Below are 135,157 nucleotides of genomic sequence, written 5' to 3'. Positions count from 1 at the left end.
AAGTCCACTGGTCACTCTTCCCAGGATGGGGAAATCCAAGTCATGCACATCGGAGTGGTGTCATATGACTCAAATGCCTCAGTGCCCAACCTACATTAAAAACCTGGGTGCGTGTCAGAAAAAAAAAAAAAAAAAAAAAAGCATACTAGTAATGTAGGCAAGGTGAGTCTTTGGGATTCTAGCATGTATTGATCTTCTCACCACATTCTTTGACCTATTTCTGTTTCATCTCTCCTATTTTCATGTATTCTTTGTCTGACCATATCTATGTTAGCTTGCTTTCATTTTCAGCAGACATACTTTAAATGTTGCCAAATCTTGATGGAGAGAGTTTCATTGTTTACACTCTACCAGATACTCAGAATTTTTGAGGATCAGAAACTCAGTGGGATACAGTATTTGCAAAATGAAGAAAAAAAGAAGGAAAAAAAAAAAAAAGAGAGAGAGACACTGAAGCCTAAGCCTTCATCTTGTTTACATCAGTGAATACAGAGAAATTATTTTTTATTTCTGTGAGTGTAACTGAGATCAGATTTTGGCTGTAGCTGTGTATTCTGTCAAAGGCAGAAGACCACAGTCACCTTCGGGTTAATGGTCAATTATATAACCATCAGGCTGCCTTTTCTGTGCAGGTGGTGCAACGTTATATCACATGTTTATTCTCCCCAAGTATCTGACTTACAAGATCTGCAAACTTTCCAGTCGCTATGAGCTGTTCTGTAATGAGCAAGAAATTAATGATCAAAATCAGCAATAAACCACAGAGTTCAAGTCCAGACTAGACCCCTGCAAGAGCTGCGACTGGGAAGGAGGTTTGGTTACAAGGTTTAAGGTCATCTAATTAATATGGAGCAGAAATGGATTGGGGGTAGATGTTTGGCACCTGCATATATCTGCAGGTGCTCAGGACCAATTTAGGTTCAGCCCAGTGTGAGTATTCACAAGTATAAGAAGAAATTGGACTATTCCCTATGCATGCATGCATGCAGGATTACAGGGAACAGCAGGAACAGCATATAGAGTATCCTCCTGACCCTGAAGTCACCTCATCCTTTCTCATTACATAAACTACTGTAAATATCAGATGTGACATACTGCAGTTTGATGCAAGCCAGTACAAAACTGCATGTGGTTAATTTAAAGAAATACCTTCTCTTTTAACAACTGGATAGAATCAAAGACGAACACATTTCCACCATTTCCTGTATTTCCTGATATTTTCTCCTATCAGTTCTCAGTTACTGCTAGAAACACAGCACATCATGTGCAGTAATGCCAAAGAGAAGAAAACACTCGAGTTGAACTGAATCATAGAGAAGGTTCATTTTGATCCCAGAGATGCAATTCACCTTCTAATGCCTGCAGAAAACCCTAAGCTGAGCATTATTTTAAAGGGTGGTCAAAGATATATTTAAAGTTAAAAAGCAGCCTTCCCAACCTCTGCCCTGTTTCCTGACTGAAGACAGGAATGGAGGATATGGTTCCTGTGATGTGTTAGAAGACAGACAGGGATAGTGCAGGTCTCCACAGACTCTGCTTGCAAGAATATAGATACAAACTTCTAAAAAAGTGGAGCATGTACAGTGAGAACCCCTGGACCTGGTTTTGGAGAAGAACATGCTAGATATCGGATTAGTATCCACAATAGCTGGAAGTAACTGCTAATTACGAGGTTAGTGGTAATCGCCAACAATCCTCCGTATTTCCTTTCTCTCCAGTGTCTCAGGATGCCAGGAAGAGCAGCTGCAGCTGTTGGAGACAGGTGTGCATTAGCCAACTTCACTTCTGAGAGCTGTCACCAGTTTTCAATGGGGAGAATGGCTGCCCTCTGTCTCTATGCAAGAGTCTCCTCTAGAGATATGACATTTTTTTTACTCACCAGGTGTCCAAAGAACTACTATTCTCCTTGATCTGGTGTGTCAGCCTTGCCCTGATGCTGAAGCTAACATGTCCATTTCAGCTGAGTTTTTCTCACCACACACATCAGCCAGGATCTGTTTCCAAAAGTCAGATGCTCTCCACGTGCTCTTGTGATGACCCAGCAGTGGAACAGAGACTTCAGGTCAGGTTTCTAACTTGGAGACAAAAGAAACAGCTATAAAATTTGAAAATTATTCCAAAAGAGAACTAATAAATATTTTAGTATGAAATGCATCCTCTTTCTCCACAAGAATGTTGACTATATGTGATCTAACCACTAAAAAATACATTTGAGAACAAAATCTCTCCTCTAATGTGGGGATCAATACTTCTAACTCCATCATAGGAACTCCTGAAGGAAGAATGCTTCCACAAGCATCATGGACAATGTCAGGGTTTTACAACTGATAACTAGTTAAATATTTTGCAAAGGATCAATTCAGAAGGAGACCGGAAATTAAGAGTACTGAAAGACCAGTTAGCTTTTGCCGAACAATTGCATTTTACCTGTGTACGTATCACAAGCTCTGAATTCCAGTCTCTGTATCTGTGAAATATTCTAGGAATAATAATAATTAATAAAGAACAGGTACTATGCAGCAATGATGTATTTAATATCTGCATGGCATATGGAAAACTTCATATGAAATACTTTTGAACACACAAAATTATTATTTTCTCTTCCCTGTCTCACGCCTCAGAAAGATTTTTTCTTTACAGTCAAAGGTTTTTTTTTCCTCTAAAATGTATATTTGTATTAATTAGTCATTTACCGAAAGCTAGTAGCTATCCAAAGAGAAAATCACCCAGCTTTCACACAGCTTCCAGACTTAGTAAATACACCTCTGTAAACAAGCTAATCCACAACCATAGTGTGCCTCTGTGTGTTTGTATAGGTGTGTCTATTAGTCAAAGAAGGGTAGGAAGCAAAAACTACTTCAGAAATTAAGTATGGAGTTTAAACACTTATGGTAGACTTTTGTTTCATCAACTCCAAAGTTGTTTATTGTATTGTTAATTTACTACATTTTCCCAAAATATGAAATATGCTCACAATTGTGGGTGCAACACAAATGTGTCATTCTCTAAAAGTTGATATATAGTACCAGGAAATGCCAAAATAATGGATTTATCAAAAACAAAGACTGGGCAAACCTGACACATGGCAATATATCAGTAGCCAAAAAAATTATTATTCCCTGGTGGATTAACTTTTACAATACCCACTTCATTTTGGTTTTGCTCTGTTGGAACATGAACTATATGCTGTTGCTAGGGAGGGATACTGTAGTTTGAAAACAAGGACAAAAGCTCCATGGTAAGCAATAGACTATTTGGTGACACTGAGTTTTGGTTGTTTGGAGCACTCCAGGGGGTCTGATCTCAGCTCCGTCACCAGTGTGCCATGTAACTTTACAGGAAAGTAGTGCTTCAGTTTCCAAGTGAGACACTGCTAGTGATGTTATTTCACTGTCTTGGGTATGTACATTAATGATGGGATTGAAGAAATTCAGTTTACTGTGCTGCTGTTGTTAGTCACGAAGTATAACAAACTCCAGTCCAGCCACTTTCTGGTGCCACTGAAATGACCTTTTCCATTGTTTAGGGCCTTGAATTTTATCTTTGTATCTGTTGTGCTTTTGTGTAAATCAGTCTTCGCAGGAAAAGAAAACAACAACAACCAACAACAACAAAAAAACTAAAGCTAAAATCCTTACCCTCCTGACCCTAGAAGGCAATAAAAAACTGCCATTGATTTTTTTGGAGCCAAAAGATTGTGGTGTGTTTACCCAACACATTTCTGTAACTTAGTTGTACTGTATGTGTTGATTATTCTGTGAACATTAAAATAATATTCTGTGTTTCTGGCAGGGAAATAGCCATCATTTTCTTCTGCGGCATGGAGTTGCAAAACAGTGTTGTCTCATCACACAAAATAAATTATGATGTGTTAGCAATTAATGCTTAAGTGAAGCAAGTCTTTAGATCTGCAAAACAATAACTATAACCTGGATATTTTTGAAGGCTCAAATTCTCCTTTTTCCTGTAGGTTCAGGTTTCTTGCCATCTCATTTCAACCAGTCTTTTAAAAATGGTTGTAATTATCTTACATCTAAAAGACAATTTATTTAGCTTGATGGATGGCTCCACATGAATACTTTGTTCCTCTAAGCCACAAACTCAAACCCTATAAACATCAGTCTACCTCTTCTTTGCAAAACAAATCAGAATTTCATGCCCTTTTCTTTGTTAGAACAGGATGAGTTACATTAATTATTCTCTGGCATTTTATGCAAGAGATTTTTTCAGTACGTTTGATCAATCTTCCTTTCTTCTCTTTAGTACCTAACATATTTCATGTGCATTAGTTTTCTCTCCTTCATAGTAGAGGAATAAAACAACTGGTGATGCTGCACAGCTATAATCCCTAAAGTGCTTTGTAATAAAACACAAACAGAAGAGTCGCTGCTATGTGAATTAAATGTAAAATACTGATATGTATTAAAATGGTTTTGTATCACAGTAAGAAACTTCAAAAATAACATTTTTAAAAGGCAAAACAAGAAAAGGGGTTGTGAAAGATTTTCTCAGCATTCTCCCAGTGCACAGTAGAAGTCGTAACATCCTTTTTCTCTATGTGCAGTATTGTGCACCTACATTAGTGTGTCACAGTTGAAACACTCCATTTACGGTATAGGGATAAATTTTTTTGTAACTGTGACTAATATCTGCATTTTGCAAACTTGCAATAATAATTACATGGAAAATAATTCACAAGCAGACTTTACTTTGTTTGTTTGTTTTTTTTTTTCTGCATTTGGAAACCATTTCCAAGATTCCCAAATGAGAATTTATAATATTGACATGATCCTTATTTAAGCAACAAGACATATGCAGTTACTTTTAGTCCAACAAGTTTCTTCACCTTGAGTGGCATTTTGCGAGAGCAGAATCAGACTGATTGTATAAGACGGTAAGATGGGACAGTAAAACCTGTTCTGCAGCTCCTTTATGTCAATGTACTGACACAAAATAGCTCTAAAGCTGCTGTAGCTTATGGCAGAAGCCTAATCTCTAGTTCAGAGTGACAGTCGAGACTTGATATTACCACAGCTGAGTGGACCCCAAATACATGAACCAAAAAAGATAAATATATTTTGAGTTCTTTTTCAAAAATACCCTGCACACTCAGAGTTTAATATTTCAAAGTGTGTTTTGCGGTCTAAAACAAAAGAAAACAAAACAAACCAAAGCAAAATGAACAAACAAGCAAAACCCCCACAAACACAAAGCAAAGCAAAACAAAGCAAAAACCACTTGTTAGAAAAGATGGCTCTCCATTTTGGAGCACTTTGCACTTTTGAAAAACAGTAAACCAGAAAAAGATATGACAGGTTGATGTAAGATATGACAGCTTCCTTTTTCATGGCAGATCAGTTATCAGAAAATCCACAAAGTCATGGCAGCTCCAGATTCAGTCACATTGTCTGTCTATGGGGATGAAGGCAAACAGTTCCATTTAGTGTATCCCAGCCACCATGCCACACAGTACCTGAGAATCATTTCAGGATGAGCTTTGTCACATTTGAGTGGAAAGGATGGTGCTACTCACCAAGTGCCACACAGTTTAAATTGTGACACTGCAACCACTGACCAAATCTCCAGAATCTGGCCTACCAGCCAGTAACACCAGCAGCCAGGCTGCCTTGTGCTTAACAGGGTGCTGGAAAGGCACAATGAACCTCAGAATCAGAGTGAAAAAATAATTAAGAAGTATTCTGGTTTATGTTTTCCTCCTGCTTTACGTGACCTCAAACACAGAAGAAAACCTATGATTTTCCTTTTTTATCATTATATTATGAAATATGCAGTGCGTAGAGAAAGTGCATGTTTGGAACGTCCAGGTCCATCTTTTCCTTTCTTTTCTGTGTTCAGGTCTTCAGTAAGTAACATAAGAGCCAGAACATCAACTTAGTGCTTCTTTTTCTCAACACAAAGGAAACTAATAGAGTCTTTATTAAGCCCTGCCTTCCAGCCGGTAGAGCCCATGCCTATGGCCCTGGGGCATTGGGGAGCCCAGCTGGGAGGAATAGGTGGGCAGCCACAGTCCTGGGTAACAGACACAGAGCACTGACTCTGGGCAAGGGAGCAGACAGGTTGTCAGACAGAGCTGCACTGGGGATCCTGAGCCCTCATCAAGCTGGTGGGCACAACGAGCACCTTCATCCCTTCCCTCCCCACAAGTGACAGTGGCATCTGACAGAGACAGAGAAGCCCAAAACAAGTCCTCCCTGTGGCCTCCTGTGCCTGATTTTAGGACATAAGGAAGCTTGGGGCAAAGAAAAAGTCTCAGTGTACTAGCAGAAAGTTGTTGCTGCTGCTGCATGCTTCCCATATAATCCATCTCCTTCTTCTCTCATCCTTTCCACCCTGATGTATGAATTTGTCCCTATGCTGGCTGCATAGTGGGATTTCTGATCTGTGCTGGGTCAGAAGCACTAAAGCATGGCAAATAATAGCAATACAATCATGTAGAGAGCAACACAAAAAGGAAGTGAAAGCTGCTTTAAGGTGCCCTGACATAACCAGGCACTGTAGATATTCCATGTGCAAGTATCATAATGACTGGCATTACAAGTATACCAGTTAGGGTGTAATTTTATATAATACCCAGCCAGATCAGGGTGAATTAAGGATATTATTTTGCCTTTTGAGGTTTAAGAGAAACAGTTAACTTTAATAGATATATTTTTCCCCTTACTTTTGAACATAGTTTCTACAGTAAAATGAAAACAACTCTTATTGTCCTTGTACAGCTTCCAGAATCCAAAGGGATCCATTACATCCATAGGAAGCAAAGCCGCTGCTATTGACACCATATCCTGCCTGCAGCTTCTTTGCGTCTGGTATATCTGTGGAGCCATTAGCAGCCGAGTGCCTTTCATGAGAAATTGCCTCTGATATTATTATCAGACCCTCCAGACATGGTATCATGAGAGCACTATCAGTGTGGTGCTGTTATACAGGATGTCATTGAATTTTTCCATAATGTAGCTGAAATTGTCACATTAAATAACTTAGTATGGGTGGCATGTGAGTGCACACAGCTTGTGTGCTGGGGGAGTTGTTTAAAGTAGTGAAAAGCATCATTTCATAGTAAGAACTAAGGCACTCCATCTGCATTTCTTTTACTATTGCCAGTGGCCGCTTCTTTTATCCAAAGAGATTAAAATATGCTTTTAAGTGCCTGCAGAGCCCTGGAATGCGTGGTTTACAACCGTATTAAGAACTGACCTATAATTACAAATAGACATGGCACTAGTAATTCATTTGGTAAGCTTCTGAAATGCTGACTGTTTCATTCCTTCTTGTAGATTGTATTTAAGTTGTACAAAAGCAGACAAAGCAAATCTTCATGCTTTCACCTCACCTCCCCTTCTCCCAGGAATTCCAAATCCACAGTACCAATGCATCACTGGCTCTGTCTAACCCAGGCCAACGCTGGTCAGTTGTTTTTTATACGATAGTGTTACCAGCAGGTGTTGTTCACTTTGTAACAGTGGTGGGTGCAGATAAAGCAAGAGTTCAACAAGGTAACTTTGAAAAGATTGAGAATAGTTTATGGACACCACCTTGCTGTACAAGTCTTCTCGGTACAAAGCCTTGCCACCCTTGCAAGCATCAGGAAAGTCCAGACACTGATTGCTCTCCCTGTGCTACGTAAGAAGACTTTAGCAGAGACTAGCCAGCAAAGAATGGAGGCCTTTGTCTTTACAGTTCATCTGATGTAGTAATACTTGCTCAGCCATTCATGTGAGACTGAAAGGTACCCATCATTTACGACCAGAGGACTAGCTCTCAAAACAGGGCTTAAAGAGTAAAACTGAGAATTCTGCATTATGTGAATGAACTGGTGACTGATTTTGTTGCTGTTGTTATAAGATTTACAATCAGCTCAACACAGTTTTTTTAAAGTAATGAAATCTTGGTAGCATATGAAACACTAAGAAGTGAAATCCACTTGGGCTCCTTTTAAATCAAGGTTCATGCAAAACCCATGAAAATTTATTGCAAAAAATAAACTTTCAATTTTTCATCAGACTGTTGTTATACAAATGGCATTGATTCTTGTATGTAATGAAGCTGTGTAAAGAAAAGGAGTGAGAGGGGCTGACCAACTGTGCTTTCTTGAAAGAATTTGGAAAATGTTATTTTCATTGCATATGTTGATCTGCTTACTCCAGCAACCACACAGTCAGAAATTAAATCCCTGAGATTAAGTATTATGGGAATGACATAAAATTGAACTGACAATACAAACTTGCGTCAAGAAAGCATAATTTGAGAACTTTAGGTTCAATAGTTACATCAGAATTCTTCATGTCAGTCCTAAATAATGAAAGAGATTATTTCAGGACTGTCATTTTGGAATGAAGTATGTCCTAGCTGGCTCAGTTGCTAGTATGATTTTCCACCACTTTCTTCATCATAGTCTTCATAATTAATGAAATGACATTAGTCAGAACTCTGACTTCTTCAAAATATTTTTTCTTTAAGCGTGAGAATTTGTCTTTGCCAAATATTATGACAAGAAATATGGTAACAAAATTGCATAATCTCTTTCAATTAGTACTTGCTTTAATGCTAAAATGAAATTATGTGATATGCTAAAAGTAGTAATTAGAAGTGGAAGATGATCATAACACTTACTAGAAAGGAAGCTAGAAGTGTGTCTTCTTATGCCAGTGCAAAGCCCACTGCCTGTGCCCCAAGCTAGATGGTAATGGATCTGTTCCAATCTGGAAATAATTTTAGTAGTGTTAGTCAAGTGCTGTAACCAATTCAGTAGGGCCTGCTGACAGTTTTTCTGAAAGGCAAACATATTATCTCAGGCCCATTGCCATGCTAAAGCACCACATATCTTCATCTACCTAGAATAACCAGACTAAGTCTCAGTTTCCTTGCAGCCTCTCATACAGGCATGCTCTCAGAGTTAAACTCAGAAATTTAGTCCTAATTTTGCCATTCATTTGATATTTTTAACTTTAAGAAATTGCAACTGTTCCCTCATAGATTTTTCCAGGACTAAGAAAGGACAGAAGCCATTTGAATATTGAAAAAACTTTACAGATAATAATTTATGTTAGAAGTGAGTTCTAGAGGAAGACATGAAGAGATTTTTAGGCTTTTCAACCCTTAAGAAATCACTGCTTTAAGTAATTTGGACATACAGAGAGACAGATATAAATATCTCTGGTTTAGGGAGAAGAAGTGGTGGAAGAAGTAGAAAGTTTCAACAAAGCAACCATGTGCTAACATATATAGGAATAGGAACACAGCTTACACCAGCCTCTGGTCAGAGGCACAGTATGGAAAAGATTAATCAAGACACATAAATTGGTAAGATCTTCATTCAAAAGTTATCAAACACCCTCATAAAGGGAAAGCACATTGTACTCTTTCTGGGACTTTCTTACCTCTGCTTTGACTCACTTAAATGCTCTAGCCCTCTCAGTGGATACAAAAGAATGGACTGATTGTGTAACTCAAACATCAGATTGTGACTGTCAAATGCTTACAGCAGTCTCTACAGAGGACAATTCATAGGTATGCTGTTGGCTGTAGTATCTTCTTACAAATCATTTTACATTAGTTACTGCCTCAACAATGGGCATATTCACATAGGGTTTTTAACAGGAAATTCACGCCAAGAAAAAAGAACTGAGTTTGGTGGTTATTTGTTATAAATAAATAATGAAGACTGTCCAGAAGCAGCAGAAGAAAGACAAAGTTAATCATATTTCCTTCATGGTTATAAAGGAGGTAGCGTAACAATCTTTATAGAAAAAAAATGGGTCACATTAAAGTTGCAGTTGTAAATGGGGATGTAACAGAAGAGATTTGTTAGAAAGAAAACATGTCAAAGACTTCTAGAAGTGAGCAGCTTTAGGTTCTGAAATATGGAAGAGCCTTACTTGTTCAAGTTACAGGCATGAAGAAAGGCTAGGTGACAGGAACAAAGGGTAAACATCCATGCCGCCCTCTTGACTTATTCCACATGAACAATGTGGATACTTCTACCTCCATACTGTTCAGCCTTGGTTTGAGTTCTGCTATAATGCATTTCTTATTTGGTATCTTTTCCTCCACTTTACTGCCCATTTTGCCTGTGGCCTGCTTATTTTGGCTGCTTATCCCTTTAGTCTCTCTATCATCCTGCGAATAGAGAACCCTTTTTGTTTAGTCGATACTAACCTAGTTGTGACTGCATACTTCAGGCATCTTGCTTTGAATCAAATGACATGGAGAATACAGGGAAAGATACGAGTGACTTTTTGGATGATGTTACTGGATATTTTATACTTTCAGAAAAGGTGATCACAAAGAACAGGTGAACTTTCCACCATTGTATTTTCACTTTCCAAAGGCATAGCAGTTTGCTGTGGTTGTTACAGTTGACCAGAAAGTATGTAAATTCTGCTGTGCTTGCAACACCTTGATACACTCAGAGTCATCAGTGTATTGGGAGGGGAGCTGGGGAAGGAGGTAGTTGTGTTTCTTTTACCATTTCTCGTCACCCCCAATAAAAATATACGCAATGCACACAGACAGAAGGGTCTTCAAATATTTCAGCTTATCGTAGAGAACAAGTACATGAGTTTGCTCTTCTTACGTACAAGCAAAACTCATTGCAACAAAAGAAAAGATTGGTTTGATGTTCTTCCCTTGATTTACCACGGAATTTTATTTTTAAAACAAATGAATTTGCTTACATACTCAAACATGAGCTGCTAGATCTAATTCCTGCCCTACTTTTCAGAGTGTGCTAGTCTCCTTGAGTGAAAATCTTATATGATAAACTTTTCATGAATCGGATGTCCAGGACTATAGCTGAGAAAAACACTGACTTATAAAGGTGTTCTTTCATGCATAAGGAGAAAGGTTTATCCAGCTTGATCCTATTATAGATTCTGTTAGAACAGCTTATACTATTACCATGGCAGTGCTCCCTAAGACTTTTGTAGCTAAAAATCTGTTAGCATTTCTCCAACACTCATGTCTTTGTACAATACCCAGCTATTCTTTTCTCTCACAAAGATATTTGTTTTAAACAAATTGCTTTAGCTAAACAAGGCACATAGATATTTGTAACTGTAGTTGTCTGAGATTGCAGGCTGCATTATGTACATTGAAAATGTACAATAATGTCAAAAAATATCTGAAAAAAAATATGGTGGTGATGAGCTTACTCCTCGGTTTTAAGAACAACAGCTTAGTGGAATAAATAGATGTCTATCTACATCAACTATCTACATTTTTGTCCTACCACATGATGTCCTCCCTTAATCTGAAAAAATAAATGAGAGCCTAGGCTTATTCCACCCTGAAATAAGCCATTGCTTTTTAAACTGTTTGTCTAGAAGAACTGAGGGTCTGATACTTCAGGGCTAATCTGAAATCTAACCCCATCCTTGAAAACCTGAATATACCTTGTAATTTTAAACAGTGATTAGAGTTTAATTTCAGAAGTATAAAATTACATTAAATAAAAGATTTCCTAGTTTAGCATTTGTTGCAGTCTCTGAATCCCTCATCAAAATCTGAACCTCATGGGTCTGCCTCACAGGAGATGCAAAAAGCAAACACAGGCAAATGAGTTCACTTTTGAAATATGGAAAAATAGCATCTTTCAAGTAAAATCCTGACCCCAGTGAAGCCAGCGGAAATTTTGTATTTTTCTTTTCAGTATAGCCACAATTACACTCTGAGTGGCAACCTGCAACACTTTGACTTGGAACTCTGTACATTTCTGAAACCAAACCAAACCAAACCAAACCAAACCAAACCAAATCAATCAAAGCAAAACAAAGCAAAGCAAAGCAAAGCAAACCAAAACAGAACAGAACAAAACAAAACAAAACAAAGCAAAACAAAACGGAGGCATAATGAAAAGGATTGTTTTAACTTAGTTGACCCACTTCTCTTCACCATAGATTTAGTGATGGTAAGCAGTTTACTCTGAACAACCATGTCAAAATTACAACGCAAACAATTAACAACATAAAATTAGCAGTAGGCAGTCCTTGAGAGACTGAACTGGTCTATATGTCATTGAAGATGAAGCTATGTTACTATATGTTTCATTCACACACACACACACACACACAGAAAAAAAAAAAAAAAAGTCTCCCATTACTTTCAAGCACGAAAACATTCAGAATGGTGAATTAATATTCACCATCTGTGAAAGAAACTTCATATTACTTTTGTGTATTTATCTTTTTCTTGATATCCTAAAAATAGTGAGGTTTCTGTAGCCAGCCATCACCCTGGTCTTAAACCTTCAGTGTATCATGATGTTCACATTATAAGTAATACTTTCTATATTTCTGACTACTTATGCTGTAAATCTAGTTTGGCTCTAACTTGGAGGGAAACTGTGATAATGGACGGCGCTTTCCAATGGGTATGAGTCTCTAAAAATACAACAAATTTCCCTTGTCTGTTGTTGATAGAGCAGTAAAAGTAACTTAAAAGTTAAACTTATTCTACTGCAGCATATCCACCACTCTATGCATCCTTAGCACATTTAGCTTAAGACACTCTGCAGTTAGAATGAAGTAGAGATTCAGCCATAAGTGGCATGCATACTTTGTTGTTACTTGCTCTGTGTCGTGATGCTGACCATGAGGTAAAATGCAGGGTAGATATGAAATGAAAGTATGGAAATGCAGGTTCCACAGTCAATGTATCAAAATGCAAGGACCTAAAATAGGAGAAGAGAAATGAGTGATGAATAGATTGTGTCTATCCCAGGGAAATTAGATGTGGCAACTAAATTTTCATTTCATTTGGACAAGAATTACCTGTGTAGTTATATACAGGATTTTGGATCAGATTAGGTTCTTTTGTTTGTTTGCTTTTCCTGACAAAACTCTTATTGAGGTTCTTTTCTTGTTTGATTTTTTTGTGTTTTGTGTTTTGTTTTTTTTTTTCCCCTGGTTAGTGTTACATATGGAACTGTGACATGAACTCAAGAAAAGCAGCAAACAGAACAAACAGAAGGGATATGTTAAGTCAAGGATTTTAAATCTCATATAGCAGCTGTTCGAGAGAACATTTGGCAAGGAGAAGAACAATGGCAGAGATATGCATCTTGGTGCTGAGTCAGGATTATTTCATATTCAACTGCATGAAATGTTTTACTATTACCTTTAAGTCAATAAGGCATTGAAAAGCCATCCAACAGTCATGAGACGTGCTATTTCTATGCAATGTCAGAATATATAGTTAACAATGAGCTGACACTGGCAATGACATTGGATTGTCATGTAAAAAGAGAAAGAAAAAAAAATACATGGAAAAATTCCTCTACCTTATAAATGTCAGCTGGGCACCTACATGTGTGCTACTCTCTTCTCTCCAGCAAAAAACCAACACATTTTATAATTACTCCATATGGTCTGAAATTCCTTGAAGGTATTTCTCTTGCAGTTAACATCTCTCTGACCTATTTTATCTCTGGATGTGCTGACTGCACTCCCAGCCTTCTTACATGCCAGAATCCAGTTCTCACCCATTCACACTAGACCCAGTATAATACATCTCCTGATCATTTCCTGTGTTTCTTTATCAGTTGTGCATTCCTTTTCAGCTTTCAGTATTCTCTTTACCTTCATGTACCAAGCTATGTTTGGAAAAAAAATTGTTAGTGTTTAATCCTGACAGGTGCTGAGACTGAAAATTCCCCTGTCTTCCATAAATGGGGTGTCTTCAAAGGGTTATGTGGGGTTCTGGCACCTATCAATGTCAGATCACAATTACTCCTTTTGTCTGCTTTACCCCTGAAATTCATAAATCCTTCTTAGGTAATTCATAATTACCTCCATGATCTCCAGTGCTTGAGCTTTCACTGACATTAAACTTTTGCAGATATCATCCTTAAGTGAAAGAACTGGCCTCAGATTTTTAGGTCTGGTTCTAAATTTGGTGTTTCCATGCTTCACCATTACTAGATACCCAAAAAGCCATAGCTGGCAAAAGTACCTTGACTTTTGTTTCTGGCCATGAGACAGGCTGTTTTGGCAGATGTAGATCTGGCTGGGATGACCAGTGAGCTTGTGAGCCTTCGAGCTTCATTATTGCAGTGTACCATATCTGGCCCAGAATAATTCCCACAAGGTGCAGGATGTGACAGCCTCTCACTCTACAAACTCTGATAGTACAGACACATCATCTGATCCAGTAGGTTTCTGGGTTAAACTCAAAATTTTTGATGCAGATTCTACGAAGCATTCAATCTGGACTTGGCAATCACATAAAGGGTTGTGGTGGGGGGAGGGCTGAGTAGCCTGATCCTCATATTGGTCTAACGCCAGCTTCCAAACAGTTTAAAGTGACCAAAAGGCATTTCTAAACTATACCGGCTGCTAGCAGTTCCAGAGGAACCATCTGCCAGGTTAGCACACCCCAATGCAGTCGTGCCTTGATTATGCAGCTTCCAATTCTTGCACTGGGAGGACAAAATGTACATAAGAAACCAGCTAGGCATTAACATAAGCCTTCCTTGGAAATTAGGAAATTCTGTTCTGGCAGCTGACAAGTTTCAAGCCCCTTTGTAATCCCCTCACATGGCAAAGAGACTAGAAGAAAGAGAGAAGACATAATTTTGCATCTCCATTTTCCAAGCTCTCAACAGGCTAACTATTCTGGAATTGCCTTCATTATGCAGGCACACCACAATAACAAAGACTATCTAGAACAAAGGAGGTTATCACTGCGCACAGAGCATGGTACTTCCATGGTGGCCCATGGGTGGGGAACAGGCTGTCAAGGCAGATTCAAATAAATCTGTTTTCTTCTGGATTAAAAAAATAGAACCTGTTTCTTTGCCAGTTCAAATAACAATAATATCTCAAGGGAGAAGACACAAAACAAAGAGGAAGAAAAAAGGAAACGTCTGGAGAAAAGAGAAAAATAGCTTTAGTGTAGTACACAATACTAAGAGGACAAATACAAAGAAAATATGAATAATATATAAGATGTGTTATCATTGGCTACTACTATGATTCTTATTGACATATTGGAAGGAAGAAAATGAAAGATCAGAGCTGGAATCTCCATGAGTGTAAATCAGCATCATTTTTCCTTCACTGCAGAAAGCTATGACAATTTAGAACAGCTGTTATTTGGCCCATATTGGTTTTTAGTTGTTTTTTTTTTTTCTAGTTTTATTTTTGTAAATCACAATGATGATCATGGGGCAGGGGATGGACTGGCAATATGAGCTGTGAATCCCATAGGACAAGTCTGCTGGTTTGAGTTTTCAAAGTCTTCTGAATGCTTAATGCAATGCTATTTGAATAACTAATAAAGTTTTCTTTGGCAGAAACACTATTTGGTATCAGAACAACTAAATGATGACTTCAAATAATAATTACCGAATTGTGTTATTGCTGGTACATAGTTGCATGTTTGAGTGTTGGGAGAGAGAGAAATTATATTCTGTATCATTGACCATGTCAGGAAAAACGTTATTCTGAGTTCAGAGGGAGTTAGTTTAGACTTTTGTTTAGTTTAACTTTAGGGAGTTAGTTTAGACTTTAGACTTAGTTCCACTTTCGCTTTGAAAATTCCTTACAGAGAACCTGTTATTTCTTACTTAGGTTTCGGTCTATTTTGCTCACAGTCCTCATCTGCTTGTCAAGGACTTTTGCAAAGAGTAACTATAATTGTTATATTGTTATTGTTATTGTTATATTGTTTATAATTGTTATTCTTCTGCAAAAGATATATTGAAGACAAATAGGAGTACATAACACTTTACTTACTAGCAATGGTAGAGTTGCAGAAAACAAAAACAAAGGCCAAAAAACACCATAAATTTTTCTTCTTTAGTTCACAGTACTTTAAGTAGCTATGTGCTACACATCAAAGATGGCAAACAGATAATTATAACAGTGAACAAAACCAAGAGTGAAATACAACAGAGCAGAGCAGAAAGGAAAATGCTGTCTGAAATAACCTTGTTTGTAACTGACTCTATACAGTTAACTTTATCCACGTACAATACCGTGAAAAAAACCCCAAACAAACAGACACCAAAACCCCAACAACAAACAAACAAAAAAACCCAAAACACACCCCAGCAGCAAAAAACCCACCCCACACCTCAAAACCTGATCACAAAAATGAGACTCACTTTTCTCCAGTGGTACAAGTGAATTGGCAACACACTTATCCACAAAATGCCTGTACTCAACTTCTGTGCAACTGCCGTGTTCGTTTGCTGTCATCTATCTCAATATGTTGAACCTCTATTATTATTTTTAACCAAAGTAGTGCCTTTCATCTTGATAGGAGTATTTTGAGAGCTTTTTTTAAGAAGGCATCCCAATGAGAGTGGTTTGTAACTGTGTAGTGTGGCTGCTGTTTGCATCCTTACTTTTATAAGAAAAGCAGAAAACTGTAAAACCTCCTTTGCTGAGCTAACCCAGCATATGAATCCTGTTTTCTAAGTGATTCATGGAGAATTAAGAAGTAAAAAGAGTTGGTGTTTACTTCCAAGGCCTGATTTTCAGGGCTAGTTTTAGCTATCACTGTGATAAGTTCCTTTCATATAGATATGTATAGTTATGTAGATAGCTGTGTGTTTCCATGTGCGTCTGTGTGTCTGCATGTGCTGTCTGAGATCCAGCAAGACAAGACAACAGAAAACAGATACCTCTCTAACTGCTTAGAAACTCCTTGTCTCTGTGCCCACCAAGTTGCCTCCAGTGAGAATTATTGCATAAGTCAATTTCAACAGAAAAGTATCAGACCCCAATACAGGTATCTGGTCACCTCCCAAAGTCAAAGCTTTTCCACCCTAACTTTTTGATGAGAAATAGTCCTTCTTTCTACTGTAAAGATTTATAGTCTAGAAGTCTTGCTTCACCTTCCTTTTAGGCCTTTGTTACACAGTTAGCTAGTTTCCATAGATTACTCCAGACTGTTTTTTCATATAATTATTTTAGCAATTACCTAAAGATTGTTTGAAATGCTCTGCTTTGACCTAATTCAGGAGATGGAGCCTTCTGCCAAGAGGTTGACAGTAAGAGTGGATTTAATATTTCTTAGATTAATGTTATTAATGGAGGCATATTCAAAACAGTTGAATTAGTAGTGATGTATAGCTTATAGCTGTAAAGTTTTTCACTAATTCATAAGGATACTGTGATTAGAATTCACTTATAGCTTTTACAATAAGTTTATGGCGGTACAGATTTTGCTTAAGGCTCACATGAAACATAATATTTCGTCTTAATCTAATTCAATATGTTGTCCAGTCAGGATTTCCTCTAATGACTCATTCATACTGTATTCAAAACAATATGTATAAATCAGTGTTGAACTTAAACTCTAAGACTTTTGACTTTTTATGTTATGTCTAAATTGACACCATCTTTATATTCTAATAATATATACGTATATACCTACATACATACATGTATACATATATACATAAACCCTCTTCCTTTTTTCTAAGCTTTTCTTGTCTAATGAGGTCACATCAAAGAATACAGGTAATATATTCAGTATGGAATAAAAGCAGTATGCAATTCTGGACAGCCAAGTACACATATATTCGTGGTATAAAACAGTAGACAAGCAATCTCACAAGCAAGCTATAATGCTGTAAGATAACAAAGAAGCCGGTGGGGTTCAGCTATTCTGCGGGATCTGCTTCTGTGCGTGTTCTTGCTTTTTGATGAATACGAGCTCACGTGGTCCTTTACAAGAGCACATTTCCTTACCAAGTGATCTGACTTCAGCATGGGACGGAGAAGGAGCTACACCAGGGCAGTTACGGAGCAAAGGATGTAATTCTCTACTTTGAAGTCCATCTTACCTTGTGGCAACTTGTTTATGTGGCCACATCCAAAGGTGGTCTTTGTACGCATAGCAGAGGAATAACAGATAGAAAAAATAAAATGAGTTTCCGTCTGTAGTTTGCTTTGAGGGCCACACTCAAAAGCTTTCCAATTTGCCGTTAATTTTCAGAATGAAAATCTGTGTCATAAAATATTCATTAATTGTCAAAATCTCAGGGAATTCAAATAAATCCTTTACAATCCTTTACAATGAATTTTTGAAAGGAGTCTTGAATATATACTGGAAATACATGGGTGGTAAGAAAATCTATGAGAATGGTTAGCTTCTTATTTACCTCAGGCGAAGGCAAAAGTAAAGCCCATGTCAGAATTTCAAAACTTAAATAGCTGAATCTGAAGCTGGACCAAGCATACATAATTTAACAGTGAAGCTAATTATCTTCTTTAACAATGTTGTTAGAAGTGCCGTGATCAGGATTAGATCACTTTCTGAAAAAAACATTCTCTAATTTAACCAGGAATTATGGGGCTTTATGCTAGAAGCTAGAGTAGTTGATTATGGTAACTGTTCCTGATCTTTTGATCCAGTAATGCCATGTACTAGCTTTCCAACCATGTATATTACGTTCAGTTCTTCTGTAAAACAGTTTTAAATGTGTGAGCAGGACCTTGGATGTCACATTGTGAAATTCGGCGTGATTCACCCAACAGAATAGAGTAGGATTAGCAATGAGAAGCTTTTCCTATTTCAGCAAAATCTTGTATCTGCCCACACAGTAAGAAGAGAGGTAGCATTCTGTGATTTTATTTTGAATAAAAAAATAATGACAGTGCCATGTAGCTGGCAATAAAAATTAATCCTGAAATTCTTACAGTAACTGAAGTAATATATTGTAATTTAGTTTTAGTACAACCATATAGCCTAATCAGCACTTCCTATTCAAAAAACATTTCCAGCAATGAGTTCAGAAGTAGATATATAAACACAGTTATCAGCTCTAATTGAGATACTATAATATATAACACATACAAAGACACTTGGCAAGCTTTTATCTTACAAGCTTTATTTGCATGTGTATGGTATTTATAGCCTCTAATTAGAATAAGACTTTTTTGGTTTTGGTTTTTCATCAACGCTGTTTGTCAAGAAGGCTATACTCCTATATGACATTGTGTTCTGGAGCTGACCTGCATTCCTTTCAAACCGTTTAATCACACACAGCTGACCAACATTCCTGTATAAAACCACCTAATCAAATGCATTACAAATATGCCAAATGGTTACTTAATCTCCATATATGTACAAGTGTGAAATGTGCAGTGTCCAAATATGCCCTTTCATAAAAGCAAATGACATAAAAGCAAAATACATGTCCAAAATAAACTTTTTCTCCCCTCACCCTCAAGCAGCACAGACATTTTTAAGGTGGTTAAGGTAGTATTGCTCTACATAGTTGGTCTTGCACATGAAGATTATAATTCACTGTAATTCCCATTCATGCTTGTTTTCTACACATCTTAAAAATGCCATTTTTGAAGAAAGACATTTAACAGCTTTTTACTTCTGGGCAAGTATGCTGAATGATCTGCAAAACATATGAAAACGAGTGATGCTGCAGCACCTAGATAGCTCACAGAACATATCAAGGAAGAATATATGTCTTTTAATCTCTAAGTCGCTGGGTTCACATGAAGAGCTTCTCAAGGTTGTCGCTGTCTGATGACTGTGTCTCAGGATTAAGTGGAATTAGTTATTTTTTTTATGTCCAGTAGCCACACTTTGATTAGCACATTCACTAGAAATCCCTATAGGAAGGGCAGAGACCCACTGAGCTGGAGACTGAACAGTTTTCCCTATTTTCAGAGGTAGTTATCCAGAGCTGACTGATGTGGGCATACTTGTGGTAGCACTGAGTGTGCTCTATGTGTTCTGTGGGCAATAGTTTTCCGAAATGCCAAACTAGGATAAATTCACTTTAATTTCTTACATGCATCTTTTGGGCTTTTGCAGCATCAGTTAGAGAAAATGAAATCTAGATAGTTCTGTGTTTGAAACACAGAAGCACACAAAAGCAAGGGGTGGGGGAGATACAACAACACAGGCCTGGAAAGGGATATACTTAAGAGACAGAATGGAAAATGTGCTGATGAACGAGAGTGGGGGGGAGGCCAAAATCACCCCTGTTAATACTATGAAGACATGGCACAGGACAGGCTAACACACAAAGAAAAAAAACAGCAAAAGGTTCATTTTTATGCTGCTGTCCTGTTGCAATCATATACCCCAGTGGTAGGGTGTTACTCAGGGTGACCTCTTGGAACCTCTTTCTCCAAGCAGTCCCTGCAGAGCCTGAGTAGCAGCAGCGGATTTCTGGTGGGCTGACCAAGTGCTCAGAGCGGCTGGGTATCAGAGCACCCTTTGCAGCTCCGCTGACCCTCACCAGTGCAACAGAAAAAACAGGTCTCTCGCCGAGGCAGGCGAGACCCGCTCAATGGGGAAGTATTAGAGGGTGCCACCGGTTCCATTATCGTGAACCAGAGGGAAGCAGCGACGCTTTCCAGGTTTTATAGCAGACCACCACCAACAACAAAAAACCAACCAAACAAAAACATACACAGAAAAAAAGAAAGCCAAACCCATCAAGTTTTTATTTTAAACAGATGTGAGTTGACTGAGCTCAATATTTTCAGGCATTTTTAGTGCAGCACAGTGCCACGCGCTTAGCATTTGACTCGAAGGCGCAGCGTTTTCAGATGCCGCGGGCATCGCTCTACACGTGCGTGACACCCGCCTGGGCGCTGCCCGCCAGCCCGGGGCGGGAGCGGGCACCCAGCGCCGGCCGCGCTTGTCCCGGAGCTCCCAGCGGGGCAGTGCTGTCCCCGCGGCGCCCCTGCCAGTCCTCCCCACGCCGGCAGCCGCGGCCCCAGCGCCTCCGCCAGGGCCTCTCCGCCCGCCCCGGGGGGGTACCCCCGGTACCGCCCGCTCCCCCCCCCGCCCCGCGCCGCCGCCGGTCACGTGGCAGCGCCCCCCGCGCCCCCAGATCGCGGCGGCATTGTGACGCAGCAGGCCTCCGCCGCGGCGGCGGGAGGAGGCGCGGCGCGGCGCGGCGGGTGAGTGCCGCCCCCGGGAGCGCGCCGCCGGGCGGCCGCTGGCCGGTGGAAGGGCCGGGGCGGAGCGCGGAGCGCGGGGCGGCGGGAGCCGGGCCGCTGCCGGAGCGCTGCCTGCACCGGCGGGGAGTGGCGGGGGGCGGCAGCCGAGAGGCGGCACCTGGGTCCTTCCCCCGTCTCCATCACCCCGCGGCTGCCGTGAAACTGCCGCGGCCGAGCGGAGCGGAGGGGAGAGGTGAGGCGAGGAGGAGCGGAGCGGGCGGGAGGCTTTGTTGCCGCCGGCAGCGCTGTCTGCCCGGCGCGACGGGAGGGGACGCGGAGACGGGCCTGGGGTCCCCCGCGGCAACGCGGTGGCGAGGGGGGCTTGCGGATAGCGCTGGAGGCGCCCGTTGCGGCTGCGGGCTTCTCTCCTCCGGGCTGTCCGCGGGGGGCGCGGGACCGGGGGTGCCCGGGGGGCGGGCGCGGAGCGGAGCGGGGGCGGCGAGCTCCGGCCCCCGCCAGCCCGCCCCGGGGAAGTGCTTTCCGCATGAAATCACGGCTGAGCGCGGGGGGTTTTATTGGGGCTGAGCACATACGTGATGTCAGCTCTGCGAAGTGCCGCTGCAAAGCCCCTTGCAGCGCAATGAAACCCGCTGACACTCGAAGCCGACGCAAATCTTCTACTCTGTTCGGAACCGGGCGTCCCTGGTGGGGGACACAGCCTTCAGCACCTTCCTGTCCCACCGGGACATGCCAAATCTGGAAGAAAATCAAGTACGAGTTGCATGTTTGCAGTTGTGGGGAAGCAAATGCAAAGTCGTCGTGTGGAAAAAGTGTGCCTTGGCTTACACTTGGGTCAGTCCAAGCTCGTGGTTTTTTGCAGCACTAGGGATCAAACCTTTTTCATACCCATATTGCTGAGCGTTTTTATGTGAGCAAATGCAGTTTATATGAAGAAGAGCTTGAGAATCAGGTCCTGATGGTACTGGATACAAACTAGCTCCTCAATAGTCTCAGTCTTCTTTATCAGTGTTACCACCTCATGGCACTTGCAATGGTAGGCTTAAAGCCACAGCTCTTAGGGAGATATTAGTCACAACTGCTTCTCAAAAAGCCTTTCCACCCCAAAACCGACCAAAAAAACTGCTAGTGCTTGTGGTTCCATAGAAAATTTTGGAAGTGTGGCCTCTTTGTATGCGTCCACGATCCAGCCACAAAAGGTAACAAAAAAAGTTTTTAAAAAATTATTCTGAGGCACGTTGCTGGTGTGTTGGACCCTTTTGTGATATTTAAATGACTGAAGAAAGGGATACAATGATAGTACAGGAATATCAGAATTACTTTGTATCTTATGCAAATAGCTCTGATCCTGAAGCCAGGAACTGTGTAGAACGATGTGCCTGTATATAAGCCTCGTGCAGCATGCTATAGCAGACTTTTATAGTGCCCTGCCCTTGCTGAATTTAATAAGTACATGTACTGCATGAGCTCCCAATGAGCCATAAATCATGTGACCTCTTGTCTTACTACAACACATAAACATGAGCTTTTTCACCTTAAAATGCTCTGCAACTAGATCACAGGCTGTCCAGTGAACATAGTAAGCCTCTTCTCCATACTGCTAAACCCGTGAGTATGCCTGGCACCATACTGGAGCCATATTTTGAAGATTTTGTACCCAAGCTGGAAACCTGGTCTTGAGAGCAGACTTGCAAAGTTGCTCAAGAGGGAGTTCAAATACAGTGAGAATGGGTTATCATGTGAATAAAGCAATTAGAATTGAACCTGTCCAGTTGTCAAGAAGAAACTTGCCTCACCATTGTAGTTACAGTTCCAAAATCATGTGGTAGATTTTCCTTTAGGTATTCCTTCAGTTAAGACAGAGGCATAGCACTCGTGCCTTGACTGAAAAGTTTTCCTTTGTAATATTTCATCTCAGCATATTTTTGTGTGTTAAAGACTGACTTAGGCAAACCGACTGTTCCACTTCACTCAGCTACTAATGGCATCTTAAACCAGCAGCTCAGTCATTTTTCAGACCTTCGTGGTTTCTGGTCTGTGTCACTGACTCAGTGTGCTGCAGAAAGCATATGTGGGTTGTAGGTTGTTGAAAAAGTGGGTGAAATAGAATTATATCTGAGGAAGAGGACAGGGAAAAACTATCTCAAATTCCAAGGAGCCTGTAAGAGATCAGCTTGTTAAAAAAATCTCCTTGTTTGAGCAAGTAGTCCAGTGTGGAGATGGTTAATCTTTCACAAAAGGAAGTCCTATAGAAGATAGTTAATTATAGTGGATAGAGACTACTCCTTAATGTTTAGGGTTGTTTTGTTTTGGTTGAGTTTTTATGTGTTTTTGTTGGTTTTGATTTTGTTTGTTTGTTTGCTTGCTTGCTTTTTTCTGTAATGACAGTAACATGGTAAGTAAGTATGATGTGATTTCTTTGGGGCCAGCTTCTGTGTTTACAAAGAGCTGCATGTAAAAGGTGGGCTGGTTGGACAAGGTGATTGTGGTACCTTTAGAGATGCAGTCCTTTCTCTGAGTACTCTGAATAAGGGATAGGTCATTTTGCATTGATTTTTTTCATGATTGGGAAACCATAGTCCCAAATATCTATGTACTTTGTAGCCATTTTTTGACAAGGCATCAGCAGAGATTCAAGAAACTAGGAAGTACTTCTTACTGCTGATTTGCTTCCCAGTTGTCCAGTCTTGCTGGGAGCTGAAACCTGTCCCCATGAGAACTCCATAGGTCTTCTTCCCACACGTACCTGAGGTGGGGTGCCACTTGCAGTGGTACAGCGCTTTATCTCACACAGTCGTCTTCTAGGATGTTCCAGGACCCCGTTGTTTCTACACCAGCAGCAGCTCCATCCTGCTTGGACACTTGCCTGATTAGAACCAGGAAGGGGAAAGCGTGACAGCCCTGCTGCAGCCGCTCTAGTTTGTGTCCTCTGAAATGGAGCCATGTGGCTAGTGCTGCCTTCATGCTGTGATAAGATGCCATCAAGAAAAGGGAGCAAATAGCCAGAGGCAGCCTGGAGGGGGGGAATCAACCGTCACAGACAGCAGCACAAAAGTTGTGTTAGCAATAGTGCAGTGATGTTGGTACTAGTAATTATGGCATTATTTGATGTCGTGTATGCATGGAGTGGTGATGCTGCACCTCACAGGCACAAAGGCCAGTAGTTCCAGCAGCCTTTGTGGGATGCAGCATGTTGTGTCCCCTCACCAGGTTTTAACCATTTCAGCTGACTAGATGGGATGTGCACCAGGGCTTTATTTCCACCCCTGTCTGTCTCTAGTCACCTGCATGAAGCTCCAGAAGCAACCCATGAATCACAAACATGGTTACAGGAGCAAGGAGGGGAAGAGAAGGGAACAATTACCATTTTTGTTTTAGTTTTATTACAATAAACATACATCTTTTTCAGGTTACAGTTGAAGGTAAAATGCCAGATGGAGAATATCCTCATCCTTCATGCAGCCATGTTAATTAATGCTAAGTAAAATAAAGTTCATATTTTTTAGGTGAAAGTCTATGTAAGGAACCTATTTGCCAGTGCTTTATATTACATAGAAAATACAGTGGTTTTGTACAGTTCAAATGTATATGTACATTGTCAAGACAAAATATATGCTAAAATTTGAGAAGTATTGGATTTTGGAAAGGCAAGTAGTTGTTCTTTTCAGCTGTTGTCAGAATAGGACCATAATTAAACTAAAGGAAATAATGCTTAGATAATTGGCAAGAGGACTTGGAGGAGCACTGTGTATGTGCTTTTCTCTTTTTCTGGCAGATCTGTCTGTTTCTCAAAGGAGGCAGAGAAGATAGGCTTACATGGAGCAGGTGCATAGTAAACACAAGGGAATTGCTCTTTAAATGCAAATGTGTTTGTATGATAGATTTATATGCACAGTGGAACTATTGGAAACAAGAAAACAGAACATATGCATCAGATACTTCATTGATTTAAGATCCCAAGAGAGTTTTTAACTGAGAGGGAAAAGGTAATTAATTAATTATTGTTGCAGAAATATCACCTGCTGCTTACCTGTCTAAGGTGGAACTGTAATTTCATCTTCTGAGATAAAGCTCCAAGTGATTGAGGTCTGAAGTTCTTAGAGGTATCAAAGAGAAGTACAATTCAGCTATCTTAGTCTGGCAGTTGGGGCAGTCCTTCATTAGATGTATTTTCTTGTATGTTAAGGAGCATTTAGAAAAGCTTATTTTGAATATGAATGTGGTTGATTTTCATTTTACCAAAAAAAAAAAAAAAAAAAAGAGTAACACTTGAAAGTATTTTTCTGGTTAAAATGTAGCATTAAGTTTGTAAAGTTTACTTGTAAGCATTTCCTTTTCAGTTCCATTTCCTCCCCAGTTCTTGTTTCCAGTCAAACTGCTGGCATTATTTTTCTTTGTTTATACTGGAGAAAAAGGCATTGTCTCACTTATCTTTTAAACTTAATGCAGTGTATTACATGACCTCTCCTTGTGTATAAATCCTCCCCACTCTCCTGCCATCTGTTTTATTGTTACTGTATCAATCTGGAACTTACCATTTAAAATGAAATTCTAATCAGGAACTTAACACTTCCCTTCAACCCCCCCATTGTAGCAAACTTGTTTACATCTGTGAGTAAAAACCAGGCTGTGCTGCATAGCTTTCTCACATGTGCATTACAAGGGTATGTGCATGATTATGATTTGAAGCTGTACTGCTCTGCTGGTTATTCATCCATGTAGTTCTTTTGCAGGATCTGGCCATACTGACTGGCATTTCTTTTAAGAAATAGGAAATACCTTTAACTCTCCAGACTAACAATATGTAACTGATTACATGTTTACACTTGCATGTGCATATCTGATGTTCTCTTTTCCTAAAATACAACTGTAAATATTCTGCCTTTTGTATGCTACATTGTCAGTTCCAGTTGAGTCATAGTAGTAAATTTATGAAGAGCTCTAGAATTGCTTTTGAATTGGCATAAGGTTTTAAATATTGAAGTTATCAGCATGGTGAGAGATTTATTTGAATATTTGTAAATGCTGTGTCCAAGATGTTTTATTAATAAAAAACAATCAACCAACCAACCAAACAAGATAATGCAAAACAAAGCTGGGAAATATCATGTGCACAGAAGCAGAAGAGTGCTAGCAAGGTAAATAAACTGCAAGTCACATTCCATGACCCACACTTCTGTTGTGTTCCATCCATGTATACTCATTTTTACTCTTGTACATTGAGAGAATCTTAAGGCATTAGCCCCTAGTTATTTTAAATATTGGGCTATTATCATTTTGCAAACTCATATGTTGAGCACTGGATAAAATACAATATTTGTGCTGGTTGCTAGGACATGGGCAAACACTTACCTTGAGTTACAGAATGGAATCACCAGGAAATTGAGTTAAACTTGCATCATTAATTAGTTGATTTTCATTAACCTAAACCAGATCTTAAACAAGAGGTAAAGGAATTTATGGTGGCTAAATGTGAGCAATTTTGAATAAATACTGTAATCTTAAACTCTATGTGATCTTAAGCTTCTTATCTACAGAGTCGTAGTTACCTGTGCCACATGACTAACATTGTTCATGTTTAAGTTAATGGGCATCCTTGTGGCAGATGTGAATGGAGTGAGGCACTGTAGCTATGGAACAAGCAGTAGGTTAGAGAAAGGAGGATTTGACTTTTCACTATCCGTTCGAATATGATACATTCTACATCTTGATGCGATATTTGCTTAAAATAATTTGATAGCATAATTTTTAGGTGGCTGAGTTTGTATTCCTCTATATATGTCTTTGTATTAGTTTTGTCTTCTGGTTGTGATTTAGCAAAATGAGCACAGAAATTCCCTGGAGCAAATAATTCATATGCAGACAGTTTAAGAACTTCCTTATGTCCCTGTGGTCACTTGCTGGACAAATGGTGGTAAGTCATCCTTGCAAGGGTGTAGTGTCTGTAGTAATCTGTAGTTCATAGCTAGCAGAAGATGTAGCATTGCAGCTGTACAGCAAACCACCGTTTGAGAGGAGGAGGTCTTGAATTTGAAGGACTTCATCAGCTCCTGGGTTTCCGTATAACAGTGAGTTCTGCCTCTGGTAGCAGCAGTAGTAGATGAAGGCGTTGTTGGTATCTTGATATTATTGTGAAATATCTGGCCTTGAAACAGTAGATAACTAATGTGTCTTCTTAGCTTAAGGCTTTGGTGTCTGGTGTTGGTATTTCATAGAGGAGAATGAGTGCCATTTACACGTAACACGGTTGCCTCCAGCTGCCTGTAGAGTGTCTCTTCATTAGACAATAAAGCTGAGTGAGTAGCTGTACCTGAAGGGCCAGGTTAATCCAGCCTGACTCTGTGAATCCTCACAGTTGAGGCCAACCAGCATATGTGTTACGCTGTCCTTCAGGAGCACAAGGGAAGAAGGTTGTTTAGGGGGAGGAATTAACCCAGCTAATACAATTCAGCAAAATGGACATTCTCTCCAGCATGCTTTCCTCATCAGGTCTCATATGCTTTATGGTATGTTCCCAGGCTTTGCTTTTTGCAAATGCAGTTTTCAGATGAACATATCTACAGTAGCACTATTTCTGGATGTGTCTACACTGTAGTTGAGTAGTGTGATTGCAGGATATGCAGACAGATCTGTACTAGCTTTGATCTATATGTGATCTGAAGACATGCCAGTCTAAGGCTTAAGAGAGGGCTGTCCAAGCCTTCTGGACAGGTTGTTAAGCCACGCTGAAGTCTGCTTTTGTCTGTCTTCACTGCTATTTTTGACTATGCTATCTAGATTAGCGCTACTGTGGATACTCCTACACATGCTGACATAGATTCATGACTGCATGTCCACTACTTCACTACAAAGTTGTCAGTGGATACTCCGCATCTGGGTGCATGTCCCTTATTCTTTGTATTGAGACAGTCCAGTTTTCTTTTCCACTGAGTTTAGTTGTTTGTTTCACAATTTAATTCCCCTCTGTAAGGAATTATAGAAAGGGCAACGGAGTGTAGGGGAGACTTCCGGCAATTTTCCACTCCAAAAATTCATTTTATAATCTCTGTTCCAAGTTCGATTGTTAAGCTCAGCCATAAAGAACCTTCAGATCCAGGCCACAAGTTTTTGCAAGTGTTAAAATCTAGATGAGAGACCACATTGACAGAGCAATGTTAGCAAGTTAGCATTTTAAAATGTTCTTTATGAAAGCACTGAATCTAGAGCAGAATTATGTGGAGGGGGGAAGTGAAATTATATGAAACATTAGCAATGAAAGTAGGGTAATTATACATAAAACATGTTCTAACTTTATTAAAAGGATTTGAATGTATTTTAAGAGAAGTAATATGTATGGGGTTTGAACATTTCAAGGAAGAGTCCTGCACTGCTGAGGGTTTCTTTTTGGTTTCGTTGTTTGTTTGTTGTGTGGGGTTATGGTTTGTTTGTTCTATTGTTTGTTTGTTTTCTTATTGAAGTAATAAGGGTTATTTTTGCTTTGTCAGTCAGATTAATTGTTAAGTTACTCCACACTCTTTTCAATAAGGTGTGCTTCTAATTAAGTTACCATATTATAAGAGTGAAGTCTGACAAGAAGTATACTTGTACATGCAGAAAACAGCAAAACTGATCTGTGTCTGAGGATATAGTGCAAAAAGATATGCTGAGTATCCAGTTCTTTAACTGTGACATTTTCATGCTATTTAATGAAGACAAGGGAGAAAACGTGTCTTGAAAATTGAAGTTAAGACATAAAAAGATGAATTAATGCAAATTTTTTTTCATGCCACAGAAATATTTCACATAAAAGCATGTACTGTCAAACAAAGAGGAATACAAAATAGACTAAAAAGACATATGATTCTGTGACATAAGACATGCTGTAGAGGAGTAAGGTGAAGCTGAGCTTTTCAGTCTGGTAGAATGTTGCAGCTTACTTATGCCAAGAAAATGTTTTGTTTCTAGATAAATGATTGAACTGAAATAAATAAAATATTTCTTCATCTCTCCTTAAACAGTTCTTTGAGAAAATTATTTCTTACTACTGTCGCTGACACCTTTCAGAGGAAAAAAGAACAACTTTGGTTCACTGTATGGAGCTCAAGAATGTAAGCACACACCAGCTGAGCCTGGTTCTAGCAACACATTGTCTTGAATAAATTATCTAACTTTTTTTACTCATCCACCTATAAAATGAGAAGAAAATATATTAGGGAACTTCAGTAGCAGAATTGTCAATACCAACATCTTTTTGTGATATGGAGATCTAAGAGTGCCTAATAATTTTCATTATGAAAAAGGAACATAATTTTCTTGAACAGTTCCAGCACCTTCACAGTTTGAAGGTTCTAGAGGCTGAGTGTATCTCCCGTGGTGTACTTAGTCTTCCTAAGGCCCCTCAGCGGTCCTGCATAATGCTAGGGGAGCCCTCCTACAGGACTGTGCTCTACAGATAGCTCATCATGTACCAGAAGTGGAGAACATGGTGTCTTATTTAGCTTGAAGCTCCTTGGGAAAAAAGAAAAGGCCAAAAAAAAAAAAAAAAAAAAGACATAATTGGAAATTATATGCGTAGTTAGAAGATCTGTGTCTGTGTTGGTTATGAAGTTGAGTACCTTTAAATTAAAAAAAAATGGGAGAGCCACTTTGTGCTGTCCTCACTCTTCCCCTTTTTGCCGGATTGCATGGTGGTCAGGGACATTTAACAAATATCTGTGTTTCGTTTGCTGATAGAGCTGGAAAGCACATAGATAACAGGGTTTAGAAGCAATGCAGAGGATCTGGTTACACAGGACATGGAAAAGGTGGAAGTACTTAATACCTTTTTTGCCTCAGTCTTTACTAGCAAGACTGGCCTTTAATGGCAAGAGGCTGGAGCAAGGAAGACATATCCTTGGTGGAAGAGGACCAGGACAGGGAATACTGCAGCAATCTGGACATATGTAAATCCATGGGCCCTTGTGGGGTGCACCCATGAGTGCTGAGGGAGCTGGAAGATGTCATTGTGAGGCCATTCTTAATGGTCTGTTCAATCATGGTGACTGGGAGAAGTACCTGAAGACTGGAGGAAAGCAAATGTCACCCCCATCTTCAAGGAGGCCAAGAAAGAGGACCCAGAGACCTACAGGCTGGTCAACCTCACCTTGATCCCTGGGAAGATGCTGGAGCAGCTAGTCCTGGAAACTATTTCCAGGCACATGAACAACAAGAAAATCATCAGTAGTAGTTACCATGGTGGGGGGGTGTGAGACAGATAAGTCATGCTTGACCAACTCAGTAAACTTCTATGATGAAATATCTACCTTGGCAGATGAGGGGAGGGCAGTGGATGGTGTCTACCTAGGCTTCAGTGAGGCTTTTGACACTGTCTCCCATAAGATCCTCACAGAGAAGCTTTTTATGTGTGGGCTGGATGTGCAGGCAGTGAGGTGGATCAAAAACTGGCTGTATGACCAGGTCCAGAGGGTCATGACCAGTGGAATAAAGTGTACTTGGAAGCCAGTGACTAGCAGCGTACCCCAGGAGTCAAATCTGGGTCCAGTTCTGTTTAACATCATCATTAATGATCTAGATGATGGGGCAGAGTACACTCTCATCAAGTCTGCAGGTGACACAAAACTGGGAGGAGTGGCTGATATGCCAGAGGGTCATGCTGCCAGCTGACAGAACCTCAGCAGGCTGGAGAACTCGGCCAACAGTAACCTCAAGTTACTGCACTGGAGTGCAAAGTCCTGCACCTGGGAACGATCAGCCCCATGCAGCAATATATACTGGAGGCCACCAAGCTGGAAAACAGCTTGGCAGAAAAGTGCCTGGACATCCTGGTGGACACCAGTTTGAAATGAGTCAGCACCGTACCCTTTGGGAAAGGCAGTGAATGTTGTCCTGGGCTGCACTGGACAGAGTATGTCTAGCATGTTGAGGTAGCTGATCCTTTTTTTCTGCTCAACAGTGAAGAGACCACATGTGGAGTACTCTGTCCAGCACTGGCTTCCCCTGTATGAGAGAGACAAGGACTCTGGTGAGGACCAGTGATGAATGGTGTTCCTTAGGGATCAGTACTGGGATCAGTGCTGTTTAACATCTTTGTCAGTGTCATGGATGGTGGGAGTGAGTGCATCCTCAGCAAATTTATTGATGACACCAAGCTGTGTGGTGCAGTTGACACGCTGGAGGGAACGGATGCCTTGGAACCTTGATAAGGTGGAGAGGTGGGCCTGTGTGAACCTTATCAAGTTCAATAAGGTCAAGTACAAGGTCCTGCACATGGTTCAGGGCAATTCCAAGCACAGATACAGGCTGGATGGAAATGGAGCAGAACATCCTTGAGGAGAAGGACTTGGTGTTGTAGGTTGATGAGAAGCTTAACATGTCCCAGCAATGTGTGCTTGTAGCCGAGAAAGTCAACTGTATCTTGAGCTGTATCAAAAGTAGTGTGGCCAGGAGGTCGATGGAGGTGATTCTGCCCCTCTACTCTGTTATCATGAGACCCCACCTGGAGTACTACATCCAGCTCTGGGACCCCTTATATAAGAGGGACATGGACCTGTTGGAGTGAGTCCAGAGGATGGCCGTGAAGGTGATCAGAGGGATGGAACACCTCTCCTATGAAGATGGGCCAAGAGAGCTAGGGTTGTTCAGCCTGGAGAAGAGAAGGCTTTGGGGAGACCTTAAGCAGCCATCCAGTACCTAAAGGGGATTGTGCTGGTTTGGCTGAAATTGAGTTAATATTCCCTGTAGTTAGAATTTTTTCTTCTTCAATGATAACTTGGCTGTCATCAGAGAATCCAAGGACTTCTTCAGCTGTCCAGTTGGAAGTGCAGATTGGTATGAGGGAGGCACGCACAGTACAGTGCCTAAGACTGACAACCAGATTGGTCAGTGAAGTATTCCCTACCATGAGCATTATACTTGGTATATAATTGGAGTTGGCTTTTCCATCTGCTTAGTTCGGGTTTTCCAGTTCATTAATTCAGTTTGGAAGTCCTGTTCCATTGGGAGTTCAGTGTTAGTTTGGCCTCTTGCCATTCTGCCATTTCAAAGTTGGCCCCTCTGCCTTTTGCCTTATTGCTCTCTCACTAGGATCAGCTATTTGGGACCAGAGTGCTCTCGTCTCTGGGACTGGCTATTTCAGTGCAACTGGAATTTCATGAGGGATTGCATTGAGTATGTTTGATTTAATTGTTCTGAATTCATTTATATTAGTATTAGTACTAGTAATAAATTATTATTATTATTTTGTTGTCTTATTAAACTGTTTTTATCTCAACCCATGGGTTTCTCCCTTCCCTTTTGTTTCTCTCCTGTATCTCACACAGGGTTGGGGGGGAGTGAGTGAATGGCTGTCATAGTCTTAGATGCTAGCAGGGGTTAAACTATGTTAGTCTGTGGCTTCCCATAAGTTCCATTGTATCTGTTTCCAATTTTTGGATGGGGATAATAATGCTTTCTTATCTTGTGATGGAGATTGTAAATGCATTAATGAATGCTTGAAAAAGCTTGAAAAAGCAATAGAGACGTGTATGATCTTCCATTTGCTATAGGGTTTAGACAGACTGGAAAAAATAAGCTAAGTGCTGGAAGGGGGAAAACAAGAAGTGGAAATAGCCACCTGGTATTTCTGAGTAGTTTTGTTTGTGCCCTGCATGGGGTAGATATCCTTTTGTAAAACATTAAATTGTGATTCTTCAGTTAGACTCTATCACAACCAGTACAACTGAATGAGTGTCCCCATGTGTAAATTTTGTAACATTGTAGTTTTTGAGGTAGTGAGGTTTATTTCTTCAACAGTTTCAAAAATGTAATTCAATTTTTTAAAGGGTTTTAGGAATCTCTGAAAGAGCACCTTACAGAATTGCAGCTTAAAATAATATTACTACTTCTATGGTTGGCATTTCTGCCATCTTATCCCACCCTGTTGTTAGACCACTAATATGTGTACAACTGAGCAGTAATATTGGGTTGGATCTGCTGCCCATATTATTTAAAATAAATAGTATTGAATAGCAGTAGTCTACATAGGATCGCATTGTATAGCTGCAGAAATGCAGTTGCAGTCTATTTCAAATTTCTCAAATGAAAAAATATTGACAATTTCAGAAGACTGCATTTGGATCTCAGGCACATAGATGTCTCTCAAGAATAATTTACCTGTTCTTCACTGAATTTTCCAGTTTCCATCAAACTAATTGAGATAGAAAGTTCTTGTTGAAATTTACAGTAGTTGACACTGCTAAACTTCTAAGAATTTTTGCAAACAGCATCAGGCTATGTTTAGGGAATAAGGTGTGAAAAATTGTCAAGTTTTTGTCCTTTCTTCAATTTAATTTTATAAAAATAAAAATATTTGCATAGATGTTAATGGTCAAATTCTATTGCTAATTATGAGACAAGTTAATACTTGTGGTATTTACTTGTGGTAAAGTTGTCAAGTGCTTTTTAACAGTATTTGTTTGCTTTAAAACTAAATACCTGTATTATATGCATTCATTGAGTAGTTTCAGATGAAAATGAGCTGGTTTGAATGACAAGGAGAGTGAGTTCTTGTGAGTTTTTGAGTTCAAGATTTGTTGTTTTGGTCAATGGCCACAAAAGGAGCAGATATATGCTCTTTGTGGTGTGCCCTGCCTAAGGATGACTCATGCACCAAATGGAAGTGTAGTGCTGTTTACTCACTGGTGCCCTAGATCCTGACCATGAGTGTAACCTGCTTTGCATCAATGGGAAGTTTCACTTTGAAATTTGGGGTATTACAAAAGTTTGTTTGGGTTTAGACATTGAATATCCTAGTGAATTTCAGCATACAAAGGATGGGACAGTAGAGTTGATTGTTCAAAAGTTTGTTTGTTGGTTTGTTTGTTTGTTTGTTGTGGGTTTGTTGTTGTTGTTTAAAAAGGATGCAGTTGAAGGACAGGATAGGAAAGTGGTTTGGCCCCTGTTGCAGAGAAAATAGGCATTCCACACACGTGCACAGACTTCACACAAATGGTAGATACACTTGACATACTGTGACCCTTGCAGGGAATGTTACTTACATGGGAGTTTTCCCTTGGATTTATAATTAAAGCTCACATGAAGAAAAAAATCATGGAACTAAATACAGGATATATATTTTGGCAGGCAAATGTAAATGAGGCAAGTTCTAAATTTCTAACTTCAAATACATCATTTGAATGTTACAAACTTAAGAGAGTACCATTTGGCATTAGTTCTTTCCCAGGATATTTCTAAAAGTAATTGAACAGACCACTATGGGACTACAAGCTATTGAAATTCTAATGGATGACTATTGAATTTGGGTTGAGGAATTTAAATGAGAAAATGGAAGGTGCCGGGAAGTGTTTGAAAAATGCCTTTTTCTCATTCTAAAAAATAATAATTAAAAAAAGAATCCAAGACCAAACATGGCCTAACAGATGCTTGTCACATTCAAAATATATTGAGCAAAGATATCTCAGATTACTAGATCTATTGAAACAACAGTTACAAATGATGTTTTCTTCAATGAAAAAATCATCATAGGAAGATTTATGGGAATGATATGCTGATTAAATTAATTCCACATTTTTCTATTATCAGTGCAACTGTGGAGGACAAGGTAAATAAGGGTGTTGCATGGCATTGAGGAGACAAACCCAAGCCAGGATTTGAGTACCGTGTCACAAAATGGCAGTGTCAGATACTGTGATTTAATTGAACTGATTGTACTGAGCACAGAAACTTATGAAGGATTGCTGCTGCTGTTGATTCAGTGGAATAGTAGACACTTCAGTTTCTGATTTTAAAATAGAGTGCAATGAGTCACATCTGCTTTACTACAGATGTTGACACAGAATTCCCTACCTCCCCCCAAAACAACGTGTGGTTTGGAATGGCTGAGCGCTGCTATGGTTGATTTCATCCTAACATAAGTGCTGGAGCCTACATTAGCAGTGGTAGTTGCCATAAGCCCTTTGCTGCTATGTCTTACTTCAGCGCCAAGTATGTCATTCCTTATGGATGCCATTACTAGGGTGTATTATTTTTGGATTTTTACACAAGAACTAGGCTACCAAAAGAAGGCATCTTTTTATTTCTGTAGTTCATGAACTTGCAACAGTACTGCAGATGTTGAATATTCATTACCTTTGCCAAAAGACTTTAGAGGTTGGGAACACTTTTACAGCACAGTACTTTTCAAATTGTACCTGGAGTAAACTGTTGCTGTAAAAGCAAAATATCATGCATATTTTTATGTATCACTTTCTTCTCAAGTTGATTTAGAATCATATATAACCATTAATTTCCTGAATTTATGTGTAATTCTCCTAAAATGTGTGTCTCTGAAGTCTTGTTCAAGTAAATAGGAGGACAGAGGGTGCACTCTTGCATGCTGTCTCACATGGTGTTTCTTTGCTTTGGTGAAGTTTTACATAACTGTGGAGTGGTTTTAGGCAATACATGGGCTTTATACTTTCAGCCACTGTTTAGGATATGATGGTTAAGTTTTCACTTTTCTGTGTGTTTTCCATATAGAAAGAGCTGTGGTTGTTGTCTTGACTGATGCCTTATGGTACATTACAAGGCTTGATAGGGAATGTGGAAATGCAAAGTAAGACATTGTTAGTATTCAAATAGTTAATTCCTTCTTATTTGACGATGTTACTGGATAGCTGCACAAGGTCCTGGTTGTTCTTTACTTACCTTAGCAGTTTACTGATTGTGTCAAATAATTTAGGAGTCCTGTCAGCTAATCTCCCAATTGTCATTTAGTTAGTTGTCTCCTGGATTAAAGAAAAGGAATAAGCGCTGGATTTAATATGAAGTGCACTGTATTTCAGTCACTAGTATTCTTTGAAATAATGAAGTGAACTGCAAATAAACTTGACATGAAATAGCACAACATTTTATGTCTCTCTTTCAGTGTTCCAAGTAACCATGATTTGATCCATGTAAGTCTTTGGTTCAGTCTCAAATCTAAGTTTAATGGAGGATTTACAGAAATGTTGAGCAGCGCTAGTACTTGCACATGATTGATGCAGGGTTCTATATATATATTTTACAGTTCTGCATTATAAATTATTTGGTGTTTTAGTATTAAAAACAGATGACAACCTATAGCTTTAGTATTATGTATGCAGAGAAGATGGATATGTACCCATACATACTCTCTATATGTGTGACTGTTGAATCTGTATACTATATTAAAATGTATTTCTGCCAACAGTCATGAGTCAGTGAAAAATAATGGGTACAATCATTTGAAAAATGTGCATTCAGAATTTATTTGTATTTATCTCAAAGTTCAGACTGCAGATGTGTAACCATTCATTTTACTGTTCTCAGTGATGCACATAAGCCTCTTGAGGATTCACATTTATGAACTTCCTGCATTGCCATTGGTATTTAAAGCAAAACAGATAGGTAACATGAAATTAAATTTATTTCTGCCATAGAATTTACTGATACAAAAGGTAGTTATAAGAAAAAAATCAACACTTGACCTGATTTGTTAGTTCAGCTGCTGTATTTTCACTTGTAAAGTCATAAATTCAATTTGCAGTGGGCTTTTCCTAGTAATTGCAAATATTGTACATGCATTTTCTCCAAGGAGTTACACTTTGGAGTAGAAGTGGCTTTTTTCCCTAAAATTTTGCAGGAAGTAAAGAAAACAATATGAGTATCTTTTAAACTTACTTTGTTAAACAAGCTTTTCTCATCAGACTTCACATTTCTAAAATGACTGAAGAACAGAATTGTTAATTCCTGATATTTCAGTTCAATCAAAATTTTCCATGGAAAGTTGTGTCATACGCAATCTCTTGATCTGTATGTGAAAGTATTATTTTAACCCGGGTTTGTTGTTAGCATTAAATTACTGATACTCAAAACAAATGTATTTGAAGACTTCTTTGGGTAGCTCTGCTTTCAAAGACATTTTTCAAGCACAGAGGAGATACAATGAACTAGTTAATAGCTGCACAATTTAAACTTGAGCCTTTGTACCTTCAATGCTCCAGAATATATCGATGGCAAATTTCCCACTGTTGTGCATGTTCTGTGTTAATGCTGATTGTTCCAGATTGTGCTTCTGGTCTAATTAAATCTTATTCATAGCTCGATATGATTTATAATTGTTTATTTTGCTTTGATTCAGTTATTTTGTTATAAATCCATTCATTGATATTATATACTTTATGTTTTTCACCATTTCGATAAGCAAAGGAAAAAGCCTTTTCATATTACTTCTTAAGAGAGCTGATTTCTCTGTATCACTGAGATCTTGCCATTTCAGAGGTTGTTTTGATTATGGGGATAGTGCAGTGTGATTAATCATAAATTCAGTCTCCTTAGAACCTCCATAGGAAAACACTGCAGTATCAATACATTGCTGTAATTTTGGCTCTTGAAGCAGTTTGGAATGCAAATTAAGAAAAACCTTTTTTTTTCCTTCTTTTTTTTTTTTCCTTTTGATTTTAAAAACATGTTAAGATTGATTGCTGTGGTGGGGGAGAAAGTGAAAATGATGTTTTAACTACAAGCATAGTATAATATAATGTTCCCTAAGTCTATTTTAGATCTCCAACTGCAACATGAAAAATGTGAGCTTCACCAGGACAAACAGGCACAAAAATTCTTTTCCTGTAAATGAAGTGGTTTAAACCAAACAGGATGCTTGAAAAATTACAGCACTTACAAAATCTTCTGAAAATATTTGCAGATTATAGTTCTTCTAGACATGGTCCTCCAGGATGGCAACATAATAAATAACCTGCTTTGAGAGAAATGGCTTCCATAAAATTGCGAAAGTGAAAAAAATCACCAATGGTGTATTTACAGTACGATAATTCTGCAGAGTAAAGGAAGTAATTTACTTTCTCGCTTTGAAAAGTAAATTTAGTGTACATTGAGAAAGAGACAGTAATCTTCTTTTGCATCCCTCACTCAAAGTACTCCGTAGGAAGTATTGTAAGGCGCTCTGTTGGCTAAAAGAGGTGATGATTTGGAGCCAGCACAGCTGATGCCAAGACGGTTATGTCATTCATTGGTGAAAGCATGGGGATAATCAGTGCTCGCTCTTTTCTGGACTCAAAGGGAGCTTTTCAACTTTCCGAACTGGAAAGTGCACATATGTCTTGACTGGGGGCTGAAGTGCCTTCCCATGAGTTCAGTTTTGGAGAATGACTGATTTGACAACTCTCATTTTCAGGTGGGTAGGTGTATCTCAGTTAGATTAGGAACAAATCCCTTCTTGTTGTTCAATGTAATCTGAATTTGAGTTTCTGTAGAGTATTATTGTAGAAAGTTATATTCTGTAGAGTTGCTTGTTATATGCACTCTTGGTTTCCATGTATACACAAGTACACAATAGTGTGTTTTCTGTCCTAGTGAGACTGCCAGCTGATTCTGAAAGAACTTACATAGATCTGACTTACTTCTATTTTTCTTAGCATGGAAATAACTCCTTAAAGGGTCCTGCTATATTTTTAGAGAATTTGTACAAGCCTTAACTAGCTTGCAGACAAATGGAAAGTTGAGTCATCTTGCAGGGAAGAATGTGGATTTGTAAGTATTTTGGTGATAGGCTCTTTGAATTTATCAGTTAGAGGAGGGATTACTGTCTTTACCGGTTAATGGTTCTACAGATGTTCCTAATCTCTTGTCAAAACTCCCCCATAAGCTGCTTAGTAGTTTCTTTGTGTGACTCTCTGTACTTCTTGTGACTCTGCATGCATTTCTGCAAATCCATGAAGAATGGTACTGCTGCAAAACTCCATTGCTCATCTACGTTTTAACTCTGATGAATCTTTGAGTGTTTGAACAGCCAAAGTGGGTGAAAGTCTTCATAAAGGGTCAGAAATTTGAGAGCTCATTTATGAGAGCTAGAGACTCTGTTGGATCCAGGATTCCTGGCAGATTGGGAATTCACTTGCTCCTGTTATTCTGCCTTCTTTAAAGTCAATATAATTTTTAATGCAGTAAATTTACAGAATTTATATGTTCAGCACAGCATCTGTACTGTGGTTCACATAAGGTTTTACTACGATATTGCAATTATTCACAAAAAGAACTTGTGGTGATGACATAATAGACTTCCATATTTTACATGAGCCTGAATCACCAGTTCACAGAGGACTCTTACAGCTGCAGACAACACACTCTTTTCCCTGCCCAGCCAGGATTCTTCTGGAATTGTAAAACACCATCTCTCATCTCCTAAGATCATTCGTGGGAGTTACAACTGACTTTTGATTAGCAATAATATATTTCTTGGAAGATAGATTTGCTAGATAACAAGCAACCTAAGATCATATTCATCAGTAGCAGCTAAGTGCTGAACTGACATTGCAATCCAGAATTCGTTTGTAGACTATACAGCTATGATAAAGATCAGTGAATCATCTGTATAATTGAAACACCATATGAACATCCTTGACCACATAAGGTTCCCAATTTTGATAGTATTTCACAATGCAAATGCTACAATTGGCAGTGTACTAGGATATATGAAACAGGAAATTGTTGTTCCTCCCTCCTCACCAGATGTAATGCCCCTTTACCTTGCAACAAGTGAATGGAAAAGATTGGAGCTGCTTTAAAAGGAATAATCTCTAAAACAGTTGTAACTGATGCTAATTTGTTCTGAACAGGATTAAAGCTGTCTTCTCTTCCTGGTGGTACTGGGACAGATCCTACCTGGAGTGTTGTTTGTTTCAGTGTATGTGTGGATGAGAAAAAGAAGAAATAAAAGAAATAGTCCTTTGTTGGAAAAATGGAATAACAGTCTTACAACACTGCCTAGACAACTGCATTTATTCCCAGTGATTACACTTGTATCTTGGTCACATGCCAAGACTGATGATGTGCTTTATAGATGCAGAAAATTATGTTAATAAAACTACAAATTATCCACAAGCACAAGCTTTCCTATAACAATATTGTTTACTTAAAAACTAAACATTATAACGTTGATGCTAAATTACTTGCACAGATTTTAAACCAAATCTAACCAATCAGTGTTTCTGCTTACTTGACAGTTGCGGATAACTAAATATTTGCTTGTGAAGCTAAGCTGCTGTCTGCCAAATGTTCTCAGTTTTGGTGTTTTTTTTTGTTTTGTTTTGTTTTTTTCCTCAGTAAATCATTGTATTCCCAGTGTCTAATTTTATCCTTTTACACACTCCTACAACTAGGAGTAGAAATGTTAGTTGTTACAGTTTCTAGTGAAAATGCAGAGATTGTGGTATTTGGCCATACGTTCTTTCAATAATCCCTGTCAACAGATTGTACTAAATGTGACAGCTGTTCCTGGTGGGCCCAATAGTCGTTACTAGAGAGGAGTTCAAGACTGCACTGCAGACTTTCTCAGTGGAGCTGGAGGAATTGAGGGGACTGGAAATGAGAATAATAACTCAGTCCTTCTCTTTGTATGATAAGCAGATAAGGCATTATGGTTTCTTTATCTTAAATCACGCGCCCTTTAGAGGTCATCTACAGTTGCCTAATTTCACTTGTGAAGGCTAGCGGCTAGGAATCAGAATTGGGTATTAATTAACAGTTACCAGAGAGTAGAAGTATCTGCTTTTGGCAAGCTTTCTTGTTGCCTTGAACAGAAATGTAGTTGGTATGGAGCAAAAATGAAACTGCCACTGAGTAAAAAACAGAGTTAGGAATCAATCAATACAGAGATGTATCCCTGTTATGCCATTCTGGTTTGTCACCAGACCCTATCTGATCATCTTTACCTATTAAACTTCCTAGTTCTTACCGTCTAGATCACTACACAGTTTTATAGCTTTATGAATGACTTATTGTCCAGTAAAGTTTGAGTAGAATATATAAAAAGAAAAATAAAATGTGTTTTTAACAGTTTCAATAGGCTTATCCTTATTAATTTTTTTGTTTTTCTGTTACCTTTGAAACTTTGAGTTCATTGCCCCAATTTTTCATTCATTTGAGGATTATTTTTGAGACATTCAACTTCTTCATATGATTGAACAAGAGGAACTGGGTTGTTTCTCTCAGCTGCAAACATTTCCTGTTATCCAGCTTTGATGTTTCCTACTGTTGTCACCCATGTCCATGTATTCTGGTGTTTTTCCAGATGACAAGGCTGCTTTTTGGCTTCTTCATTTCCTTTCCATGTGTCCTTAATTAACAGTGACACCCACAGAAGTAGCGAGAGTCCTTAATGCAGAGCACTTAAAATCTTGTGCTTTAAAACAATCACATGTTAATGGAGCAGGGGAGTCTAAATAGGTGTCTGGAGAGTAGAGTCCTGGATGGAAAGTAACAGAAGTGCAAGTGAAAAGTTTTTCTGTTTGTTTTAGTAGTTTATAGTGTGGAGTCCAACCCAAGAGATAGATTTAAGCTTTAGTGGTAGGACATCTGTGGTCTGGTTTCCAACTGTAGTAGCAAGTCATTGCGGCCAACTGACATCCAAAAGTTAAAAATACTATTGCAATATTTTTGTATGTGGTAAAGGAAAGCACAGTGGTTTAAAAGCTAATCATCTGTGATACTTCAACATGGAGGGCATTGGTTATACATTTCTGTTGTTCATTGAACAACTGATTTTTTATTTCTCTCTCTTGTGTTTTCTGTGAATATTTCTACCAATATCAAGTAAGTGTCAGTGAGAGTAAAATATGGGTAAATCAGGATGGAGGAGTTCTAAATCCACTTTTTACAAATGTAGTAAATTACACAGGGCTGAAGTGCACTTATGGCTTTTCCTTGTGTTATCTTTTAACCATGTAATTTAAACTTGCACAAATCATAAAGGTCAGTATTGTTCCAGTGAGTGGAAGACAATGAAGCATGCCTGGTCATCTGTCCGCTAAACAATTCTGAAAAAAATAGCAGTTGAGAGAGGAGATGGTACATACTTTCAGAGACAACGTAGACAAAGATTTCTGGCAAAGTTCTGGCTGCTACTGGTTCTGGTTTTGGTAAAAATAGATAATTAGAGTAAGTGATACTGGATCACAGAGGTCTTCAGGAAGACTAATTGCTAGGTGTCTGATTTGGAATATGAAAGAACTAGATTTGGAATAAAATGTTCAAGGTACTTCTTGTATTTTTCCATGGTTGTATTCGGAATGTTTCCCTATCTAGTGTGATCTCATTTTCTTTAGCTGAATTGCCTTGTTTGATGCATGAGCATGAAAACTCAAAAAAGAATGAATGAAGAAAAAATAGCTGAGGAAATCATGCTATCCAATTTAGATTGTAAAGCACGATCTACATTTTTAAAGTGGTGAAGTTTTTCAAAATGTTCATCAACATTAACATTCCCCATCCAGAAAATGGTGAGTTTTACATGTCCCTAATGGCTTATAGGTATTTAGCTGAATGACAATTAGTAAGGGAACTGTGTTGATCTGTTTGTGTTCTTTTTGACGTTTCAGTCAATATTTAAGAGAAAAAAAAAAATCAATTTCAAAGCCTCTTAGCAACCACATAAAAAATAAGAACTGTATTGATTACTCTGATAATTGTCCTGGAAGAATGGTAGGAGCTTAATGGTACGAACATAATGAAATGCATTTATCAATAGACTGTGTGTTGGATATAATGCATTAGAAGCCTACAGTAAGATGCTATCAGTGGGGGGTCTAAATGTAAACTGTCATGACCTCTTTCACAGATTGATTAAAGTGCAGAAATCATGCAAATAGGAGAGAAGAGAAATATTGCAGAATACCTGTAGCAGAAGACAGACGTTTGAAAGGAAATGCAAGAGTAATATTCTCTTCATTAATCTAGCAAGTTCCTTAAAAGGATGTGAAACATAGTCTGTTGTACATATGTTCTAGATTTTATAGAAGAGACTTTGTGAGAAATATTTTCAGAGCCTGCTGCGCTATAGTCAGGATTATGGCAGTTTCCCATAAGAACATGTGTTTACCAGCTCCAGTTTCCTTTTGAAGCACTAAAGAATTGCTTTCATGAATAGAGTTTCTTTGTTTTTGATTTTTTTTTTCTCTGAACAGGCAAAACAAACAGGATATTTTTGTCATAATGAGCAGCATGATGAAATGATAAGTATGTTCTAATTGCAGCTTGTTTATATCATGATTACACAAATAAATTTTTTTGATAGGTATTTCTGTTTCTACACACCCCAAAAGGTCTTTAAACGGTAATGTCTCTTTTTTGTTCTTTTCTCTGGTAAATATTTCAGTGTATAAGAAGTACACTAAAATTAAAGAGCATTAAAAGCATGCCAACCTGTAAAAATGTATATAAAATGCAAAATTAGTCTTCATCTCTGCCTTGGGTTTAGTCATCAATGTTGGATATCTTACATTACCAGCATTATTATTCCCCGTGTTTGAAGTGTAAACTTCCGTTTATTTAGCTTCACGAAAATTTATAAGCTAGCAAAATAATAGAAAATAAATGTTTAGAGAAAGAAGTCATTGTTAACATAACAGCCACCAGTTGTAGTTCATATATCACTTCAGAGATCTAGTTGGAAGAATCCCATGGATTACAGCAAAGCACTTGCAGCCCTGGAAAGAAGGAGTCTGAAAGGTTCAGAATGGATGTCTCTGCTTTCTAAACTCCTCAGAGAGGAGTGTAGGTGCAGCTGCATCCAAACTTGGTCAATGGTTCATGTTTAAGAGACATAGAGGTTAAGGGAAAACAGGTAAGGGATTATGTGTGTTAATGGCCAAAGGACTATATGTGCATACCCTATTCTTTATATCGCTTGGCTAGGATTTCAAAGTTTCATCCTTCTGCATCTCAACCTGCTTACCTCCCATTTAGGAGTCTAGTGCCAGGTTGCTCCAAAGTCTGAATCCCATGTCTCTGGAAGCAAGCTCTCCAGCACTGAGGTTCATTGATGGTGAGAATGGGATCCTAGTTCTCTCAAACCAAACTCTGAGGCATCAAAGTTTATAGAACTCAATAATTTAATGGAGTAGTACAGCGGCAGGGTGGGCTTGAGCTGGGTGCCTTCGCAGAGGTGCTGAGCCATGCATAGAAATCCCTGGGTAATTATACTCTGTTGTGGTTTAACCCGAGCTAGCAATATAACCATGATAACTGTTCTCTCACTCACCCCCCTCTCACCCCTGAATAGGGAAGAGAATCAAAAAGGGAGAAACTTGTGGACTGAGATAAACACAATGTATTAAAATAACAAAATAACACTAATACACTACTACTAATAATAATATATATAAAGTGGAAAGAGAATATGAAATAAAAGGTACACAATGCAATTCCCCACAAACTCCGTCTGCACTGAGCAGCTAGTCCCAGGAAGCAGCGCCTTAGTCCCAAACAGCTGATCCCAGAGAGAGAAGAGAGAAAAAGGCAGAAGGACCCAGAGGCCTCTGCAAAATGGCAGGACGGCAAAAAGACTGAGCTAAATAAACTCCTGAAAAGAACTCCACCAAAACGGAGCAGAACCAGAACAAGTCTCCATCCCTGTCTGTCCTGCTCCCCACAGAGTCAGAAGATCTTGATTCTCCTTAAATATGAAGCATGACACTAATGGCATGGAATATTCTTATTGATCAGGCTGGATGTCAGTCAAGACCTATGCCCCTCTTCCCAGCTGCCTCACGCTTGTGGGCGAAGTGCTCTGAAAGACCTTGGCTCCAAGACAACAACAGTTAAAAATATTATATCTGTTTGGGGTGTTATCTTGTTGTTCTCAAACTACTTTCAAACAATGACAGTGCTAGCTACGAAAAATAAAGGTTTCTAACTGCATGAAGAAAATTAACTCACTTTCAGTCAAATCCACACATACCCTTACAGACTATTAATTCATCCCTCAGGCAATGATTCAATCTGATAGTAATATTTGAGTAATATTTGGGGTCTTCTTGCTTCTCATTGTCTTCAGACAGGCCCGTGTTTTCTTTAGCTGCAGACATTGCTACTAGTCCATAACCACTTTATGTTGGCCTTGTAAGTGTTATTCTGTCTGAATGTATCCTGTTTTGCTCAATAAAAACAGGTCTTATCTTGCAGGTGTTGTTGATGGTCTGTAGCTTTGTGCAGGCCTTGAAGGCTTTTTTTGCCCAAGTATTATAGGTTCTGTTTTTCTCAATAAGCATAAGGTACAAAACAGGCCTCATTTTGTAGGGTTGTTGATGGTGTGTAGCTGCTTTGTTTTCATTAAGTAGATACAAAGTTGTCAAATATAAGCAAAACTTTACAACATGCAGTTTAAGATTGCAGCAAATTTAGTTTACCAAGTAACATGAAGCAGACAGTATCATGACCTTATAACTAAGTGATTCATTCTACTTAAAACACACATATTTAATCAAAATAATTAACATAAAATTTGAGCTCATCCAATGACCTTTGAATAGTAAATGATCATCACCATACAGCCATGTTTGTCTAGGAGAAAGAGCTCTAGGTAGGCTCACCCAGGCTGTCATATTTATGGAATAAAGTGTTTGACTTGTAATCAAGTTGCATACAGTGGGAAAATTATGTACGAGACTCATAGCACCCACAGCTTACCAGTGTTCACTGTGTCTTTCTGCTTCCTAGTGGGTTTTCTAAAAGGCTTTTATCTTCTTTGGTGCCTTTACTAAACTGCTGCTGGCTTGGTGGAGGGAGTCAAGTGCGTAAGTCACACTCACATGAAGTTCAGCAAAGGGAACTGCAAAGTCCTGTATCTGGGGAGGAATAATCCCCCACACTAGTACATGCTGGGGGCCAACCGGCTGGAAACAAGCTCTGCAGAGAAGAAACTGGGGATCGTTGTGGACTATGAGCCAGCAATATGGCTCTGTGGCAAAGGCAGCCAACAGCCCTCTGGGCTGCTTTAGGCAGCGTTGCCAGCAAGTCAAAAGACTTGGTCCTTCCTCTCTAGTCAGCCTTGATGAGCCCACACCTGGAGTACTCCTTCCAGTTCTGGACTCCCCGGTGCAAGACACATATGGACTTACTGGGGCAAGTCCAGCGCAGAGACACAAAGATGTTGAAGAAATGAGAGCTTCTTTCGTATTAAAACAGGCTGAGAGAGCTGGGACTGTTTAGCCAAGAGAATCTTACCAATGTTTATAAGTACCTGATGATATAGAATGAAGAAGAAGGAGAGAGGCTTTTCTCTGTGGTGCCCACTGTCCGGACAAGAGGCAATGGACACAAAGTGAAATGCATAAAATTCCATCTGAACACAAGAAAACACTTCCTTCTGCAAGGGTGGTCAAACACTGGCACAGGTTGCCCAGAGACATGTTGGAGTTTCCATCCTTGGAGGTATTCAAAATCTAACTGTACACAGTCCTGGGCTTAATCTGCTCTAGCTGACCCTGCGTGAGCAGAGATGTTGAACTAAATGAACTCAGGTGGACCCTTCCAGCCTAAGCCATTCTTCGCTTTAACCTAAACAACTTTATGCTATTTTGGAAGAAAATGTTGGGCTATCTATGAGTTATTTTTGAGGATATATGAAGCCAACAAAATGTATTTGTTCACTTTTTGAATTTTTTCGTTTGAGAAAATGGATTTCTGTTTGAGAAAGTGAATTTTCCTTTTATAAAGACTGATTTTTGTGGATGGAGAAATATTTTTTAAATTCAGTCTTTACTGTTAGAATTTCTTGTAAGTGCACTGTTTCCCTCAAGTGTCCTTTTTTTTTTTTTTTTTTAAAACCGTTGGAACATTTCATTTGAGAAAACCAAGTGTATTTCATGAAGAAGGTGCTGATCTTTTATGTGAGTGGAAAAAGTGTCCCTTTCATACCTGAATGATAAGGACATCACACTTTAAGTACCTTGCTTTTCTTGTGAGCATTTAATATACCTTTAGATTACTAGTTTTTGAATTTACAAGTAGATGATTTTAAATGGACATTAGTAGTTCTCCTGTAACAAGAGATTTGGGAATTACTGCACTCTACATGAAGCACAAACACTTTGTCATTATAGAGTCATGCTATCATAAATGAAGATAGCATGAGGTTAAATACATATTCATAGAACAGTAGAAAAGAAGAAGCAGAAGCTCGTTACCCTTTAAAGATTGTTTTTAAACAAGTGAAAAGAGCAACTGTAATGCCCAAAGAGGGTTAGCAGCTGTCAGGAAGTAGTACTCCACAGCTTAGGTAAGTGGGATGAATATAGCCTCGGAAATAAGCACACTTGACTAGTCTAGAAGCCTGTAATAAAATGGCTGAGAAGAATGAACGTTGTTGCATTTTATCTTCCTTCAGATGTAAAATCTCTTTTTCTTATACGGAAAATTATTGAATAAGGAATGAGCTTGTAGAAATCAGTGGTTAAAGTTACTTTTTGGCCCTGGTGTGCAAGAAGTATAGCAACATCTCCCAGTGGAGAGAAAAGGGTGCTGCTGCAGTGCACCCAGTCAGTAGAAACTGTACCTTTGTGCATGATACCTTGGTTCAAGCACTGCTTTTCTTAAATGAATTGGCAAGTGGATAAGTGGCAGAGCCAGACCAGCTTCCACTTCTAGTGAAAAAGTTAAAATGTTAGAAGTTGGAGTAAATCCCGCCAATCAGGTTTTCTTAAAGTTCGGCTGTGGGTTGCATCCAAGGCAGCAACTGCATGTTCCACTCTACATGCACTCAGAGCATCCAGGACAGCTACTATCCTACTCTGGCCTCTGTTGTCACTAGATCACTACAAACAGTGGTATTCTAGAAATAAGTTCTATTAATGGAACAGCATGGGTTCTTGCTGTGTGTTCTAGTGAGGTTTCTGTCCAGTCTTTGTCTCCATTTGCACATTAATGTACACTCGAGATTTACAGAGGAGAGTTGTTTGATCTGGTTTGGATCTGCATGTCTTAAAGCCCATAGAAAGAGTTAGCTGGTATGGAAAAACTGAAACAGTTGCCATATAAGCTAGAGTACAATGAGGTAAGTCATATTGCATGACTGTAGGGTATTTCATAATAAGAGCAAATAGCCTTGTAGTATTTCCAAGAGAATAAAAATATAAATTAATCAAATAATCAATGTAATATCTTTTTTTTTTTGCAACAGAACAGCTAACCTTTTAATTGTTTTGATCTTGTCATTTAAGTTATGCAGATACTGCATTAGCTTTTGTACAGTGCTTGGTTGGATCATGTATGCTCTTTCATTTTAAAAATAACAGCTATTAATTTCCAACTCCAAAGGTTTCTCCTTCAAAACGAATTGAAACAAACAAGTTTCTTTTTCTAGGCCTCGTTCCAGAATGCTCAGGTGCATATATTCTGGCTGAATGCTTGGAGTCCAGTTTTCTCTGTGCTTGAACCTTGAAGGAAATATAAAACTGCGGGTTGGAAAGGATTTTTTTAGTATGAGAAATCTGAGGTGGTTCGCAGGAAGCAGATGTCTTTCAAGTTGTGTCACAGTGAAAACAACTCTTCTATTAGTCAGATCACTCAGTAGCTTGAAAATTGATTTCTTTTTGTTAGGTTTCTGTTTTCAGAATGAAGAATTAGAATCATCCTCTTTTAATATTAGATGTAATGGTTATTCATGAGAGCACTTAATGGAGTAGTATTTAGAAAAGCAAGAAGGGAGCACTTCCTAACAGCTTAAAAGACACTCCTTGCCATAAGGTGGGTGACATCTTAGTCATGCAGATATTGATGGCAAAGTTTGCTTGTACTTTAATGGAGCTCAGATGTCATTCTTGGAGCAACACTTTGCTTTTGCAGTAAGTTATGTAGAACAGTTATTATTGTAAAATTTGTATATGTAATATGATTTAGAACTATTATATAAATTAGTAATTACTTCGTTAATTAACTATATAAATAATCATAATTTGCTTATAATTAATAATTATTTAGAAGAATTATACATTCATTGTGCTAAAAAAAACCCCAACAAACATGAGGAACTGTGTCTTAATAAGCATACTTTACCTTCACTCTGTGCGTCCTGACATAAGTGTTATTTACAAAATACGTAGTGTCAGTCATAGTATTTGTTAAAAATACTTGATGTCAAAATATCTCAAGTTGTGATGAATTTTCCATGCAATTCATAGGGGTAAAAGAGCAGGTAAACCATACACTAATACTTGCCTCCACATGACTTCTTTGAAATTGGCTCTCTTAAAACTCCATGGGATTGCTTTATATCCAAGCAATATAGATGTGTGATCTTGAGGTCTAGGTAGATGACTAGAAGTTTGATTATGTTTGGCCAGAAAAAAAAAAACAAAACCAAAACATTTATTCTTATCTAAAAGCAGTCCTGAATGTGCATTGACTTAATTAGGAACAGAACTGGGCTCAGTATTTTTGCCTCTTCAGTGCTGTGGATGGATTGTTTCCGCATGTCTGGAATGTAGAGTTTTCCTGATGCAGAGTTTTCCTGAAATTAAATTTTAAAAATAACATCTTCTGGTCTTGGAAAATTGTTGTGCTTTGCTGCAGTCTGTCTTCCTGTCCTATCAGTGTAGCTTGTGCACTGATAGTACTTGTGTGGTGATTAAAAGCAGTGCTTTTATTTTTACTTGTTTTAGAATTATCATACTATTATGAATTGCTGCTGTGAACTTTTAAACTCAGGAAAACTTCTGAATAAATGTGATAAGGGATAAGGTAATCCTGGTTTCAGAATTCATTCCTTCCCTGAAATAAATCACATCATTTTTCAACCTCACCGTTAACTTTTTTATTTTTAATGAATTGTTATTTACAGTTAATCTGTACTCTTTACAGTCTCTCCCTGCTCCTATTGAGCCTTCTCTTTTTATTTTTATATTTTAAATTTGACTGGACAGATAAGTTCCTCTGCAAGATATATTCTTCTTGGCTTACATAGAAGGAAGGAAAGTAAATAAAACAAACTAGTAGAAGGGAGGTGCTCAGTCAGTACGAGACAATCCAGACACTGAGCATGACAAGTAATAGAAAAAATATCATATCACATAATTAGAAAAAATACTTTGGGAGCCCTACAAGGTTACAAAAATTGTTTGCACAATGCACTTCAGACTGTATCATAATATCACAAACCATTATATGACTTAAAAGTGCCAGTGTAGTCTAACCATATGTCACGTTGTCATTTTATTTGAATGCATGAAGCTAAGTGGCATGCTTGAAAAGCAAATGAACCTCCATTTGAGCTGCAGTGTCAGTCTTTATATTCTGAAAGTCACATGCTTGAATATTTATTGATTATATCCAAGTAATTTCCCCCTTGGAGATAATGAAGAGACTGTAAATATGAATTAGAAGCTGGGGTCTTCTAAAAGTGCATGTATGTATAGTATTAAAGTATTCCTCACAACTAGGTGATCACTTTAGGTCCCTTCCAACTGAAATACTTGTATTGTATTGTGTTGTATTGTATTGTGTTGTATTGTATTGTGTTGTATTCTGTTCTATTCTGTTCTGTTCTGAAACTGCAAGCTTTCTATGTCTTTAGTGCTTTCTGCTGTGTTCTGCATTTTTCACTTGTGGAGGTGCCATCTCTACTTGGTGAATAGAGATTTTCAGTTGTCCTGGAGATCTCTTGCAAAGTTTCAAATATGACCTCTTACAGACTTCATTGCAGTGTATTCACATCATATTTATTATTTAATTGGATTACTCCTGTACCACAGAACTTTGTTAATAGGCAAGGGCACAGGCTATGCGAAAAGCCAGGCAAACGTAGAGTGACTGAACAATACCTCTCAAGGAATATGTAGTCTTTAATATGAGACAACACACAGCTACGCGTTGGGGAGCATAAGAAGCAGTAAGAGGTGTGATAGCTGGGGAGGCAGTGGTGTTAGCCTAGACTAGCTTTGTTAGGACCCAGTGTCTAAGATCTCTTGTTTTCATTCAGTAGTGCAGCTCCTACATCACCTAATTATGGCAGTGGTCCTGAAAATACTGTAGTGCTTTCATTATACTGTGTAGTCAATAGGTTTAGAAGGCCAAATTAATTTTTGGTAGAACTTCACTGTTACAATGGTATATGAGGATGGAGGAACTGAATTCAAAGTTCTGGATGTTTCCTACTGCTGACAGAAGAAATGCCTTCCTGAACTGTAGGTTTTAATTTGGTGCAGGGCTTTTTACTGCATGCTAAATACAATTAAAATCAGTAAACGCTGCACTGTTCTGTTTGTTTGGAAGTGAAGAAACTTGGTTTTATGTTCTTAGTATTTCTTAATGTTAGGGAATAAAGTTCAGATACCAGATTTCAAGCGTTACTTCAAACACATACTGTGTGCTTAAATTAAAGATTTAAAGTCTTTCCTTTCTGCCCATGAATCTTGTTCATTTTGAGTGTCTATAGCCTCTGATGCTTAGGAAAGGGAAGTGTGTTTATTTTACTATCTCAGACCTATAATTGCAAAATGTAACCTTATCCCCTAATTAAAAAGCAACTGTCATGGCATTCTGGTATTTAAACTAAATATTATTAACTGTGCTTAATGAAACAGACTTTTGTCAACCACTATAGAAGTATTTACATCTGATTTACTTTATGTTTAGTTGAAAGTTTAAGTAAATTGCCAAATATTTTGGTATAGTAGTTCTGAGATGTAGGAAATAAAATCTATTGTGCCTTTAGCAGGATTTCTTATAGTTGCAACTGAAGCAAACATTTAATTGATGGTGGATCTTTTAATTGTCATTTGTTCTTGTTATTTCTGTATCCATAAATAATTAAAATTATGCATTCTCAATTAGTTGTTTTGGTTTGTCTCAATCCTTATGCTCAGTCTTGCATTTGCTCTTTCACATGTAGCACTCAAACTGTTTTAGGCTGAGGTACTGGATCACATTCCTTTCTGAAGCTACTGAATTCACTACAGCCTTATTGGAAAGGGGTCGCTGTGGATCAGTTATGCTTTTTTACTCCATAGTTTTCCATTAAGCAAACTGAACAAGAAACTGGACCAGATGCTTGCTTACTTTCTGCCTGCTTTAGCAGTCAATTAATTCTCTTGGTTGACTGTCAGAGAGAAAATGCTCACCTGTAGGGCCTTATTTTTGCTTTACGTGCATTAGTGTGGACAAGGTGATGGCCATTGGCTTCACAAGACAAAGTCAGTGGCATTCCTGCCATTCCCATATTGAGTCTTCTCCATCCTCAAAATGCACACCAGCCCCTAGGGACTGTGTTGATGTGACTGTTTTTTGAGGTTGTATGGTGATAGAAATACAAGGTTTGATCTAGCTTTGAAAAGAAATCTGTGAACAAGCATTTCACATGTAGGTAATGCATGCCATCTAGTCTAGAGTGAAGTTTTAGTGTTTGCAGAAGACTATGGGTTTGTTCCCTGTATCTAATGCTCTAATGCTTCATTGCCTTTTTTTTTTCTTTATGATAATTTTACTAGGAATTGTTTTATTTGCCCCTTTTTTTCCTCATTCGCCTAGTTGTATTGAATGTTTGTCTGTAACAGGACTTGAGTTCAGACAACCAGTTTTAGCTGAGAAGGACAACAGTAAGGAAAATCTATGTTTTGGGAAAACAATAAGGATTGTTCCTGTTGTTTGAAAAGGAAAAGAATGATTTTTTTTTTCCTTATTTTACAAATTAATTGCTGTTCAGTATCTGCTGCAGTGCAACATATACAGCGTTACTATACTGATACTACTAACACTGCATTTCTTTCTGTGAGGTGATGTTTATATGGATTATTTCTCCTGGTAGAACTTTTAAATGAAACTATAAAAAACACCTTTTCTTGAGTACATATGGTTGATGTTTATGTGGTTTTCTTGTTTTAACTGTGAATTCTGAGAGCGGACAGGATTTCTTCTACCTGTATAAAATGTTTATGTGTGTGTACATGTCTCTCTGCAAGCCAAATTGCCAGGCAAGAAATACTGGGGTTTGGGTTAAAATTTTGTGAAATATTTAATGACTAGCTTCCAAAATACAGTTAGGAAAACTGATCAGTTAAATGTCAGACATTTCTGTTGGCAGGCTAGAGGCAGTCATCTGTATTGCTTTGGTGTTGATGCTGAAAATAAATTGTTCATCTCATGTCACAGAATCACAGAATCACGGAATGTTAGGGATTGGAAGGGACCCCAAAAGATCATCTAGTCCAATCCCCCTGCCGGAGCAGGAACACCTAGATGAGGTTACACAGGAAGGTGTCCCGGCAGGTCTTGAATGCCTCTATAGTAGGAGACTCCACAACCTCCCTGGGCAGCCTGTTCCAGTGCTCTGTCACCCTCACTGAGAAGAAGTTTCCTCTCAAATTTAAGTGGAACCTTTTGTGTTCCAGTTTGTACCCATTACCCCTTGTCCTATAATTGGTTGTCACCGCGAAGAGCCTGGCTCCATCCTCCTGACACTCACTCTTTATATATCTGTAAACATTAATTAGGTCACCCCTCAGTCTCCTCTTCTCCAGGCTAAAGACACCCAGGTCCCTCAGCCTTTCCTCATAAGGGAGATACTCTACTCCCTTCATCATCTTTGTTGCCCTACGCTGGACTCTCTCTCAAGCAGTTCCCTGTCCTTTTTGAACTGAGGGGCCCAGAACTGGACACAATATTCTAGATGTGGTCTTACCAGGGCAGAGTAGAGGGGAGGGAGAACCTCCCTCGATCTACTAACCACCCCCCTTCTAATACACCCCAGGATGCCGTTGGTCTTCCTGGCCACAAGGGCACAGTTCTGGCTCATGGTCATCTTGCTCTCCACCAGAACCTCCAGGTCCCTTTCCCCTATACTGCTCTCTAACAGGTCATTCCCCAACTTATACTGGAACCTGGGATTGTTCCTACCCAGATGTAAGACTCTAAACTTTCTCTTGTTATATTTCATTAAATTTTTCCCTGCTCAACTCTCCAGCCTGTCCAGGTCTCGCTGGATGGCAGCACAGCCTTCTGGCATGTCAGCCACTCCTCCCAGCTTGGTGTCATCAGCAAACTTGCTGACAGTGCACTCTATTCCTTCATCCAAATCCTTGAAGAATATATTGAATAATACTGGCCCCAGTACTGACTCTTGAGGCACTCCACTAGATACAGGCCTCCAACTAGACTCCGCCCCGTTGACCGCCCCGTTGACCGCCCCGTTGACCGCCCCGTTTCTGGCTTCCTCCCTTCAGCCAGTTCGTAGTCCACCTCATTACCCGCACTCCCTCAATTTAGCTGTGAGGACGCGGTGGGAGACTGTGTCAAATGCCTTACTCAAGTCAAGGTAGACCACGTCCACTGCTCTGCCATCATCCATCCATCTTGTTATGTCCTCATAAAAGTCAATGAAGTTGGTCAAGCACGACTTCCCTTTGGTGAAGCTGTGTTGACTGCCCCTAATGACCCTCTTACCCCCGATATGCCTTGAGATGGCACCAAGGGTAAGTCTTTCCATGAGTTTCCCAGGGAATCCATTGCTTGCAGTTACAACTTTGGTTGTAATTATTTTACCTTGAATTTGACCAGTTGTGCTTATTGTATGCTTGTGAATGTGATTCAGATTGTTTATATTTCTGGTAGTAGTCTGGATTCAGCCCTTGCAAAGGTTTCAAAATGCCCACTACTCTGAATACTATCCTTAGCATATGGTTTGCATTATACCTGGTGCAGTTCTACTATGTTAAATTGTATCAAAAAAGTGCACCTCTTGAATCAGACTCCAAGTATAGTCATGGGAAATCTTACTTAGTCATAGTATTTGTCCTGAGTTGCTGTCCAGTTTTACCTCATCAAGATAAAAATGAAAATTGTATAATGAACAGTATGTGTGAGTCTCTTGCCCTTTCTGTATGTATAGCTGAACACTATCTTCAGAAAGAGAAGTTCTCCATAGAGAAAATGTGTTTGCTTTGGTTACCAACTTGCTTTTCAGCATTTGTGTGTTTTGTAGTCTTTATGTTTGGAGAAGACAGAAGACCACATTTTGGGGAAGTAATGTTGCAAGACTGGGAACTGATATGATGAGTTTTGTACATCTCTATGTGAAATGCAGTCCTTTCATCAGCTGTGGGTGGATGCAACATTTTTTTGCCTCAATGGCTTTTTGCAGTTTAGAATTTAAAAAGATATTTGAAAGGCTGAGATAGTTTAGTTCTAAAATCCTGAGATATGTGGTGACCAGGACTAGAAGTTCTTTTATTAATGCTGTGGAGTTTTTTTTACCTGAATAAATCAGCTTTAATGCAAAATAAAATTATTAGGTGAATTCTTGATTCTGGCTTATTATGTGACCTGTCTAGCTTTAATTATCTCTCCCATTGATTTTTAAACATACTGGGTGAGGGTTTTTTTAATCCATTTAATTTGAGTGAAAAACTGAAACTCAGAGAAGCTGTAGTTTCTTTTTAGGCTGTTGGTATGTGATATAGTCCATATATGTCTTTAACCTTTAAACTTTATATTTTAATTCTCATTAATTTATATTTCAATTTGCATTCTTACTTCATACATCTATCACCTCATGGAGTGATACTGGGTAGATTCTACAATCCTGTAATTTGTGTAGGTCAGTACGTATACAATTGGCATTTATCTTGCTTTTAAAACTGAATTAACAATTTGTTATAAGCTGGAATCAATAGTCACAGTGATAAATTGACAACTGGTCTTTACCTCTGTGGAGGGATGCTGTGATGGCTTGACCTTGGCCGGCTGTCAGATAGATGCCCACCCAGCCACTTTCTCATTCCCTCTCCTGAACAGGACAAGGAGAGAAAATAAGATTGAAAAGTTTATGGGTTGGGATCAAGATAAGGAGGTCACTCACCAATTACCATCATAGGCAAAACAGAGTCAGCCTGGAGATAATTAATTTAATTTATTTTCAATTAAAAATATAGTAGGATAGTTAAGAAAAACAAACAAACAAAATAACAAAAACTAAACCACTTTCTTCCCACCCCATCCTTCCCAGATTCAACTTCATTAGTTTGTTCTCACCTCCTCTGCCTCGGCTCTGTGCAGCACAGGGGGACAGGAAATGTGGACTCTGGTCAGCTGATCACATTATCTCTGCTGCTCCTTCCTTCTCACACTCTTTACCACTCCAGCATGAGGTCCACCTACAGGATACAATCTTTCATTACTATCTCCAGTGTGAGTCATTCCTGAAGTTCTTCACAAACTGCTCCAGTGTGGGTCCCTTTCAGGGGGTGGGGCCCTTCAGGAACAGACTGCCCCAGCCTGGGTCCCCTGTGGGGTCACAAGTCCCACCAGCAAACTTGTTCCAACCTGAGCTACTCTCTCCATGGGGCCACAGCTCCTGCCATGAGCCTGCTCCATCGTGGGTTTTCAATTGAGTCATAGGCTCCTTTGGGCATCCGTGTGCTGTGGTGTGGGGTTCTCACCAGGCTGCAGGTGGGTATCTGCTCCACCTTGGACCTCCATGGGCTGCAGGGGAACAGCCAGCCTCACCATGGGCTGCATGGGAATCTCTGCTCAGCCTTCTGGAGCGCCTCCTGCCCCTCCTTCTGCACTTACCTGGATGTCTGCAGGGCTGTTCATCACACATATTCTCAGTCCTCCCTTCAGGTGAAGTTACTGTTGTGCAGGGTTTTTTTCTCTTTATTAATTATGTTATCCCAGAGGCGCTCCCACTGACAGTGATTGCCTTGCCCTTGGCCCATGGTGGCTCTGTCAGACACAGGGGAAGCTTCTAGCAGCTTCTCAAAGAAGCCACCCTTGTAGCACCCCCACAACCAAAACCTTGCCATGCAAACTCAATGCAGGGACAGTGCCGTTTTCCTCAAGTAAGCTGTAATGTCAACCAAATGCAACACGTTAAAGCATAAACCTTAAAAAAGTATACTGAAACACGTTTATATTAAGAAAGCAAGAGCTGGTATGTGATAAAGAATCTGTAGACATGAATGTGTCATGCCTTTTCACAACAACTAATTCCTTTCATTGCAAGGATTTTGTCTGATTTTAGTGGTTGCCTTTAAGAATAAACTTAGAACTTGGGACTTCTGCAAAATGAAAAGCTTCCGATTAGTTTCATATTATAGCCACTTCTGTTTCCTTATTACAAGTTGGACTGAGGGTTTGTACTGTTTTTACCTCTTTATAGCCATCTCCTTTCTCACTGCTTCACTCAAGTCTAACAACCACAGTGAGACCCAATCGTAGGTAGCTGAGTTTGTTCTTACGTGCTGCCTTCCCCTCCAGTTTATCCTTCCCAGGAGTTTCTTCGTTCTCATATTGCAAGGAGCAGAAATATTGTAATACATTAAAGAAAACCAATGTACTTTATTTATTTATTTATTTATTTATTTATTTATTTATTTATTTACGATAGGATTTTGTTTCCTGTGCACAGCATAATTCTCAGTTCTTTTTTGCCTTGTTGAACAGAGGAAGACTATAGTACCAGAAGTTGCTGTGTTCAGACCAGTAAAGTGATAGCATCCTCAAGAGAAGATAGGTTATTAGCGCAGCTGTGGTTACAGGGTCATGAGGGTGCTCAGCAGCTTGGGTCTTCACACCTGTATTGAACTTCTGGAAGGACTAAGTGATGCTGAATCAAGTGTTTTTGACTTCAAGTGCCACCTAGCTATTCTCCCTAAAAATTGAAATGGCTTCTTCATGATATGCAGAGTAGAGATGGCAAATAATATTTAGATGTTAGGAATAAGTTATGAAAAACTTCACTGTACAAGTTAAGTGTTTTCAGTAATCTAACTACTGTATTTATCCATTTCTGTGTGGTTTTGACTCTTTAGTAGATAATACATTTATCTTTTCTTAATTAGGTTTTTACTACAGTGTTGACTCACCCAAAATGTCAATAGAAGAATAATGGAAGCCCCTGAATACCTTGATTTGGATGAAATAGATTTTAGTGATGATATATCGGTAAGTACAAGTCGTATTTTATTTGCTCAAATTGAGACTACCTTGGATATCTCAATCCGGATATAACAAACACTTTTGTTAGAAGCCACATTCCTTTTTACCTCACATATAGGAATGTTTAAATAGATTGAATCTAGGATAAAATAAAGTGTTTTGTAAAGATAATGTCTAATAAGCTTGGCTTCATCTCCTTCAGGTAGTTAAAATAACTTGCAAATCAAATTAATGAATGAGTTTTATTTTTGAGTTGCTTAACTACTCTATTGTCTTGAATGAATTATATGCTCTCTGATGCTAGCTTTACACACCAAAATGATAAGTTTACCTTTTTTTTAATTGAATGTATTTCAGTTGTAAAAAACCTCATGCCTCTCTCTCCTCTGAATTGTTCCTTTTTAATGTAAATAGTAACTTTGCCCTTTCCATCCCTAGCCATCTCCAAATACAGCAAGATTTTATCAATATGTGTGTTGTAGCTACCTGTGACATAGTTAAGTACAGAAGGAGACAGAAAAAATTCCAGGGATTCATAGAGCACTTATCCGTAGTGTCGCAACTAAAACAACTCCACCTGTAATTGCAAGCAAAAATGCTGGTCATCTACATTGTCAGTGGTTCTTAAAGGAAGCACTGATGCAATATATTCTATTCCTCATAATAATACTCCTACTGCCAGTGTTTCTGCTTTTTGTGCAATGAAGTTGCTAATAAGTTAAATGTCTGATTAACAATGGACTTGAACACGTAAATTAAATACACTATAAGAAAATAATTAATTCAGTTTTTAGATCAAAGGAAGTGTGCCACCATCTCCTTCCACTTTTTTTTCATAATTTTATAGTTGTTTTTTGTTTGGTTGGTTGTTTTTTTCTTTTTTTTTTTTTTTGTTTTGCTTTGTTTTACAAAGGTCTTGGTTTTCCACTTTGCAATTGGGACTTTGATTCATTTTAAAACATTCCAGATGCCTTATGTGCAGAAAGATTCCTTTTGGAGAGGATTGTATTTTTACTTATTGTAACACTGAATTTTTATTAAAGAAGAGTATGGCAAATGCCCAAAAAATTACAAGACAATGAGCCAATCTTGAGTGAATACCTTATTCTAGGCAACTTTCTTTTTACTATGGTTATATGAGTTATATGCCAGATCGTGTCCTGGTATCTGTTTCTATACTCAGTTCTGTGAAACTGTAAAACATAATAGATGTAACCTCTCCATGTCTCTCCCATTGTGGCTGTTGCTGCATACTGGTGGGTTAGGTTACTCACTTTTCCGCTGAACAGCTCAAGCTGCCTGCTTTAATAGGCCGTTCTTTCATTGGACGCCGAACCTTGTATAAAAAAACCAGCACAAATTATAGAGGTAGCAGTTTTACTTCTTGCTTTAGCAGGTAAGAAAACAAAGGATCTGTTGCCAGAATCCAGATTAGCAAGCAAATTCATGGTCATTCTGCTGCTCTACTTGTATCTCACCGTATACAATTTAGAGATACCTGACCATCACATTTGATCATTAGCCTCCCATGGAAAAAGTAGCTGCACAGCATCAATGTTAGCAATTTATATTGTTTCTGTTAGCCCTCTGGTTCTAATCTAGTGCGGAAAAGTACTGACTAAAAATAATGGCAGCAAGAAGGCTGTTAAAATGAAGCAGTTACAAATGTTCCTGAGTTAGAAAGTCACTGTGTATAGTCCGGACTGCTGTAGATATTTCAAACACAATGACAAAAATAGACATAGAAAACAGACAGGAATTTGTTTTAAAAGGCAAATAGACACTTGAGTAGCTTTGGTTTCTTTTATTTATTTTTTGTTGTTGTTGTATTTGTACATAAGAAGATGAGACTGTCCATTTCTCCAGAACCACCGACTCATAGAATATTTTCGGTCAAAAAAGACCCTCAGAGGTCATCTAGTTCCAACTCCCTTGCCATGGGCAGGGACATCTTTCACTAGATCAGATTGCTCAAAGCCCTGTTGTGCTGGGGTGGCCTTGGCTGGCTGTCAGGTGCCCACCAAGCTGCTCTATCATTCCCCCTCCATCAACAAGATAGAGAGAAACATATGGCAAAAAGCTCGTATGTCAAGATAAGGATAGGGAGATCACTCACCCATTACTATCACAGGTCAAATGGACTAGACTTGGGGATATTAATTTTAATTTATTGCCTATGAAATAGTATAAGATAATGAGAAATAAGAACAAATCTAAAACCACCTTCCCCCACCCCTCCCTTCTTCCAAGCCTCAACTTCACTGCTGACTTTTCTACCTCCCTGCACCAATGGGCACATGGGGAACAGGGTGAAGGGGGGTTGTGGTCAGTTCATAATGCTTCATCTCTGCTGCTCCTTCTTCCTCATACTGTTTTCCTGCTCCAGTGTGGGGTTCCTCCCATCAGTCACAGTCCTTCATGAACTTCCTCAGAGTGGATCCTTCCCGTGGACTGCAGTTCTGCAAAAACTTCTCCAGCATGAGTCCCTTCCACAGGGTGCAGTCCTTCAGAAATAGACTGCTGCAGTGTAAGTCCCTCATGGGGTCACAGGTCCTGCCAGAAAACCTGTTCTAGTGTGGGCTCCTGTATCCACAGTCCTGCCAAGGGAGTGCTCCAGCATAGGTTCTCCATAAGGTCACAGCTTCCTCCCTGCTGTTGCATATCCAGCTGCTCTGGCATGAGGTCCTTCATGAGCTGCAGAGTTGATATCTGCTTCACTGTGGTCTTTTCCATGGGCTTCAGAGGAATCTCTACTCCAATACCTGGAGCATCTCCTCCTTCCTCAATGACTTGATATCTGCACAGTTGTTTCTCTGACATGTTCTCATTCCTCTCTCACAGATGATGTTATGCAGTGGTTTTTGCCCTTTCTTAATTATGTTATCTCAGAAACACTATCAGTATTATTGATAGGCTCAGCTTTGGCCAGATAGGGGTCCATCTTGGGGTTGGTTGGAACTAGCTCTGTCCTGCATGGAGGCAGCTCTTGGTGTCTTCTCACAGAAGCCACTGCTGCAGTCCATCCCCCACTGGTTTGCCACATAAATTCAAAACAATCATCAATGATGGGCATCCATCACTTCCCTATGCAACGTGTTCCAGAGTCTCACCACCCTCATTGTAAAAAATTTCTTCTTTATATTCAGTTTGAATTGACCCTCTTTCAGTTGCCTCTTGTCCTGTCACTACAAGCTCTGATAAAGTGTCTTTCTTATAAGCCCCTTTCATATATTGAAAGGCTGCAAGAAGGTTTCCCTGCAGCTTTCTTTTCTCTAGGCTAAAAAACCCCAACTCTCTCTGCCTTTCTTCATAGCACAAGTGTTCTAGTCCTCTGACCACTTTCTGCACCCACTCAAAAGATTCCTGTTTTTCTTGTACTGGCGGCCCCAGACCTGCATGCAATACTTTAGGTGAGCTCTCCCAAGAGTGGAGTCAAGGGGGAGAATCACCTCCCTCACCCTGCTGGCCATACTTCTTTTTCTGCAGCCCAGGATACAATTTGCATTCTGGTCTGCAAATGCATGTTGGCAGCTTCCTGTCCAATTTTTCATCTACCAGGATTCCCAAGTCTTTCTGTGCAGGGCTGCTCCCAGTCCCCCAGTCTGTACTGATACTGGCAGTTGCCGAGACCCAGCTGCAGGACCTTGGTCCTGTTGAACTTCATGAGGTTTGCATGGGACCATTCCTCAAGCCTGTCAAGGTTCCTCTGGATAGCATCCCTTCCCTCAAGTGAAAAAACTATACCACACAGCTTGGTGTCATGTGAAAACTTTCTGAGGATGCAGTCAATCCCACTGTCATTGTCACTAATGAAGATATTAAATAGTATTTGTCCCAGTATGCACTCATGAGGTACACTGCTCTTTACTGGTTTCCACTTGGAGACTGAGCCATTGACTGTAACTCATTGGACATGGCCAATTTCTTATCCATCTAGCCATCCATGGATCAAACCCGTATCTTTCCAAATTAGAAGCAAGGATGTTGTGTGGGACAGTGCCAAAGGTCTTACAGAAGTTGAGGTAGATGATGTCCGTAGCTCTTGTCACTCCATTGTAGAAGGCCACTAGATTAGTCAGGCATGGTTTGTCCTTTGTGAAGCCATGTTGGCTGTCTCTAATCACCTCTCTGTCATCCATGTGTTTCAACATAACTTCCAGGAGTCTTACTTCCATGGTCTTACTGTTCACTGAAGTGAGGCTGACTGGTAGTTCCCAGGGTTCTCCTTTTTGCCATTGTTAAAAATGAATGTGATATTCCCTTTTCTCCAGTTACTGAAGATCTGACTGTCATGACTTCAAATATGACTCAGAGGTACTTAGGAACTATATCTACCAGTTTCCTTAGGTCCCTGGAATGTAAATAAAATGCTTGTTTTGCAAACTAAAATGGTATGATTCCACATCCATCTGGTATAGTATACTTCAGTGTAGTTTAGACAGCAGAATGTTTCTGGGACTCTTGTTTACGTTAAACAAAAATAATATTTTGTCTGCCATGAAGTTAAGCAACCAAGCTGAATATTAGTATTTTCATTTATTTCTTAAGGAATAACTACTCATGGAAAGCAAGAAAAAGAAATTACAACCTTTAAGTTGCATTAAATAATAGATACACTATAAAATTAAAAGTGTGCTTTAAACTTCCCCCTTTTTCCCATCAGTACTCTTGATTTTGTCCATAAATTTCTTTGTGCTTGTAGGTCGTATGCTATTGCTATGGTTGCCTGAAGGTTTCCTATTCCTTTAATTAAAATGAAAGATCTCTATTGCACTGGCAAATTGTGCACATTGAAACTATTTTATTTCTTGGTTTACACAAATAATACCAAATGACCCAGTTGTAACCAGATCTCCTGGTGCTAGATATTTGTAAATAATTTGGAACTGAGTGAAGAGATTATTGCTTTGATCACTCAAACAGCTCTGTATGAATAAAAGCCTGGCTCATGGAGTCACTGCAGGACTGGGCCTAATTTGAAAGTCTGTGAAATGTCAGTGGAGTAAGTGAATTCAACCGTAAAATTAAGCAGCTGTTAAATTTGCCAGGTATTTTGAAGCAGCTTGTAAACCTTCTTCATGTCAATCCTCACCTGGCAGGGCAGGTGTAAACTATGTGTGGTCAGGAGTGTGGCAGATCTCCTGTTCTCCAATTTACTAGGCACAGGGCACCTCTTGAGCCTGCTGTCACCTTTCCTTTGCTGTTGAAAGAGCAGGGTCACCCCATAGGCTCACACAGGTGTATAGGCAACACACAGCCAGACCTTGCCTGCTCAGTGACCAGGACTCCAGGGCCCAGCATGGGGGATCCTGCATAGCATAGACACAGTCACCAGGTGCAATGAGTTGATTTATTTCCCACCCAGCTGATGAACTCATTGATAATTCTCTTTTTTTTTCCCCTCTCTCTCTTTTCAGAGTGAAAAAAAATGCATTAATTCAAAGTCTGAAGTGCAGTTTTAAATCACAAATGTCTTGTATGATGAGAGAGGTTCTGTTTCCCCCTGAATTAATAGTGTCTGTTGAAGAAAATTGGGAATATCATGCATTTGTATGGAATACATGTTATTGCTTCTTGTCTTTTGTTTGCTGTTGATACTGTTCTTCCATCTTACAAAGTTCTTAAGGGGTTTCCTGAAATTCACTATTTCGGTTTTGACATAGGCATGCCTTAAATGCAGAAAAAGAACCCAAACCTCAAACAGTAATCAAAAATGCCATTACATGCTTTATCCGGGGAAGAGGCCCTCAGTTTTATTACTGAATTCCACTTATCAACTACAACACACTTTGACTAAATGCCAAAGATCACAGTAAGCGCTGACTAACAAAGCGAGCTTATGTGCTTAGCTCTCATATCGTCACTTATGGCTTTGGCCGTGGCCTTCGACACTGGTTGACTTGGTTACTCTGATGATGAAATGTGAGAAGTGAAGTTTAATTTTGCATGTAAAATAATTTAAAATTATTAAATGAAAAGTGCGAAATAATGAATTTTAAATGCCATTGAATACACGTTAAGTCTAATACTTTGTTCCAGGGAAGGGTTGCAGTCTCAACCTCTTTTGCCCTCTGTGTGTCCCTTGTGATACCAATAGTAACCCTGAAATTTTTAGTTGAAGAACAGCAGACAAACATTGCTAATGATCAGAGCTGAAGCTAGAGTATGAGAGAAAGTAGTTCTAGATGGAAGAGCTGGCAATGAATTGTACTTATGGTTGCAAAAGGTCTCCTTTAAAGAGTAATTTTATTTGCTTCCTGGACCAAAAAACAGTTGTCCATGTCTTGACCACAAAATACAGATGGCAAAAATGTAAGTGCACAGAAGTCTTTTGTAGGACAGAGGTGAGTGGGAGGAAATCTGTTAATGAAATCAAATCAATATAATTAAAATGTATAATCAAATTTCTAACATTTAGTAGATTTTTGGTGGTGGAAGGTAGTAACTGAATACATTTTAGTGCAATGTCGGAACAGAAAGAAAATCTGTTCTTCCATGAAAAAACGGGGGGGGGGGGGCGGGGAAAGAAGAAAAATTACTTTCTGTTTTTGAGGTTGCCTGACAAAACACATACCAGTGGAATACAAAAGGCCTCATTCTAATTGAATTACAAACTGTGTAATAGTTTAAACTGCACCAGCTGGTCTTACGAAGCTACCATATTCCTTGGAGACATGTTACTTGGATTCTCTTAAGAATCTTGCTAGACCAGCTCAACATTGCCTTCTGAGTCTTTGGGCTGAAATAGCAAGACATATAGCTTAACAGTTCAATCTTTATTAAACAATAACTAATGTGAAGCACAGCACATGGTGTTTGTACATGTACATGTTTAACATAACTGAATTTGTATTTAGTAGCATCTTTCTCCTTCTGCTCTATGTTGCTTTAGGTTGTCACATCCTGGAGCAATCACAGCCTTATAGACAACCCCTTGTTTAATGGAGATTGGAGTCACTGTGTAGTTCTGTGGAGTGCTGCTACACATTTTAATTAATAAGTTCAGTGTTTACCCTGGGAGTACTTATGAGTGATTCTTGTTGTTGTTGAGGTTTCTCAAAACATGTCTGAATCAGGTCAGCAAGGGAAAAAAGAAGGCATGGAAGGTTTTTGAGACTTACTAGAGTAACTAAAATGACTTGAGCTCAACAGTCTTAAACTTGCACCAAAGAAGTAAATTACTTCTACAGTTGGTCATGTGAGGTCAACTTTATTCTGAAGCAGATGGCCAGCTGGGCATTAGAAGCACATCAAACTTTGAATGATGAACTGTCACCAAAAAAACAGGACAATGTATGACTGTTACTTTTTTGTGTGGAAAGCTCGTGGTATTTTATGTAGTTGTTTTGCTTAATTGATCAATAGCTCACCAGCTAAAAATATCTGTTTCTTTGAAAATATACAGTGTTTACATATTCTTTAACAATTTTCAGTTGTGCTAATCCAAAATGCTTTTTTCTGTTTTGGTTTCCAAAATGCTGTTTTTAATAGGCTTTTTTATATGAGCAAAGCCATTGATCTTTCACAGACATAATGATTTTCATTTATTTACATGAAGATTCATGTAACATTTAAGCATTTGATTAAGGAAGACTTTCTATTAACTAACTTAACTTTTGTGTGTCAAAATGTGTAGTTTTATAACGCTGGATCATGTGTCTTACCAAGGGTATTCCACAAGGTTATAAGAAAAATATTTCTGTTTAGTGAAATACATACGTCATCCCTGTTTTTTTCCTTTTTAATGCTGAATTCAGAAAATAAAATCCTGATTAATATCAGGCATATCCTGTCACATCCAAGTAATAAGTTTGGTGTAGTAAAACCTAGGTTAAAGGAATAAGCCTGTTGTCTGATATCTGTATGTACATGTGTCCTGCTCTGAAATCAGATCTTGACAGTGCAAATATTCTGTGTTGCTTTTATATATTTGTTTGTGAAAGCTTGAATTCTAATTTTTAACCATGAAGTATCTTGCAGTAAAATCACCATAATAGATGCCTGGATGGGCAAAGTGTGACTCTCAATGCTTACTGTGAAGCCTAGATCTATTCTCATCTTTGATATATCTTGCATTCCACGGAAAGGATGGATATATAAATGTATTTGTGACTTGAATAATGATGATCTGCAGGAAGGAAAAATATGAGATGGGGAGATGGATTGCTGTAGTTTTTAAAGTCTGTTTGATACCCTTCAAGGTGGGACACAAAAGCAGATGCCATCTGCTTTTCTCATGCAACCTGAGAGGACTATCAGACTGCCAGAAGTACCCTTGGCTTGGTAGGTTTAGTCTGTGCCCATGACATCAGGACCTCTTGAAAATCTTACTTTTTATCTTTTTAAATTAATTGCTTCATATACATTTTTTTCCTTTTTTACAGTATTCTGTAACTTCTCTCAAGACCATCCCAGAATTATGTAGAAGGTGTGATTCACAAAATGAAGATAGATCAGGTATGATACCCACTTCTGTCCACCCATCATTTTCTAGGCTGCTTTTTATCATGTTCAACTTGGCAACAATAGCTTCTTGGCAGTGGTCTGTTGTTTTGTTTTCTCTCATTTTTGTACAGCTTTCTGGAAACATTCCTTTTTTTTTTTTTTTTTTTTTCAACAGATGTTAGTTCATTATAAGGAAAAAAAGTTCCAAAAAAGGATTTGGCTGTATACAGATAAATGTAGGGCTTCATCTCAGCAGCTCCAAACCACAGTATATGCAACAATTTACTTGAAAACCCGAGAAACCATTGGTGACAAGACGTAATAATGTAGGCGCCAATGAAAAAATGTTGGATACATTTACTACCCATATGGCCACGACCAGTTTGAGGGATGATGTTTTGCCAGAGTCTGAAACTGTATCAAGGATGCTACATGATAGAATCTACTCTAAGGCATACTGTAATAGTTAAGATTAAAGCCGAGTTTTTTAGTTTAATGGTGTAAACTAAATGAAGAATCATGGCATATAGATGAGAACCAGCTGGAGACCTTCCCCCTTTCCCCCTGACAAAAAGTGCATTCAGTGTTGTTTTTCACTCTGTAAATCAGATTAATCTGCTTTTGTTTTTCTCTTCCTGATGGAGGAGAAATGAATTGGTGAGAGGAGCATTTTTGTTGAGCTATGAAAAGTTTATTGTGTTTTCTGATGTTTTAATTGAACTTTTTTTAATGTTGTTTCATCAAATACTTTTATAACAGAAATGGGAGACCTGGAATTTGTTGGATGATAGAGGGCTTTAAGAATTGTGCTATACTTTGGCAGCTTTTATTTCTGTATTGCCTTTCAGGGAGTTGTAAATTTCCGAGGTATGTAACTAAGTTGAAACTTTCCGATAGCTACTTCTGCCACAGTCATTAAAGGCCAGATCATCACAGCTGTATACCACTGCCTGTGGCAATAAAGGGAAACAAAGCTCTCCTTACCATACCTGCTTCTTCCCATGTTACTGCCTGCGCAGGGCACAGCAGTGATTGTGCACACAGTATTATTACCTCCTGCAAGCAGAGGCAGGGAAGAAATGGAAAGGGAGAGGGCCCGTGATTCACCCCCCTCAATTTGCCCTGTCTCATTCTACCCCAGTCTTTCCCCTGTCTTCCCCCATCCTCCACTGTTCTCCCCTCCTTATTCCCCTCATCCCCCCCTATTATATACCATTCTGTCCTCACCCTGCCTTGCCCCATCCCATTTCTTCTCTCTTCTTCCTGCCTCTTTTCCTCAGGCCTTTCTTCCTCATTTCTTCCCCTTTGTCCCCTCTCGCTCCATCTTCTTCACCTCTCCTTCCCTTCTTCTTACTCATTCTTGCCCCTGTTATCCCCACTCTCTACATCCTACCATTCTCACCCCATTTCTCTTTGCCATTCTTTTCCCTATTCTTCCCTTATTCCTCTTCCTTACTTCTCTCCTCCTGCCATCTTTCTCCCCCACTTCTTCCCCCTTCTACTCATTCTTCCCTGTCATTCCTTCCAACATTCATCCCCCATTCTTCCCCCATTCCTCATCCCATTCTTCTTTCCCCATTTCTCCCACTGTTTTCCCACCTATGCTACCTACCATTCCTTCCCACCATTCTTCATCCCCATTCTCCCCAAAGTTCACATCCCCATTCTTCCCTTCATTTCCCCAGAGCTTCCTTTTTCTTTCTTCACATTCTTCCGAGTCTTTCCCACCATTCTTACTGCAAAGCCTTTCCCATTTTTCCTTCCAGTCTTCCCCGCAAATCTTTGCCAATATTATTCCCACCATTATTCTAGACCCTTCTTCCTTTCGTTCTTATCACCATTCTCCTCCCCACCATTTACTGTCCCTTATTGTCTCCCCTCTCATACCCTACCCAGTACCTCCTTCATCTCTTCTACATCCCACTCCCCCCATTTTCTCCCTACTATCATTTTCCTACCTCTCTCTGCCTATCAGTATTAGCAGCTGATCATGTGGTAGCAGGGCATTATCTTGTCTTGCCATAAAAAGAGTTAAAGCCACTCATTCACTCAGCTGCTCCACGAGTAAGCTGAACCAGAGAAGGAGAATAAAAATAGCCCCTAAGATATATTGTACTGCATGGTCTGTTCATGACTGCTCAGTCGGAGTGGCAGCATCAATACCTGTTTACAGGAAGAAGAGTATATTATTTTAAAAATTGAGATAGTAGTCAAAGTAAAATGAAGACAAATAGCAACAGTGAAGGACTGGTTATGAGCTCTTCCATAAGACTGTGGGATATTGACAATTTATTTTGTAGCTCCATTTTTTCTTGGTCTCCTCTGCAGTTGACATTTTCAATGATGATTTTAATTACATCTGCATTCATGTATTGCTTTGAAAAGGGGCTGACAGAAGCAAGTACACAGGAATTGCTGGAAGATGGCAGTAACACTGGGGTCTGCCAGTGCACAGCTTTGTTTAAAAGTCTTGAGTCAAAAAAGAGGTTTTGAGCACTGATAATAGTGTTGGCAAACTGGTTATGGTACTAAAATCTATTTTTTTCTCTCTATTTATCACTTATGAGTTTTCATGAATTGGAAATAGTACTAAAATCGATTTATTTTCACTCTTCTTCATCACTGATTAAACACATAGTGCTGAACAAAAAGATATCGCTTTATATCTTTGTACAGACTTCAATATCTCAGGTATCTTGAAATATAAACAAAGCTGCTTCAGTCAACATTGTGTAAGGCCCCATCCATAGTTGCTTTTGATGCAGTCTCTTGCCTCTCTCATATTACAGACCATCAGAAAATATTCCTCAAATTATTGTTGCTATGTCCTATTTTAGGTGAAGATATGTTATACCATAAGTCTTTATATGCATGACATTAACGCGATTTTATATCTGTATCCCATTGGCACTTTAAATAGTTACACATAGAAAACCTCAGAGGTTTTACAAAGAGCTGATCCAGCTTTCTACCTCATACTGACTCCCACTTAGAGTATTTCTGCTATAAAACATGGAAGAATGTAGAACTATCCAAGAACTACTTTTATAAAATAACTGAAAGTTAATCATAAGTTAGCCATAGGTTTAGATATAACAGGACCCTAATAATCTAAAAAATAATTATATTTCAGCTCTGTCTCAGAAAAAAAAAAAAACAAAAACAAAAACAAAAACAAAAAAACCACAACATTTAATTCAGTAAGATAGTTAAGGCAAAATTATAGAGAAAATAAGATTTGACTTTATACTTAAGAATATATATAAATATGCAGACAGCCATTTTTGCCAGTAAGATTGTTAGAACAGATTTAAACCAGACAATTCCTCTGTTTGGAATTAGATTTTTTAATTTTACAGCTGATATTATGGAAGTCTTGATTGTGCACAGTTAAGTTTAGTAAATAGCCCCTGTAAATCCCATTTTCTTTCCCCATTTCATGTAAACATTGAATAATATGTTAGTAACATATGAAAGCGTTTGGTTACATTGTTTTCAAATTACTCTAAGCACTTCTAATCCTAGGCAAACATACCAGTGTTTACCAGTCAGTGTGCTTTCTCAAGCATTTCACAGAGACCTTTCAACAGATTTTTTTTTTTTAAACTATTTCTGCCTTGCTCCTGTAACTTTTGCTCAAATTACTTGTTCTTTTGGACAAGGAGAGATTAGAAAGTCAGAGAAAGGATTTCCCTATGTACAGTTTTTCCTTTCTGAATTCCCACTGTCACCTCCCTTTGGACAGCACTGGCCAGTGATCTGCACTGGTAGGAAGGTCCTGTGGTTTCTTCCTCGCCCTGTTGCAAGATGTGCATAAAAGTCATGCAGTCAGTACCGTCTCAGTCCTGACTCCTTCCTTGGATTTAAGGAGTTCTGGCCCAGGATAACTCCAAGGGATCCTTGGAGCCAAACTATGCATGTCAGTACCTCCAGATTAGAAGGCAGAAGATATATGACATCGTAGAAAAGGCGTAGTACAAATCCTGATTTACCCACAATAAGGCATAATTAAGGGTAGTTGTTTTCTCTACCATCATGCTTCAAGGAAGTGGTGTTTGTAGCTGGTATAATAACTGCTATGATGGGCATTGTTCTTCTTCAAAGGCAGACAATTAAAGAGTGTAGTTTGGAAATGGATCTAGCTAATTCATTTTTAGTGTTAGCCAGCCTACTCATGTATTTCTGTTGTTGTCTGATGTAGAATGGTGAATTGAAACAGAAATACGCCCTTTATGCTTTTGTTATTAAGCATGAAATTGGTTGCTTTCTTTCTGGGGAGATTTTCTAAGGTGACTTGGGCAAATGGTTTGAGACATCTGTGTTCAACAAGCTTCACTGAGCCATATAATTGTTGAAGTGTATTCTGTCAGCTGTGACAACTTTTGGTAGTCATTAAATGTATGTCTCAAATAAGCACAATATCCTACTCTGGATCTTTATACACAGGTTGCTAAAAGCGAGTTCATCTTTCATCTCCAACACTTATCCTTCTGCACTGCTTTATGCATTCCCAAAGTACCTGTCGTTCACGAAATTATTCAGAAGATCAGTTTCCTGTTTGAGAAAAACAAATAAATCAGTGAATATAAAATTGCACATTATTTCTGTCTCGAGCTCTTGGTAGTTTTTTAGCTGTAAGAGAAATTAAAGTTGTTTTTGTTTTGGTTTTTTTTGAGGCAGTGTTATATGACATTAATTTCCCAGAATCCGTTGCCCTCCAAATACCTCCCACATAAACATGTCTGAAACAATACAAAACAGATTGGGAAATTCCTTGGTAGAATACTGAAGAATTTTCTCAGAAAAAAACCCAGTAATTAGTATGCAGTGATAGTTGTGATAGCTATATATAAGCTCTTTTCTTATGTCATTTTCACATTCTCCTCCTCCTGTTTTACACATTTTGTGCCAGAATGACCTCTTCTGATTTTTCAGTAGAACTTTACTTGCTATCTCCCTTTTATGTCTTTAGATCAATCTGTACAAGCGTAAACCCAGTTTATTAATTTTGAAATTTTCTTTGTCTCTTCTATATTTTGTGATTTAGAAAGATAAGCCAAGATAAGAAAAAATATTAATTCACTGAGATTTGTGTTGATGTTTGAATTACCTGGAAAAGAGGCATTGTTATGTAAAAGGATGAATTATTATTTACCCTGTTTACCCTTTCTGTCTTTAGAGAGGCTTCAAATTCCGCTCACATGGGAACAGACCCTCTCTGTGTAGGGCTGTTCTTTAATTCAGGATCTCATGCTACAGACCTCACATTAAAGAACCCTAAAATGTGCTCCTGGATGTTATTAACATATTAAAACTGTAAAACAGTGCCACCTTCAGTTAAAATTGTTAAATATTGTTTCAATAATACTAATAAAACAGTAAATAAATATTCAGAACTGATTTTGATTATCCATCGATATGTATGGAACATCCCCTCTTCCATCTCTTGGAGCCCCAATATTACTGCCAGTGTTGGAGATAAATTGATGTTAACAAACTTGAAGAATTTTCTAAAAGTTTCCCTAGTGTAGACAATACCTCAGTGTCTGTGTACAAAGTTGGAATCACAGTGCTTTGGACCTGGAATGAATACAAGTCTTAATTGGTTCAAGAGTCTCTGCTGAAGTCACATCACACTGAAGAACCTCAGGCATTTCTTTCAGAGAAGAGTATAATTCCAAATGTAAAACTTTGTATATACTTACTTCAGGCTCCCCAAATGATTGTATAGTACACGAGCAATATGGTGAAATACTGCAATTAAAAATATATTTTATAGGTATGGACAGTTGTCAATGCTAATCCCAGGCTTCTTCAATAATGATGATGGAAAGTGAAGTAAATTCCACAGTAAATTAATTTTTAGAGCAAAGAGGAGGAGTTTCAGTTAAAGGAAAGTAGTTTGAATGTGTTCATCCTTTGGTAGCAATGGACTCACCCTAGCAGTATTTGTTCTCATTTATAGAATCATAGAATCCTAGAATGCTTTGGCTTGGAAGGGACTTTCAAAGATCACCTAGTCCAACCCTTCTTTCATGGGCAGGGACATCTTTTGGTAGATAAGGTTGCTAAAAGCCCCATATAGTTTGACCTTTGAACACCTCCAGGGATGGGGCATCCAGAGTTTCCAGTGTTTCACCACCCTCATCATAAGGGTGCAAGACCTTGCACTTGGTTGGCATTGTTGAACTTCATGAGGTTCACATTGGCCCAGTCCTCAAGCCTTGTCAAGGTCCCTCTAGGTAGCATCCCTATCCTCAAGCACACAAACTGCACCACTCACCTCAACCACTCAATATGCAAATTTGCTGAGTGTGCACTCAATCTTCCTGTCCATGTCATTAATAAAGATATTGAGCAGTACCCGTCCTAATACAAATCCCTGAGGAATACCACTCATTACTCATCTCCATTTGGACACTGAGCTATTGACTGCAACTCTTTGGATGTGGCCATCCAGCCAATTCTTTTTGCATCAAATAGTCCATCTATCAAAACTCTGTATCCAAAGTAGGGGCAAGAATATTGTGGGGGACCATGTCAAAGGGCTTACAGAAGTCACATTAGTCATCCACTGATGCAGTCACTCCATCATAGAAGACCACTAAGATTAGTAAAGCATGACTTTCCCTTGTTAGAGCCTTGTTGGCTGTCTCTACTCACCTCTCAGTCATCCATATGCCTACACATAGCTTCCAGGAGGATGTGTTCCACAATCTGCCCATGCACAGAGATGAAGCTGACTGATGGTAGTTCCCAAGGTCCAGCTCTTTACCCTTTTTAGAGGGTAAACAATTTAAGCCTAAATGGTAAAGAAGCTTCTTGTTGTGTTGTCAACAAGGGCAGAGGGTACCTTCAAGTTTTGTGTACTGGGAGTTTCCAAGTACATGCTGACAAGGTCTTCAGGTAGAAGTTCCCGAACAGTGTATTCTCTTGTCTGTTTGTCACTTTGTTTCCAGTCTTGCTACTACCTGCAGGCAGGCAATCTTTTTTCAGGGTGGTTACAACTTCATCATAGCATAGCTTAAGTCATAAGTCACCTATGAAAGCTGTCTTGTCCACCTTGCTGTGCTTAGATCAGTTCCAGTTATACCAGGTTGCTCAAGGACCTATTTTCCAAATGAATGCTGCAATAAAGAACATTGCAACCAAGTTACTTTGAGAAAGTGTTATTAGGGAGCCATCAGAATGCTCCCACTTCTTTATCAGCAGGAAATAACTGTGATTCAACCTCAGAGATTCATAGGCCATCGAAGGATCTATTAAGCATGATAAAATTAGTAGAAGTTCTTGCCGTAGTCCAGATTTCTCAGCTCCAGGGCCTAAGAAGTGTATTGTTCTCCATTATTCACAGTTCTATTGTGCTTTGTGACTGCACAGGGATGGAGTTCTTAGAAAACAAAGGTTGAAATTCACAGAATTTAGAGTTAGCACAGTCTGGATACAGGTCTGGTCATTAGTCAGAAGCATTAATGGCATTGGTGACTAATAACTGTTTGGAAGTCATCCAGTTTTTCTCCTGGACAGTGGTTCAATGCGGTTAACCATGAAATTTTATTCTCCATTCTGAGAACGTACACAGGTAGCAAGCTGGAAAGGCTCAAGGATTTCATTGAAGGAGGTAGCATGGTAATGGGGATCAGTGTTTGCCACCTACAGAAGAACAGGAGTGAACTGATACTCTTTTTCTTTCCTGCTTAGCCAGTGTGCATGTGTCAAGTGGTCTAGTAGTGCAACATGGACTTGGTTCCCAACGGATCTGCAAATGACTCACATCTGCATCCATTTTCCTGCTTATCTGCACCACTGTCTATGTCCCAGCTGTTCAACAGCAGCATTTGTGACTTCAGAACATTGGTCACAGCATAAACCTTAAAGGAGTCCATGGTCATGGTGACAGATACAGAGGAGCTTGACTATTTCATCAGTTAGTCAGTAGTCTTTGAATGTGAGTCATTCTGTATTTTTGAAGAGCTGGCATAGCAATATCTAGAAATACCACTCTGCTGCATGTACAGTTCGTGTTGTAATGGTACTGCTGTGTGAAATACAGCCTTTTGCCACCTCCTATTTGTGACACCAGTGCTGTAAAGTTCATGAAGCCATGGTCATTTAAAGAATGTTACTGTTACCCATATGCCAGAGAGACAGGCTCTTGCACACACACCAGCATTGAATTTCTGTAGCAGTTTCCTTATAGAGCTGAAGTGAAAGCTGAGTTCTTTGTTATTTTCATTATACTCAGGACAATTTAAAGGTATTCTGATGTTTGATATGACATTGTAAGGATCACAGAAACTGCTTGTCACAAGGGTGAAGTTTCATCTGTGCATGAGGTAGTCTTGATGGTCAGACAAAACTCATATAGTTATCCTATGATTCTACAGATACTCGTATACCAGATAAACCCCCCACACACACACCTCTCCTTGCCCGAAATACAGAGATGATGTTGAAAAATTCTCTGAAGTCAACAGATGCTTACAATTGGAAACATGTTGTCAGGATCTTTTTAAGAAAGTTCAAGGTAAATTTTGTTTCCTAAAATAAAATCTGTTGATTAAATTGTAAGAGAAGTTGCTTCCTAATTTTCCCCTTTTCTGATTATGGGCCCTCAGTAGTTCTAGGACATCTGTTAACAAGCAAATAAATAAATACATAAATCGATAAAACTATAAATAAAACTACAGGCCTCTTTATTCACTTTTTGCATTTTCTCTTCCTCAAAAAGAGTGTAGAGCACAACATATGGTGAAGAACTAGTTTTACAAATTTGTCCCTTGCAATTTACTATTTTCTTTAATGCCAAGGAAATGCTTGGGCACCTCAGGTCTGTCAGACAGCATGACACTTCTTTACTGATGTGAATGAAGTCTCCCTAGGTTTTGAGCTCCTCTCTCTTTTTACTTCAGCAGCACAGCAACAGAATCATCCAAATCTCTCACATTAATTATTAAAAGCTAAAGAAATAATTTTGATAATGTAGTTGGAAAAAAAATTGTCATCAGTTTTTTACATTTGAGATACTGGTGCATAAAACAGATATTGTTTATCCAAGATTATGCCAGAATTATTTGTCTGGAACAAAACTAGCTGCTTCACATTCTAGTCCCCTGCCTTAAACTCAGACCATCCTTTACTGATGTTTATAAAATAATCAAACAGTATTTATTTGACCCAGACTTTTAATGGCCCCTGCCTGAGTTCGTAAGTATGGAGAGATGAGCAAGAGGCTTTTCCCTTGGTGCAGCTGTTGAAGACTACTCACATAACTCCTACTGTGCTGGTGCTTTGCAGGACCCAGACAGCACTTGGTTTTGCTTCTTGAGGGAACAAGCATCTGAATACACTCTGGCCTACGATTTCAGTGTTGTGTAGGGAGAAACCATGCTGTAACTGCCTAATCACTAGTGCATCCTGTACAGCACACAAGTAGAAAGTAGCACAAAGAAGGATTGTGCCTACCAGTCTGACTTGCTTTCTTCCTTACTGCTGTGTGGTTAAATGCTGTATTCTAATCCTTTATTAAATGAAGTGTAAATTCATCATCCCAGTTAAGTGAAGATAAAGTTTTTAAGTCAGTAAGAATATTGCTAAATGTTCTTGGTGTTCCAGTTTGTTTTCTGGAAAAACTGTTTGTAAAGAGATGTTGGAAAGAAAAACAATGAAAAAATATAAGTACCTTATTCTACTCTAACTGTAGTGAAAGGAAAGAGAAATACATGATTTTTACAATGATCCAAGACATATTTGTAACAAAGGTCATTGCTTCTTTGTAGCATCCAATTTTACAATTTTGTCATCAGTAGTTTATGTAAATGTGTGTTATTAAGGTTAGAAAGTGGAGAAAGCCAAGCAACAAAATAAATGTAAGCTTAAATAAAGTGACGACAAACAAAATATTGATGCCTTTTCCTCCGTCTAGACCCCTGTGTTGAAAGCAGTGTTTTCATAAAACTCAGACAGAATTCATTTCCATACCGAGTGCTTAATAGTTCCTGTCAGAACAAAACAGCTGGGAAACATATGGTATCCATTTCACTGTATCACTTGGAAAAAATTTCGCATGTAAATAAAACCAACATAAAAGTGTAGGCCTTTGAACCTAGAATCTTATACAATACATAAATAAGTCAGTACAGTGTGTTCTTTGTATTGGCCCACTAAGTTGCATGCCTTTTGATTATTATTATTTTTATTTCTTCGTCGGAAATGTATTCTTAAGCACTTCCAAAAGTATTAAGGTAATTTTCAGACATCCATAACTACTAAGCTGTACTAATCTTTCACTTCAGACATTAATGTTGCACCGAAAGTGTATTTATCTGTTTCCTTAGGAAGGTGTTCATGGCAAATTGTGTGTTTTGACCACAAATTAGATCCCACTGATACGCAGTTAGCACATGTAATAAATCTGCTTTGTTTAAACAGTATTCTTGACTTTCAGAATGCATTAACTCTTAGTGTACATTGAAAAGGGTGTAGAAACTGCTTGAAGGCTTTAGTGGTTTTAGTGCTACCTCTCAAATGAAAATAAGAAAATAAGGAAAATACTTCTCCAGAGTCCACTGATTGTGGACATCATAAATATCACCAGCTGGGACTGTATGAAAGATTGCAAAGTTCAGCAGGATTGAATTCAAGTTCAGTAGGATTAAGATTCAGGTACCTTGAGCTCCCTTTCTTCTGTGCAAGTCAGATTCACTGGTCCAGCTCCATATCCTGTAGTGCACTGAAATTATGGTCTGGAAGATCCAGAGCTAAATATAAGTGTATGTGTGCATGTGTATATATGTATATGCATATATATACATATATACAGCTTATATATATATATATACAGCTTATATATATATATGTAACAGACAGAAAGTTTGACAGAAAAGCCCAACATACAAAGGAAAAGTGGAAAATCATACCTGAATAAGTAGCTCAATTTTCAGATCAGATAATCACAAAATCGTTTTACTTGGCAGAGACCCTCTAGTCCAATGTTCTTGCTTAAGCAGGGTCAGCTAGAGCAGGTTAAGCCCAGGACTGTGTCCAGTTAGATTTTTAATACCTCCAGGGTCGCAGACTCCACAATGTCTCTCAGCAACATGTGCCAGTGTTTGACCAGCCTCACAGTGAATAGTATTTTCTTGTGTTCAGGCAGAATTTCATGAGCTTCAGTATGTGTCTGTTGCTTCTTGTCCTGCCAGTGGGCACCACGAAGAAAAGCCTCAGTCTCTTTTCTTTGTTGCTTCCTATAATCTAATTATACACAAGAATAACTTTCCTCTTGACCCTTTGCTTCTTCATGCTGAACAGTCCCAGTTCTCAGTCACTGTCATATGGATTTCCAGTTCTTCTGTGAAAAATACCTCTTGTAGAGATAACAGGCCTTTAAAATAAAATTGTTTCTGTTGATAAAACAAATCCACTAAAATGTTTTGACTAAGCCTTTTGTTGACCTCCCTGAAAATCATTCAACTTTTATGAGGCATCTCCATGCAACAAAAAAATACAGACTAGCATAGTTGGATAGGACCACTGTAAATGCCCCTACGCTATTATTGATGCCCATTTCTTGATTAAGACTTCTTTATTTGTAGTTTATTACTTTTTCTGTCCTGAATGAAGAAAGTTTCTTTTCTGTAGTGTCAAATTCTTCAGCTGTTTTCATAGAGATGCCATTAAATCTACTTAGATATGAATGTGGCATGTTATCATGTAATTCTTGTTTCCGGTGTTTGGTCAGGTGTATCTTTAAATTGTGTTATGTCACGTCACACATCTGGTAGTAATCACTTCTAAATCACATTTCTCTGTTTCTCTAGTTTCCAGCAGCAGCTGGAACTGTGGAGTCTCAACTCTTATCGGAAGTGCACAGAAACCAACAGGAATTGCAGATGTGTGCAATAAATTCAGACCAGTGAAGAGGGTTTCCCCATTAAAGCACCAGCCAGAAAGCTCTGAGAACAATCAAAGTGATGACCAGAAGAACCAGAAGGGAGAATACCGGAAAGTCAGCGATTCTCAGCCTGCACCTCCAAATGATGACCAGAGTCCAGGAGAAGCAGAGAGCCTTAAAAGCAAAAACATCGAGCCCACTGTTCTGCTTGGGGAGCTGGAACACTATGACCTGGATATGGATGAAATTTTGGATGTGCCTTATATTAAATCAAGCCAGCAAGTTGTTCCTTTTACAAAGGTAGCTCCTGAGAAAAAAGGTTTGGGTGTATGTTCAGCAGTGAATGGTCTTAGCAGCAAGACCTGCTCTGCAGGGAGTACAGAGAGCTCGCCTGCTGAGGGGACGCAATTCTGTGTGCTGTCTCCTGTGAAAGGCTCTCAGCTGCGAAAAATGCAGCCCATTGTCCTTGATCAGCACAAGCATTTAACAGAAGAATTAGAGCTTTCCCAGCCTTTGGTTAACTGTAGCTCAGTCCATGAATCTGAAACCCAGGGCAAGGGCTTTCTCAGCAGGGCATTTGTTGATCCTCATGGTCACAAAACTGAGAAGACTATGCCAAACTGCCATGTGAGGACTTTTCACCTGCAGTCAGCAGTGGCAGAAAGCAAGCAGCTAGAGGAACTCAGTATGAACTGGAGCAGTGCAGGGGGCCCAGAAGAGAGGAGTGAAGAGGCGAAAAAAATTAAGAGCATCTTAAACATTGTGAAGGAAGGCCAAATATCTTTACTGGTAAGTATAATCTTTTTCATAAAACACATAGAATAAGAGCAATCTGTGATGTGGTTTATTAATCCAGCAAAGCTGATGAAGTGCGTAATTTGAACTGCTGCCCTTTTTATCTTGTACACTCCTTAGAAATCGAGCATATGGGCTTCTCAATGGAAAATTTTAATCTTTAAATCAAATATTTAGCAAACCCAAGATACTAATTATGTAAACATGGCCAGGCTTTCTAGTTTATGTAGTACACTGAAACTGTATAGAAGGAAGCCCTTTTAACTATTGAGATCACTTAAATATTGAATTTCAATCTGAGTTGAGTTTTGCCTTTCTCAATATTTGTGGTTTGCTTTGTTCAATTATTGCTGGTTTTGCTCAGTTGTTATTTAGAGGCTGATGATGGGAACAGAGGGGCTTCTGTTGTATTCTGATTATTATTCAGGAGTGTTTATGCTGTCTTGTTGCAGCAGCATTCTCAGGCAGGAGCTTTCTCTAAAGCCTCTTTGGCCTCTGACCCATATGAAGTTTTCAGTAAATTCTAGGACTGTGATCAGGCACCATCAGTGATGGTTTCCAAAGTAACTAGGTGCAAGTTAACACAGTGATGCAGAGCATGTGATCTCCACTCAGAACAGCTGCTGGAGGCACAGTGGATGTGTAAGAACTGTTTTTGTTAGACTTTGTTTAGCTTCTCTGTTTACCAGTCCAGCTCAAGCACAAAAGCATGCTATTAACATAGCAGGGAGAACAAAGGCACATATTCAAAGACTATACAGAAGCAGAATATGAGATTGGTCAGTAAGAAATAAAAGCAAAGTAAATTCACCCTGAGATAAGAATTGGGGTGGGAAAAAGAGCGCATCATAGGTAGGTAGATGAGGAGAAAATGCTCATTTTTTTAAGATAGGTCAAAACCTCTGAATGAAGTAGACTCATCAACCAGTACACTGGCAAGTCTGGACAACTCTAGGAACTTAGCAGTGCTACTCCTTAATTCTGTCTTCCTTCTTCTGTTTTCCTTCTGAAGTTTCTCAATTCAATTGTTTTGTCTCAAAATTAGATTTGGGCAGAAAAAATGTATTAGGTCATGGTTATGTAGTACTTTGGGTAAATAGTCAAATAAATTTTTTTGTGGAAACAAACTATCGTATCAGAGCTTTCTGTCATGTGTTTTAGCTATATTTTAGATTGTACTTAACAAAGGCTGCCAGTTCGGTGTTGAGCAAAATTAATCAATAACTATTTTTAGGAGTCCTGGATGTTTTCTGTTCAATTACTCATCAATATAATATTAAAAAAAAAAAAAAAGAGAAAACAGAAATTATTAAAATATGGATATCTTTGTAGCTACTTAGTTGATCAAACTGCTACAAAGACTTAGAGCTACTCAAGATCTTGCACTGTTGAAGGACCATTGCATGAGAAGGAGAGAAACTACATGGCGAATCAAGCCAGTGAGCATCCCACCTCTATCCTTTTGCAAATAGTAGCCGTGTTCTGTGTAGTGAAATGAAAAGCTCCTGGTTTTGAGTTATATAAGAACATGTCTATGGGGTAACATCTTTGTATTTGGCATGTGTTTTGAGCTGTGAGGCTTAATGTTCTCTGTATCTTTTTATTCTTAGTTGTAACTAACATAATGCTTTTTTTTTTTAACAGCCACATTTAGCAGCAGATAATCTGGATAAGATCCATGATGAGTGTGACAACAATCTGTTGCATGTAGCAGCATCAAAGGGACATGCAGAATGCCTGCAGCATCTCACTTCTTTGATGGGTGAAGACTGTTTGAATGAACGGAACATTGAGCAGCTAACTCCAGCTGGATTAGCAATAAAGGTAACTTAGTCAGTCCTCTACTGTAATGTGACATAAAGATGATTTAGTTTCTTTCTGTGATGGCAGTAAGTAATACATCCAGTAGGATGTTATTTTTCAAGCATTTTGTTAAGTGAGAGCAGAAGGAACTGTTGGCTAGTACCACATAAGCAGACAAAAATGCACTACTCTTCAGGATACAATATCAGCTGTATAACGTTGGCATTTTATATATTGTTCTCAATGCATATATGTTCATCTTTAAATCAGCTAACTGACTAAAAATATTTGTTACATTTGAATGAACTTTCACTTAACTCAGACTCAGTCGTTTCTTTAGAGAGCATAACAGTTTCTTGTGGTTTATTTTGTCTACTAAGTACCTTAAGAAGAAACAAGGAAAGGGGTGAAATATAGTACAAGAGTTTCTACAGCTGTGCTGTAGAAGTGATGGGAACAGGTTTTTATTGTTATTTGCTTCTTGGGAAAACTTTAGAAACTGACAAATGACTAGTGGATTTCAACTTGCAGGTTTGCATCTTTGAGACATAATTTTAATGACCAAGGGCCCTGATGCAGGTTTCAGGGTTGTTTTATTTTATTTTATTTATTTTTCTGGGACAAAACCAAATGAATACAAAATTAAACTGATGTATAGTTGTACTAATGAAATGCTATTATGAAAATAAGATATTTAGCTTCAATACCTTGGCCCGTGTCCCAACTGCCTAGTTACAGTCTGCCACTTAAAAGTCCTACAATTTTGGTTTGAAATTGTTTTCTTTCTTGTTTTTTCAACCTAGTTGAATAACGTGTTTATAAGCCAATAAAACCTTTTGTCTTTTTCTCCAGAAAGCTTGGCTTTTTTAGTAATTAGTTCCTTTATTTTCTATAGTACTTGAGCATGCTTCAAGAAAAGTATCTAAATGTAAAGGAGTTCTTCATGTAAGTGAGAGTGCTCAGGCCCAGGTGTTTCTAATGATGACCTGCATGGCTGACCTTGTCCTGGATCATTGCAAAGTTTTGTGAGAGCCTGAAAGTAATCTGGCATAACCAAACTTTGCAGCTCTTGATCCTTACTCCCAAAGTGTTTTTGCACAGTGATAGAATGGACTGTATTCTTCTTGTTCTTACTTTATACCATTGTAGCTCCCATAATGTTATATCATGTGGTGCATATACCTGTGTTCCAGAAGAATGACGACTATCAGAATGAAAGAAAACTTCCATGCAGGAGCATAAATTTCCATGGAAGTGTATTTAAACAATTTAGTGATTATGAATAACTTTTCCCATTAAGGAATGAATTAATTAAAAATAACTCTTTTGATTCAAGACCTCTTTCTGATCTTGAGCTATGAGCTAGGAAGTTAAAATAGAGTGGTATGTTATGGCCAGTCACACTGTTGTGTTCTTGATTTATTTTAACTAACTGTGGATAAATCCTTTCCACATTAGCAAAATTATTCTCTTAATTTTATTAATTCTTTACCTTTATTTTAAAAATATTTTACTCAGTTGTTATACAAAGGAAAACAAAATAAAATTTATTAGTTATTCATGCTTACTGATGTTTGTACCCAGACATGTTGAGGAGCAACTACTACAAGTAGTTTCATTGTTTTACTTCATTACTGAAATTGAAAGAAATGGAGGAAAGTAAGTAAACTAGTGTACATTTTTGTGTTTGTATTCATACATTATACATGCAAGGAATAAAACAAATACAAAATAAATTTTATTCAATTTTTTATTTCTCCCATATAATTTTAAGTGGGTTAATATTTATTGCATTCTTCTCCTTGTTTTTCTAAAAATAAAACTGAAACTTGAAATAGATATTTGTTTCATTCTCATAAAACTTTTTCGATTTTATGCACACAAACCGCTTTTTATGCTATATGTGTTGCCCCTGTGAGGTTTTAACTGAGCAACTGAAATACTTGTTTCAGCTATAAAGAATATAACAGCCTTTGAAAGCTGAAAAATTAACTAAGAGCCAGCTGTAATGTAGGCCATGCCAAACTGCATTTACCAGGATAGCACCACTGAAAAGAGGCTGCAGAAAGAGAAGCTGCTAAAAACTCTTGCTGTTACACCAGGCCATAAGCACGGTCTGAGGAAAATGTTCATCTGTTTCCACAGCATCTACATCCTGCTTCATAGTAACTTGCAAACTACTAGGAGAGTGCATAGCAGCTTGGGAATCTTCAGACTAGGCTGCGAAAGGTGTTCCAGGCAAGATTCATCTCCTTATTTGTATTTGAACAGCATCGATTACAGACAGATCTTAATCCATGAGCATTAGGTGTTCAGATACTACATACATAAGAATAATTTTGGAAGCATGCATTTAATTAGTGATCAATGAAGACCTGAGTTTGTAGAGATACTGTTCATTATGCTCCAGCAAATGATCTAATTTAGTCATTGAGCTGTGCTGTAGAAGTGATGGGAACAGAGCTATGGTTTTGCTCCGAACAATCTGGAAGTAGGGACCAGATTGTAACTCTAATGACTGCCAGAATTATGACTACCTTCACATGGATTGTGACATTAAGGCCTCAGTGATGCACAGAGGCAGCTTCTCATCGGGAGCCAACAACGCCTATTCTGGTGACCAGAAAAGATCCTCCAGCACCAGTGGAGAAGACCCTGGATGTCCACGTATATGAGCCAGAGATGAGGACTGTTGGCAGTGGTGAAACATCTATGGGCAGTAATTCTATGGACTATGTACTTAGAATTGCGAGTGAATGTACTGTTATATAACTTGGACATCATAAGACCTGATTTATAAATAAACTGATTCTATCTAAGGCAGGAGTTGGACTCCCATGCTGGGTGCCCTATGATCATGCAGAGTATGTAGGGTGACAAGTGGCTCAGAGTCATGACATGTCATCTATCCTACCAAATGACAATAATAATCAGTCTTTACCTCGGTGGATGGGCTACCTTTACTTAGCCTGGAAAAGGAACATAATATTTGATGGCCGCTTTCACATAACCATTTGCACTATAATCAATAGCAAAACTATAACCAATCCGAGACAGTGAGATAAACAAGTGAAACATGAAAGCAGAGAAAAGAACACATTTTCAAACAAACTGGAATTTCCTAACACTTTAATAATTCTGATAAGCTTTTCTCTATTTAGTAAAGGTGTTTATAACTGTGTCATGGTTTAACAGGAGCTAGCAAAACAATCATGATAGCTGCTCACTCACCCCTCACCCCCCCAACACGGAAGAGAATCAAAAGGGAAGGAATAAACTTGGACTGAGATAAACATAGTTTAATAAAATAGCAAAATACTAATACACTACTAGTAGATATACATATAAAATAGAAATAAAAGATACTCAAGGCAATTCTTCACAAACTCTGTCCACAACTGAGCAGCCAGTCCCAGGAAACAGCACCTGGTCCTGAATGGCTGATCCCAAAGAGACAAAAAACAGGAAAAAAGGCAGAAAAGCCCAGAGGCCTCTGCAAAATGACAAACGGCTGACCTAAACATCCCAACCAAACTCCTGAGAGCAACAAAAGCCTGAGAGAGAGCCTGGAAGATCCCAACTCTCTTTAAGTATGAAGCATGATGCTAATGGGATGGAATACTGTAGTTGATCTGTCTGGATGTCAGTCAAGCTCTGCCCCATCCACACCCCACTTCCTTGATGCCTCACACCTGTGGGCAGAGCACTCAGAATGTCCATGACCCACAGACCACAGCAATTAAAAACACTAGCTCTGTGCTGGGATGCTATCTCTTGTTCTCAAACTAAGTCCAAATAATGACCATGCTAGCTATGAAAAAGAAAGATTTCTAACTACACAAAGAAATTTAACTCATTTTCAGTCAAATCAGCACAAACTGAAACAGCTGGAATTAAAAATTTCTTTTTATTTGTTTAGAATGGTCAGCTGGAGTGTGTTCGATGGATGGTGAGTGAAACAGAAGCTATTGCAGAATTAAGTTGCTCAAAAGACCACCCAAGCCTTATTCATTATGCAGGTTGCTATGGCCAGGTATGACTTTCATTTACTTTTTCAAATAGATTACTTAGATGCTCATACAAGAATATCAATTTAAAGCATGTTTATAATTTTGTGGCTTTTGATTACAGGTGTTCTTAATTAGTTTAAATGTAGCAAAATATCTTCCCACCTAATCTGTGTATCTTTTTCAGTATTTTCCCTCTTCAGTCTTTTTTTTCTTTTAAAACTAAGTAATGACTGGGAGAATATTAGCTGACACCTAACTTCTCTATAAATGTAATGATGAGAAACCACAGAAGTACAGCATTTCAATGCTTGGCTAATGTCTGGGGAAACATATACCACTTAATGGGACCACATTCTCCTCCCAAAAATTCTGTTTTTCCTAAGCAGGTCTTGCAATAACCCCTCTTCAAAGGACCTTCTCCAAGATATACTAAGCAAGGAATAGTGATTTGGATAATAAAAAGTCCTTCTTCAAATATGTTAATAACAAAAGGAGGGGCAAGGAAAACCTCCATTCTCTGTTGGACTCTGAGGGAAATATAGTTAACAAAGATGAGGAAAAAGCTGAGGTACTTAATACCTACTTTGCCTCAGTTTTTACCAGTAAGACAGGTGGCCCTCAGGACAACTCATCTCTGGAGATGGTTGGCAGAGATAGGAAGCCAAATAGGCCCCTTGTATTCCAGGAGGAAATAGTTGGTGATTTACTGAGCCATCTGGATCCTCACAAGTCTATGGGACCAGATGGGATCCATCCTAGGGTGATGAGGGAGCTAGCAGAAGAACTTGCCAAGCCGCTCTCCATCATCTTCCAACAGTCCTGGCTCACTGGGAAGGTCCCATATGATTGGAAATTGGCCAATGTTACCCCAGTCCACAAAAAGGGCTGCAGAGCTGACCCTGGCAACTACAGGCCTGTCAGCCTGACCTCGGTGCCTGGCAGGGTTATGGAGCAGATCATCCTGAATGGAATCACACAGCACCTTCAGGACGGACAAGGGATCAGACCCAGCTAGCATGGGTTTAGGAGGGGCAGGTCCTGTCTGACCAACCTGATCTCCTTTTATGATCAGGTGACTCACCTGGTGGATGAGGGGAAAGCCGTGGATGTGGTCTATCTGGACTTCAGCAAGGCCTTTGACACTGTCTCCCATAATATACTCCTGCAAAAGCTGGTAGCCCATGGCTTGGACAAGTGTACTCTACGCTGGGTTAAGAACTGGCTGGAGGGCCGGGCCCAGAGAGTGCTGGTGAATGGGGCTGCATCCAGCTGGCGGCCAGTCACTAGTGGTGTTCCCCAGGGGTCAGTGTTGGGTCCAGTCCTGTTTAACATCTTTATTGACGATTTAGATGAGGGGATTGAGACCATCATCAGCAAATTTGCTGATGACACCAAGTTGGGAGGGAGTGTTGACCTGCTGGAAGGCAGGAGGGCTCTGCAGAGGGATCTGGATACACTGGAAAAATGGGCTGATTCCAATGGGATGAAGTTCAATAAGGCCAAATGCCGGGTGCTGCACTTTGGTCACAACAACCCCCTGCGGCGCTACAGGCTGGGCGCAGAGTGGCTGGAGAGCAGTCAGACAGAAAGGGACCTGGGGGTACTAATTGACAGGAAGCTCAACATGAGCCAACAGCATGCCCAGGTGGCCAAGAAGGCCAACGGTATCCTGTCCTGTATCAAAAACAGCGTGGTCAGCAGGACAAGGGAAGTGATCCTTCCCCTGTACTCTGCATTGGTGAGGCCACACCTGGAGTATTGTGTTCAGTTCTGGGCCCCTCAGTTCAGGAAAGACATTGAAGTGCTGGAGCGGGTCCAGAGAAGAGCAACACAACTGGTGAAGGGACTTGAACATAAGACCTATGAGGAGAGGCTGAGGGAGCTGGGGTTGTTTAGTCTAGAGAAAAGGAGGCTTAGAGGTGACCTCATCACTCTCTATAACTACCTGAAGGGAGGTTATAGACAGGTGGGGATTGGTCTCTTCTCCCAGGCAGTTAGCAATAGGACAAGGGGGCATGGGCTTAAACTCTACCAGGGGAAATTTAGGCTGGATATTAGAAAGAAATTCTTTACAGAGAGAGTGGTCAGGCATTGGAATTGCCTGCCCAGGGAGTTAGTGGACTCGCCGTCCCTAGAGGTTTTTAAGCTGAGATTGGACATGGCACTTAGTGCCATGATCTAGTAAACAGACTAGAATTGGACCAAGGGTTGGACTCAATGATCTCTGAGGTCTTTTCCAACCCAGTCGATTCTGTGATTCTGTGTGATTCTGTTATTCTTCTCTAATTTGTCAGCTGAGCCACTTTGTCATGCAGTTTCTTTAACGGACATTAAGGATAAATGTACAAAACCCACTATTTTTGTGCATTTTTTCCCCCTCTAACTTGTTCAAAGAGAACAAGCAAAATATAACCACTTAGAGAATTATCTTTTTCTTTCCTATACAAGTGTGATTGTCTCACTGAACATGATTCAACTATTGTGGCATATTTCCACTGTTAAGTGATCCTGTCCAAGCATGAACTGATTGGGAGGAACAGAAAGAGGGGGCCAGGTTTGGAAGGCTATGGAGATGGAAGTCTACCCTATCTCCTGCTGTTTGCATAGCACACAGACATCCTTGTTTTCATTCTGTGCAAAGACCTCCTTTGCATCTTCTCCACTCACCTACTATGCAGATGTTACTGGTGCAAGTTAAGACACTGCTTGATATACTGATTGTTAGTGTCCTGCTTTCTGTAGCAGGTTTGGCCTGTAAACCTGGTACTGAATATAGGGAGGCTGGGAGCCAGGTCAGAACTGGATTCAAGAGAGGCGTGTTTACTATTGGGAAGAAAAAGTTTGGAAGAGAAAGATTCATGTGAACTTAACACTTATATCGTCAGTTGACTAGTCCAATTTTGTCCTCATCTCTAAAGATATTTATAAAAACTAAATCCAGTGAAGCTTTGTTATTTTTTTCAGTGAGCTGTGCTGTCTACTGCCAGGAATAGATCTGGCACACTTTATCTAGACTATTTTCAGAGTAGGACGGAAGCTCTACCAGTTAAGAAACACTAGCTACAATCAGCCGCCCATGAAATTTAAAAAGGTGATATATAAATTGCTGCCAAATTTTCTTAGTTAACTGAATGCCAAAGAAAGTTCATATGTAATGTCAATTATCTGGGGTTTTTTATAATCCATAAACATATTGCAAACATGAGGGAATGTTGGGGATTAAGGGATGCCAGACTATCTTACCCAAGTGTATTAAGAAGAAAAAACCTCTAGAAATTCATATGCGTAGTTGGCGCTGTCCTCGAAGCTTTAATTCATTTTACTGTTACGTACACAAAAGATAATCCATGTAAACACTGGTCTTAGAATAATTACAGGAGTAATATTTTTACAAGGAAGACCTGTTATTGAATCGTTTTCTAAAAGAGTCAGTCCATCCATTGTTTCCCCAGGCATTAGTCGTGTACACCATATTCAACTTCAATAAGTACCATTTAGAATGGGCAGCAAAAGGGAGTTCGTAGCAAAGTTCCTATGTTAGATGTCATGGCCTCACTCCAAAGATATCTCAACGATATTATATCTTTTCAGTAAGATAGGGACCATATAAGTTAATTTGATGAAAGAGAAGAACTTGAAGTCAACCTGTAGCCTGGCCAATGTACCTCCTATCAAGGGCTTCCTTACACATGGGATTATGCAAGAAGCAACCATGGTTATTGGCAAGCCTCTCCATATCAGGCTTAAGTCATGCGTACATGGCAGATTGTGTACCAGGTGTGTCTGGCACAGTCACCATGTGACAGAAAGGAGATGGTAGTGCAGTCTTAGGTGCACATAGTAGGTCCTAAGAGCTTCACAGGGCTGTTCTTTCCAGCATGGATGCTGTGGTAGCAAGGAATGCGCAGGTAAGTGGTAGAGGGTGAAGGAATGCCATGGATTGGTTGCCTCAGATCCAGAGAGTCTAGGGGAGACTTTGGGGAACCAGAGCTACAGCATGACTGAGGATTTAGAAGGGGTTCTTTGCACCATTTGTCAGTGGTGTAGTGCTGGAGAACACAGTGGGGAAGAGTGTGTGACATTTCAATACACAAATGCCCAACATCACACTTTTTTTACACCTTGGGATGTTTTACCTTCCTGTCTAATGTCATTTTTGCAAGGATAATGTGTTGGTTTTGCCTACGCCTATTTCTCTGCTGTGAAGGGATACAGAGAAGGGCAGCTTATTTAATTGAGTGATAGGGCTAGGATGAGGTATAGAGACAGTACTCTCCACTACGCTAATCCTTCTGTATGTAGTCCATTTAATTATTTTTCTTTGTTAGTTTTCTTTCTGCTCTAAAAGGCAGCTGAAGGAGCCAAAGTCTGCAACCTGTCCCAAAACAGAAATTACATATTGTGATATTTTTCCAGAATCTCTTTTTAGGAATGTTTAATTATTGTAGGTCTAGAATAGAAAGAAATTCTTTACAGAGAGAGTGATCAGGCACTGGAATGGCCTGCTCAGGGAGGTGGTGGACTCACTGTCCCTGGAGGTTTTTAAGCTGAGATTGGACATGGCACTTAGTGCCATGATCTAGTAAACGGACTAGAGTTGGACCAAGGGTTGGACTCAATGATCTCTGAGGTCTTTTCCAACCCAGTCGATTCTGTGATTCTGTGATCAGAGGGATGTTAACCACTGCTACAACATAAGACCATTGTAGGTCTTAAAATTATCAGATCTACTGAGTAATTCATCAGTATTTATCTGTTCCTGTCACAAAACAAATACGTGATTATTTTCCATTATCTTAATCTCAGGAATTTTCTTATTATTCTTCATTTTGTCTGAATAAATTAAGTTGATGACAATAAACCTACTTCTAAGAACACTTTTCTTCCCAATGCATAGTGTGAGTGTTACTAAAGTGATGTGTGATATTGATTTTTTTTTTTCCAAGGACATGTTTGTTAAAAAAGCATAGTCATTTGAAGGAAACACAAACTGTTTGAGTAGGCCTCTGACTTTGTGCCTGTGATCAGTTGATGCACAGACAGACCTAAGTACATATGATTGCATTTAGCCATCCAGGCACTTGATTTCTGTGTTGATAAGATAAATGACTGTCTAGAAAGCATCATTTGCTCCATGCTGATTGTGATCATAAAATTACAGAACATGGTTAACATTCTGGTCCCTATTATGTTCCAAAGTAATATATAATTTCAAAGCTATACTTGTCTTCCAATTCTGCAGAGGAGTTTTGCTAAAATATTTTTCTTTTAATTATTTAAACATAAGAGCAATTCGTAGGAATAGTGTAATGCTCCTTCACTGCTGGCCAACACCACAGGCATCTGGAGAAATTGCTCAGAAGTATTTTAAAAGGGATATGAGATCTGAAGTCATCTCTCTGTGCTGGCTGTCAGCTATGTTGGGCATTCAGCCAAGGAGAAGTAAAAATACCTATCCCTTCACCCTGTAATAAAAACAAAAATGCTGTTAAAGTGGAAATATGAAGAAGATAAGTTCCAGACAGACTAGCCTGCTGAAGTAGTAAACAGAGATCCATGTGCTTGAATGAGCAGAATAATTTGTAGGATAACTAAAAGAATCTGAGGATCCATCTCCTCTTCCTTGACATTAAATTTTCTGTGGCACTTTTATACAAAAAGAGGTTTATACACAAGGTTCCTAGCTAGAATTTCCTTTCCTTATTTTTGTTATTTCTCTTTCCTACCTGATTACTGCTTAGAGTCCTAGACATGCTTTTAATATGTTTTATTTAGGTATACTTCACTCTTACCTGTGGATGATTATGTACTTCTGTATCACTGAAGCTACTGAAGTGCTGCAGGTTAAGTCTGTGCATTGGTGTTTGCCTCATCAACATTAGAATCTACAAAGCTTCTAGAACTGTAACTGGAGGTCCTACTCAGTATAACATGACTGATATCAAGGGAAAATAATAAAAATACGTGTTTATATAAAACAGTGTTAAGCTAGATAGTAATTCATTATTTTCAGATATTCAGATGAAAAAACTGTAGTCACTTTTTTATGTAACATATAGATTTATTCTAGCTTTTCAGTATGTGTCACATTCAGCAGATCACAATGAAATTTAATCTGGAGAGGCATGGAGGGTTGCTAGAGAGATTTTTTCAAATAAACATGCTGGGGAAAATAAGAAAGAAAATAAACTTAGTGCACATATATAAACTCTCCATTGTTCGTAAAGAATTCCCGTATAAATGTATGTTACACTTGCATATACACACAAAAAGCAATCTTAAAAAAAAAAAAAAAAAAAAAAAGTTCGTATCTCAGTTTGGGCTTCAAGACTTCCAATTGCAAGTTTTGCAGTCTAAGTCTCCCCATCCTTCCCAAGATGGAGACACATACGAATGATCCATTAGTCAATACAAAGAGAGCTCAAGTTAAAGAGATTTCATGGTCAGCTCTGTCATCTGCACATACTTCTGTTTTAATTTTCCAAAGAGGCTTGTGAATTTTCACTAAATTTCATGAACTGATTTTCAGATTAACACACAGGCTGGTCTGCCTCAGGTCTCCTCCCTCTCCCTCTCCCTCTCCCTCTCCCTCTCCCTCTCCCTCTCCCTCTCCCTCTCCCTCTCCCTCTCCCTCTCCCTCTCCCTCTCCCTCTCCCTCTCCCTCTCCCTCTCCCTCTCCCTCTCCCTCTCCCTCTCCCTCTCCCTCTCCCTCTCCCTCTCCCTCTCCCTCTCCCTCTCCCTCTCCCTCTCCCTCTCCCTCTCCCTCTCCCTCTCCCTCTCCTCCAATTTCTCAGAATATGTTACAGTACCTAGATTTTTTCCTAGTTTGTCTTTTTATAAAACAAAGTATTTTGGCTTATTTCCTTGGGAAAAAAAAAAAAAAATAGACCAGAAACAAGGAACTGTTGGACGGTATTAGTAACAGATGACAGCACTGGTATTCCTCTAGTACATTTAGCTTTTCATTATTTCTTATATTTCATGACATCTCTTTCCCCTCCCCCTTAGGAGAAAATTCTTCTATGGCTTCTTCAGTTTATGCAAGAACAAGGGATTTCACTGGATGAAGTTGACCAGGATGGAAATACTGCTGTTCACATAGCTGCTCAACATGGCTATCTAGGATGCATACAGGTAGACTGATAGCTATATCAGAAACCTCTTTACATCAAACATGGATGACAATGACCATTAAAATTTTATAGGAGATCTTACAAATGGGAATAATTATTGATACATTAAAATATACTAGAAGTAAGAACTTTAAACCAGTAGGATTCAGACTTAAGTAATGAAAAGCCCTGGTTTTTGGGTTCTGTTCTCTATTGTGCTATTATTAGCCTGAAGTAACTTGTATTGCAAGAAGAAAGCATTACTATATTATTTATACATAAGCAGCTTATGTGTATGTATTTATGTTACAAAAGGCCAGCCAGTGTAAATATGTGCACTTGTCTTACCATTCTGATATTTTTCTTCTGTTTCTTTTTCCAATGAGTAGTTGTAGCTCTCTAGATTGAGGAACGTCTAACAGATAAGTTTATTCTATGTTGAAGGATTTCCACCTTAATTAAACCATCCTTTCCAGACTTGTAATCTTTGAATGTATTTATGCTAAATAATGCAGTGTGATGATGGTTTCTAACTAATTCTCAATCAGCCTGGCCACTGAAAGCAATATAGTTCTGTTGTACAGAGCTGCTGAAAAGTGTGATTTGTCCTGCTGAGAAGGCTTACACAGCTACAGTACTTTTGGGAGACAGATCTGAGTAAACCAGTTTGGATATCTCTCTACAGTACTGGTGTTTCATGCAGACATACCAAAAAAAGCTGTAGGGTTGAACTGGATAGATAGGTGAAGCATCTCACCTTTTCGTTGAATTGCAGATGTACCCTCTGTCCATCAAAGTTACTAGTACTGTTAGTCACAAGAGCACCTTTCAGTATTTGGTGTTGTTGGGACTTTGACTAAAAGCTGTTTGGAGAACAAATAATAATAAAATTATTCCTGGAGATTGCAGAAAGGTATCTGAGAAAAAAATTAGTCATTGGGGAAGAATAGATAAAAGAATAAATAGCCATAAGACAGAAAGGCAAGAAACAGAAATCAAAGTTATCTATTCAAGTAGGGAAGGAAAACATGCCTAAGAAGGAGCAGTAATTCTTAGAGTCTGAGAACTCAGATATATATCAGTAAATACGTTAATCCTGTTACCACACATGGACTGGTCCACAACACCTCTTAGACCACTGCAAATACAGAAGATTAATATTAGTTCAACTCTAAAAGAAATACAGCTCATCAGTTCTCGTTAGCTGACCTCTTCAGAGAGCTAAATATGTTTGTGCACACTGTTATGTTGATGCTTATTATTATTAGACCAGTTTATTTGTATATTTGGACACAGAGAAGACATTACTTCATAAAAGCCAGTTTGAGAATGTCACACAATTAAAGGAAAAGGAAAAGAGAAAGAAGTGACAGTTGAGCTGAATTAATAGACTTGGAAGAGAATGAGGTCAAATAGATTTGGATGATGTGACCATCTGTGTTTTCTCATTCATGGGACGTGTCTTTCTTTTAAACATGTCAGGAATGGACCCTGTACAAACTCTTATGAGAAAAAAATCAATAAATCATCATGCTAAACCTACTTTTTTATTATTATTGTATTGTAGACAATTGCAATGATCAGTTGGAAAAAAAGTGGATAGAATAAATGTTTATGTTGTACCAGTGAGGAGCACCATTGTGGTAGGATGTGTGTTTAGGGCTGATAACTCAACAATGCCTCATCAACATGTACAATGCATTTGAAGGAGAAATGATAGCAGATACTTTTGAACAGAGTGGCGGCATGCAGGCTGTTTTCATGGACAAAACTGAACCAAAATAAGAAAAGCCATGCTTTCCTGATGAAGAATGAGCCTTAATAAATGGCTTAAAATTCTCAAGATCATTTTATTGTACATAAATATGCACATCAACACATATTCTATGTTGAAGTGAGGCCATGAGAAAGAAATAATTCATGAAAATACAACAAAAACATGCAGTGTTAGTAATATCACTTCATTAACACATCACAGTCCTAATTGTCGGTGATGTTTTGCTGTGCTGTGAAACAAATTAAATCATCTCCTCAGTAAGCTTATAGTCTAATTTAAAACAATGTATAGTGAATAACCTGGTAAGCAGAAAGAAGTAATAAGAGGCAGGGAGATTCTAAGTAATGGTACAAAAGGTGGATGGTCACAGGTTGTCAGTGATTCCTCATCCCTCTCATTCGCGGTGTTTATGAGCAGGTAACACTCCTATCATGTTCCAAACTATAAGATTGCTTTCTGTAGGGGCACAACTCTCCTTTATTTTCTTTGTTGGAAAATTGAACTAAATTTATTGACATGAGATGCAGTACAAGACTGTTCATAAGTTTCCTTTCTGTACAGATTTAACAGACCAGACAGACATCTGTCAGCAGATGTAAAGGTCTCTGTGACTGCTGTTCTGAGTCAACAAGGCCACTGCAGTCCTCAGTGGCTTACCAGCTCTGCTTGGATAAGTCAACCAAGATCTCAGCCGTGCAATTCCTCTTCTGCATTTGTATGTGTAATGTTGATGACGCTGTAATTTTTGGATGCATTATGATTTTGTTCAAAATCTTTTCTGGAGTATTACGAGCAATGTGCATCTGAACATTACTGAGGACATTTAGGTCCTATTCTGGGCTCTCCAGATGGAGATGTCCTCAAGACTGGATGTCTTGAGGTCTGCCTGACAGAACTTTTTTTGCCCTTACAACACTCTGGATTCAAGTCCCAGAGGTAACTCAGATGTTAGGCTCATGGCCTGGACAGTTCTCCAACAAGCTAGGGTTCTCTGCTAGTACTGTGAGTAACAAAAGGTATACATCAGCGTATAAGCCATTATTTTTCTTAAAGACTAAAAGCTGACACATATTTGAGAATTTCTTTAAAAGAAAGTTGGGGATAACCAAGGAAGTGCAAAGCAATGAGACTTATTTCAGCATTAAAAAAAAAAAAAAAAAGAAAAGAAAAGAAAAGAAAAGAAAAGAAAAGAAAAGAAAAGAAAAGAAAAGAAAAGAAAAGAAAAGAAAAGAAAAGAAAAGAAAAGAAAAGAAAAGAAAAGAAAAGAAAAGAAAAGAAAAAGGTAAAACCAGCCCTAACCAGATTGAAAATGCTGTTGTACAGATTTTTTTCTGCAAAAAGAAATTTGTGCCTGTCTGACCTAGAGGAGCTGTTGGAAGGTATCTGCCATACCTTTCATATTCAAATATCACTTGGCTAAGGAATTAGGACATTGAGAGTGCCACAACAAATGTCTTAAATTTAGGGATTCTGCTATGGAAGGATGTCGAGAGCTAAACCACAAAAGGAGTCAGCAAATATCGTAGCAAAAACATTCCTAAAATGAGATTCTAAGCGTGTATTGCAATACCTTGCAATATGGCAATTTCAAAAGCAGTAGATATGAGACCTGGTAAGACATTACAGCTCATCACCACCCTCTATAAACTGTCTAGCAATGTGTTCATGGTACCCTGGACCCTGACATTATGTAGCACTGATATCCTTTACATTGAACTTGCCTGTGTCGTCTTTTCGAGGTGTACCATGTGCAAATTTAGTGCAATGTTTAGTAATGCATAGACAGGTACATCTGAAAAAGTTTATTACTGTGGCTCAGGAGAGAATCAATAGGTGCTTAAATGTAAGTCCTCTGTTTTCACGTGGTGATCTCACTCACTGTATGTATGCTACAAGTCATGCTATGCTGTACAAACAAATGAACAGAAAACAAATTAATTGAGTAGAACTGTGAGGGTAGAGGAAGGAAGAAGATGGGATTTTTTAAGAGTCCTTCTGAAGCACAGCTAATTCTTCTGTGTTATCCTTGCACTTGATTTTAGCGGTATGTGTTCTGAGTTCAAGCTGTATACAGACTGGTCAGTGACTGATTTTTAAAAATTGGTTTAGACCTACATTTTCAAGCATTTTATTCAGAAGTGCTTTGCATACAGCAGTTCTTGTGGTTGACTGGAATTCACAGCAGACACACTTACAGATGTCAATGTTTCCTTTTTTGTTTTTACAGACATTGGTTGAATATGGAGCAAATGTCACCATGCAAAACCACATGGGAGAGAAACCCTCACAAAGTGCTGAGCGACATGGGCACACCATGTGTTCCCGCTACTTAGTAGTTGTGGAGACATGTATGTCTTTAGCCTCTCAAGTTGTCAAGCTAACTAAGCAACTGAAGGAGTAAGTGTTCTGTTATTAGCAGAGGGATCATTCTTAAAACAATACCTACTTTGTCTTCAATTAATTAGCATTGTCTGTTTTCTTCTTCTTATATATGACATTTTCAGGTCCTATTTCTACCTTATTTCTCCAATCATTCCTGCTCTCAAGCATTTGCCCCTTCACCTTAGCAGCTCGATTTTCAGCTGTTCTCTTTGTGGCAGTTTTCTGTGAACATAGATGAAGTAAGTGGGAGTAGAAAAGGGTTATGAATGAAGTGATCCAGTCCCTTTTACCTTTACATACATTTGGATAATATCATTGCTAATCATAATTTCTCTTCACATAGCATGCTTTTGTGTACAGTTAAGTGCATCTTCCCAATTGCATTGCTGGTTGTTGATATTGGGAGGAATAATGGAAATAGTAGTTGGAGGAGTTTTTTTGGACTTGAACAGTCACCAAAGCCTATAATGGCTAGTCAGGAAATATGTTTTGTTTTTATTTCATAGGAGCTGATTTAAGTATTTTAGTATGGTTTCTAATAAATGTTCTGTAAAGAGCCTGTTATTTTAAAACATGGATTTATACAATTTCTTGCTTTTATTGTAGGTGCAGTTACTGTCACTTAGCACATCAATAGACTCATAAGACTCTTAGAAACCATCAGCACTGACCTGATGTTGTTTCACCTTAGATAAATTATCAAGAACTTAGCAGCTACCACAAGCTATGAAAATGAGTTCTGACAATCCCATGTTTAGAGGAGACCATATCATTTTATGCAAACAGCATGTGAGTGTTTGTACTGGATATAAATCACCAGATACTGTTAGCAGGGGAGCTGCAAGAGATCTGTGAGAACAGGTGAGGGGCTGCCCTTTGCTGAGCACAACTGGTTCCAGATGGCTCCACAACAGACCCACTGCAAGGCACAGCTAAGCCCATCAACCAAGTAGTTGACACCTTTGTGAAAACATATTTGAGAAAGGACAGAAAATGTGAGAGAGGAGTAGGGAACAGAAGAGTGACAAATGAGAAACAGCAACATCGGAGTGGGAAGTGCACCATGGTGGAGCAGGCAGATCCTCAAAGAGACTGTAACTCTTGGAGTACCCATGCTAGAATGTATACACCCCTTGAAAGGACTGCAGGGCATGGATCATAAACTCATAGAACAGCTTGGGTTGGAAGGGACCTTCAAATGTCATCTAGTCCAACTGCCCTGCAAAAAAGCAGAGACATCTTCAACTAGATCATGTTGCTCAGAGCCCCATCCAGCCTGGCCTTGAATGTGTCCAGGGATGGGGCATCCACCACCTCTCTGGGCAACCTGTTACACTATTTTACTACCTTCATTGTAAAAAAACTCTTCCTCATTGCCTGAATCTCTCCTCCTTTAGTCAAAACCAATACCCCTCAACCTAACAGGCCATGCTAAAATGTCTGTCTCCATCTTTCTTATAGGTTCCTTTTAAGTACCGAGAGGCCACATTAAGGTCTCCCTGAAACCTTTTCTTCTTCAGGCTGAACAACCCCAGTCCTCTCAGCCTGTCCTCATAGGTGAGGTGTTCCAGCCTTCCGATAATTTTTGTGGCCTCCTCTGGACCCTCCTCAGCAGGTCCATGTCTTTCTTGTGCCAAGGGCTCCAGAGCTGGATGCAGGACTCCAGGTGGGGCCTCACCAGAATAGAGGGGCAAAATCACCTCCCTTGACCTGCTGTCCATGCTCCTTTTGATGCAGCCTGAGATACAGTCAGATTCCTTGGCTGCAAGCGCACATTTCCGGCTCATGTCCAGTCTTTCATCCACCAGTAACCTCAAGTCCTTCTTGGCAGGACTGCTCTCAATCTCTTCATCCCCAAAACTGTACTGATACCTTGGGTTGCCTTGTCCCAGGTGCAGAACCTTGCACGTCGATAAGCCCACACCAGAGATGGTGCTTCCCCAAATGGACTGCAGCCTTTAAAGGACCCACACTAGAGCACAAGGAAAAGTGAGAAGGAAGGAGCAGCAGAGAGAAGCTCTGACCTGTGCTGCTCATTGCCTCACTTAAAAGCCTGGCTGTAACATGGAGTGATGACAAGAGGGAAAGAAAGGTGTCTGGAGTGAAGCCTGAGAATGGAGGAAAAGAGGGTCTTGGAGTGCAGGTGAACCTGGGAGTGACATTGAGCCTGGAAAAGGGGAGAATAGGTGTTTTAAATGTGCATCCTTTTTTGTTTCCCAATACCTGAATCAATAATTTATGCTAAATGGCAATGAATTAAGTTAAATTACAGAATCACAGAATGCGTGGGGTTGGAAGTGACCTCTGGAGGTCATCTAGTCCAATCCACCTGCTAAAACAAGTTCACCTAGAGTAGACTGCATGGGAATGTGTCCACATGGGTTTTGAATGTCTCCGGAGAAGGAGACTCCACAACCTGTTTGGGCAGCCTGTTCCAGTGTTCTGTCACCCTCAAAGTAAAGAAGTTTCTCCTCATATTTAGATGGTACCTCTTATGTTTCAGTCTGTGCCCGTTGCCCCTCATCGTGTCATTGGGCACCGCTGAAAATTCCCCAAGTTGAGCCTCTTTTGCCTATTTCAGTAGTTAGCAGGTGATATCCCTGGTTTTATCTTGACTAATGCATTATTTTGCCTCTGTTTTTCCTGTTTTCTGCCCCCTTCCCACTGAGGGATAAAGGGGAGTGAGAGACAGTCTGCATGGCCCCAGCTGCCAGCTGGGGCCAACACATTACAGTCATACAATTTTTAGTTTTAAACTGGAGGTCTTGAAAATAAGGGTAAAAATTATCTGTATTGTTAATTTACTCTTTTGGTATAATCAGGCATTTATTTTGTGTTGTTTTTACAGAAAAAAAGTGTGTAGTAGCAGTCCTCTCTGTCATTACACAATAGGTTCCTGCATTTAAGTATGCTTATTTTAACATTTGTGCCTCTACATTTTATATTGCAAAGGCATTTTCTCTGTGTGGTATCTTCAGTCTTCTTTTACATTTATATTCTCATAAATACAAACAGGGAACTAACAATTACTATAATTTTCACAGTTTTCATAGTTTTACAGTCTGACACTGTTCACTGGATATTTCAAAATACCAGGTGTCTGGTAGTTGGTTCATTTGCCGAGAAAGACTAAAATATACAAAACAACAGTGAAAAAGGAAAAAAAAAAAAAAAACAGAACATAAGGTATTTCCTGAGTAGCCTGTATCAGCACCTGACTCATCCCAATATATATTGAAATGTATTTTCCCCATAACTCAGCAGAAATAAAACACACATACATGGAAGTAGAAATGGCAACCACGGATTTTCCATGTTTCAGTTATTTCAGTGCTCAGCCAATACTTGGTGTAAGTGTTACCTCTAATATGGAGAAGAAAGACTTGTTATGTCAGCCATCGGGCTGTTTCCCCCCTAGAGTATTCTAGTTCTGACTTTCCTAACAAAAGCATTAACACTTTTCCAGGTCCCCCTCCTATCACCTCACAGACTGCATACATAGTACGTCACTTAAATTATTCTTATCTGGCTCCTGATGCATTCCTTTGCCTGTCTCAGCTGGAGTTAAATCTACTTCCCTTCAGCAGTCTATTTTTTCAGGCTTCGGATTTAGCTCCAGTAAGTGCAGCAGCAGCAGCCGCCTTTTCTTCCACTTCTACAAAACGATGTGAGTCTCTTGTGCAACCCTGTTGCAGCTTAGTGAGGAAGTGAAGTATTCTATTTTCTGCTTGAAAGAACAGCTTCTGTATGGCTATTTGGGTTGCAAACCTCAGGACGTGAGTGGCTCTGATAGAAGCAATGGACCATGTTCTGAAGCCCATGCTCAGGATCCATAGGGGATGATGAAGGAAGACTCTTGCCCTGTTTTGCAGCCCCATCCTGCATAAAAATCCAAGGATGGTACAAAGTATATGCCTGGGTCAGCTCCTCAAGGGGCCTTATCTCTATCAGAACAGGAGAATTTGTTGGCTACAGCACCTCTGAAGATCCTGAAAGCATCAGATGGCAACAGATGAAAGTCCAGTTTACAGTATCAGTGCAGAAAGCTATCTTAGACCAGCACCTATCAAGACCTACCTTTGAAAGTCCTAAACCAAAGAAGGAAGTACCATCTTTCATTCTCTTTTTGTGAGCTCTTCCAGTCATCAAGGCAACACAGAGCAGTTCTCAATAGAAGCTATCCCAATCCAGCAGAGTATTTGGAGCCATTGCTGAAAAGAAGTCACAAAACCAAAACAATAAAATCCTTTCACATCTTTCAGCTCTTATCCAAAGTAGCTCAGATGACAAATACAGAGGAGTATAGCAAAACCTTTTGAATTGTTTCTGAGTCTCCATTCAGAGAGAAAAGCTTTCATATTTGAAAAAAATGAAATAAGTGGTAACTACAAATGTTCCATCAAATCTTCACAAGAGTGAAGAAATGAGACTTTTCCCCAAGAGAGGGAAGGAACCAAGAAATTCTTTCCATAGGTAAAAAGGAAAGTAGCCCAGAAAAACTCCTCTTGCTGTCTTCAAAATAAAAGCTTTGGTTTGCATCTCTTGCTAATTATAGAAGTTGGGGCAATCCAGTAGGACTTTCTGATCTAAACAAAATGCTGAAGACAGTCACAAAATTTTCTCACAAAGTGTATACAAAATATTTGCTTTCATTTTACTTCCTGAGGTCTCCATAGGCTTTAGAATCTTAGTTATTCTCTCACTGATTTCATCTGCTTAAAAAAAACCCTTAGTTGCCAGTGCAGAAAATTCCTGCCTGCACAAATACATGATTTCTAGCACTGATTACAGTAGCAGCAATGACTTGTGTTGTTTAGGTTTTTGTGGCCTGAAGAGAACAAGTCAGAACTAATTACATAAAATTAATACCTCCCTAGACTTCTTTTACAATGTGGTTTGGTGACAGACTATTCTACCTCCATTTCCAACGGGATGCACTGTCCAACACTTAGGGACCTACATGTGCAAAACAACTGATGAATGAGACCTTTTTGATCTTTTTGATACACTATCAAGCCAAAACCTGTCAAAGCTAAGATGAAAAAGTGCAGTAATATCCTCTGTTGCCACCACCTTTCTGTGCTCTGTAAACAAAATCCATTTCCTCAAACATTATAGGAATAGCTCTAAAATCAGCTGAGTAAAAAATAATTGTAGTGGTATGGTAAGGTGTGTGGAAGTTGCTGGTTTGGGTTTGTTTGGCTTGTGTTTGTGTGCGTGTGTAGAAGTAGTAGTAGGTGTCATACTGATATATAGTAAGAAACCCAGTATAAACTTACAATGTTCATCTCTTTTTTACTTAGTTTAGCTGTTTTACTTTCTGCTTTGTAGACTGGCCATTCTTGTTTTATTTGAAACAAAATGGAGAAGCAAGGGAACATACTATGACAGATACCAGTAGAGCTCTGTGCTTAAGCTTGTTTCCTGTTCAGTTACTGAGCTCCTCGATTTAATTAAGAGGTAGCTGGGGCCCACAACTGTCTAAGCAGACACAGAATGGTCTTTACACATTACTTAGTGTGAACATTGTTTAAGCTAAGACACTCAGAATTTGGGCATTAAATATCATAAAGTAAGTAGGCCCTTTTACCTCTGAAGCTGCAGTGATCTTGTATCAGTCTGATTTTAATACTTAGCAAAATTGCTGTTCCAAGAAGTTGTGATCCCTTGTTTTCAATGTTATCTCAGATACATATGTGGATGTTATATATTCAGGAATAGTGCTGGAAAGCTGTGTGGGTTTATGTGAACGATTTACTAGTTAAACTGTGAAAATAGAAGAAACTGTAATTCTTTTAGCAAAATAAAATGTGTGAGTGGAATAACAAGATTAACTCAGCAGAAGAGGTGTCAGAGATTTACATTAAAACTAGAAGAATAAGAAGCTGTTAGGTACATTATTTAGATGTTTAGAAACAAAAGTTGAAGGGAGCATAAAAGGCAAATAATGCAGATAAATTGCGTCACAATCTAATCTCAAATGAAAATTTCCCTGGCTCTTAAAAGAGACTATCTTAGGAGCTGCGAAGTAAACCAATGTTGACAGATGATAGGAGTAATTTTAAAATAGTCTAAGGAAGTGTGTAGGCAAGAGGAAGGAAGATGGAAAATTAAAGGAAGTATCTACATAAAACACAGTTGTATTGTAAAATGGGATGTCAAGGCAGTATGTCAAGATCCCACCTTTATTTTTGTAGCACTCTTCAGGTCCACTCTGATATGTTGAAAGTAAAATGTTTGTTTTCTGCCAGCCCTGCAAATGCAACCCCTAGTCCAAAAAGTCATCTGGATTCTTTCTGGCTTTGACATTGCCAGTCATAAAGACTGCATTTGGAACTCGGCTAACTTTTCTGCTGATGGCATGCATGCTAGGAAATCGTCCAGCTCACTGTTGAAAAACTTTATTATTTCTGCAGATCCAACAAGAATTAAAGTACTAAAAACATATTACTTCTAGAGCAACAGAAGCGGAGCCTGGAAGAAGCAGATAAAAAGTCATTTTCACATGGTAGCTTGATCAGCACCAGTAAATAAAAACAAATACACTTGTTGTATTCCAGGTGAAAGATAGTATATGTACAATAACAAAAGTTTTAAGTCTCTTGTTTTCTAGTAGTTTCCCAATAATGCTGTAATGCGGTGTTCAGACACAATGGAACTCACCGGTCACTGAACAAGATTGAATGTTGTCTTGGGTGGTCGACAAGCTAAAGGGGTGTTTTGCTGTTAGAATGGAAGGTGAAAATTGGATGGGAGCCATGAGAGGGAGAACTTTAAGTGGTAAATTGATCTATTCCTTCATTTTCGTATAACTACTTGAAGGTTTGCAGGTTATTTTGTTCAAGTGAGTCCTTGCTATGGAAACAACTATGTTGCAGGACAGCAGAGATTGTGTTCTATGTTTCTAGTATGGATGTCACTTTCATATTACTAATGATTTATATCTACTATTACAATTTTTTTTTAAATTTAAAAAGTTATTTATGAAGTAGTGTAGATCACAGCACCACACTGAAAGTGATAGACCGCAGTAGGTACAGCTCTACTGAGCATAAGGTGGGTGCAGAGCACAGGAAGGGTCTTTGGTAAGACTGGGCAGCAAACAGATGTGGTTTTTCAGTATTTTCTGAAAACACAGAGGTCATAGTTAGCTCCATCTTTCAGGTGAAGAGGATTAGATGAGCTCTTCCCAGTCAGCAAAGGCTTGTCTTTGAGTTAATTTGCAGATAGAAAAGGAGAGAGCTATTATTTAGCTGAGTAAAAGCCAGCCACCAAATGTAGAATGTGACTTCTTAATCTGGCCCTTTCCTCTTCCTTTACACAAACAAGTAAGAACCAACTGGCCCTAAGTTTGCTCTGCCATATCTTTGTTTCCGGACTATTGTTTTCTGTGAGTCACTCACTTTCAGTGAACCGCTGCTTATGACCCTACATGTGTCCTTATATGAAGTATAATAAATAATCTGTGACAAGTAAGCATCTCTCAGTTGATCTTGTACAGTGATCACAAAATGTCCACAGGGATTCAGAGACAAGTACAAACTCTCTGTTTATGCTATTATTTGTGATTTATTTTTTCATTTCTTATGTAAAGTTTAGGTGAAGAGGACTTGGTTTTGTATGCAAAATTGAACGGGTAGTATCAGTTATCCTGTAGCTTACTGATGCTGACAGTTTTACATTCCAAGGTAACCAGTCTTACATATTCATGCAGGCAGACAGTGGAACGTGTGACGCTACAGAACCAACTCCAGCAACTTTTAGAAGCCCAGCGGTCAGAGGGCAAGGCACTGCCCACGTCCCCGAGGTAAGGTGATTGGAATTGTGCTGCAGCCTGAATTTGCAGTTTCATAGCACATCAGTTATCAGGATAAGCTGTGACCTGTCTAAATCATAAATGCATTCTGTAAAGTAAATGTGTTTTTTTACTTCATGGTCTTGAAGCTGAGCTTCTGGAATTTGACAGTGTTTAATGTTGTAATAACATTGGAAATTTTGAGTATGAAATGAATAGTCCCTGTTTCCCAACGAAGTGAAAATCAGATTTACAGTGGAATAGAGTATATTTTGTGTTAGATGAATAACAGAGGATCCTAAAAGCCCCTAAGAAAGTTGTAAAGTTTGACCTTGTGGTAGTCCACCATGCATTACTGCCAGCAATAATTCATAAAGCCAGTTACCAACAAAACCTGCATTCAGATTAATAAGGCTCTATACCCTTATTAAATCTTTTACCTACAGTAGCTTCTATAAAAAGTCAAAACTCCAGAAATTCTATGTATTGTTTACAGATCCTGTCAGAAGTCCCAGAAATAGACACAAACTGTAACAATAAAGAAGAGGAAAGTAAAGGCAGAGAACTGAATCTGGAGTCTGCTAACATATCTCTCTGACTTCTGCCATAGACTTCCAGTGTGGTGAATGGAAGTCAAGCAAGCATACAACATCTCTCTAATAGCAATCTGAAGAAGATTTTAAAAGTAATTAAGTAACTCACATGCAAATAGGACTTGGTTTATCTTTACCTTATAATTCAGTTTCCTCTCTGGACGACATATATGGTGCTTCTCCTTTTTTCAGAGTTGTTAGGGAGCTACATATGTGTTCAATTGTAAAGCCAGCATAAGCGCTTTTACAGGCATTGATGCTGAGAGCTTTGAATCATCAAGTAAGAACTCATAGGATCAGTGAGCACTTTTTTTCCGTTCTCAGAGAATCTCAGGCTCTTTTCTGGACAGGTGCTCCATGTCCCTGAATTTCATGTGTCAGTGTTTCAGACAAGTATGAATAGTTACAGAAGTAGATAACAAAGACTTTGGGATTGAAGATTCATTTGTGTAAAGGAACTTCAGCTATAAACTCCAAACTCTTATTGAAGTAGAAAACCATGCTGGAAAGAGTTGTTTTGTCCTTTTTTTTAGAATCATGGTCCCTGTCTGCCAGCTCAACAGGAACAAAGGGACCAAACACTGTCTTACAGCTCATTTGCATTCTGTGATTTTTGCTGACTGGTCTTTCCAAGCGGTCTTGCATCTGAGTACTAGTGAGCACCAGGACTGTTTTACTTTCAGTATCAGATAAGATCAGGTGAGAGCAGATCTCTTATCATTCATTATTCCTGTAAAAGGGTAGGTTTCACCATCTTCTTAGTTAAGTAAGCCACTCTAAAAATGATGGTCTTTTATTTAAAATTTTATTTCATAGCTGGCTACTACTTTCCCTTCCATTTAGAACTCACCTGTGGATATTATCATCCTCCAAGAAGCCAGTAGCAGATCTAAGAGAACCTATCCCCCTTACTAGGAATGTCTGCTGTAGATATATGCATATTCTGCAGTGTCCATTTCCATTTGCCACAGAAGGAAAAACTCAAAATGAATTTAAGATGAGGCATGTGAATTTTGAACACTGTGAGAACTATATAGACTATATAGACTCATCAGAGTAAAAGTTGCTTGCAGAAAAAAAAAAAAAAAATCACTGCCTGACACTAACCTTAATTTTGTCACTTTGCCCTTTCTTAGGGAAGATGTTATTTAAAGTAATAATGTGGATTACTATGAGCTCTGACAGAAGTCATGGGGAAATAAACGATCTCTGAAATTTACGTTCCTTGCAAATCGGACTTACTGGAGACTGCCATTTCCTCACTATATAACATTTGGAGTTCTAAATTTAATTTATTATTCTAATAGTATTGAAATAAATTCACATCATCTTTCTCATGGTTTTCAGTATTTCATATCTGAAAAGGTTTTGAGTGCAAATGACCCTGTTTCTTATGAGGTCTTATATGGCCATTATTAATACCAGATAAAGTTTAGATTTATGAAATCATTGCTGTGCAGAGAGCTGGTACTTTTGCATTGTTTAGAATAAGCTACTTTTGTATTAAGATGTGACTTATATAGTAGGCACTTTGCCTTGTGGGGTTTTTTGCCTTTTAAAACATGTCGACTCCCACAAATAGGAAACAGTAGTTTCTCTGAAGTTTTCCTCAGAAAGTCATCTTTGGCATTGAAATAACTATTCTAAGTTTCAATTTTAAGGAGTTTTCTTTGTAAAAGAAAGTGAAGAGACTCAAATCCTAATTAGAAGTGGAAGTAAGGATACATCCTTCTCTGTGTAATCTTCATTATGGCATAACATGTCATAATGAATTCTATGTGAGTAGTGATGAAGAGGAAAAGTAACAATAACCTGAGACAGACATGTACACTGGAAATGGCAGTTTCGCATTTTATATGTGCATTAATTTTGCTGTGATGTTTCCTCCTCTTTTTTTCTTTAAGTTCACCATCATCTCCTGCTTCTGGCAAACCCCAGTGGAAACCATCTGAAGCAGATGAATTGTCTCCACCAAGAAGTAAATTGAACACCCAAGATGGGATTCAGATTCTTGGCAGCTTGGGAACTTCTAGTCGTACCCGAGGCAAGATAAAAGTTGAGGACTCAGATAAAATCTTGCGCCAGTTGTTGGGGAAGGAAATCTCTGAAAATGTCTGCATGCAGGAAAAGCTGACTTTGGAATTTCAGGATGCTCATGCATCCTCCAAGAATGTGAAGAAGATTTTGCCAGAGAAAAGGGAGCTGAAGTTAGCCAGACTAAGGCAACTGATGCAGAGGTCGCTCAGCGAATCTGACACAGACTCAGCTAATTCCGAGGACCACAAGAACACCCCCATGAAAAGAACTGACAAACCAAGGCCTCAGCCCATAGTGGAGAGTGTTGAGAGCACAGAGAGTTTGCATCTGATGATTAAGAAACACACTTCTGCAGCAGGACGCCGCTTCCCTTTTGGTATCAGGGTCTCTAAGTCTGTGGATGGCCACAGTCCTTCCCCAACTTCAGAGAGTAGTGACCCAGATAATGAAACCCCGTATCAGTCTGGTACTGTACCTCAGAGCCAGTTTTGTGGAGACAGCTCTTCGTCCGGTATGGATGGTGCCACAGCTCTAAAGGTTGCCACCAGCCCTAAGAGTGCTCTCAAGTCTCCATCTTCAAAGCGCAGAACCTCCCAAAATTTGAAACTCCGAGTAACTTTTGAGGAGCCTGTCGTGCAGGTGGAGCTAACAGAGTCAGAACTAAATGAGGAAAAGGATAAAGACCGGGGCAAAGGGCTCATACGGGCTCCACCCGTCTCTGGGGAGCCAGTGGGGGATCAGCTGAAAAGGCCTTTTGGTACCTTTCGGTCCATAATGGAGACCCTGAGTGGCAACCAAAATAACAACAACAACTGTCAAACAGTGAACCTGATCAAAACCTCATCGACGCTGCCTTTTACCTCGGTGGGAAGGAAGACAGCAGACAGCAAGGGAAATCCAGCAGCTGTCACAAAAGGAAGAAACAAGCCAGTGAGTGCACTGAAAGGAGGAAGGCCTTTTTTTTTCCCTCTTATCTAAGTAATGAATAAGTTTGACAGCCTCTTCTTCCTGCCTCTCTATAGCAAAATGACGCACACAAATGCTTTACTGTATGTGACCTGTAGAAAGCCCATACACTGTTTTAGTTTTGGAAGGGGTGGCAGGTATTGCCTGTGTACAGACTGTACTCTCAGTGTACATGATTCACATGTTCTATGTTGAAAACTTTCCACAGAGACATGATTCACCTGGAAATTATGTTTGATGTTGCTCTGACTGACAAGTTGTACAGTGAGAATGTCACACTTGAATCCATGGGATTTTTGAGGAGTAAATAACTGAAGGACTAGCCCTGTCTTGTCTTACAGCCAAGACTGATGAGTCCAACAGGATAAAAACAAGTGGTAGAATCTAAAGAGTAAAAATAGCAGAAATGATCCTTCCTGCTTCTGTGGGAGCTACAGCCATCCCTTACGTGTTGAAGCTGTCAGTAGCCAGCCTTCTTTGCCCATCCTCTCCTCGTCACATAGAGTCTTCCCCTGGCAGAGCATATAGTTGGTCTGTAGCAAAATGTACTGGATCCAGATCGCCCCCTCTCTGTGGTCAACAAGGTGCCCTTTCTGGATCCCAGCAGAAAGAGGGATGTCTCAAGTTAGGAGGCTAGCTCTTTTGTTCAAAAGAAAGGAGAAAATACTTTGAATAAATGTATCTTCCAAGAGAAAGGAAGAGCTATTGAATGAAAGAGGCAGAGGTAGGAAATCCTGTGAATGCATTGTTTGTGAAGTAGAGAGGACAAGTGTGAGCATCTGGAGATACAATAAAGAGCTGAGTGAGAGGGAATGGTAGATGATTTAATCCTCTGTGAAAGACAAGGTGGGAGAGAAGGGGTGGATGGAAGGACATGAGGCAAAAGAATAATTTCAAGATGAAAAAAGGAACATAAAGCAGGCCAAGAGGAGGAGGAGAAACAGTGAATTATATGCTGTAAAAAGTATGACAAGGTAATAGGAGAAAAACACAGGAAAAATTTAGGCATGGAGGAGGCAAAATGAGTATGGAAAAGAAACAGTGGAAAGAGGGAACTGAGAAACTGTTAGCAGTCCATATTAGTGGGCACTGCTAGAAGACTAGTTGGTGCAGAATGTGAAGTGAAATGAAAAATTCAAAGGACACCTAACAGGCTAAATTGAAGTGGGTCTGCATTTATTAAAGTTTATTCAGAATCATAGTGTGAACTACTGATCTGAACCTTTAAAGACATGTACCATCTATTTGAACTACTAGTTTAACATAAAAATATTTTCATAACACAGTGGCAATTATTTTTCAAAAGAGTGATCCAGATTTTATAGTGAGAGAAGGAAAGACAGTCTGTCTTCAAGGATGTTCTGATAGATTGCAAGGTCGTGAGCAGTTTTCATAGTTCCCTAGAAATTTGAAGAGCTGAATGAGGTAATTCTAACAGTATTGACACTTGCATGCTTGTACTGTAAAACACATGTTGTTTGTGAAAAGGCCAGGTTTGCATGTTATTATTGCCAACATCAAAATTGTGGAAAGAATATATTTTTATACCAATGCAAAGGACCACAGCACATATCTCAAAAGGTAACAGATTCAGCCTCATCTACTAACTCAAAAAGAAATGCTAAAATGTTTTTGTGGCTGTTTGACTGCATGTTTTGGTAGACTTCCGTGTTATGCATGTGGTAAGTTCAGTACATGTTTTTAACCGATACAATGTTGTACTTCCCTAGGGTCCTTACTTCAGCTACACCAGTCTTTCCTCTAGCATGCTGAATGAAGAACTTCTGTGTAATTATGCATGGTATGTGCTTATGCATGGTGGTGTTTAGCATCTCTGTTGCTTTGTTTTCTCAAATTGCATGTATTTGCTAACTTTATTCACAACTGAAATACTGGAACTGATTGATGCACAAGAAGGGAAATAGATGACCAGATGAACATCTAAATTCCTAGAAAAGCAGAAATTTATTATGGATTTCTGCTGATGTCACTATTGAACTGGCTACAGGATTTCAGTTCCAAGCAAGTATACAAAGTATACGTACTCATAAATCCACCAGGGAGCATAGCGCACTTTGGCTTAGTATTGAGTCTTTGCTGAATGAAAGTTAAATACCAGATGAGAATGGAAATTAAATTTCCTGTCATGAGGAGACCAAAAAGACCACAGTTCATCTCTAAATGGAGAGTACAGAGAACATGGAGCAGAATGCTGTACTTTGTCTAGTGCTCTCCTATTTTCACACATTTTTCATACTTTCCCTCAGACTTTGGAGTTAAATCTGTTTTTTTAAAGCCTGATAACTTTGACTGTGCTCAAACTTCTTAATTTAGATGTGTTGCATCAGGACTATTCAGGCAGATAGAGACCAGTCCCTCAGGGTCCATAAAGACATGTTAGAAAAAACAACATTTGAAAAAATGTGTGTTTGTTTTATAAGCAAATGCTTTCTAAAACAGTACTTGTCATGGTTTTTTTAACTCTTAACACTCACAAATTTTTGTTAAGGTTTGTTTGGTTGGTTGGTTTTTTCTGTTAAACTGAGATATCAATCCTTTCATTTCATTATGCCTGGAAATGATTGTTATTCACACCAAAATTATACGTTTGAAGATCCTTCTGGGAAAATTATAAATTAGTCATTCTGCAGTTCATAAGCCTAAATTACTTTGAAGTTACTCTTTTCTAAATGTCTAAAAACTTTTTTTGTTCAATTGTTTTCTGATGCCAGGACCTTCCCATACTTAAAAACTCAATTTCCATAATGGAAATGGGAGTCTTGTTCTAAGTCATTGGCACAGTATATGTGAAACCAGGAACAGAACTGTAAGGTTTCCAAGAGGTTTCATTCTCTCCTGAAAGCAAAGAGGGAAATCCCAGTGTAGAGAACTGCACAGCAGCAGTTTGAGGGAGCATCAGTGGGCAGCCTCCAGTCAAAACACTCAGCTGCCTGTCTAGACCATCAAGTAATAAAAAACCATTAATTTTGTCCTTATGTTTGAGCCACCTCCCAGATGTACCCAGTTGTTGTACTTCGGTATTGCCTTGTGTAAATGCTCTTGTGTGAGCAATCCCTGGCAGCATGGCATTTCCTTAGAATTAGCAAGAAACACGGACGGTCTGACTGCCACTGGAGAGCTGCAGAGTCACCTGCTGGAAGGGTGAAGTTTGACCTGAACTCTTGGCTATCCCTCTACACACTGCTGGTCCAGGCACCAAGTCCTGAATCTGCCCCCATGGCCATGGGCATGTGGAAAATCAAAGAGTAGGAATCAAGGAGCAGAGTGTACTAGAGGCACAGCTTGAGGAGGCCATTATTGTACCCACAGGTTAGACAGAAGTGGACAAATTGCGTGCCAGTCTGTGGCATGAGTTTTCCAAAAATCACGTAAGAGTGGTAGATGTATTGTGCTTTTCCCAGATCAGAACACAGACCTAAAGGCTCTTACAGCTTCTAAGCCAGCCTTCATGATGCGTTTCAGCACATGTTGGGATTTCTGAATGGCAAAATGGGTCCCTGCATGCTGCCCTTTGGCGTCTAAAGTTTAAATAATAGAAGAATATCACTGTCATGTGCACTACAAGCCCCTGGACACAGTCTGAATTTTCCCTGGATGATCTGGAGAGACTTTGTAATTACCATTTCAGAGCTATTTTGGAAAATTACCTTTCTGGGAAACAGTACAGTCTTTAGTTTTTAAACCTTTGTAGATTGTAGCATCTTCTGGACTCTGAAGTCGTTATACAAAATCTACCTTCAGTCAGACAACATTCCTGTCTACCTATTTCCAGCTTATTTTTCTTCACCTTCTGTTTATTTCATTTGCTTTATCTTTTTTTTCATTCAAAATATCCAGCTATGTCAAGACTTTTCAAATTGGCCACAGCTTGATAGTAGAGGATTGTATTACATTTTCTAGTGTCCTTTTATAATTTGTTACACACTGTTTTTCTTAAGGCCTTAAAGTAAATTCTATATGCGCAGAATGGGTTGGGATAGTTTTTTCACTTTCAGTAGGATATACTAGTTTCTTGCATATTACAGCTTCAAGGAAATGCTTGCACTTTTTCCATATTACATGTATGCCAATAGACAGTTCTTTCCCACACTTTAAATCATCTGAGATCTGCAGTACATTAAAGTAAGCACTAACTCACCATATCAATACAATCCCCTCTATTAGCTGCAGCTATCAACAGCAAAAATTGCTTCATATGTCAGGGGCAGTCAGCAGAATCTACCATCAGGTTTCTGTCAGCTAGTAAACTGGGTGTGCTTCTAAAACAGTTAAGTGGGACTAACCTAACAGATATCCCACTGCCAGACCTAATGCTGGATAAATTACAACTTCAAATATATACTGTAGAAAAAGGATAGTTATCTGTATGTCTAATAAAATAGTCACTAGGCAAACTAGTAGAGTATAAAATCAATATGTAAGTAATATAGGCCTTATCCCAGACAATTTACAGTTGTTCTGTTGTGAACTGTTATGAACATATACGAGTGCCTGTTGTGTGAAGTAAAGTTTAATATTTCTATGGTGATACAGGCACCAGAAGATACAAGAAATTTGGTTAGTAATTGTTAATATTGGTAATACATTTCCTTTAGGTCAGCAGGCACAGTTGTAAAAGGCATGTCTGTTCAGCACTGTCAGCTAGAGACATCTGCAGTAGCAAAAAATTATTCTTTTTGAGATGACAATGCAACTGTAGAGCTGCAAAGTAGGGTCTTTGGAGTGCCTAGTGAATCTCTACATGTGCAACTCATCTGAAGAGCCTTTAGGCTCTGTAAGTCTAATCTAATACAGTAGTTGATTGATGCAAATTATCTTAGCTTCAGAAAGCAACCTTTAATAAAGCTCCATGGTTAACAGTAAACATACTGTTGATAACTGTAAAGCATGTTAAGTGCCAAAAAGTAGTTATTGGCAAAGAGTAAAGTGCTCCTCTCTTACCTCCTCAAACATAGTCCTACAAATTCTACCTACTCTAGTGGAATTCTGCATCTCTTCTTTTTATTTTTTTTCCTTTCTAGTTGATCAAAGGGGATTTTAAAATAATATGATGCTTCATGCCCTCTTACTAGGACCCACAACTGTGGTCCCTGAGAAGGTCAGCATCTGTTAAATCCTGAAGTAACAAGAAGGTTAACTAAGCATCCTAAGTATCAGTCTCTTGGGGATATTGGCTCTTTGGTGATTGCAGACTGGAATAAAGCTATTCTGGTTTACAAGAATCAGGCTTACAAGTACGTTAGTTTGAGGCAAACTTTTCTGTGCATGCTGTTGCCCTTTGCTGTAGCTTTTTAACCTCCTGCTAGTATTCGTCCTTTGCAGCAACAAACCTGTTAGTCATGATTGTATTGTAGGAGTTTTACTGTTCAGCAGTAATAATTAAAAATGAACCTTTTAACCTGTTTGAAAGTTCCTATGAGCTTGGTGCTTAATCAAAAATCCCTCAGCTGGAAGGTCAAATGAAGAGAGGGGGGACATACTGGGGATTTAGAACAAGGACATATGATAGGAAGTGAAGAAAATGAGTGTTACAAATATTTAGTGTTTAATTTTTCTGCTTTAATTGACGAGCTGTCATTTGAGTCCCATACACAATAGATATACTTTTTTTTTTTTTTTTTAGGTTTACCTAATGTGGAAATGAAGACACTATAAGGAAATTATCCTTACCTATGTACCTAATAAAATCTTATTGATTTGAACTGAGATTTTACCTAAATTACAATGTAAAAAGTTACAGGCCTCATGTCAGAAAGAGAACTACTATTTGCCGTTTTTCTTATAGCTTTTTGCCACCATCTTCTGTTTAAGCAGACACATAAAGCAAGTCCAATGAATCACCTTCTGAAAATGTTTATTTCTCCCTGATAATTATTAACAAGGACTAGATGATTTCTTTACAGGTAGAATTAGAAACAAACTACACGTCTAATGATGGTTGTTGGATCTTTTTATCACTATGGTACTTTCCCCTGAATAACAAAGAACTTTTGGAAATTCCATCCATTATTACCAGGACATTGTGACAGTGTACCAATTAATGTTGTGACTCAAAAAACCTTCGTGTTGTCCAATTGGTTTCAAGGTTTTTTATTTCAGAATAGGACCTACAAAAAAGTCAGTAAGAATCCACAATATTAAAAAGCATTTTGAGCAGTACGTGCCTAGAGAAATAAACCCAGAGAGATCAATTCAAAGTTCAATACTTGCAAATAGAATAAAACAGGGTAAACAAACACAAAACAAATCCCTCTGTATTGTTAGTGTTATCATGAGTAATTTGTTTCTTTTTCTCTCCAGGCATGATGACATCAATAGGAAAAGCTGGAAATCTGACCGTCAAAAGAGTGCTGAAGAGCTAGAGCTGCAGGAATTCTTCCTCTAAACCACATATCATGATGTCTCACTTTGTTTTGAATACCTGAAATATATCCTTTTGAAACACTAATATGAGACATATCCCTCACCAGCAAAACAGCAGCTGTTAGGATGCCTTAATTTGTAGCAGTTAGACCATATACAAAACTTTTTTATGATATATGTGTATATGTAACTTGTTTGTAAGCTGTGCTGTGTAAAAGCATGGGTGAACAAAAGTAACAATTTGAAAATTGTTATGACACAGGCAACCTCCAAAATGTTTGTTGGGCCACAGAACACATTTTGTACTTTGTGTCTTGCATGGATATATTGTCTTTATTTCCCTTTGTCAATGGCATATACTGTCAAAGTTTCAGCTAGGACTCTGCCTGCTCAAGCTCCTCAAAGAGACCAAGGCAAAAGCATTGATTTTTTTGCGTATGTTTTGTCTGTTGTTATTTCTATTTTTTGTAAAAAGGAAATAAAGATGGTGTTAATAGGACACACTGGGTGCAGATACTTCTCATACTTCATTGTTTCATTTTTTAAGCTTTAAGAGTTTTGTTGGTCTTTTCAGTGTGAGAAAATAATGAGACAATGTCCAGTACCAGGATTTCAGTTCAGTCACGCAGTTGAATCAATAATTGCTTTGATGTTTAGAGGTCCCTTTTGAGCTTCAAAATGTGTAGAAATGAAAAGAAAAAATAAAAGCAATTTTAAATTACCATTTATTGTTACTTGCCGAACACTGGCAATGTGCTCAGCTCCATTCAAATTACTGAGTAATCTGCGAAGACCCAGTGCGTGTTCTCTCAAAGCTGTCATGATCCTTCTATTGAATGTTCTTGGAACCTTTCAGAGAAATTGTGATCTCTAACAGAATTCGCTTCATTTCTTGTAAACTAGGAGTACACTGCGCAAATGTGTCATACAACATGACATCCAAAAGCAGACTACTAGGCAATCTTTACCTGACACATTTATTTATATCAGGTATCTATGTATATATCTGTTTTATTTTGATTCTATTGATCTATTTCTGATTGAAGACTGCTATAATTTCATGAGAAGGATCCAAATACACGAGAATTTATTTCACTGGTGGTTCTAATATAACACAGGGAAGTCATAAGAAGTTTGCCAAAGAGTTTTTTTATCACAAAGGGAATCAGAATCATAGAGTGGTTTGGACTGGAAGGGACATTTAAAGATCATCTAGTTCCAACTTTCCTGCAGTGAACAGGGACATAAAAAATCACTGGATTATGTCAATTAAATTACTGCAATTACAGAGCTAATAAGTGAATAAGTGGACACACAAGAGGATTTTGATTAAGTACAATGTAGTTCCCTTCTATGCAGGTGATCTTGCCTGATTATTGCTTTGTTTATCTTAACTCTTTGTCTTCCTTTCTCGTCAGTGAGACAAGAGAGGGACTTAATGAATGTGATTCATCCTACCAATTACAGATATTTACAGGAGTACCAGTCCTACTATGGGGGAAGCTGAGGTAGTAGAGGTCTTGTAAGTGTTAGTTAGTATTTGGATGCCTTTAATTAAGTGAGATAAATGTCTTTGTTTCCGTCACTCTTCAGAGTGATGTCACACTTGGCCATATGGCCACCATGGAACAAGATGACTGAATGTCCCAGGCACCCTGCTTATAGGCTTTGGAAAACCACAGAGTACTACTGGATGAAGTAAATCCAACTGAGAGATCAGGAGGGAGAGAAAAAAAAAATAAAAAAAAATTAAAAAAAAAAAAAAAAAAATAACACAACACTCCATAAGTAAAAATAAAAAAAGCATGCACTTACAGAAATGAAATCCTGAGTTTCTTTCCACAGTTCTTATCTGTGACTTGGCAACAGTTCGATTTTTGAGCTAAAGTAATAAACGTAGCACTCTAGCTGACCTGAGCTGTGTTGTTTAAAGAAACAACCAAACCTCCAAAAATATCTGTGTGCCAGGAACAGCAATACCTCTAACTGGGCCTCATGTCGTCTGTGTGCATATGAAAAATCTGAATGCAAAGTGAGAAGAGACACATGTGCTGCAATTGCCAGAGTGCTTGAAAAGAGCACAAGGAGAGACCCTGTATCTGGTAGATGAGCTTAAAACAAATTGATAATTTGCATTTTTGAGAGTGTGAAGCATATTGACTCTGGGCATGTGAGTTGCAGAAGCAGCAATCCTGCTGAGTGATCTTAACTGACTGAAGATGTGTAAAGTCTGTCTAAGCTATCTGTAGCATCTAGCTGAAGCAGGGAATAAAACTGAACTTCTGTGAAAGGATTTGAAACAGACCAAGGTGTAAATGTTGTCAAATCCTGGAAGAAATAAATTGCCTGTTCCAGAGGCTGAGGTTTTAGAAGTCACCTGTTCTCTGCAGGGTGGCATTTCTACAAAGTATGTTCTCATACAGCACACAGTGAATCAAACTATGCAAGTTTTGTAGGGCAATAGAGATTACACAATGAGATAGGACTGGGATGCCAGAACATGTTCAGGCTCTGTGGTTAAAGATATTCGCTAGGTAATCGATCTTGTGTCGAAGACTCCTATCCCGGATAATTGGATAACTGAATACAGCTGGAGAGGGCTGTGTGAGAGTTACATGTGCTGTTCATATAGCTATCCGCAGTTCCTGAGCACATTGGGACAGAAGGCAGTTTCAGGGCTAACTAGTGCAAAAAAGAGGCCAACTTAAGTATAAAAAGTACTATCTGGAGAGTTTTATCTCTGGAGAAGGTGAACTCATGTTGTATAAACTACTGATTTCATTGTTCCTAATTTGTTGTTTCTTTCCTACCTAGGGCCCCAACACCTACACGTGGCACACTCTGATGTCATGCCTGTTAGAGAAGTGCTGATGCTGGGATCTTCAGCTGGCTGAAGCATGTACTCTGCATATTTGTGTCCTTAGTAGCTATAGAATCCAGGTGCGATAATTCCTGTTTGGTTTATAATCCTCCAGGCATATCCCTCCTGGCATGAGTCTAAGTCAGGCTTCTGTCAGCAAAACACAAACATTTCCCAGAGACAGAAGTGCTGATTGTGGATTTTCCTGCAGACATCTTCAGAAAACACCTTTTAACTGGACATCATATAACAGGAGCACTAACCCTTTTGATTACAGCCCTTGGCAGAAAAGTTCCTTCCTTGTCGATTCAGAAATTTCTGATCAAAAGAAGGCAGAGAACCAATGTGTTTCTTAATAAAACTATACCAGTGTACACCACAGATACAGAGAATGGCTTTTCATGTTCTGTCACCCCTAAAGGTGACATAGTAAGACCTCTTAGTGTTTGTCTTGTAGTTCTGTACAAACGGTGATAAATAGGGCGTTGGAGAGCAGTACTAAATTCGTAATTCCATGTAATCTCTGGCTCTCGTCTTTTGAAGAATGAAAATAATTTTCTAGAAGCATTGTTTTTTCATGGTTGGCTGATTCATTTGTTTGTTTCATGTATTTGAGATGGGCAGCATATGGATACATGAAGTATCAAAACTGCAATTATGGTACTTCATTTATTCAGCAGGATGGTGAGCTATGCTTTGTCCTGCATTAGTAGAGCAGCATTCTAGTAATATTTTATTTATTTGCCTTTCAGTCTCCATATCAGAGGATAAATACATTGGTTTAGTAGATTACTAATGAATCACTACAGTCAGCATAGTTAGTGTATGAAGGAGATGGAGACAAGTTAGACAAACACTTTAGATTTAATATTCATTTCACTGTAACTGTCATTCAAAAACCTTTTCATAACATCAACCTGACATAAAATCAATGGCATAACAAAATACGATGGACAGCATAACAGTAAAAAGATACTCCAGCATCCACTTATTTATAACAAAATGGTAACTGTCTCAGAAACATGTTCTCTGAGAACTGATTTGTTGCATATTTTACCATCTACCATTACAGCAATGTCAGAACACAGCCATGCAACACACTCAAAAGTAAAAATGCCTGCACATCATAACCAAGGTATAAATTAAAGGATTAGTTAATGGATCTCATAGTGACACAACTTGTGGCTGCATGTAGACTAAGATTCAGCTCCTAGTACTGTTGAAATATTTCCTAGCCTTTTAAAAACCTACTTGATGAAAAATTGACAGAAAGGTCTGTGAAAAATGTAATCCCTGTATTTGCAGCATCAAACTAAAAGGCTTAATTGTCTGTCATTAAATTATTTCTCAATTACATAGTTGGAATAATTTCTCAAATTATATTGCATTTCCTATTGTAAGTTCAGAAATGTCTTTCTCACTGTACATCAACTATACACAGGTATATCCTGCCACATAATTAGCTTTTGTATAACCTAATTTCCCTGTTCATAAATGCATTCTGAGGTTGCAGGTAAGTACACAATTGTGCATAAGAAGTAAGTATAGCACATGCTTTGTAACCAAAATGTCTGTCAAACATAGAACTATGTTTAGTATAAATTACCCAAGTGAAAAAGCCTAAACATTGCATAACCTGCAGTTCATCCTCTGCCTCTGCACAGTATCACCACTGTATCACCTTCTTGCATACACCAGACATATTGCCCACAATTTATACCCATTTTTCTAGTTATATTGACCAGTCATTGTGTAACTTTGACCCAAGCACAGAAACTGCAGCCAGGAGAAATCAGATAGGTTCTTAATACATCACACAACCTCTTCCAAATAAAGAAGGAGTGCTACATACACAGCATCCACCATCTACCCTCCTTGCACAGTTTTAACAATGCATCACCAGTTTTCCAGATACTCCCAATTTTGTAACATGGACTGCTTTTGTCTAACATATATGGACAGCTATAAATACTAGCTCAAGCCATCTGTTTCCTGAAGAAAACGTTACTTTTTGTCTTGACGTCTGCACAGCCACTTCCTTTCCCACTCCAACTGCTAGGTGTTTTGCCAGTGTGCTTACTGGCAAGCAGTGCACAGGAGGAAGGAAAATCATTATTCTGGGTATGTTTGGAAACTGATAAGAAATCCTGAGGCTGTTAGAACACAGAGCTAGCTTTTGCCTATCTCTTTTGTCAGCTAGCAATACTGCTCCAAGAAAAGACAAAATCATGCGGGTCTGGAAGGGAAGAGGTCTGAAAGGAGTTTACCTTCCTTCCTGTATAGACATGAACATAAACTAACATGTAGATGGTATACAGATACCTGTAGAACCTGTAAAACTGCCGAATAAGGACCAACTCAGGAGGTTCACAATGCAAAAAGCTGTGGCCTGGCCATACACTTGCGTGTCTGGATATGTATGCAGACAGATAGATGTATGGAAATATGGCAGAAGAAGACAACCTTTACATTTTTCTTGTCAGCTATGGATATACACAGCAAACCTAGAAATACATTAAAAAATTACACACAAAAGTGCACAAGCACAAAGTCATGCAGAAAGTCCGAAAAGGAGTTACTATATAAAAACAAACAAACAAACAAACAAACAAACAAAAATCAAGGGTAAGTGACAAAAAACAACTGTCTTCCAATACACAACTAAAGAGAAGGATGGAAATCAATGCCTCCCCTTGTTCTGCACGTTGTCTACTACAAGTAAAACAAGTCACAGTGAATATAGAACTGTAACAAAGAGGATGAAGGTTATGTGTTAGCAAAACTTTTCACAAGTAATGATAGCACTGAAATCAATATCCCAGGGAAAAAAGGGAGAGAGGCATAATTGGAGGATTTTAAAAACAGGTGGGAGAAACAAATGTCAGAAATGACATGCCAGCAACAACCATCTGAAATGCCATGGGACAGGTGGTTGAACTTGCATGACTTCTTGAGATCACTTTCAGGCTGCTCTCCTTTAATGGGTGCGTTATTCAATTGTGGCAGGATCAGCTTAAGAAACTGTTGAGGTCTTTACAACTTGTGGCTTTTATAGCACTGCCAAGACAACCAACAACACTGTCAGAGGTCTATGATATGACATTTATTATCTGAGAACATCTATTGAATAATATTCACATACAGGTTTGCTAAGGAATCATGTAGATGACTGCCATGGTTTAAACCCAGCTGATAAGTCAGACCTATGCGGCCATTCACTCACTCCCTGGCCCTTCCAGTAAGATGGGGGAGAGAATCAGAAGCGTAAAAGTGGGAAAACTCATGGGTCGAGATAAAGACAGTTTAATAGGTAAAGCTAAAGCCATACACACAAGCAAAGCAAAACAAGGAATTCGTTCACGATTTCCCATGGACAGGCAAGAGTTCAGCCACTTCTGGGACAGCTGGGCTCCATCATGCATAATGGTTACTTGGGAAGACAATGCCATCACTCCCAATATCCCTCCCTTTATCTTGTCTCAAAATATATGCTGAACATAACATCATATGGTATGGAATATCCCTTTGACCAGTTTGAGTTACCTGACATGGCTGTGTCCCCTCCCAGCTTCTTGTGCACCTGGTATGGTGTGAGAAGCTGAAAAGGCTTTGACTGTTTAGCCACTACTGAAACATCACTGTGTCATCAACATTATTCTCATGCTAATTCCAAACCACAGCTCTATATCAGCTACTAGAAAAAAATTAATTCTATCCCAGACAAAACCAGGATAGTGATACAACTTTAGGCTTCCCTGAAAATGTTTACCCAAATTGTGGCAGCTTCTAAAGTACGTTTATGGTCCATCAAGAAACCAGATAAAATTATTTTGCCCAGTGCAGGGCCGGTTTTCAGTAGGTGAGAGTTCCTAAACTATAAGAAAAGGTTATTTTACAGAATCCCCAGATTTCACTGTACATGCAGTAGTGGTGCAGGAGAACAGAGGAGAGATCACTTACTGGGGCTAAATGACCGGTCAAAGTTTAGTTAAAAGGAAGAGCTTCCACCGTTAACTAAAGGTGCCATTTTGGTGAAGAGAAGATACCACTGTGCAAGCAAGATGGTAGAGCAGCTGTGGAATGAGAGAGTATCAATCCTGGGAGTGATCCCTGTCCTGTACTTAGCCTTCAGTTCCCTGCCTTGTTGCTCTAACATGGATTCTGTCTCTTCCTTGCTCAAGATATGCATAAAAAAGCATCACAGAGATATCAACAAGATAAATGCAGCTTCTCCCAGTAGTACATGGAAAAGTTACTCTTGCCATCACAATGATAAATAGTTACGTTCTTGGCATGAGAATGGTGCACTGGCAAAGGACTCTTCAAGGCCAGACTTGCTGCTGCTGCTGCTGTCAGGTTCTGGGAGGAAAACAGAACAGGACAGTTGCATCTTCAGCAATAGCTGCTGCCAAAAGCACTGCTGCCTCTCACTCTAGCAACAGCCACTATCATTTCCACAGCCCTGACATCTGCAAAGTGGTGGAAATGCTGATGCCCTATACAACTGCTCATTTTACCAGTAATGGGAGCAAGGCCTCTGTGGAAGATAAGAGCTGCACTGAGAGAGCACATGTGTAAAATATGCTGTTGGGGAGCCTTTTCTTGTTTTTCAGAAGGAAATACTCACAAGATGTCATTGGGTAAGTCTATTACAGGTACTGCAAGCTCTCTTGGGTACCTTGTTCTGCAAAGCACTCGTTGCACTGCTCACTTTACTGCTGGTGTCAGGGGCTGATTCACTGATGTTGCTCAAGAAGGTCTCACTTTGCAATACACAGTGGGTGAGCAACTGGCTAACGGGTCAGGCTCAAAGGGGTGTATTAAATGGGGTCACGTCACCCTGGCAACCAGCCACGAGCAGGGTTCCACAGGGAACCATCTTAGGGCCAGTGCTGTTTAACATCTTCGTAAATTACTTGGATGGAGGACTTGATGGGATGCTAAGTAAAGAAAAGATTCTTCACCCAGAGGGTGGTGGAGTACTGAAACAGGCTCCCTAGGAAGGTAGTCATGGCCTCAAGACTCACAGTATTTAAGAAGCAACTGGACAATGCTCTCAGACAGATAGTGTGAATTTGGGGGTTGTCCTATACAGGGACAGGAGTTGGGCTCAATCCTCAAGGGTCCCTTCCGACTTGGGATATTCTGTGATTCTGTGATCCTACGCTGGTTACATCTGTGTAGTTCTAGGTCCTTTATTTACCTGGGCAGGAGCAGATAAATAATTCAGCAGAGTTCTTTTGTTTCCTGGAATGTGATGCCTGACAGCTTTCCTAGAGGAGACAAATTTTATCGTAGAGTGAAGTTTTACACCTCAAAACAGTGGCTGAAGCAGCTGCATTTGTATTAATTACTTTCTGAGACACTTGGTAATAGGAATGCCCTTTAGAGCACCCCTTATAGATGATGTTACAGTTCACAATTGTACTTTGGCTTCATAAAATCTTAACAGGAGAAAGAAGTATTCCCAAAATATATAGCAAATACTTTCTGGATCCCCACTGCTTTTAACCAATGTATAAGAAGTGCTGTGTGCAAAGTGCTGACTGTTCTTACCTTAAAGTCACTTGGATGTCTTACTGGTTTGAAAGTGTCTGCCTGATATCTTCTCAGGTATCCTGTCCTAAGCTACTTTTCTGAAGCTATTTTCCCTTTATAGAATGAAGTAGTTAGAAAACAGTGAACCATATTCATGGGCCTTTCTAATTATATGATGGAAAATTGCCATCCAATGACATACAGTGTTAGCACTGAGAAGATCTTTGCCACTTTTTAGTAGAATTGTGCTGTGTCTTCACAAAACTGACAATACTGAAGGTAAGTGCTTTTAAAAGTACTGAAAGCATTAAAAGGTACTGAATACAAAGAACACTCACAAAGGAATTCCAGTGTAGGTATCCACACTGAAAGATTTTGCTGTATTCATACAAACAAACTAAGCAAATGCTGCAAATGGGTCCAGAGTAAAAGAAACAGGGACAAAATCATTTTTATGTTGTAGCAATAAAAAAACCAGGCATTCTCCTCCTTTGCTTTTTATTATACTTCTGTAACAAGTGTAAAATATACACATATTTCACCAGGCAGTGTTAAATAGACAAAACATCGATCTGGGGATGAAAAGCTTCTATATGTTCCAATTTATTTTATGGTTTTACTTATAAAAGTCCACTACTGGAAAAGTAGTGATTCTCACTCTTTTTGAATTTCTGGTTTCCTTTGGTAAAGAAATTTGCCGCAGTAAAAATAGTAGGCATCTTTAGAGAGCTGTTATTCATCCCTTTCCAGGCTTTTTCAATACAAAGAGAGAAGAGATTTGTACATCAATGTAACACTTTTTGGCCAGAATCTGAGAATGTTTAACAGGTCTATTATCTGCTCTGAACAGCTTTTAAAATGAGCACCAGGCCATATGCAGCAGAGACTAAGGGAAAGAGAGTTTGGTGTTGATTAAAATCAAAGAAGCTAAGCCACTTGGACACCTCCATTGCTCTCTCTTAGAAAAGTGCTTGGCAGTCAAGAGACCACTTCATGCTTCTCCTGTAACTGCACCCTTTGAAGCTGTTGGAAGTTAGAATCTCTTGGACTGTTAAGTCATATACTAGAAGAGAATGAATTTATTCTGACAGCAAAGAGAGAACAGAGGACTAGAAACAGGAGAAGTCTGTTTCCAACAGAGAATGATTTTTCCCTTGTCCTCTAGATGGATGAATGGATGGATAGACAGACAGATATTCTTTTATATGTATAGGTAAATATATATGTATGTATATATATATACATATATATATATCAGCTAAGTATAAGATATAACTCGGCAGCTACATGTTAAAGGTTTTCTCTGGCCTTTTGTGCTCCTCATATGCATCTCTGTAGCAGAACATATGTCAGTCAAACAATGCTTGTTCAGAATAATGGTAACTTCAAAGCAGTGAAAGCACGCTATGCAAGGCACCAGGGAGCAGTTTAGGAAATATTTCACATAAAAGCCTTTTCAGGAGCCAACATTTTTCTAATTATATATTTAGAACTTGATTCACCATAACTTTGGAAAGATTTTACATACAAAATTTTTAGAAGTTAAGTTCAAACTGTAGGCATTTAAATTATATTTGAAACCCAGTAAATGCAAAATCCTAAGTCAGTAGTATAGCTATGCAAATAACAACTATCCTTAGAGTATTAGTTTCTGTATTCTATACGCATTTTTTGTGCCACTTGAAGTGCTGCGTGCTCCAAGTTTTAAAGCATAGCCTTTTAATGTGGTCTTCAGCTTCTAGCATTTAAATATCATGGCAATGTAATTCAGCAAACTGTTGACAAAATTATTATTATTGCATGAACCAAATTGCTGAAAGATAAGGTTTGTGAGGAAGAATGCAGATATTTTTTGCATACAATCACTTGAGTTTTAAGTGGAAAATGAATGGTGTCCTGTGTGTAGAACATGAGTGACAGAGAAACTACAGTGACAGAGAAAGCACAGTAGCATGGAGACGTTCTCTGGCAGCACAGAGATGCTCGCTGCCATGTGGCCTCGTTGATCACCAGAGGGAGACAGAGCGTGTAACATTTCAGGATAGCTCTGAAAGCGGCAAGCAATGCTCAGAATAAAGGCAGCACAGAATTATAAGAGTTTCCAAAACAGTGATAGATATGCGTAATTATGAGACTTCACTGCTCTGCTCTGTTTTCCATAGGGTGGGCATGCATATCATGAGAGAGAGAAGAGTACCTTTGCATCAACCAAGGACAAAATATTTTTGAATAAAGGCAGACTCACTAGTAATCATTTTCTTTTAGTCTAAGTTCATGCAATACTTATGCAAATGTGAATGATTTCACCAAATTAATGCAGAAGCACATACCTATGTGCTTGGTTGGAGTGCATCCTTCTTGAGAGAGAACTAAAATCATGTTTGAGAATTCATCTTCAAGCCAGAGGAAACCTGTTGATATTTTAAAAGGCTGTCTAAATTCATATTTAACTGTTTCATAATTTGTTAATAATAGTAATGTAAATTTCAGTGGCCAGTGGGGGGAGGAGGGAGGGAAGGGGAGTTCATTCTCCTTTATAACCACAGTGCTTGTAATTAGCTGGTGTCACAATATGGCTGAAAAGAAATCAGAGGTCATCTCTGCAAGGGCGCCAGGGCCTGACACCTGCAGAGCAGTGAGATCAGCCTATGGTAATGAACTCAAGCCTTCCCTGTTTCATCAGCCAAGACAATGATTTAGAAACCTACAGTAGCTGTAGCAATCATGTCTGGGGAAAAAAAAAAAAATCTGGCAGCCAAAAATCGTGGTACTGTACCAGGCAATAGACCTGCAGATCTCAGAGGCATCATAGTTACCTGGATGAGATGGTTTCCCACAACTATCACAGCTAATCAACATCCCTTGCCCTCAGGAAGTTGGATTTGCTAACTCTGTCTGGCTAAATGTCTTCATTCTGCGTTGTATCTTAGCTTATTGATAGGAAAGAAAAAAATGGCAACTTAATGATTTGCAGGTAGTCAGGCTATCAGACAACATTTTTTTATGAAAGCCCATTCAGTGTCATTATCCTGATGTGTCTCAGAGCAAAACAATTCTATAATGGTCAAGATAATTTAGACTTCCAGGTACACTGTATTTCAAAACACACTCACTTAAAACCTATCATTTCTTCTGTGTACCACCCATGATTGCAGGAGGGATGAATCACTTACACAACACCCATTTTAAATTACCAGGTACACTACAACTTTCATCCCAACATGAAGAGTTATTTAAACTATAGGAGAGCAAAAAAGAACACAGCAGCTTCCACAGCATGGGAAGGCAAAAGAATTCTGTTACTCAGACAGCTCATTTTGTTCTGTTCAGAAGACTGCCTTCAAGTATGGCTCTGGCCATGGTTCATTTTGACTATTGCACATGTTTTAAACTTAGTTTGGAAAAAGCGTCCCATATGCCAGTTTACGAACCATTTCTTTTATAGCACTGAAATCATGCAATTTCTGGACTGATCAGGCCAACAGGATTAGTTCGTTGTTAGTTGCTTGGGTTTGGCTTTGTTGAAAGGTTTTTACATTTATGAATAAGCTTAAACAGATAAGCAGATACATATTGTTCTTCTGTTATTCTATTTGCTCTCAGATTTGCCAAGTTTCTACTAGTTCTTACATGAATTCTTCATAGTAGGTAAAGAAAAGAAGCCATATATATTTTTACTGGTAGTATTTGCATTCATCTGAATACAACCTGAACTGGAAGTTTCTGTGCTAGTGTAACATGGATTGCTTCAGGAAATCTCTCTATTAGTGCAAAGACAAATTTAAATGGGACAAAAAGTTCTTCAAGACAGCAAAAGCCTAACATTACACCTACTTTGAGCATTCATTTTAAGATCACTTTAGAAAATATGCACTACTATTGTTTTTATTTAATTGTTTATTTTCCTCTTTCATTTAGTCACTTGCACTGTATCCATCATGATAAAATTTAGCCATCTGTACTATGTCATATAAGCCAAATAGTCCTTCTAAAGAAGTTCCTTGGGAATTTTGTCATTAGTTTTCAGCTATACTAGGAAATTTTCCCAGTGTTTACAATTAAGTAACGTCTTTCATCTCCAGAGTTCCTCAGAGTTTCTCACACACTGTGGACCTGTCCCCAGTCCTTAGTTCTTCAAAGAATTTGTCACCAGTGATGAGATTTAGGTTTTAGTTCACCACATACAGTGTTGGGTATGTATATATAATGTTTTTATATCAAAAGCAAACATGGTTTTGTGTAAGCACTTGAGCTTGTGCATGCACAAAGACAGGTTGTGTGTTTTAAAGAGCCATTGTTTTATTTACTGGCAGAGCATAACATGGGAGAGGCTGATAGGCGGCAACAGAGATATTAACTGTTTTGGATCGGGAGTCAGGAAGACAGCTGAGATCCAAAGAAGCAATTTGATGCTTTTTCACCCTCTGCAAAAAGATTATCTCAGCTGGTTGGTATAGACTGCTAGGGATCGTGAGTGAGCTCATGCCTGCATCTGTCTCACAGAGCTTCCTGCTGCCATCACTGGAAAGCCCATTTTCTCTCTCTGCAGTTTCAGGCAACTTTTGCTAAGGAAAGACCATGACAGCACGAAAGTGGAACACATGAGCCCTTACTATGAGAGGCCCACTTTCAAAATATGTCTTTCATTTGGTCTTTTGATTTTAAAAAGAATTTCCAAATCCATACTAATGGGAAAATGCTAATAACCCTTCTTCGATTTCCATGGCCCTTGTTGGAATCTAAACTGCATCAGTCAGTCATTGCTGCAAAAATTCTTCTTTATGTTCACCTGCTTTCTTTCTCCTTTCCTCTCTGTCTGGAGTGAAGGAAGGGTTAAGTCCATGTCCTCATAGAGGAGTAATATTTCTTCCCAAAAGAGAAGTCACAAGCAAACTATTTAATTGTAAACGTCTCACTGAAGAATTGGTACACGAATGAGACATGACTTCATTCTTTAACCCACATGCTTCACTGGTCTAAGGAACCCTGGTGGGTTTGGCCCATTTTAGTCCTAGTTGTCATGGGAGATCCTTAATGACTTAGTAAGGTAGCTTAAAAAATCTCCGTACAGAATCCAGCATATGGTATATTTATTGGCAAATGTTAATCCCCCTAGGAACAAGTTCTGTAGTAACAAATGATGAATTATGTGGCTTCATAAGCACTCATGTCATCAAATGCACCATTGACCTTTTTACATTTTCAGGGGGATTTTCTGGTCTGTGCAGTTTCTCTGGTTTGGAAGTGAAGCAGTTTAACAACATGTCCTGAAGGAAACAGGTAATCAATAATTTCAGGTTTGGTTACTGTAAAAGGTAAATGAGACCCATATATTTGTTGGGCAAGTAAGCAATCCAGGGTTTAGCAAAGCTTAAGCAGAGGCTGACAAAGAACATGAATACTCATAACAGAGGGACACGAAGTGTAATTCCTTGACAGGAGGAAAGAAGTAAGAGTAAGTCTTATAGTGCCCGTGGAAAAATATGTTCATTTAAAGCATGGTGACTCTGGGCATGAAGCAAAACTGGAATAATACCTGACTCCAGTGAATAAGTCTGTTCTGAATTTAAACAGAAGGTGCTTTTAAGGTAAACTGCAGTTAGCAACCAGAAGCATGGATCCCATTTAGGTTAATCTGAGAGATTATCTGAATCTGTTGTCTGGATCCTGTGATTATGATTTTGGTCCTGGACACGGAAACTCTAGGAACTGTATTGAGAACTGGAAAAGGGCTGCCTGAAATGACCAGACTGAGAAATGGAGCGGCAAAGATCAGGATACGGTCATGTCTGGCTGTCCTTGTTGCTTGAGACTAACTGCCCACAAGAACAATGTGTGAACCATCGGTTCTGCAAAATGAGACTTGCTGGAATCAGAGCACCATTTCCAGCAGAATGGTTTTCCAAAACTAACATTTTAGGATCTGACAGAAAGGATCAGCAATTACTATGTCTATGTAACACAGACAACTCTGTGAGTACAGTTTACAGTCTGTGCTGCATGCCGGTACCCACTGACTGCCATATAGGCAGAGCTGGGACAAAGAATGCTTTCTTTTTCTAATTACCATAGCCCATGATCAGTTCAAAACTACAGCCTGTTTTGAGACAGCTGATGAATTTGAGCTCTTCTGTCCTTGCCTTAAACTCTCCCACAGTCTGTGGTATCCAGAACTATTTATGAAAGCTGGGTGCTAGAGCTGGTATCAGGTCAGACAGCCCACGTGGAGAAATTGAGCCTATGTTTCACAAGTTGCATCTGCTGCCAAGACAAACCAAGGAATCCATAGCTGCAGTGGTAATGTAGTTGTTCTTGCTCTTGGTCTCTCCCTGCGCTCTATGCAACAACTGAGATAAACTAACATAACGTGAAGTTGTAAAGCATGTATGTGCTGCCCCAGTTGCTGGCAGACAGGTAGCTGTTGGAAACACCTTTTTACCTTGTGACTGAATCTGTAGAAGTCATGTAAGTAGACACGTATGTGAGTTATATTGATTGTGTGATAGATGTCCTCACAGTTCTGAAGAACAGCTATTACTAATTTACCAGGCATTACATTGGTGTACTACATGCCCCTAAAATCAGCTCTAGGAATTGTTCAGTGATTAGTCAGAGGGAAAGGACAAGCTGTTGGCTGGACCACCACCAGTGTTTCTTAGTTTTAATGTGTTTCCTGTGGGGCTTTTCTCCACGGTTTGACTGGGCTGGACCATGCTTCACCATTGAAGCTGAGCAGGGTTGCAGATGAAGTTGACCTAGAAGTGCCACCTTCATTACTTTTGTGAAGACTGACTGTAAGAACAGCAGGAAACTGGACCCTTCTTCAGCTCTTCTCCCATCATATGCCTCAGGCTTCCCATCCACATCCACAGGGACTGTTCACCAGAGACCTGTCAAACACCTCCCCTATCCGTGCTGCTTACACTCAGGATCCAAGGTAAGTACATACCAGCATGTCAGCATCGCAGAAACAATTCTCAAGAACTCACTCCACTCACCCCAGAAGTATGAGGCAAACCACACTAGACCAAGCACACAAGCACACTGGAAAAAAGAGAAATTTAAGCAGACTGAATCACTTGGCTCTTGGGCTGCCAAGAGAATTTTTGGGCCCTGAGAACATTTAATACGCCCTGGGCCTGGGCTGCCTTCTCTATCCCATCATGACTAATGGTCCTAATTGATTGGAACTGCCAAGCCCTGATGCCAAGCAGAATATTTTTACAATCCTGGTTCTATTTATGCACTGACAAATACAAAATTCAGTGTCAGAAAAGAAAGTGAGAAGTAGAACTGCAGAAAAAGAAACAAATTGGCAGAGAGGACTGTGAAATGAAGAATAACAAGGCACTGAGGGGTGGTACCACGTGTGAATACCTGTGCCTAGTGTGAGTGCATGCTGAGAGCGCACATAGAAACAGGGTTACAGAGGTGTGTGAAACAGCATTTAGCATATATTTTAAGAAGTTGTTTTATTTTGAAATATCCACTGTCCTCTGCTGGAGATGCATTTGCTCTTCTGCTTCCAGCTTTTTTCAGGGACAAATGCCACTCAATTTAACACCTTTATCAGAGCACTTTAAAACATAGAGCCAAACCTGTTACAAAATGACAGCCACAAAGGATGTCAGTAGAAGCAAATTGTTTTTATTGTCTATGACAGATAAAACCCATCCTTTGGAAAAGATCATTCCCCTCTCAGGCAGCACTACAGCTTTTTAAGTCAGGCAGAGGAAAAGATGTTTTCCTGGTTTGATTTCTTCTGCTAGCCAGAATAATCAGTGCATGTCCACTTTTTATAGAGGAATCAGCTTGGAGAAGCTTGGCTGTCTTTTACAGTAGCACATGATAAATCAAGCATTTACTACAGTTGATCCAATCCAAAATATCTTTTCTCTTTCATTGCTACCTAAAAAAGACACAGGAGTAGAAGCAACTTCTCTCACAACAAGCCATCAGCTCTGATACTGCTTGTGCACTTGACCAGAAGCCTTCACAAGCCTGTTTGGCTTACTTTTATTCAGATGAGGCTGTCCCTCCTGTTATGCTTACTGCAGTTTTATGAATGCATCAAGCTTAAATTAAGCACTTGGAAAAAGCAAGAGAACATCTTGAGTAAGCCGTGGAAGGCAGAAAGGTGAGGGTAATCTGTTAGGTGTTGATACTCTTCTGCTATGTGGTATTACGCACTTTTGTTTCCTGTCAGTCTTTGAACCCAACCCTTCTTACAGCAGAGAGTGTTGGCAGCTGCCCATCAAGAGGGTAAAATCAAAAAGTAAGAAGTGGATGCATTTCCAATACCTAGTAAGAGCTTATCAGAGCTCTTGCATCATTTTCTTTGGGTTTCTTGCCTGCAGCAATGAGCAACCAGATGTCCAGGAAGGGAGAGAAAGCAGATAAGCTTGTCAGAGGACAACCTCAAAGCAAGGAGGTTCAGTAAGAAGCTGTGTTACTCAGTGAATAAGTACAGCCACAATCACAACAGGAGAGGCAGACTGGCCAAGAATTTCCTTACTGTAGTAAGATCAATGCTCCTTCTTCACACATGAAGTAGGATGACCTGATCTTTTGAGTGATCCACCAGGAGTGTTTTATGAGCAGAACGGCCACATGGTCATTTGCCACTGTAGGGCTGGGAAGATGACTGCTGAGTTTTGCCCTTCTGTCTGCTTCCAGATATGAAAATTGATTGTGCATTGATTGTATGCTATATTGACGTACTACTAACATTATAAATAAGGGCTGCAAATCAGCTCATTTTTTTATGGTACTGTCTAAGATGAAGGACTACCTACATGGGAGGAGTGCCCTACCATGTTTTCCCATTCAGGCATTTTTAGCAGCAGCAAGTGGGAGAAAAGTGACAGGTTATCTCATGTGACGTAGTATCATAGAATCATTTTGGTCGGAACAGACCCTCAGGATCATAGAGTCCAACCATTCTCTTGGCAAGCCAGGTGGCAACAGTCACAGTAGAAAAACTCTTTATGAAGGGATCTAATCGCTTCTTTCCTCGCCCCCAGCCTTGCTGGACAGAAGAGACACTAAACCGTCCTTTCGGCGTCCCTCCAGCAGGAGACATGGTAAGCTTTAGGAGTCACTCTTTAAACACCGCCGAGCCCAAGAGCGCCGGCGCCGACCGAAATAAGTGTATTTTCTCTGGAAACTCGTTTCCTGGCGGAAGGCAGCAGAGGGGGCCCTTACCCCGCAATGAGGCCGCGGGCCGCCGGCTTCCGCCTCTCCCCGCCCTGCGCCGAAGCGAGATGGGTACCTCCCTCCGCTGCGAAGCGCCCCGAGCCCCCCGAGGCTCAGGAGAGGTCCAGGAGCCCGAGGAAATCCTGCAGACCCGCTTCCAGCGGACAGCGGTGTGGCGAGTGGCGGGTCTGCCCCGCTCCGCGCTGCCCCGTGTGTTTTGCACTCGCCTGCCGGTTTTGTCGTCTGGAGCAGGGAGAGACCGAAAAGGGGGAGGGAAATAAAATTTCCCAAATGCTACCCCTAAGTTAAGGGTTGCGCCGAAGCGTCCCTGTGACGGGAGATGCTGCTGGCCGGACTCCTATCTGTGCTGCCGTTTGCAAAACCAAAATTTAAGTCAGCAACCTGGAGAACTGTTGCTGTGGGCAGCCGTGTCCTTCTCCCGTTCACTGCCCCTATCCTTCCTTGCAACAGGTAATCTGAGAAAATACTCTTCCCTGTCACACCCTTGTGACTAGTACAGACACATCTGATGTTTTTGCTGCCTTTACTAAGGCACAGTTTGGTTTTGCATGGTTTTGAAATGAGCAGGTCTCAAAGAGAAAAGAAACGAAATCTAGTAAGATTGAATTGCTTCCTCTATATTCAGGAAAATCAGCCACAAAGGATGTCTGCCATGCTCTCAATCCTGTCTGATTTTCCAGGAAAGTAATTTAGAATAGCACATATTTACATCCACAATGAGGCACGAACAGAACATAAGAACTTTCCAGAATGTTTACCCTTTGCATATCAAATGTATTGGATGGAACTCATACAAAATACAGAATGAGTTTTCACTAACAAGGCAGATTTTTTTTAATTGCGTGTAGAATTAAAGCATAGGTAGTGAAGATCCGATTTAGCACTTGTCACTGGAATTCATCTTATCTCTGAGCTTGATTCAACAACACAGCATTAACACAGGATAGTGCACAGAAGTATTCAGGAGAGAACCTTGTTGTAAGACTGTCATAAAGTGCAGTAATGATTACAGCTGTAATTTTGGAGGAGTTTGTTTTAGGAGTTATCTACAGGATATCTCTACAGGAATAAATGAGTGAAGAGTTGCCACGTATAAGTCACACTTAATCTATTTGTGTTTATTAAGCAAGAGCTACATACATTAGCATAAAAGGCAATCAATCCCTGATGCAATAGCCTACAATTTAGAGACAAGACAGAAACAGAAAGGAAAGGAATAGTGAATGGCAACAAAAATTATTTTTATTTACTTGTGATGATTATCCTTTCCCTGGAATTCCATCTTGTACAGCTGTCTCACTTCTTGGTGCGTTCTGTATTTATGTGCAATATGATATGTTTGATTTTTCATATGGGCCACAATTTTTGTGATGACCTGGAAAAGAATTTGTGCAGAAATTGTAAAGTGCTTCTATATTACTTTTTTGAAAAAAAAGTTGTCTGGACAGCAAATAGCCTGTGAGGAAAAAGAAGGCATAAAAGCATCAGGTTACCTATCAGTTTAGAGGTTTTATGCATAAATGAGATCATACATTTATTTTTCATAGTTTTTAAGTAGTCATCTGATTATTTAAAAGCTATTATTAACATGCATTTCTGAGCAGTTCTTCCTCTACAAGAAAAATAACAAGAAATTATGAAGTTGCTGCACAAATCACCTTCATGAGGTATAACTAACTATAAGGGAAGTATCTGTACATTTTCAAAAGAAAATTTTCATTATTTTTTCATCTTGCTCTTTTGGGGATCAGAAAGGGTTTGTTTCTTTGCCAAAAACATGGAGGAAAGAGAAAGACATCGAATATACAGTAATGATTGAGATGGAGTCCTCAAACTGTTGGCACTGTCCACTTGTCAGGACAACCTGCTTTGTATAAACAGTGGGAAGCCAGAAGGAAGATACTAGCTTTTAATGAATCCTAGGGAGGAAAAGTGAGGAAAAAGTGTGAATCAAAAGAAAAATCAAGAATTTGAGATGAAAGCTGCCTGTCTTCTCCAGAGTTGTGTGTCAAGTCTGTCTCTGGGAAGGCATCACAAGGTAGCATCAAGCTGAACTTGCTTAGGACTGGCTGGTGCCTCAGCCTGCTGCTCCTCACAGCACAGCATGGATATACCCTGTGCATAGCCCTCATGTGCCCCCACAACAAGGAACATAATCTCCACAGAGATGAGTAGCTGAAACTGGGTGTGCAACCCCTTGCAGCTCAGGAACATTTGCAGGTGCCTGGGTTTTGCATGTTTCTCTTCTGCCTAATCTAGTGCCAGTTCCCTCCTTCTATGAGCATTTTTTGCCACCTTCTCCCTTGGCAGTTGTGGCAGAAGTGGAGTTTCAAGGAGGAGGACCGGCTGTGGGGAGGGAAGTGAGTGCTTTTGGGAGGACCATTCAGCAGACTGTGAAACTGAGGACAGCGAGAAGTGCTGGAGAGAGAGAACAGGTAGAAGTAAGAGAAAGCCAGAAACCCAGATCATATGCTTGCACCCATGTGCCTCTGTGACCTTTTGGCCACTTTAAGTCACCCTATCTGTCAGCTTAAAGACTTGGAGCCATTTGTTGCGCCGAGATGTCAGTGCGTAGCCAAAAAGCACGAGGAGACTGGGGCTTGGGCTAGCAACTGTCACCCAATGATGCTGTAAGACAGAGCTTGTTTCTAGTGACTTCAGTGCTCAGACTTTCACTGAAACCAGTCAAGGCTTCTAAGGCTTCTCTGAGTTGGGTAAGGAAGCAATGCTGCTCTGAGTTTCCTGATGAAAGAACAGTGACAGAGTAGGTATGTGACTCTCATAGCCTTGAAGCATCACATCAGCAATGTTCCTCCTCCCAGCTCTGTGCTCAGCACTGTACCAGGGTATCCCTTCAGTCACTTTCCCATGGGACCACATGCTGGAGATGATACAGCTCTGCTACAGTGCAAATCTACCTGTAAAAAGCTAAATCCTCTTTGATACTTGCCATGTCATCAATATAACTGTGCATTAGAGTTTTTGCTTTTCAATTGATCCTGGTTTTAAAATTGGTTCTGTGAAAAAAAGAGTTGGAATAATAACTAAATGTAAATAAAGTGCAGTAATGACCTGGGATCTGGTCTTTCACCTTTACTGGTTTGCATTGTGCTGCTGGGATGCTGCTGTTAACCTGATACTACATCTTGCCCATTTTGACTAAAAAGGTAGAATTTTATTTGGAAATGGCACATTTTTTTATTTTAAATTGAATAGAAAAAAAATTGATTTTAAGCCCTAATTGCATACATGTCAAATAACATGTCACATTTAAAGGCTGTCGTGGGAGCCAACCGCTGTAATTGTGTATGGACAGTGTTATCTAATTTACCCTGGTTTGTATGATTTACTGGTATGTTTTGCTGTGGGTTGCATTATTTAGTTGTTTGATAATCTCTTTCTTTCTATCGTGATTTATGAGATGGCATTTCTGCTTGTTTTATAGTAGCACGTTATTTTGTCAATCCAAATCCGTTTGTGCAACAGTGATATACAAAAAAAAAAAAGATAGTGGAGCTCGACCCATAGAGTATACCTAATGTTTGCTTTAAACAGATTATTTATGGGGAAATATATCAGAGGAACCAATTTGCAAAGCAATGGTTGTTAATATTAAAGAACAAATGCTGCAATCAGCACTCTGTGGGTTTGCTTGCATATTTTTGTGGATCTGTACAGTTGTCTAAATGATTAATGAGGACAAAATGATTTTTTTTTTTCCTTTTGAGCCTTTGTAGTTTTCACTTCTCTCTCCTGATGGTGGAGTCATACCCTGTCTTTGCTGCACATGGTTTCCTCCTCACCTTTCCAGCCTTATCTGAGACTGAGCACAGAAGCAGTACGGGGCCTGGCTATTGCCTTTCTCTGCTACAAAGGCTACTGCTGCAGGCTGGGGAGCTTCAGAGGTTTTTGTCTGATTTGGCAGCTTTGTGTCCCTAAGTCACAGCTGATG

At 39.1% G+C, this 135,157-nt stretch overlaps 1 protein-coding gene across 5 annotated transcripts; it reads left to right on the top strand.

The window, feature by feature from the left end:
• The first annotated feature begins 20,777 nt into the window (after positions 1–20,777).
• SNCAIP (synuclein alpha interacting protein) lies at positions 20,778–114,090 on the top strand. Of its 5 annotated transcripts, none has more exons than XM_065045318.1 (12): positions 20,778–20,906; positions 57,503–57,605; positions 65,984–66,056; positions 77,864–78,726; positions 80,377–80,556; positions 84,455–84,568; positions 91,554–91,679; positions 95,662–95,831; positions 103,531–103,623; positions 106,109–107,171; positions 108,938–109,008; positions 113,529–114,090. In XM_065045318.1, exons 2-12 carry the CDS (start codon positions 57,549–57,551, stop codon positions 113,611–113,613), a joined length of 2,895 nt encoding a protein of 964 aa, XP_064901390.1. In that variant the 5' UTR covers positions 20,778–20,906; positions 57,503–57,548; the 3' UTR covers positions 113,614–114,090. The 5 variants fall into 5 exon arrangements, with proteins under 5 accessions (XP_064901390.1, XP_064901393.1, XP_064901389.1 ...); XM_065045317.1 differs by lacking the exon at positions 20,778–20,906 and adding an exon at positions 21,001–21,138; XM_065045319.1 differs by lacking the exons at positions 20,778–20,906; positions 113,529–114,090 and adding exons at positions 21,001–21,138; positions 112,852–112,876.
• Positions 114,091–135,157: the final 21,067 nt, after the last annotated feature.

This window comes from Columba livia, chromosome Z (genome assembly GCF_036013475.1).
Source record: "Columba livia isolate bColLiv1 breed racing homer chromosome Z, bColLiv1.pat.W.v2, whole genome shotgun sequence".
Lineage (NCBI taxonomy): Eukaryota > Metazoa > Chordata > Aves > Columbiformes > Columbidae > Columba > Columba livia.
Note: the sequence above shows the minus strand (reverse complement) of the source record. Positions and strands in the feature narration are given on the sequence as shown.

Excerpts from the sequence above, each read along its gene's own strand:
- SNCAIP (XM_065045318.1), top strand. The coding sequence starts at position 57,549 with ATGGAAGCCCCTGAATACCTTGATTTGGATGAAATAGATTTTAGTGAT. Across the intron at positions 91,680-95,661 it reads GCTATCTAGGATGCATACAG|ACATTGGTTGAATATGGAGC; the intron begins GTAGACTGATAG and ends TTGTTTTTACAG. Across the intron at positions 95,832-103,530 it reads CTAACTAAGCAACTGAAGGA|GCAGACAGTGGAACGTGTGA; the intron begins GTAAGTGTTCTG and ends ATATTCATGCAG.